Source organism: Lacerta agilis, chromosome 14 (genome assembly GCF_009819535.1).
Source record: "Lacerta agilis isolate rLacAgi1 chromosome 14, rLacAgi1.pri, whole genome shotgun sequence".
Lineage (NCBI taxonomy): Eukaryota > Metazoa > Chordata > Lepidosauria > Squamata > Lacertidae > Lacerta > Lacerta agilis.
The window spans coordinates 38,992,481-39,136,040 of NC_046325.1; the positions used below are offsets into that span (position 1 = coordinate 38,992,481).

Here is a 143,560-nt window from a genome sequence, read left to right on the forward strand (position 1 = left end):
GTTGTGGCAATGCGGCTCTTGTTTCAACTGCTAGCACCCAGTCATGGAACATGTCAAGTAGTAAAAAGAGGAATGCACCTATAGCCACATGCAAAGTTCATTCCAATCATAGAATCGTAGAATTATAGTGTTGGAAGAATTGTATGATTCTATGTCCCCAGCAGTCATCTAGTCCAACCCCTTGCAATGCAAAAATCTCAGCTAAAGCATCCATGACAGGTGGTTAGCCAAACTCTACTTAAAAACCTCAAAGGAAGGAGAGTCCATAACCTCACTGTGAAACAGCTCTTGCCGTCAGAAAGTTCTTCCTGAAGTCTAGTTGGAATCTTCTTTCTTGTAACTTGAAGCCATTGGTTCAAGTCCTACCCTCAGGAGCAGGAGAAAAGCTTGTTCCCTCTTTCCACAGCCTATATACCGTATATTTATTTTCTTACATTGCTATCCCACCTTTTTTGCATCACGGAGCCAAAGCCAATATACACGAATATAGCACATGCCCAAAGGCACATATTGGATTATTAGGGAGGACTTTCAAGAAACTTTGAGCATGCACATCTTTTACTGGAGGAACCTGTGTGATAATTTGTAGTCTTATCACATTGTAAATAAGTTTTATTATTATATGGATATTGAATAGATGCTGCCATCTGCCCTGAGTAGGATGGTTGCCTTTATTATTTGCAGGGCTTCACTGACAGGCAGAAATTCAATAGGTACAGCCTTCAGCACGGAGAAGTGAAACTGCACCTGCTGAACTGCCTGTCTGCCTGTCATACCGGCCGTTAAATGCACAGGAGCCCTGCCAGGCGGTGGTGCATTTGGAACAGGACTTTAGGGTAGAGGTCCAAGGCCTAACTCTGCAAAAGTCCCCCAAAATACAGGGAGGTGAAGCATACTACCATCTAAAGAACACACACACAACTGTTAAGCCCAGAGTCTAAGATTACTGCACCACTGCTGCCGGGAAATAAAAGTGAGCGCCTTATCCATGATTTCTCCTGATCAGAGCAGGCAAAGGGGAGTATGTGGACAGAGACTGTTCTGTGAGATATGCTGGACTTGGGCCACCTAGGGCTTTTAAAATATAATAATCCACACGTTGTGTGTAGGGATTGCAAATCAAATTGTATTTGTTACTTTGGTTACAGTAGCAAGGAGTTTTCAATATATTATTTCCCCCAACCACTCCCAATGTGTGTCTCCGTGCTTTTGTACTATAATTGCTGCACAGTATCTATCTCCTAAATTTAACATTTTGAAAATGTCAAAATTCAGGGCACAATAGGAGAATGCTGTCTAATTCCCAAAGGAGTTAGCTTTGTGCAAGTTGCATAGCTGTGGCTGACGGATACAGAATCAATAAAATATGTGAAAGAAAGGTTAACTACATTTTTTTAAAATGGTATACCAAATTCAGTTTTATAGGGGTACTTTAAAAGCAGAATATGATTATGGACTTAAAACTACCAGTAATCTCAAGTTGACAGGAGTCCACTGCACAGAAAATTAGCAGGTTAATCTTTGTCTGCCATGGAGATACCGGTAAATGCTAGGCAAAGTGTCACCCATGTAATTCCTGTGAATCAAAGGGGTGGAGGTGGCGACCTTGAATTCACTGTTTTGCATCCTGTGTTACTAAATCCAACAACATACACAACAGAATATTACAAAACAGAAAATTAAAATAATAATTAGGGTGGTGGGTTTTTGTTCTGGGGTTGTTGTTTTTTGGCAAATTTTAGACATTAAACATTCCCTTGATATTTTTTATTCTGTTTAATGCATACTTGCAGCAATAACCCCTTCTACAGAGTTAGAAAATAGATAATTGCACCTATTAGACTGGAACGGCTTAAGAGTAGATGCTTAACAAAATTCTATGTTAAATCAGAACTAAGGTATAGATTAATCAATTTCAATTTCTGTTTATCATTTTCCCAGTCTTAAAAAATCAGTCCAACCCATTTTTGTTTCATATATATTTATACACACACACACACACACACATATATATATATATACACATACTGTACACACTTCCCTCAAAAATTGTCAGAACTTTTGCATGCATTTCTCCTAATAGACAAAACAAAATATAAAATCAAAAAATCCTTCCAGTAGCACCTTAAAGACCAACTAATAGTTTGTTCTTGGTATGAGCTTTCGTGTGCATGCACACGGAAACTCATACCAAGAACAAACTTAGTTGGTTTCTAAGGTGCTACTGGAAGAATTTTTTGAGTTTTTGATTTTATATTTTGTTTTGACTATGGCAGACCAACACGGCTACGTACCTGCAACTTCTCCTAATAGACACATTTTTTGCAAGTTATTTTGTCTAATGTAATGCTAAATTAGGAAAAATTGCTTGCAATTTTTAAATATATGGATTTTACGCATACTTGCCCCCTAATATACACATTTTTATACAAATCTTTTTAGTTGGAGAACTGCATCACAAAATGTGAAGAAGTTCAAATCTGGTAGCTCTGCTTCTGTTTGCATAGTTTCTGGAGAAGTGAATTAGGGAGATTTGCATTAAAATGTAGAGTGAACCAAATTTTCATCCCTGAGTCCCTCAAAGTTCAATGGACTACTTCTGTTAGACATGTGTTAACTGCAGTTGTAAATTACTAACAGTTTTAGAATTCTGAAATGGATATCATTCTCTGCTGCATGTGTAGCCTTGGGCCCATAATTGGAGGAGCGAATAATTTATGTTGTGGCAGCAAACTGCACGGTACAAGAAAACATGATTTCTTCCTATTTCCACAACACCTGCATTGGAAAAAAAACAACTTGAGTTTGTAAAATGGCAAATGGTGGTCATGGCAACAGCAATAATAATAATAATAAACCCTTTGCCAACCCTTGCCCCCTATCATGGCAAAATCAAATATTTGCTGGTATCACCAAACCAGCAGAGGGGCCCACTGCCCTGACACTTCCACTATTTTCACTTTCTCCAGCTGTTTTTGGACTACAACTCCCATCATCCCTAGCTAGCAAGACCAGTGGCCAGGGATGGTGGGAATTGTAGTCCGAAAATAGCTGGAGACCCAAGTTTGGGAAACACTGATCTAAAATGTGTGAGAATTGCCAGAATTTGCACATCCCAGTTAAAGGGCCCAATGAGAGTGCATTGCTTGAAGTCCCCAAAATCTCGGAGCCAGCATTGTGGGTTGGGAAGCAGTGAATCATGAAAATGGTGGTTAGGCGAAGCCCTCGTTGGTGACCCAATGTCAAAAATAGCCCCCCCCCCGTACAGGCTGGGTGAGTACCCCCACCCCTATTTATCGCAAAGGCATTTCAGAGCATTGCCAGACATTCAAAATGACTTTGGGAGTTCTGTTTCTGTACTGCAAATGTTAATCGTACACGGGTTAGAATGTACATTCAGTTGAAAAATGGCTCTGCTTGCTTCCCATTATGTATTAACGGCATTTCCACAGGCACCCAACTTACACAAGCGTATTATCTGTGTTAGTGTCTCCAGGTCTGCACTGTAACAAGTTGTGGTGTTATGCTTAAGAAGACCAAAGCCAACGGTCTTGCCCAATGCATCATCCTTCCCACCCCAAACATATGAAACGGTGCTGTTGCAGGACGTCAACAATGCCTCCCCTGCATCCAGCAGTTGTGCTGGAGGTGAGGGGTTTTCCTGGTCTTGGGTCAACCCTTTTCGACTTCACCCAAGCTGCAGAAGTGGAGAGCAGTGAAACAACAATAACCGGACCAATTCTATCCTGTCAAATCTCTTCTTGCCCCCAAACCTTTGCTGAAAACTCCTTCCCTTCTCACTCATGAGGTTACAGCTAGAGGAATGATGCTGGGGAAGTGGATCGCAGCTTGCCTGCCTATTTGGCTAATGGAAGGCAAGCTGCGACACTGGCCTCACCCCTTCGATTAAAGAAGGTAGATTTCCATGGGGCACTGAGTAATTTTCTTTCTGAAAAAGGGGCGGTAGACCTCTCCAGATGCTTCAATCATGTACCAATGAATGAGAGGGAACACATCTGGCTCTTTTAACCTTGCTAAGGAATCACCACCATTACTTCTGTCTTGCATTCCTTTACTGCTCTGCATTGCCACTAAAATTACTCCCCTTGCTTCTGTGTTTCAGGTCGGGAGGGGCTTAGCCCCAGCTCATAACCCTGATCTTTGCGCTGCTACTCTGGGTCTGTATATTCACCATAGGGTGGGGAGGAAGGTAAAAACACCCTCCTTTCCTTTTCCTGGTCAGCAGATAACCAACATCCCAATCCACCAAGTCTTCCATTGCCTCCTGGATGAACATGGGCAGGAGAAGCACCCTCCTTTGGAGGGGCAACTTGCACTGCACTGCCTCGCACTGAGGGAGCAGCTCCCCACGGATGACCCTTGCCGAGGGCACCATGTCACGACTTCTCGCGACCTTTCCTGGGGGAAAGGGCCAGAAAAGGGATGCTACTTCACAGGTCTACAAGTGTGCCTCACTTTGCTAATCCCACCGAGGAATGTACCATGTTGGATCCACCAAAAAGCCACGCAACACAGGGGCACAGCAATGCTCCTCTCCTCAGCTGTTTCTGTGCCTGGAAGACGCACTGCTCCCTTTCCCGTGGAGTGGAAATCGAGCATTTGGGGTGTGTGAGGACAGTTGGGGTGTGTTTTTTCCACACGTTTTCACATGTACGAATGCCACAGTAGTCCTGATATTCTCTGCCCGTTTTGTTTTGTTTTGTTTTGTTCCTGGAGGGGTGCTTCCCATAGCAACACAAAACTGCTCCTGGGTGGACTAGGAGGCTAGATCCCTTTTTGATCTTTTTATTGTCCACAAGCTCACCACCAGAGGTGCCAGGTTGTCCCCAAGATGGCGGAGTGGGGGGCGTCATCCTCGTGATATTGGAGAGAAATAAGCCTCTACTTTTAATTCTGTTCCACTCAGCAGAAGGAGCAGGTGGGGTTCCAAAACTCAGCAGGGCTGGCTCACCACATTGCCATAAAAAGGGGGCCGCCCATTCAGTTTGGAGCCTAAATTTACCTAATGGCAACACTGAAGAAAGTGGGCCTCAGCTAGCAGACAGTTGGGAAATAGTGGGATAAAGCAGGGTGGGACATATGTTGTAGGACATAATAATTGGCCATGCTCGCTGGTGCCCATGGGAGTTGAAGCCCAGCAATAGCTGAGGGGGCTTACAATGGCAAGGCATTCCTGTCAGACATAATTGATGCACTCCACGCTTACCCCTGTCTCCTTGTACTGCTTCCTTATCCTCCTTCCTTTCCCATTTGAGCACCACAGCTTTATGAAATAGGAATGCCGGGCAGTGAAACAATAACAGGACCAATTCTATCCTGTCAAATCCCTTCTTGCCCCCAAACCTTTGCTGGAAACTCCTTCCCTTCTCACTCATGAGGTTACCGCTAGAGGAATGATACTGGGATTTGTAGCTTCCTTTGTCCCCACTGAGAGGACTGGCTGTTGACACACTAAAATCCAAAAACAGGTAAGGTGTTCTTCTTATGGGACCAAAGGTGGTCGTTCTTAGGAGCAGGCAAGTTTTCGGGTCACAAATAATGTTTTGTCACTGTGTGATTTTGGGGACCTGAACATTGTTTGGGCATCTCTATCTATTCTATTGTGAAATGATCTGGGCTCAGGGTTTTAGGGTTGCACTATTGGTGGGTGAGTGGCTGTACACTGTGTGTGTGTGTGTGTGTGTGTGTGTGTGTGAGAGAGAGAGAGAGAGAGAGAGAGAGAGAGAGAGAGAGAGAGAGAGAGAGAGAGAGATTATGAATGTGTGCTTCAACATGAGTGAGCGTAGTATTTGGTGCAATGGGCAACTTGAACCCTCTTTTAACCTTCGCACAGTAGCAAGGATCAAGGCTCCTAAAACTTCAAAGACAGCGCAGTGAGGAAGAAGAGGAGCAAAGGTGGCATCGCAAATGAAGAGCACAACCATGGAGGGAGCTCGCTCTGTGCTGCGCTCACCTTGGACCCCTGCCGTCTCCCAGCACACACTCTGGCTCGTGGGCACCTCGGACTGTGATTTCCTTTGCACATGAGTTGTGTGTATATGTATATATATATCTATGATCTGCCTCCCTCAGGGTGGGCAGCCTTGTCTGTATATCGTGATGTGCCCAAAGATTAACTCAAATGCCACTTCGGGGCATTCATGTAAATACACATTACACGTTCACTGCACACGCTGAATGTTGAAGGCTGGGCAAGTGGGTTGGCTTCCAAACCCATTGATGGGACAATTCTGGGTCTTCCGCTCAGGCAGATGCTAACAGCTGGATGCAAGGCCTTCTCCTTTTGTGTACCCCGCTACGCTGCGCACATACCTGCCAATGTTTGCTAAGTTTGAAAGAGTGCAATCTACTCTTGTTCCTGACCTTTAGGAGATCGGGCCAATAATAAAAGCAGGGCCAATATTTTAAGATTTGAATTCCTGCAGAATTCTGTTAATCCTAATGTATACTATGAGGAAAAACACTAAAATGCATCCAACTGCCATATCTTAAGACTGAAAAGTAAAGTCTTTCTTTTTGTTCAACTCTTAGCGTCTCTTTGACTTGTGCCGGATATGCTGTGAAGTTCAACTTGTTTGTCTAAAGTTCACTTGCAGGGGGAATGTAATGGGTTTGAACTAGATATCTAAGTCCTGTTTAGCTTAGCCTAATCAGCTTGCCCAGGAGAAGAGCTCTTTTCAAAGGGCATTGATCCAGGAACTCTGTTCCTGCAAATTGTACTGTGTTTGTCTCAACTTGCAGTGGGATATATTAGCTAATTGAAGGCCCTTGTTAATTGTGTAGGTTATCTCTGGCCATCTCCGGGTAAGTGTGCATAGCGCTGGCCCCTGCCCCTTTCAGTAATTAATTTCTAAAGCAAGAGGTGCTGGGGCTCAAGCTGGACATCACATCTTTTTGACTGAGTACCCTTTCTGCTTACCGGTAATTCACAAATGTGGGAAGGGTAATTAAAGCTACAGAGCACTGCTTTGCGACTGGTCTTTCTAAATGGCATCTCATGAGGCAGAACTGAGCCCCGGAACAAAAACCAGGTTCTGGGCTCAGTGTAAACCTTGCACTCTGCTTCTGCTCAGAGACTATCTTCTTAATTTGCCCCACTTATCCCAGAGATGGACATTGGCATTAAAAGCAAGAGCCTCTTCAGAGCCCAAGCTCTCAGTTCCAAAACTGTTATTCTAGTTCACTGATTTGTGGCTGGATTTTCCAGTTACACTAAGGTGACTTTTCCTTGAACCATTCAACCCTCTAGCCCAGGCATGTTCAAAGTCCGTTTTGGGGGCCTAATCCAGCCCGTCAGCCAATATAATCTGGCCCTTGTGGCAGTATATGTTCTGAGGTAAAATCCTTTAAAAAAGCTCAACAACTTTGGGGTAAAATAGTTAAAAACAGCTCAACAACTTCAATCCTAAAAAAAACGTTTTGGTTGAAACGTCTCCCTGAGGGATGCCAGCCTTTCTGAACTGGAATTCCCTCAAGTCATTCCTGAAATAAAATGACATAATCAGTTATATTTTAAGGAATAACTTGAAGCCCCCATGCCAACTTTTTGAAGGCCCACAGCCTGGGTCTTGTCACTCAGATGCAGGCAACTGTCAACAGCAAAGATCAAAGGAGAAAGGAGCATTTAAAATCCCCAGTCTCTGTTCACACCTCAGGGCAAGAGGGAAGGACAGTTCTCTTTGTCTTGCCAATGACTCTTAACGGCCCTGTATTGTTCTTTAATGGCCCTAGCTTAGCCAGGTCGGTTTTTGCAAAGGCTACCAGGGGTCAGCAAACTTTTTCAGCAGGGGGCCGGTCCACTGTCCCTCAGACCTTGTGGGGGGCCGGACTATATTTTGAAGGGAAAAATGAACGAATTCCTATGACCCACAAATAACCCAGAGATGCATTTTAAATAAAAGCACACATTCTACTCATGTAAAAACACCAGGAAGGCCCCACAAATAACCCAGAGATGCATTTTAAGTAAAAGGACACATTCTACTAATGTAAAAACATGCTGATTCCTGGACTGTCCGTGGGCCGGATTTAGAAGGTGATTGGGCCGAATCCGGCCCACGGGCCTTAGTTTGCCTACCCAGTCCCATCACCTCCTGGCAAATAGAAGGGGAAGAAATGGAGGCAGTGAGAGATTTTACTTTCTTGGGTTCCATGATCACTGCAGATGGTGACAGCAGTCACAAAATTAAAAGACGCCTGCTTCTTGGGAGAAAAGCGATGACAAACCTAGACAGCATTTAAAAAAGCAGAGACATCACCTTGCCGACAAAGGTCCTATAGTTAAAGCTATGGATTTCCAGTAGTGATGTATGGAAGTGAGAGCTGGACCATAAAGAAGGCTGATCGCCGAAGAATTGATGCTTTTGAATTATGGTGCTGGAGGAGACTCTTGAGAGTCCCATGGACTGCAAGAAGATCAAACCTATCCATCCACTCAGGGAAATCAGCCCTCAGTGCTCACTGGAAGGACAGATCCTGAAGCTGAGGCTCCAATACTCATGAGGCCACCTCATAAGAAGAGAAGACTCCCTGGAAAAGATCCTGATGCTGGGAAAGATGGAGGGCACAGGGAGAAGGGGACGACAGAGGACGAGATGGTTGGACAGTGTTCTCGAAGCTACCAACATGAGTCTGACCAAACTGCGGGAGGCAGTGGAAGACAGGAGTGCCTGGCGTGCTCTGGTCCATGGGGTCACAAAGAGTCGGACATGACTAAATGACTAAACAACAACAAGCTCAGGAATTCCTTTGCAGCTTAATTAAACATATTTCAAATATACTGGTGCTAATGTCAAGCATAAAAGCATATGACATCTGTATGTGCACCAGTTAGACTGCCCTCCATATCCAAGAAGCCTTGGATTTGCAGTTTGATGAAGAGGGCAAAATGAGATTCTCAGCCTTCCTTTTAGAGGGCCAGATTTGATGAAGTGAACATGTGTGAGGGCCAACCATAGGATTGAAGTTGTTGAGTTTTTGTTTTTTTACAATTTTACCTCAAGGTTGTTGGGCTTTTTTTTAGGATTGATGTTGTTGAGCTTTTTGGGGGGATTTTACCTCAGGAAATAAACTGCCACAGGGGCCGGATTAAACCGACCAGCAGGCCGGATTAGGCCCCCAAAACAGACTTTGGACATGCCTGCCTTAGCATGAACTTCAAAGTTTATTCTGCAGTGCAGAAAGTAAGTGAAATGGCAGACCCAGGAGAAAGCAGTGGGGGAAGAGACCACAGACAATGAAGCATTTGGTAAACCTCTAGAGTGCCTGAGGATGGCACTGTGACCCCATGTCCCTCGACTGGCCACTGATATTGGATATAGCTGCAGTACAAACAGAAGCATTGCCTCTGAGAAACAGCCTGTGGAAACGGAGAAACAGATTGACTCCAGCTGATCTGAAGTAGCGTCTAGTTAGGACTCTCCAGGAGGGCCCCCCCCCTTGTATCTTCAAGTATTTTGGTGAATGTGATCACTGGGGATTTGAGTGCACCTGAGAGGTCAAGGTAAGTTGGCCACAAGATCAGGGCTTAAATTTGGTTCTTGGCTGGCGAAGGAATAAAGAGTGCCTCTGAACATGAGGAAAGCAGACCTGCTGCTAGTCTGCTGTCTTTTTTAAAAAGAGCACAATCCCAACAACATTCAGGCATTTGACTTGAAAAGGCTGACACACGTCTGGACTTTCCCCAGGCATTATTGGGATTTCAAAGGCAGAATTAACATGGGGGGGGGGGGGAATTTCCGAAATGCAAAGCTTTTTCCTGCATCTTAGGAAAGTCAATCGAAAAAAATTGCAATTCGGGGTTTGTCTAAAATAAGCTTTCGGGGTGATGTGGTTTTTACTTTTTGAAACATGGCAACCCTACATGAGATTTAGGCATGCCTGTCACTTATTCAAAGAGCCGTAAAGACTGTTATTTAAGCATGATATTTGTCGGCCACATCACAAGATATATATAACATGGACTTGGGAGGTCGTAAGGTAAAGGTAAGGGGACCCCTGACCATTAGGTCCAGTTGCAGACAACTCTGGGGTTGTGGTGCTCATCTCACTTTATTGGCCAAGGGAGCTGGTGTACAGCTCCTGGTTCATGTGGCCAGCATGACTAAGCCGCTTCTGGAGAACCAGAGCATCGCACGGAAACGCTGTTTGCCTTCCCGCCGGAGTGGTACCTATTTATCTACTTGTACTTTGACGTGCTTTCGAACTGCTAGGTGGGCAGGAACTGGGACTGAGCAACGGGAGCTCACTCCGTCGCGGGGATTTGAACTGCCGACCTTCTGATAGGCACAAATACACTTGGGTTGAGGTACTCTTGAATAACATTTAAAAAAAAGACAATTACCTAAAGTTAGCAGGGGTTCCAGAGAACAAGCATTGATTGCTAAGACACGGAAGAATCCACATTTAATTGTACATGTATTTTTTCTTCCCTGAGCACCAGAACCAAGTTGAATGGGGGACAGTTACTTTTTGTTGTGTAGAAAATGTGCAGAATCCTTATTTGAGCCTTGAGACACAAGACCAAACAAGGCAAGGAGGGTTGGAGACTTATGAAAGGATTCCCCATGTCAGCTTGCTGTTGTTGCTTTAAAAAAAGAAAAAAAGAAATACAGCAATGGAGGGAAGGCCACACACACTTTGAATTTGATTGGGGCAGCAGATCCCTTTCTCTGTGAGCCACATGCTTCATTCTAATTTCTATTTATTGAGAGTAAGTGATAAACGGTGGGCTGAAGCAACTCACAAGGAAACATGATCCTAGGTGCTTGTTAACTGTAGAGTCGCCAGCCAGGCAGTATTTTTACTGCTCTGCCCTGGAAAACTATGTTCTGTCAAGGAACTAGCCTTGGGATCTGAAAAGCCAGTGAGGTCCACATTCTGGGGGAGTTCAGATGATTTCTACAGGTTGAAAGAACACACAGGTAGGTGTGGGTGGGTGTCATGAGGCTGCAACATAAAGCTAGCCCCTTTTCTCACTGCTTGTGGGTACCGGCCTGGGGGGGGGGAGGCACATGACATCAGACAAACATGAAATCGGACAAACTAGTTGGACAAACAGCTCCAAGACAAGGAAGCACTTTGAACAGTCACGTGAAACACAAAGATTACAATAAAGAAAATGGTCGATATATTTAAAGTTGGACCAACTCACACTTAAAGCACATGACCGCCCCTCTCCAACACCCCACCCCACCCCACGAAAAATCCTGGGAACTGTAGTTTGCTAAGGATGCTGGGGATTGTAGTTCTATGAGAGGGAACTACAGTTCCCAGGATTCTTTGGGGTGTGTGTCATGTGCTTTAAATGTGCATTGGACATAGTGGCCTAGTGGAATGCGGCCTGGTCCAGGGTGGATCGTGACAGGAGCAGTACCACCATGCAGGTATATGGTAAAAGATTAAGAAAGTGGGGTCCTGGATCTGAAAAGATTGAAGATACCTGTTTCAAATGCATGCTGTCGATCTGCCCAAGGTTTTTTCAGCTGGAGATTCTGGGCCTAGGTTGGACCTTCCTTCCTGTGGGTTAATATGGCAGGAGGGAGCTAGTTCTGTACCTGCAGCAGTGTGGCCTGGCAAATTTCTATTGAGGCTTCTTCTAGCTGGTGGCCTTTTGCTTAATTGTTTTCTCCCTGCCCCCCCCCTATTTTTTGTTTGTTTGTATGTTTACAGTGGCTTGTGCTTCTTGGCTACAGGCCCAGCCATCCATCTTTCTATCTATCCAATTTAATGAGTGCTAGGTAGGACTTCAATAAGGAAACAAGTCGTTAAATAGTCCACTGGCAGGAAATAGGAACCTAATTAATAGGCCTCTTCAGGAATGCCATGAACAAGGAGATAAGCAATTAAAAGTGCCGATAGCCAGGGGAAAAGGGAGCTATGTTCAATGGGCTTTATTTTGCCTCTGTGTGGGCAAGATTCTAATACATATTCACCCAGAGCCTCTGGGTGAATATGTATTAGAATCTTGCCCACAGGGATGGGGTTTGTGGGAATGTGGGATAAAAAAACTTCCCCGTACAAGGCTGTCTTCAGATGTCTTCTAAAGGTTGCATAGTTATTTATCTCCTCAGCTCGGGGGTCGCATAAATCCATACCCTCCAACATTTCTCCGATGAAAATAGGGACGCCCTAAGGAAAGGTGCGCTGCTCTGGTTCGCCAGAAGCGGCTTAGTCATGCTGGCCACATGACCTGGAAGCTGTACGCCAGCTCCCTCAGCCAATAAAGCGAGATGAGCGCCGCAACCCCAGAGTCGTTCGCGACAGGACCTAATGGTCAGGGGTCCCTTTACCTTTACCTTTAAGGAAAAGTGGGACATTCCAGGATCAAATTTATTGAAAACGTGGACGGCTTCTGTAAATCGGGCTGTCCCTGGAAAACAGGGACACACGAGGGTCTGGGATGGGATATGTGGAATTGTAACGAAGGATATAAAATTAATGTGCATGTCCCGTGGAGCTATTGTTGAAATCCCTCTTCATGCTGCTTGCAGAAGACCAGAATGGGCACACCTCTGGGGAATAGTGTAGCCCCTGAGCACATAAGGCAATCCTGACATGTGGTATAAGGGAGAGAGAAATTGCAGGGTACATATTATTCTGGGGGAGGGTCAAGTCTGCCGCTCCTCGAGCGCGGAGAATGTAATCTCGGCATTCCCTTTGTGCGAATCCTCGGGTGGCTGTACCATCGGCCGGCACTACGAGATGGAGCTGCAGGGTTGCAGGAACCATCTGATACTTGACCAGCTGCCCAGAAGGGCGAGTGCCAAAGCCGAGAGAGGACGATGCTACCTGAAGAACCCTCCGGTCCTCAGGTTTCAGCATGACCATTTGAAGGGAACAGCAGCTGTTCTGCCAACAGGCAGCAGCTCGGCCTGAAAGCTCCCACTTGCGGGGCAAGTCTGAGGGGAGCGGGGGGAAAAGACTTTTTCTTTGGGATATTGCTCACTCCATTGAACAGTAAGTAGGCGACGGAAACCCCCACCTACCCCCAAAGCTGGTGCCTTGCAGAGCTTTTGCGCCTCGGAAATGCCTTGTTGCTCTTTCTCTCAAGAAGCGGCTTGACCTCCACCTTATCTTTTGCGTGGCTGATTATTCTTGCCTGGCTTTTTGACTGGCCCATGGAGAGTTATGTGCTGTTGCTGCTGCTGCTGCTGTGACATCTTTGGCTAAAACACTGTTTGGCTGTGGCTTCCTTTTCCCCGCTTTCCCCTTAAACCAGATAAGCACCAGCTTCCTTCAGCCATATTAGAAAGAAAGAAAGAAAAACATGGGTGGGTCGGGGTGGCGGACACTGCTGCGGGGAGTTGTTGTGGGTGGGTGGGTGGTGTACACAGGGGCCATAAACAAAGCTGACAGGAGGAATGGTGCGACCAAGATTTAAGCGGCACCAGCCTGCGAAGGAGCTGCTAATGGCTTGTGAGAGCGGCAGGGCTGTAAGGCGAGATGGGCTGGCTGACACCATCTTCTCCAAGCTCCAGGGGATGACTAGAATCTTGGCTTTCGCACCAGAAATGCGCCCAGCTCTTGCCGTCTTCAACTATCACTCTAAATATAAACCCAGGCCGCACACAGGGCTCTTAGCCACTTCTTGCTAGGGCAATGTTCAGAGACACTTAACCCTGAAAGCTGGATACCGCTTGTGGCAATTCACTGCCCGAGACATTTGGAGATGGGCCGGAATTCAAGCCGTTTGGACCTGGAAGTCTTTCTCTCTCCCCCCACCCCCGATCCTTGATAATGTGTGCCCTGGCAGTGATTTCTTGAGCAATAGGTAGGGAAAGGCGCTTTGCCTATGCTCAGAGGCACCCTTCTCTATGTCGTTTACTTTGCACATGCTCCAGCGTTGGGTTCCGCCACCAGAAACAGTTTATGGGACTGTAAAAGTCCTGGTTTTGAAAATAATACAACTGAACGTGATCGGAAGACGAAAATGAGTTTTCTGACTCAAGAATATCGGTTCGTTCGCCTTTTCGCACCAATATTTCCCGAATTGCTTAGCAGACCTGACGTCTCGCTGTTTTGCCTGTTTGCTCAGAACGTCTTAAGAGCTTAAAGTGGAATTGGTGGGCCTATTTTCTGCCGCCAACCCTCCCCTTTGGCTCATCGATGGAGGAGGGATACGGTTTCGATGTGTCGCCCAAGGGCTTAGACTCCATGATGCACCAAGCAAGGACACACTGCATTTGAAGTGGAGACACTGATGCAAGATCTCTCAGCAAAATGCAGGGGCAGGAGAGAGAGAGAGGGGAAGGAGAAAACATGTTTGAACGCTCCTGTAATGCCAGATCTTGAGTTTGTGGTGAAAAGGGCGGGTTTTTTTTCCACGGGACAAGGCTGTCCTTGTTGGCCCATGGGAGCTTCCTTTCAGACTTGCGAGTCTCACGAAAATAAAAGAAAGTTAGCTTCTGGGTGTATGCAAGATGTTTCCGACATCAGGTGCAATCCTTACTTTTGGAAATAAGGGGTGCCAGGGCCGAAGTCGCATCTTTCCACCTTCTTGTCATTCTAACCCCAGGTCGTTAGAGACTCATTGAGGTTGTCTGTAGGAAGGGCACTCTGTGCATGGTCAGAGGCACTTGTTTTTTTCTTAGCACATTTTAGGGCTGAGCAAAGGCACGGGAAATTGGTTCTAAGTGCAGCAAGCCGCAGGTCAGATAATGCGCTGCTCCTTATGATGTATATTTAGCGAAAGCAGCTGGAGGTACAATATATGGACCTATTAACTGTATGAGCTTATGTAAAGGCATATACCACTTCAGTTGGCATGGCTTTTTTCAAAGATCCATGGGAACTTTAGTGTGATGAAGGATGTTGTTGTTGTTGTTGTTGTTGTTGTTGTTGTTGTTGTTGTTTTATTTAAAGAATTTATAAACTGCTTTTTCATAGAATCATAGAGTTGGAAGGGACCCTGAGGGTCATCTAGCCCAACCCCCTACGAGGCAGGAATCTCCGCTAAATAAATCCATGACAGATGACCGTCAAGCCTCTGCTTAAAAAACTCATCAGAGGTTTGAAAGAAGTTTCTAACAATAATAGAACAATATAGTGAAACAATTCAGTAGAGCAATACAACAGCGAAAACTGAAGGTGGTTAACATCAAATTTATAAAAAAATTAACAAGACAACCGTGAATAATAGCCTAAAACCCCAGAGTAAACGAAACAATTCCTCCAAAAGCCTGGGAGAAAGGTGGGTTTTGACTAGACCGGGGGTCTGCAACCCGCGGCTCCGGAGCCGCATGCGGCTCTTTTGCACCTTTGCTGCGGCTCCGGGCAGGGCCGGTGCGTTTAGCGCCGAAATGTAGGGGCCGCTGCGCCGCGCTGCTGGCCCGCCTGCGCCCACCTACTTCTCTACCTTGCCAGCGGCTGTGCTGCTCATGCGTGCCTCGTTTCGTGCCAGCGCAGGCGCAGCAGCAGACCGCAGCAGCTTCCCTCCTTGGCGCCTGTCCCGGCGCTTGTGTTTGGCTGCTGCTGGTGGAGCTGCTGGCTGCCGTGATTTGACGAGGCGCGACGACTCAACGAGGTAAGGAGGCAGCTGCGGGCTGGGCCAGGGGCGGCGGGCGGCAGGCGAGGGGGAAGCCCTCTTTTAAAAAAGTGGAAGGGCACAGCTCCAGGACACATGGCAGTCTGCGAAGGAAAAGGAAGCCCGGCTGTTCAGCTAAGGGCGGCCCAACGGGATGAGATGGGCGCGGGAAAAAGCTCAGGGGACGACCGGTCCCGGGCTCTGTTTCGGGGGCGGGCAGGAGACTTCCCTTAAGCAGCGTGGCAAAAGGGGCCCGAGCATGGGCGTACCGACGGGGGGCAGGAGGGGGCAGCGGCCCCCCTAGAACCCCCTGCCCCCCTAGAAGCGGGAGTCCCATGGACTGAAAGAAGGGTTTTATCCATTCTGAAGGAATGTTTTCCCGCGCCTGTAGGGGGGACGTGATCAGCCCCCTGCTTCAGCCCCTCTCAGCTGCCTTGCCCAGCCCCTCTGCTGGCCAATAGTGATTGGGGCAGTGTGCATGCTGTGTGCTTTTGCATAAGTTTGCTAAACTTTTAGGGTTGCATTTGTGCTGTTCATGGGGCGGAAGTATTCTGGGGGGTTGGATTTCCCCTTCAAGATTTGCCCCTGCAGCGTCAGGCGTTCGGACGGTTCCTTTAATAAAGTGCTTGTTGTTTGGCTGGGGGGGGGGGGGAGCGTTTCGTGATATTTTGCCATTTTGCCTTCATTACCTGCTCTTCATTACCTGTCTAAATTGTGCTATGAGCTTCTGGGTGTTTATATTTTTGTGGGCCGCAATGGTTTTGCGGCTCCCAGGTTTTTTTTCTCTCTTCGGAAATGGGTCCAAGTGGCTCTTTTTGTCTTAAAGGTTGCAGACCCCTGGACTAGACGATACAAGGCCAACATTTCTGTCCACACCTGTAGGGGGAGAGAATCCCAGAATCTGGTATACTCACCAAGACGGCCGTCTTGCATCCCAACGCAACAAGCTATATTCGTTGGTGATGTTGCAGCAAGGAACTCTTCCCAGTCGATGTCCAGGATGGCTAATATGGGGAGAGGCACTTCTGACGGGAGCATCTGCTAAGACCAGGCATAGGCAAACTCCGGCCCTCCAGATGTTTGGGACTACAATTCCCATCATCCCTGACCACTGGTCCTGTTAGCCAGGGATGATGGGAATTGTAGTCCCAAACATCTGAAGGGCCGGAGTTTGCCTATGCCTGTGCTAAGATAGTATTTCTTTAATTAATGCACATACCACTTATGCGAACAAAAGACTGGTTTGCAGAACTCTAGCGGCAGTGTTTTCTATTAGCTGTCGTTTCTGGACGGACTTCAAGGCTAGTAGCCCCATGCAGAGAGCATTGAAATGAATCTGCTGGAGATCTCTAGGCTTCTCACAGAACTGTGGCTTCCAAGTAGCAATTTCCAGTGGGGTTCCCGTGGCTTCCCAAAGGGCAGTTAATGACCATTAAACCAGTTTAATTTATACATATGTCCAGAGAGCTTGCTTTTACAGTTCAGAAGGTATTGCAGTTTTCTGGCTATAACGTGGGGCCCTTGACAGCAGTAATTTCACAATTAATCTGTCCAGAATGTCTCCCCTCACCCGCTCTGTGGCCTACAGGCATTGCAACTGCATGACAGAAAGCAGGAGATGCCTTTTTCCAAATGACATGTATGGTATTGTGAGGGCTTTTTGTGTGTGGTGGTGACGGTGGAGGTTAGGCTGTATGGTGCCTGGTTCCATTCTAATTCCTGGATTCAGTAAGTGTTAAAATCTAACAGAGGATCCCATTGTTGAGTTAGCCATGGCCCCTAAGCAACATGGGTCCTTATTATAAGGAAGTGGTTCTGTGCCACAGGGCAAATGGGTGGATCCCCTTCTTCACTTGGTGGGTAATGAGAAGCAAATACTACTACTACTACTACTACTACTAATAATAATAATAATAATAAATTTATTATTTATACCCCCACCCATCTGGTTGGGTTTCCCCAGCCATTCTGGGCAGCTTCCAGAAAAATATTAAAAATACAATAAAACATCAGACATTAAAAACTTCCCTAAACAGGACTGCCTTCAGATGTCTTCTAAAAGTCAGACAGTTGTTTATTTCCTTGACATCTGATGGGAGGGCGTTCCACAGGGCGGGCGCCACTACCGAGAAGGCCCTCTGCCTGGTTCCCTGTAACCTCACTTCTCGCAGTGAGGGAACAGCCAGGAGGCCCTCGGAGCTGGACCTCAGTGTCCAGGCTGAACGATGGGGGTGGAGACGCTCCTTCAGGTCTAGTGGGCCGAGGCCGTTTAGGACTTTAAAGCTCAGCACCAACACTTTGAATTGTGCTCAGAAACGTACAGTGGTACCTCTGGTTACAAACTTAATTTGTTCCGGAAGTCCGTTCTTAACCTGAAACCGTTCTTAACCAGAGGTACCACTTTAGTTAATGGGGCCTCCCACTGCCGCTGTGCCGCCGTTGTGTGATTTTTGTTCTATCCTGAGGTAAAGTTCTTAACCCGAGGTACTACTTCCGTGTTAGCGGAGTCTGTAACCCGAAGTGTTTGTAATCCGAGGTGTTTGTAACCCGAGGTACCACACATACTGGGAGCCCATGTAGGTCTTTCAGGACCGGTGTTATATGGTCTCAGCAGCCGCTTCCAGTCTACCAGTCTAGCTACCACATTCTGGATTAGTTGTAGTTTCCAAATCACCTTCAAAGTTAGCCCCACATAGAGTGCATTGCAGTAGTCCAAGCGGGAAATAACTAGAGTTTTGTGTGAGCTAGGCCAGAGACAGGCTGAAGTGAGCAGCCAGAGATGGAGAGCCATGCTTGATTTCTGCTGGAATCCAAGGCAGTGACAATGGGAGAATCCAAGACCTTCTGGGGTGTTCATGGTGTGAGCCCTTCCGTTGTAGGCTCAGGTTGTAGATATGTGTAAATAAACCACATATCCTAAGACACCAAGGTCTACTATGCTGTCCCTTATTTGGAGGAAATCGAACATTGCGTTAGCGCCTGGAAGCCCCTGAGTCTTGCACTGGTTTGAGATTGGGAGGGCGGGCAACAATATTTTAGTCAATGTTACAGCTGCAAGAAATGATTTACCCATCTTTGTGTGTGAAAGGCATTTAATTCACCAGTTGATTTTGGAATAGATACAGTAACTGAGGGCCGGGGAAGGCTTCCACTGACCATGCAATCTCGAAAACAAGGAAGGGTCTAATATGAATTCATGTAATATATGAATGGTGCAGTCCTATCCAGGTCTACTCAGAAGTAATTCCCATTGATTTTAGAAGGGCTTGCTCCTGGGTAAGTCTAGGAACTGCAGTCTCCTACCATCAAAATTGCATTTGTAAACAAGATTTTCAGAGTGCTTGTGTGTGCCCTCTGATGCAGATATCTGCTTTCAAAGTTACCTCTCTCTGGCTAAGTCTATTACAGGAGTATTATTAACTCCTCTGCCCCCTCTACTCCTTCAAGCCACATTTAAAGGCCCAGTTGTACACAAACCTTACCATATCTGGGTACAAGGCTGACATGATGCATTGTGGTTGTCCCCCCCAACATGGCTTCTATTTGCAAAAATGTGAGAACAACATACCGGTAGCCATCACTGTATCTCATTTGCTTTCAGGGGCAGCTTTTTACCGGGTTGGCATTCTTGGGAAGAGACTCTTCTGGAGTTTCATGATAATGAACTTGGATCAGGCCAAAGGTCCATTGAGTCCAGTGTTTCTAACATTAGCAAGATATGTTTCTCTGGAAAACAGAGCCAACCCCTGCAGCATTTAGCATTAGGGGGGGGGGGAAATCCCAGCAAAAAGCCTCCCATCAGTGCCCATGGGAGCTTTTTCTTACTACTAACAGGAGCACATGGTGAGGGAATACCATGGGGAGGTTTAAGCCTTCCCCTGACCTCCCCACATGCTGTAATCTTGATAACAATTGCCCTCCCTTACCTAGCATTATTAAAAAAACAAACCAGTAACATGATTTTTAATCATGTTGGTGACATAATGTGCAGTTAAGGTCCTTAAAAAACAGTCTGTGGCCATTTCTGCACTTTGTATTGATGAATTCCATGTTTTCTGAAGATGTACATACCAGTAGTTTTTTTGGGGGGGCAGGTCTTGGGGCAACCGCCAGTATGTCGAATCCTGTTTCATTTTGATTTTTGTTGTTTTTATATATATTTTGTATACTTTTAAAACATTTTAATATTCTTAGCTTCCTTGAGTTCACAATGTTTTTGGGTTGTTTTTTAATTAAATAGAACAAATCGTTTTTTAAATGAATGGAACAAATATTGAAACACTGCCAGCTTTTGAAATCAGCATTTATTCAAATTTTGCAGTGATGTTCCTCAGCCAAGTAACCCAAATATGCATTTGCTAAAGTGCCCATAAAAAACCTTTTAGTCTGCAAAAATGCATTATATTAGACAAAACTGCTTTGCAAAAATGTGTGTTTTACACAAAATTACATACAAACAAAAATGTGCATTTTAGGAGAAATTCTCGCTAAAGTGTTGGTGAGAGTTTTCACGAGGACTTATAAAAAGAACTTGCAAGCTGATGAGGAAATGTGGAGAACTGGGGGAGAAATGAGAAACTGAGAAGAACCAAAATTGACAGAGTCTCCCATCCCTATTTCTAGTAATGCTCCTTTTGTTTCCCTGACCGTTGATTCAGAAATGGCAAAGCGTTGAGAGGGAGACCTCACTCAGTGGCAGATGACCTGCCAGCGTGAAGAACGCCCCAGCTTCAATCCTGGCCGCTCACAAATTTGAAAAGACGTAAGAGTTAGCTTATTTATTGGGTCGTAGTTCAGACCCTGCCACTCAAAGCCACTTCCCCAGGGTGCGTTTACAATGAAAGTACAAATCCAATTACCGTAACAGTGCAACAAAAGTAATAAAATGCACAGGACAAAATTGACAGCAACAAAATCTAAAACAGCAGATGGCAGAGCAGCATTAAAAACGGGGGACATAAAATTTAAAAATGGCAGAGGAGTTGGAGGCGGCAGGAATGAGCTAGATGCGATCGGTGGTCTGATGCAGTACAAGGCAGCTCCGTATATATATAGTTAGCTGTCCTTTTACGCTTTTTAGTTCCTGGTAGGAAGGCAGGGTGGCCCCCTGTCCTGAACTACAGAGGAGAATTTCTCTATTAGAAGGTGTGCTCTGTTTCAAGGGCTGTTTGGCCCAAGTCTGGATTTCGGATAAAAGAATCATAAGCGGAGAGATCAGCGGCCTTGAAGTTGTGCACCAGCACAAGGGCAGCAGATTGAGCCAGTACGTAGGGCCAGCCTGCCCATGAGGCAGAGTGAAGCAACTGCCTTGAGCGGTAGAATCAGATGGAGTGTCCCATCCTGGCCACCACGGGGGTCATCCGGTGGCAGCAGCGGCAGCTTGGGGCCTCATCTTGCGTAACTGTCAGAATATCTCGGCAGAAGCTGCCGCAGCTGCGTAATCCCAGTAAATGAGGCTTTGATGGGGCAGCGACAGCACCTTTCCGTTTTGCCTCAGGATAGACCACCCCTGTGCATGGGTCTAGACGTGGCCTGCCCCACAGGGTGCGACTGCAATGCTGGCTTCCTGGCGGTGAGGTCATTGCTGCTTACTCAGAGCTGGGAATGGGCGGCAGCAGGAAGGTCAGTGTGGTGCAGGCACACCGGCGAGCATGGCAGATTAGCTCTGCCAGTATGTCCAGTATGACTTCTCCACCACTTCACCCCGGCTCTGGCCCTCTGCATAAACAGTATCTTAGGTCAGGCTTCCTCAACCTCAGCCGTCCAGATGGTTTTGGCCTGCAACTCCCATGAACCCTAGCTAGCAGGACCAGTGGTCAGGGATGATAGGAATTGTAGTCTCAAAACATCTGGAGGGCCAAGGTTGAGGAAGCCTGTCTTAGGTCATCTATACCTGTATACCTGAAGGAGCATCTCCACCCCCATTGTTCAACCCGGACACTGAGGTCCAGCTCCGAGGGCCTTCTGGTGGTTCCCTCACTGCAAGAAGTGAGGTAACAGGGAACCAGGCAGAGAGCCTTCTCAGTAGTGATGCCCACCCTGTGGAATGCCCTCCCATCAGATGTCAAGGAAATAAACAACTATCTGACATTTAGAAGACATCTGAAGGCAGCCCTGTTTAGGGAAGTTTTTAATGTTTGATGTTTTATTGTGTTTTTAATCTTTTTTTGGAAGCTGCCCAGAGTGGGGAAGCTCAGCCAGATGGGTATAAATAATAAACTATTATTATTATTATTATTATTATTATTATTATTATTATTATTATTATTATTATTATTATTATCATCATCATCATCATCATCATCATCTGGCCATAGTCTTCCTCACTATTGTGAGATTCGTTGTATTTCTAGTAAAATTAAAGTCATTGCTAAAGTCACACACATATATTACCATGTGGAAATGCTGTTCAAATCTGTGCCCTTTTGGGGAGGGGGCAGGGGGGCAATGTGTATGTGGCCACGCTAGTTCTAGCCCTGCTTGTTTAGAAACAGCCTCCTGCAGTCTGGATACCTCTAGTTGTTTTGGAATGCAATTTCCACGAGTCCCAACATCCTAGGATTATTTGAACTGTGGTCCAAAACTCTCTAGGGCACCAGGTTGGGGGAAGGCTGGTTCAAAACATTTCTATTGCAGTGTCAAGGCTTCGGGAAAGCTACCTCCCCCCCCCCCGCCCCCAGTTGCAGCAAGAGCAGAGAAAGCAAGGTAGAGTCCTTTTTTTTAATGAGCTTTATTCAATCCTAATAGCGAGAAAGAAAAGAATAAAACAAGCCTCAACAATGGCGTTGCTCCAAACTGGGTTCCTCCTCCCTTCTCCCTAGCAACAGTTTTTGGTGGCCACCCGTGGTCAAATGTCTTTGAGTCCTTTGTTCCTGTACTCTTAACGAACGGCGCGTTCTGTGAGAAGGGGGGTCAGAAATACGTTCCAGTGACAACGTGTCATCTTCTAACTACACTTCCCAACTTTTCTGTTTGTCTCTCTCTCTCTGAGCTGTGACTTTCCTCAAAGTCCTGCTGTAATTCAAGGCTGTCTCCTGCAGCATCAGGAGAAGGGGGGATGGGTGATGTCCACCATTCCTCCTCCATCTCGCCCCCTAGAGTCCGACCCCTGACATGCAGTTTTCCTTAAAATTGAGATACAGCGGTACCTTGATTCTCAAACTTAATCCGTTCCGGAAGCCCACTCCAAAACCAAAGCGTTCCAAAACCAAGGCGTGCTTTCCCATAGAAAGTAATGCAAAATGGATTAATCCGTTCCAGGCTTTTAAAAACAACCCCTAAAGCAGCAATTTTAACATGAATTTTACTGTCCAACGAGACCATTGGTCCATAAAATGAAAGCAATAATGTACGGCAGTCACACAACCAATCAGTCAATCAATCAATCAGTAGCTGAACTGGGTTCCACACAGTCAAAAAAACAAAACAAAAAACCGCAAAAACAAAAATGCAAAATAAATAGCAAAAACAGACAGACCTTAGTGTAACACTCAAATTGGAAGCGTGGCACTCAAAACGGAGCATGTTCGGCTTCCAAAAAAGTTTCCAAAGCAGAACACTTCTTTCTTTCTTTTTTTATATATAAATAATTTTTTATTAGTTTTTACACATATTTTCCAGCATAACATCCTTTTAAACATCATTTCGATTTTTTGGGGCTATCACAGCCTGAGACTTCCTTCAACCTCAACTGATGGTTTTCTAAAGTCTTTCTAATTATGCATTTTGTTACTATAGTTATTGCTATAAACTCAAATTTCCAATACAGTACATCTATTCTTAATTCTCTTGGCAATAATTTATAAATTACCCATTACAAAACTTCTTTTAACCCTACAAGTGATGTCAATTCAGAACACTTATTTCTGGGTTTGCAGTGTTTGGGTTCCAAGTTGTTTGAGTACCAAGGCGTTTGGGAACCAAGGTACCACTGTAATATATATTAGCATATGCTAATGTCTGCATATCAAACTGCTGGCAAACTGTAGAGAACTGCCTCATTCCTATGCAGAGGTGGATTTAGGGCCATGCAACCATTTGCCCCACACAAGGCATAGGTCCCAAGGGGGGCACCTTCCCCCCTCCTTCCCTAAGCCTAGTAATCGCTAGGCAGCTAAATGGTTGGTGATTCGTTCTCCACTGACTGCGTATGATCATATAGGAATTATCCACACAGAATCAGAACAAAGGGCAATCGGGTTTTCTGCAGATTGCTGTTTGTTCTGATTTAGTGCTAAAGAGTGTTTTTTGGGGGGTGTGGGAGTGGAGGGGAAAAGCAAAACCGATCAGATGCGTTCCGAGAAAGCGTGGGACCAGCAAAAAAAATGCTTAGAGTGGTTGCTTGGTTCTCGAACTTAATCCGTTCCAGGAGTCCCTTCGACTCCCGAAACCGTTTAGAAACCAAGTCGCAGCTTCTGATTGGCTACAGGAGCTTCCTGCACGCAAGCGGAAGCCACATCAGACATTCAGCTTCTGAAAAACATTCGCAAACTGGAACACTTACTTCCGGTTTTGCGGCGTTCTGGAGCCGATTTGTTTGGGAGGCAAGCTGTCCGAGTACCAAGGTATCCCTGTGCTTTCTAGGCATGGACAAGCAAAAGTGTGGATGAACCCCACGTGTTTCTGTGTATGGAAGTCCCTACAATGTATGCAGGGAATGGGATGTTGTACGTGTGTGTGCATTTTTACATGGCTGTGTGTGTGTGTGTGAGAGAGAGAGAGAGAGAGAGAGAGAGAGAGAGAGGGTGACCCCCCACACACTTTGGTTTCGGCCCCACCCACCATGGACCATGGCCACGTGGTCCCCAGAGGGTTCACCACAAGGGGATGCAGCCCCGCCCTGCCCTAGAAGGATGATCACAACCTAAAGGTCTTCTTTGGCAATCACTTGTAGCTGATTAAGATTGTCTTCCATAAACAGGGTTTTGAAATGGAGTCCGTCAGTGACTGTGGAGGCCAATTCTGGATCCACACGTCCTTCCACAGTAGGTTTCCGGGCAGGAGTTGATCATGGTGAGGGTTTGCCAAGCGTGCCTTCCTCTTAGCACGTTTCTCCCTTTCGTCCTGAGTTCGAGCATCTTCAAAACCCATGACACCTTTTTAAAAGCCTGTTCTCCAACTGGAGCACTCGCAGTCAAGTGTTTCTCAGTTGTCGGTGTTTATACTACATTTTTAAAGATTTGCCTTGAGAGAGTCTTTGAACCTCTTTAGCTCAGTGTTTTTCAACCACTGTTCCGTGGCACACTAGTGTGCCGCGAGATGTTGCCTGGTGTGCCGTGGGAAAAATTGAAAAATTCAAGAGAATTACTTTATATATAGTCAATATAGGCACAGAGTTAATTTTTTTTAACATTTTCTAATGGTGGTGTGCCTCGTGATTTTTTTCATGAAACAAGTGTGCCTTTGCCCAAAAAAGGTTGAAAAACACTGCTTTAGCTGACCACCAGCATTAGGCTTACCATTTTTAAGTTTGGAGTAGAGTAGTTGCTTTGGAAGACGATAATCAGGCAGCCGCACAAACTAAAGGTATTCTCTCCATAACACATGCCCATCAAAATGGCAGGCATTTCACTAGTGGTTGTGTAAACTGACTGCAATCACAACAAAGTGTATGAAATGGAGTGGGGTGGGGGGGCATGCATTTCTACTCCAACATCAAATGCATCCGTCTACAAATCACCAGAAAGTTCCAGAAAGTTTGTAATATTTTGCATTATTCTTCCAGATGAAGAGTTGAGGTGTGGTCATTGTTGCACTGATATTTGCTGGGCAGTTATGGGAAATGGAGCGATGAAAGATAGAGCTTTAAGAGATCTGTTTTCATCAAGTGCTCTACTCCAGTCTTAAGCACACTTACTTGGAAATAAATCTCACGGATTTCACTAGCTCGGAGTTCCTTCTCAAGCATTCTTAGGACTGTTGCTTTAACTTCCTTCTGCCATGTATACATTTGTGTACAATATACTCTGCAATTTAGGACGCCTCAAGACTGGCAGGATTATGCTCTGTGCTGTTGCTTTTTAAACCTCTGTTCCGGATGGGCCTTTTAATACGGGCTCTTGTTTCACCTCCCAGGATAAAATTCTCTCCAGCTAGCCGCTAAGTCAGCTTCCTTCAGGGCGTCAGATAATCCCGGAAAGTGGAGGGAGGTCCTTTGTGCAAGTTTCAAATCAGGAAGTTTGAAGGAACAAAGTATGCCATCAAAACCGCAGAAGGAAATGGACTCAGCCAAGTGGCATTGGGTTACAGGGACAATTTTAGGTGTGAGAGAGGTCTGTATTTTCAAGCTACCTTTTAACTCAATGTTTAAAATGTGTGGTGCCTGAAGTTCAAGCCCAACTGGAAACAGTACCCTCTGCCATAGCGACCTTATCACTTTTTCCTAGCTGTGTGGCCCAGTTGTAGTAACACAATCATGAAAAAAATGGCATGTTGTCAGTAGTGAGACTAGTTAGGCATGTTCCAGCACTCTTTGATCTAAGTTTGCTTAGAGCCCTTTAGCACTCCTGAGGCTTTGCTTCCCAACAATTAGCTGGAAAATGGCGATTTCACAAAGCATTTTATATATCACTTAGTTGTTCAGCTGTGTTGTCGTCAAAGCTAAAATTAGAAAGTTTATCCAGAAGTAAGTATTATTTAAAGGTCCCCATCAATATGAATTAGTAGCTTCCTTCTCGCAGGTTCTGCCCTTTTGCTTTCTTTCTGTGCAGTGCATCATAGCTGATGAATTATGTCTTAATTAGTCAGTTCCTATCGCCCATAGGGAGGACTAACGGGAAATTCATTACTATTGCCCTACTCCATTGAACATCAAATGGAAGAAGCAACAAGGAGGAAGCTTTTAATTAGAAGGACAGTAGCCTAGAAAAGCTTCAACAGCACATTGATTATATACCCTGGATACGCTATAATTGTATTTCAGCTGGGAAAAACCTGCCGCATATCAAGTTTGAAAAAAGGCCATGGGGAACACAGGAAACACTGAAATGCAACAGATTCTCCAGTTTGCTTCCAGGCTACACTAGGACTCTTTAGCGCTGCCAATACATTGCTCTTTTACAGTCAGCTGAGATGGAATTATAACAGTGGCCCTGCATAATTTGTGATTTAGTGCTATGTCCCCCATTCTAGTCTTGCATTGCCGGTCCTCACAATAAAGTCAAAAGTCAGGTCACATTATTGACATGAAGCCTCCCAGTGTGATCTGAAGTGTCTTTCCTCAGAAATCAGTCCAGTGAGACTTCCAGCAGAATCCTAACTAGGTCTACTCAAAAGGAAGCCCTACTGAATTTAGTGGGGCTTGCCCTTGGGTAAGGAGAGTTAGGATTGCAGCCTTAATCCCTAGAGAGTGTGCTTTGTTAATGTCCTGAACTGCCCTGTACTTACTTGCTTCCTAAACTCAAATGCCACCTGCCCCTGCAGAAATCCTTCACATCTTGATTTCTGTGTCCCCACCCTCCGGTCTTCCCCATTGACAACCCTCCCATGGTGCAGTCTGTACTGTCGACATCATTTCCCCTCCCACTTTTCTCTTTCTCCATTTCACATCCAGCCAGGAAAAGCCAGACAGGCTGAGTATTATTTTATTAATAGTAATTAGGAGGGTTTCCCCCCGCCCCCCCCCCTGCAGAACAACTGTCCTCACAAAGCTGGTTCTATAAAGATAAAATGCTCATCAGTTACAAAAATTGTCATAAAACCATGTACAGCCATAAGAACCGACCAGCATAATATAATCTAAAACCAGTGTTATCTCCTACTTCCCACTGTGTTTCCCCTTCACTTTCCTTGTTGCAATAAATAAATAAATGCTAGCCTTTGGGGAAGTGGGCTTGTTGCTCAAGAGCTCCAAATCGGCTTTAATTGTTTAACCAGAATTTGCTGGTATAGGATTGAATCCCACCTGAAAATTGCAACAGTTTGAAAGCTCCCTTAGGGCTTATCTGCACTCATTTTTTTGCCCCATGCTTTCTAGGCACAGGTACACGTTTTCCTGGTCCATGTTCTGAGAGTCCCACCGCTTTCCCCAGGTAACCTTGGATCTTTACCACTGAATCAGAGCAAATGGCAATTCTAGTTTCCCATGGATTGCTGTTTGCTCCAATTCAGCAGTAAAGAGTAGGGTTTTTGTTTTTTTGTTTTGCAGGGAAAGCACCAGGGCAAAAAGAGAAAAAGTGCTCGGATCTGTAATAGTTTTGTATTGTTGTTATAGCAGTTTGCACTGTATTTAATCTTTCTTTTAAGATTTTATTAAGACTTTTCATAATGCATCACAGTAGAGTAACAAATGAATCTGTCAGGAAACCCCCCTCCCCACGGCTGGTAGGATCGTGGGAGCGTCTGCAGTATAGAGAACCCCAGAAGCTGATTACCAGTTCGTCCTCCCCCTCAAGCACCGGAAGCACCGGAGTCAGAGGCAGGAAGGCAGTGCAGGAGCTCTGAGAGGATCGCAGAGCCTCAGCACTGTGGGGATAGCAGGGAACGGGGTCAGGTTCCCACGCTCCGAGGGTGCAGACAGGAAGGACGTAGAGGGGGGAGGCGGGGGTTCAGAATCCTGCGCCTCTTTTGCTGGACAAAGAACAGGAAAGAGTCATTCCTGGACTCTGCAGAGTGAGGAGATGGACGTTGAAACTTTTGCTCCACTGTAAATAAGGTGCACAATAAAGAACTTAGCTTAGAAGGTCTGCGTTTGGCTGATTCTTCATGAGCAACCACTGAACGTCCTTACAGAATCTAAGAAACAAGAGGAAAAGAGACGAATATAAAGTCCTCCTTCATGGGTAGATCTTAGCTTGTCCCACCCAGAGACATCAACTAACTATCACCTTCACCAAATTCATCAGCTAACCATCACCTGTATTTATCTGTCTATTCTTTTCGTATTTTAAGCATTTTCATGTATGCCGCCCAGAGCTTTGGTTATGGCATAACATAGAAATACATTTAATAGCAATATATAAAATCATCCCTTGTGTGGCAATGATATGGGGTGGGGGGGGGGGAGAGAGACCTGGGAGCTTTCCCCTCTGGCGATAATTGCAGCTTGAGGGGATGTTGTTGGGATTGTGGCCGGAGAGGGAAGAGTTAAACCTCTCCACGCCATGCATTGCAGTCCCAGTGACCCCAGATTTTAAATGGGCAATCGTGTCATTAAAGTAACATCTGGTTTGGCCCTGAGTGACGCCAGCCACATGCCACAGGAAAGTAGTAGTAGTAGCAGCAGCAGCAGCAGTAAATAGTTACAATCATAATAATGAATTTGCAGAGTCTTTCCAGCTGGCCCAGATCAAATGTTCATTCCATTATCTCAAATGCCCGAATGTGGATATAATCAAAATCCTATCCCCCCAATAAAATACTCCCATGGTTTTCTTTTCTTTTCTTTTTTTCTAATAATTTCTAATAATTTTGTATTAGATTCCCCCCACAAATTTTAAAATTGTTCAATTCAATTTCAATATAATAATTTATTACATTTTGACTTCGCATCCTTATACCCATGATGTTCCTGTTGTAATCCTTTCTTTGCTGCCATAACTACCATTTATTTTCTAATTTATATTACAATCATTTATTTATTCTCCTTCCCTTGCCTATAGTTCAAATCCTGCTTGCATTTTCATTTGACTATATGTTTTTTCTTAAATAGTCCAGAAATAATCTCCAGCAACATTTCCGTCTCATTGATCTCTTATTTTTGCAGTCAGCTTCGCCATCTCTGCATAGTCCGGTAATTTAAAATCCCATGGTTTTATTTTCTCAGCATGTGTTGTTGCCGGTTCTTGATCCTGGGATGGGTGTGAGTCTGTTATGGGGCATTCGAGGGCCAGAGCTGGATGCTAGCTGTGGTCAGGGCAGTGCCCGAGCTCAGTATGCTTCTGTACTCTCCAAAATACTTCTCAGATCATACTAAAGATACTTGGGCAACACCCTAATTCTCATGCCAAAAATTACTGCCTTCCCCTCCCCGGCATTAACTACAGATCTCCTCGACATTTATTTTCTCTGCGATGACCTCCACCTATCCCAAAGCCAAGATGGTGGTTTTGGTTTTAAAAACCAGCAATAATTAGAAAACAAAACCCATAACGATCTGCTAATAACCCACGGCTCAGAAAATATAGTTCATCATCTGCAGCGTGTGAAATGGCAGGCTCTGCTTGCGTAGACTTAAATGAGGAAGGGCTGGCTGCTAGAATGGGGGCAGAGGCGTACATAGGGGTCCAGGGCAGCTGACAAATGGCACAGCGGCCAGCCTGGAATCTGCACCTGGCATCGCAGGACAACTGCCAGGCTCCAGTGCCCCAGCAGGCTGAGTGCCCAAGAGCCTCCACATGGGGCAGCTGGGCCTGAGTGCTTCCATTTTAATCGCCCCAGTGCCCTGGAGCATTGTGGGAGCTTAGAATGCCGTTTTCCAGCTGCCCCGGAGCAGCCCTGATGACGGTGAGCCGCAGCCCTGTTTCCATCTTACATGCGTCTTCCTCCTTCTGCCTCTTCCTCTTCTTCCTTGGGAGGAATGGCCTGAGTCATCTTGTTGCTGAAACCTGACGCTTTCTCTGATGGTCCACAGCAGCTGGAGAAACTGCCAAGTACAGGAGGCTGCCCAAAAGCTGCCTGGCTGTGTATTGGAGGCAGGATCCCACTGGGAGCTGCCGCCACCATAGCAGCGTACCTTCCCCATCAACATTTCTCCAATGAAAATAGGGGCGTCCTGTTTCATCATCATCATCATCATCACCATCACCATCATCATCATTTTATTATTTGCATGCCACCCATATGACTGGGTTTCCCCAGCCACTCTGGCCAACTTCCAACACATATAAAAACACAATAAAACATTAACAAAACTTCCCTATACAGGGCTGCCTTCAGGTATTTTCTAAGTTTGTAGAGTTGCTTATCCTTAGCTTGGGGACCGCATAACTCCACACCGTTCAACATTTATCCGATGGATATAGGGACGTCCTAAGGAAAAGTGGGACATTCCAGGATTAAATCAGAAACCATCATGGCTTCTGTAAATCCAGGACTGTCCCTGGAAAATAGGGACACTTGGAGGGTCTGTAGTTGTCTGAATGCATCCAGTCAATGTATGAATGAGCTTGTAAGGTAAAGGGCCCCTGGATGGTTAAGTCCAGTGGAAGGTGACTCTGGGGTTGTGGCGCTAATCTCGCTTTCAGGCCAAGGGAGCCGGCGTTTGTCCACAGACAGCTTTCCGGGTCATGTGGGCAGCATGGCTAAACTGCTTCTGGCGCAAAGGGACACCGTGAGGGAAGCCAGACTGCACGGAAACACCATTTACCTTCCCACCGTAGCAGTACCTATTTATCTACTTGCACTGGTGCGCTTTCGAACTGCTAGGTTGGCAGGAGCTGGGATTCGAACCACCGACCTTCGGATTGGCAAGCCCTAGGCTCAGTGGTTTAGACCACAGCGCCACCTGCGTTCCTATGAATGAGCTTGTAGTGGAGTACAGTCTGGTGCAAAATGAAAATTTCCCCCTCCTCCTTCTTGTCTTTGCAGCCTCCCCACCATTGCCCTGTGGCACCAGGCAGAATAGGCCCAGGAGCAGAATGCAAAGATGGCAGCCCCGCCACCATACATCCCTGGTCCAGATTGCCTGCGCCCGTTCACCCGCGAGTCCCTCCAGGAGATAGAGAAGCGGATCGCGGAGCGAGAAGCCGAGAAGTTGAAGCCTAAGCATGAGGAGATTCACGATGAAGAAAAGGAGGCCAAACCCCGCAGTGACCTGGAGCAAGGGAGAAGTCTCCCGATGATTTATGGGGACCCCCCTCCAGAGCTCATCGGGGTGCCTCTGGAAGACTTGGACCCATTCTACAAAGATCAGAAAGTAAGCAGGAAGAGTTGGGTAGGAATTATTGGGAAGCGAATAACTGAACCACTGCTTTGAAGTTGTTACTGCTTTTCCCCCAATCAAGCAGTGCATAATATTTTAGGAAATACAAATAAATAAATGTGAGCTAGCATTGTACCAATAGACCACCAGTCCTTTGAGGCTGTCCTGGGTTGCTTGAACAGTGAAGGTGACCTGGGAATGGCTCAGACTGAATGCTCGTATACAGGACAACATCAATAAAAGCTATGGTGTTCTTTTTTTTTTATCGGTTAATTATCGCCCTTGAAATGTCCATATTGGCTCACCCATCCACTAATGCACCAGTTTACTAGTGTTGAGGGAAACAAAGATGGCACCTTAGGAAATATTCTGTGAAACCAGAAAGTGACTCATGACTAGAAATCAGAATGTGATCCTTGGATGAAGGGTGGTATAGCTATTTAAATAATAATAATAATAATAATAATAATAATAATAATAATAATAATAATAATGTATAAGGTCTGGAAGCCTGGAGATAAGCAGGCAATTGAGCTGAGAAAGAGGCAAGGCTTCAGTCTGAGAACAGGTCAGTATTCACTGTTTACTCAAGTAAAGGTAAAGGGACCCCTGACCGTTAGGTCCAGTAGCGGACGACTCTGGGGTTGCAGCGCTCATCTCGCTTTACTGGCCGAGGGAGCCGGCGTACAGCTTCCGGGTCATGTGGCTAGCATGACTAAGCCGCTTCTGGCGAACCAGAGCAGCGCACGGAAACGCCGTTTACCTTCCCGCCGGAGCGGTACCTATTTAACTACTTGCACTTTGACGTGCTTTCGAACTGCTAGGTTGGCAGGAGCAGGGACCGAGCAACGGGAGCTCACCCTGTCAAGGGGATTCAAACCGCCAACCTTCTGATCAGCAAGCCCTAGGCTCTGTGGTTTAGACCGCAGAGCCACCCGCGTCCCTGTTTACTCAAATAGTGATGCTCAAACTAAGGAACCTGGGGCTGAATCAGAAGCATCTATATTGTGCTTATCCCACACAGATTCCCCCCCCCCCCAATTCTTGTCTCACCCTTAATCTTGACAAAAGTCAAGTTCTCTCCCCAGTTTTGGTAAAATTATGAACAATTCTCGCATCTTGTATGCTTTATTGTACCCATAAACACCACATAAACAATTCATATCACTATTAAAATAAATATGCTTTTATAAAATTTTGCTGCAGAAATACAGTGTGGCATATAATATGCATATTTTGTTACGTGTCCAGCTGGCCATAGTCTCATAGACGCTTCCAAACGCCGCATTATGCTCAGGGGGAGCTGCGAGTCCTCATTCGGGTTCCAACATAACACAAGTTTGCAGGCTAAGTCGTTGTTTTGAAAGAGTACTTGCCATGACTTGAGGTTAATAGCAATGTCTGTTTCTCCCTTCCTTAGACATACATCCTCCTCAACAAAGGAAAGTCCATTTTCCGGTTCAGTGCCACCCCTGCTCTATATATGTTGGATCCTTTCAATATTGTCCGGAGAGGTGCCATCCAAGTGCTTATACATTCATATCCTTTGCACTCGCTGAGAACACGCATGGTATGGCTTCACTTGGGAGGAAACTGTGGGGTTTTGCTGATGCCATAGTCATTACTGTAGGACCAGACGGGGACAGCTGCGGATCTCAGTCAGTATTATAATAATTTATACCCTGCCCATCTGGCTGGGTTTTCCCAGCCACTCTGGGTGGCTTCCAACAGAATATTAAAAACACGAAAATATAATTCTGGGACTGGAGACTAAACTGGACGAGGCTGTCACTGGATCTCTTGCCTGCTTACATTTCCTGTAAAAAGCAGCCCAAGATTCAGGTCAGGGCCATGGTGTTGGTGGTGTGATGGATAATAATAATAATAATAATAACAACAACAATAATAATAACAATAACAATAATTTTATAATAATTTATTTTTTTATACCCTGCCCATCTCGCTGGGTTTCCACAGCCACTCTGGGCGGCTCCCAACAGAATATTAAAAACACGTTAAAACATCAAACTCTATAAACTTCCCTAAACAGGGCGGCCTTCAGATGTCTTCTGAAAGTCAGATAGTTGTTTATTTATTTGACATCTGATGGGAGGACGTTCCACAGGGCGGGCGCCACCACCGAGAAGGCCCTCTTCCTGGTTCCCTGTCACCTCGCTTCTCGCAGTGAGCAAACCGCCAGAAGGCCCTCTGAGCTGGACCTCAGTGTCCGGGCAGAACGATGGGGGTGGAGACAACCCAACAGGGCTGTTGTTGTCTTGTCTTTACCAAACGGGTTTGTCTCGGGAATTTCAGCAGAGGACTGGTGCATTTCCTTGACCTCATTTCAAATTATTCAGCATGTTTATCATGATCACCATCTTAGCCAACTGTGTCTTCATGACCATGAGTGACCCGCCACCGTGGGCCAAGGATGTGGAGTAAGTGTTGTTTTTCTTTCTTTCTCTTTGCCTACTTTCTCTTACCAGTTTTCTGCCTGGTCACTATAGGCTGGGCTGTGGGAGGGGAAACGAAACCAGAGGAGCAGTTTACAGGCATTCTTAATCCAAAAGTGAAGCTGGGGGCCAGATGAGGAAACTTGTGTGATCCAAAAACTTGCAGTAACTATAATGTTTCAAAAATATCAGGCGGGTGACACAAACTCCCTGAGAAGCAGTATTATTGTAACCCGGCTGACATGAGGAGAAGATTTTAAAGGCAGGTTGTGGGGTTGTTTCACTGCTCAAAGCCATGCAGATTATTTTGGCTTTGTGGTATCTGTGAATACAGCCTGTGAGTGTGCTTTCATTGGGGGGGGGCGGAATACACCCATCTCTTCCACCTTTTATTTTCAACTCTCCCTGCATAGGTCCATTAACCTGAATCCTTCCCTTTAGTTTGATCCTACAGCCTGAGTGTCAAAGGTCTTTAGGTTCATTTTCTTGAGTACATCCAATTTTAAAAGGGTCCCAGGTTCTAAGAAAGATATCTGGCTCTAGAGTGAATATGAATTTGGGAAGTACAATTCCAACAAATTCTACCTTCTAACTTAAGATTTGCTTGCAAAAGGTATCTCTGTATTCTTCTGCTGCAAATGGTTTTTTTTGGAAAACAGGCTGCAGGATATTTACCGGTTATCTTGATATGTATTTAAAAAAAAATAAAATTAGCAATAAACCTTGCACGCACACACACACACACACACACACACACACACACACACATTTACTGTGTATATATATATATTGCTACTAATTCTGCTTCCCTTGTCCTCCATAACCCTTCCCTGTTCACAGATACACTTTTACTGGCATCTACACCTTTGAGTCTATGATCAAGATATTGGCCCGGGGATTCTGCATCGACAACTTTACATTCCTGAGAGATCCATGGAACTGGCTGGATTTCAGTGTCATCGTTATGGCGTATGTTGCATTTAGCAGGAGCAATGTGGTAAACCAGCCGGGGGAAACCAGAGGGCATGTGGGTGTGGGGTGCAAATCCTCATGCATGTACCGTATGGAGATGGCAAGCACTGAGACCGTATTTCCAGTTAGCTGCTGTCTCCTGGACATACCCAGAATATCATAGTTGGAAGTGTCAACAACTTTTGTGTCCGGACTTTAAACCCTATTTTAATGACTTTTGAAACTGCCCAACCCCTTAGCCAAAGACCACCTGAAAAGCATCATACAAGTGCCACACAGAAAGAGATGGTCTACAACAGAAATTTGAGAGTGTGGCTTGTCTTCTGTCTGACAAGATAATTTATAATGGTCACTGATTGCATTACCTGGCCAGTGTGGCCATCATTTTAATGGGACGTGGGTGGCTCTGTGGTCTAAGCCACTGAGCCTCTTGGGCTTGCCGATCCCCGCAATGGGGTGAGCTCCCTTTGCTCTGTCCCTGCTCCTGGCAACCTAACTGTTCAAAAGCACTCCAGTGCAAGGAGATAAATAGGCACTACTGTGGCAGAAAAGTAAACGGCGTTTCTGTATGCTCTGGTTTCTGTCACGGTGTCCTGTTGCGCCAGAAGCGGCTTAGCCATGCTGGCCACATGACCCGGAAAGCTGTCTGTGGACAAACGCCGGTTCCCTCGGCCTGAAAGCAAGATGAGTGCCGCAACCTCATAGTCAACTTAGACTGGACTTAACCGTCCAGGGGCCCTTTACCTTTACCTTTTGAAATGGTAAATACCTTAGTTCTTGAATCCCTATTCATTCCCTATTCATACACAAAATATGCCCTTAAAACAGGATTTGTAGCATTTGTAAGTAAAAAGAACTACTGGGAAAGGTTTGTCCAAGATATTTCCATCTGCAGAGGAAATATTTAGTCATTAGAAGTCAAGATGGGTTGGACTGCGCATGCGTCGGCGTGGGTAGACGCTCACCCGTATCGCTCCTGGAACTCACTGAATTAAAAGCCTGAAAAACAAATAATTTATGGCAAACTGATAGCAGAGACAACTCACCGAGAACTGTGTTTACGTCTAAGTCCTGGACTGGGGTGAGTCAGAGTTTAAAAACGGTCGTAAATTCACCTATTTGGCAAAGACTTGAGAAGGCCTTAACAAGATGGCCAAGTCTATTAAGGAGCTGGGGGAGATGATCCAGCGTTCGGAGATAAATGTCCGTGCTGATATGCAAGAACTGAAAGCAGAAATGAGAAGAATGACTGCTACATTAGAAAAAGTCACAAAAATAGCAGAGCATGCAAAAGAGGTAGCAGAAGGAAATGCAAATAAAATAAAAACCTTGACAAAAAGAATTTCGCAAATGAATGATAGGCAGCGTAGAAGGAATTTGAAGTTCTCTGGCATTTCTGAGGACATTGGAAATAAGGACCTGGAAAAGGGGATGTTTGAATGGCTCAAAGAACAAGGAATTGTAATTGAGCAATGTGAAATCGAGAGAGTGCATCGTTTGTTTACACCACGAGGAGGCGCCGGAACTCCCAGGGATGTAATAATGGCATTTACAAGGGAGAAGTTAAGAGATCAAATCTATAAATCTCTTCGACAGAAAGCAGACCTGCAGTTTAAACAGCGAAAGGTCATAGTGAGACAAGATTTCTCTCCAGAAACGCTGCAAGAAAGGAAACAAATGCAGCAGTACGCACAAGCTCTATACAAACATAAAATCCTCTTTTCCTGGGCCTACCCTGCTACACTGGTGGTCTATAAAGATGGCAGGAAATACTCGGCTAAGAACCCTGACGAAGCAAAAAAAATGCTAACTGACCTAGAAGTTGGAATACTAGGACGGATAGAGCAAGAACTCTCAAGTTCGGAAGAACAACAGGAAGACCAACAGGGAGAACCTAGTGAACCCAGTGAATCTCCAGTCCAGAGACAAGAGAGTAAAAGAAGACGGCAGTCGGGAGATGAAAGGACAGCAAGAAATAATAAATACTAGAGACAATTTAAAACGGGCTTTGGTAAATACATTTAAGGACATAAACTTTCCAGGAGTGAAGGGAGAGGAGTACAGTCCTCTAAGAAACCATGAGACAGGGATCATGGAGATCCCTATCTGAGTCTCAGGGGGGAAGGGAGAGGGGGATTGAATGGGACAGAATTGGAAATACAAAATATGTACACAGAAGGGTTCAAAAAATAAATGGTAGTCGGGACAATGGATAGATCCTTAAAGGTTTTATCGCTTAATGTTAACGGGTTGGCCTCAAATATTAAAAGATATAGGGTACAGACATTGGCAAAGAAGATGAAAGCGGATATATTATGCCTTCAGGAGACACATAGAGCTAAAGCAAATAATAAACCTTTGTTATGCTCTCAGCAATGGGGCTTAATAGAAGAATCAAAAGCGACGAACAAGGCTAGAGGGGTCGCTATACTATGTAATGCAAATCTCAGGCCAGAGGTTCTGAGCCGGAAAAAAGATAATGATGGTAGATTTATATTCTTAAAAATCAAAGTGTCACAAAAAATCTTTACAATAGCTAATATATATAGTCCAAACACAAGACAGAAAAAATTTATAAAGAAAATCTTGAATAAACTGCAGCTTTACGCTGAAGGGGAAGTTATCGTTACAGCAGATTTTAACTGGAATATAAAAAACGATAACACATTTAGATTATCTAAATGGGGATTAAAGGATGTGTTTGAGATGGGTAATCCCAGCACTAAACCTACTTTTTTTTCCAACAGACACAAGAGTTTTTCTTATATCGATTATGTGTTAATTAAAGAGGGGAATGAAATTAGCGTTAAAACGGCAAATACTATGGGAATATGGATATCAGACCATGCTCCACTATTTGTGGAGCTGGGGCTGGAAGAAGATGGGAAAAGTAGGAGATGGCGGTATAATAATCTAATAATGGCAAAAGAGATTGATAGGGAATATATCAGAAATCAAATTGACTGGTACTTTAAAGAGAATAATGGCTCAGCCGAGATCCCGGTAGTGTGGGACGCTTTCAAAGCTGTTATAAGAGGACATTGTATACTGAAAGAGAATGCTATTAAGAAGAAGTGGTACTCGGGGAGACAGGAAAAAATTAAAGAGATTGAATTCTTGCAACAACAGCAACAGGTAAAATATCTAAGGAGTAGGAAGGAGCAGTTAAGAAAGTTAAAACAGGAACTGGATGAGTTGGATATAGTTGCGGTGTGGAAGAGAGATAATATGATCAAAAACGATTTTCAGAGAACCTCAATAGGATCATATAAGAGACTTGCAAACTATTTAAAGAAAAGAAGGGACAAACAGAAGGTGAAGGCCATTAAGACCAGAAGGAAAACACTCACACAAAGCTCTAAAGAAATAAGGAAAGAATTTGCAGAATTCTATCAATCTCTATATACAGAAGAAAATAAAAATATCAGTAGGGAAAGCTTAGGGTTTAAAATTGAAGAAAGTGATAGATTGAGACTGAAGGAGGAAATCTCTCTGGAAGAAATAGAGAATGTAGTTAAATCATTTAAGAGTAAGAAATCACCAGGATTAGATGGAATTACTGCAGACTTTTATAAAGAAACAATTCATATCCTGGGCGCAGAACTAAAAAAAGTATTTAATAATATCCTAGAAGGGGGGAAAGCCCCAGATACCTGGAAACTAGCGGAAATAGTAGTGATTGAAAAACCACAAAAGGACCCTACAGAGGTGGGGTCATACAGACCAATCAGTTTATTAAATCAAGACTATAAGATATTTACAAAGATCCTAGCAAGACGATTGGAAAAGGTACTACCCAAAATAATTAAGGAAGATCAATATGGATTTGTTAAGGGAAGATACATAGGACACCCTATAAGAAACGTATTAAACGTACTAACAAGCAGGGTAAAAGGTAAACTGGCGGTTTTAAAATTGGATGTGTATAAGGCCTTTGACACGATTAGACATAAGTTCTTATGGAACATCATGCGGGAGGTAGGATTAGGAGAAAACTTTGTGGAAGCAATCCGAGAAGTGTATAGAGAAGGGAAGGCTGTGGTCAGAGTGAATGAGGGGGTTTCAGATCAATTCAATATACAAAGAGGAGTTAAACAAGGATGCCCACTCTCACCGCTACTATTTGTGTTGGGTATGGAGTACTTGGCAGACAGGATACGAAATTCAGTAAGGATAAAAGGATATAAGAAAGGAAAGGAGGAAATTAAGTTGAACATGTATGCAGATGATATCCTATTATTATTTACAAACCCCCTTGAGGGCGTAAGAGAACTTATGATAATCCTGAAGGACTTTAAAGAGGAGTCAGGATTGGGAGTAAATTTGGAAAAGTCCGAAATTCTGTTCTGGGACGTAAACAAAGAGGAGAAGAAGGAAATTGCAAAAATGACAAGGATGGATATTAATAAGAAAAAAATTAAATATTTGGGGGTAAATATCATAAAAAATATTGCTAGGATTCCAGATGTAAATTACAAAGAAGCATGGAGGAAGATCAAGAAGGATATAAAATCATGGAAAAATAAGAATTTATCTATTCTAGGTAGGATTAGAGCAGTTAAAATGTTTCTGGTACCGAAATTATTATATTTATTTCAAGTAATTGCACTACCCATTAGGAAAATATGGTTCAAAACATGGAATAAGGTATTTAAAAATTGGATTTTTGGAAGCAAAAGAGTTAGAACCCCAGACATAGTAAATTACTCACCGCAAGAAGAGATGGGATGGGGAATACCAAACTTAGAATTTTATTACGAAACATTTCAACTAAAAAATTTAATAGACATTGGATATAAGGATAGGACTAAATGGATTAGGCTGGAAAATGAAATAAATGAAGGAATAGGAAGAGAGGGGATATTTATTAGAGATATTAACTTGGCTTGTAAGAAGACAATAGGACCAAGAAAATCTGCGCTAGGAATCTGGAAGAAATGGAATACGAAATGGATGCCAACTCTCTCAAGATGGATGCCGTTAAAATACTTGCTGGAGAGTCAGGGGGAACCGGGCTGGTGGAGGAGATTGGAGGATCGGGGATTTGTTATATTGGGGAATATGTATGATGATGAAGGGAGTTTAATTAAAAAAAATGTTTTTTTTGGAAAAAATAGGAAAACAATATTGGTTGAAAGTGGAAGGACTTTATGATTTGATAAAAACAGAAAGAGCGGAGGAGATGAGGAGGACGGAGATGAAAGTGGATTTGGTGTTGAACAGAAGACAAACAACAGAGAAGGGGATAGCGGGGATGTTGTACGGATTCATGGTGAGGGATAAAGAAAGAATGATAAGAATAATACAGAGTAAATGGGAGCACGAGGGTGTTATTCATCAAAGTGTAGTCCAAGAATTAATGAAGAATATAAATAATATTAAAATAGAAAAGTTTAAAGAATTAAGTAGAAAATTTTTATTAAAATGGTATAGAACTCCGGCACAAATGGCGTATATAGTGAAAGGGTTTAGTCCCAAATGTTGGCATTGCGGTCAGGAAAAAGGATTTTATTCCCACATGTGGTGGGAATGCAGTCTGGTTAAGGAATATTGGCAAAAGATTACAAAGGTAATTTCTGGATTATTTCAAATAAATATAGAAGTGAATAGGGATTTACTATTTTCGGGAATACTGGGAAATAACAAAGTAAAAAGTAATATGCAAGAGCTGTATAAGATTATGATTCTAGCCGGAATGGCAGTTATTGCACTGGGATGGAAAGAAAAGGCTAAATGGGAAATGGGAAAATGGAATGATTATGTTTTTGAATACGTACAATCTGAAATATTTGCACAGATAGCGGCAGAGGATAGTTGGGAAAATAAATGCCAAAGAATTACAAATAAATGGGCATTTTATAGGAATTGGATAGAAAGGGGTGAAGCCAACCCAAATATACAAGCTCGAATGAACAGACTGTGTACATGGATAAAGATCTGAAGAACGAAGGTCTGTCCAGAGGGGAGGGTGGGAGGGGAGGGGGAGGGGGGAAAAGAAAAAGAAAAAGAAAAGGTCTATTGGAGATGCTTGAGAGTGCTACCTTGTTTAGTGGCTGTTTTAAATGACGCATTCGAAATGTATTAATTGTATTCTGAACTTTGTGCATATCTTATTGTACGATGATTCTTTTTTCTGTAAATCAGCTGCAGATTTTTGTTAAGAGGTATTTATATCTTCTGAATAAATAGTTCTTTAAAAAAAAAAAAAAAATTAGAAGTCAAGATGGCTTCAGGATTGCTCTCCTGTACTATTTCAGACATGTGGTTTATATACTTATGTATGTGTGTTTATGTTGTGCAATAATCAACATTTATTTTGTATTTGAGACCTAAGAGTTATTATAACACCCTGCTGTAATTTATTGGCTCCTGGTTGCAGTGCTGGAGACACAGAAAGTGTAATGGCATAATAGCTAATGTTTCCTTTACTAAATATTGCCAAGGAGACTTGAGACACACGGTTCTGGTGGACTCATCGCTCCCTGACAACTTGCGAGCCTCTGAAGTATAAGGAGACTTTATTGCTGCTGTTGTTGTGAACAGCTTATGTGTTTCCTTCCACTCTCCTATCATGCTTGGTCAACCTGTAAATAGAAAGATTCTTACAGAGATACCAGTGTTTTCCACCCCAAAGGAAACTTATTCTGTAAATGTTACAGGTGGGTAGCCGTGCTGGTCTGCCATAGTCGAAACAAAATAGAAAATTCTTTCCAGTAGCACCTTAGAGACCAACTGAGTTTGTTCTTGGTATGAGCTTTCGTGTGCATGGTATCTGAAGAAGTGTGCATGCACACGAAAGCTCATACCAAGAACAAACTCAGTTGGTCTCTAAGGTGCTACTGGAAAGAATTTTCTATTTTGTTTCGACTTACTCTGTAAATGTTACCCTGAATGTTCCGCCATGTGAGAAGCAAGATTGCAAAGCGATATTTAGCATCCCTCCTCTCCCGAGGAAGAATTGTGCAGGATTTTAAAGTATCCATACACTTTCTGTCAAAGTAAATGACTGATCAAACGTTTTGCTTTGCCTTTTTCCTATCTTTTCAGGATCCTGACACAAGTCCAAACTGGACATTGTAACAGCAGCTCTGTCTAATTGAACCCAGGCTCTGTCCCAATGAAAGGGGCAAAGAAAGGGTCCAGTTTTAACAGCAAGGGTGCTCAGCTTGCCGTCTCTTGCATGCTGACTCTGATCCCACAGTCTTATCTCCTCAGGCACTGTCTCCCTCAGCTGAGCTCTGATGCCCTTGATGGGTCAAATGCTGTTCGCAGATCCTGGTTTTAACTCGGAGATTTGCTGCCGTCACAACTGACTTCAGAGCTGTGTCTCCTACATAGTTCCATCCCTGGGGGAATTGTTTCCTTCTCTTTGCCTGTTGATAGCCCTTGTTTCTACTTTTATATGTTGCCTTTCAATGAACAGCTCGCTTGCCCTCTCTTTTCTAGCTATGTCACAGAGTTCGTAGACTTGGGCAACATCTCTGCTCTGCGGACATTCCGGGTTCTCCGGGCGCTTAAAACCATCACAGTCATTCCAGGTGGGTAATGGGGAGGGTGGCATTGATGGAGGCGAAGACCTTCATGCAGATTTCATTTTTCATATGCATCAGAGATGAACTGGCTTCCAGTTCGTTGGACGCACTTCATTCAGGCCCCCCAACTTGTATGGGTCTGGAAGCTCTTGGTTAGCTTTATGCCCAAGAGTTGCCTGTTACCCCCCCAAAAAAATTTTTAACATGCCCTGTAGAAAACATTACCAAAGCACACCCTTGATCTTCTTCAGGGAAAGAGGTAACTGCAGCAAAGTTGGAAATGTTAAGATCCTAGTTTTTGAAGATGCCGGTGCACACTATAAGGCGAAAGCTCGGCCAGTGCATTTGTTGCTTTTTTACAATGCGAAAAAAGGGTAAAAGCGGCTGCTTTTCCCATCTCTGCAAACCAGTTGACTTTAAATTATATTGCAGGAAAACCAGGATTTTAAGTACAGGATTTTAAGGCTGCTTCCCAGCCAAAGGAATGCACATAGCATATAGTTAACTATTGTCAAAGGCAGGCATAGGCAACCTTCGGCTCTCCAGATGTTTCGGACTACAATTCCCATCATCCCTGACCACTGGTCCTGTTAGCTAGGGATCATGGGAGTTGTAGGCCAAAACATCTGGAGAGCCGAAGGTTGCCTATGCCTGGTCAAAGGTAACACTTACAGTTGCTTCTGTATCTTATATACTTTGGGACGCAGGTGGCACTGTGGTCTAAACCACTGAGCCTCTTGGGCTTGCCAATCAGAAAGTCGGCGGTTCGAATCCCTGTGACGGGGTGAGCTCCTATTGCTCTGTCCCAGCTCCTGCCAACCTAGCAGTTCAAAAGCACACCAGCACAAGTAGATAAATAAGTACTGCTGCAGCGGGAAGGTAAACGGTGATTCCGTGCACTCTGGTTTCCGTCACAGTGTTTTGTTGCGCCAGAAGTGGTTTTGTCATGCTGGCCACATGACCTGGAAAGCTGTCTGTGGACAAACGCCAGTTCCCTCGGCCTGAAAGCGAGATGAGAGCTGCAACCCCATAGTCGCCTCTGACTGGACTTAACTGTCCAGGGGTCCTTTACCTTTATATAGCTCTGAATACCTACATGCATCTCACATCCAGGCAGTTATTCGAATGTCTGCACTCTATGGAGCAGTTGCAGCAACAGGGGACCACTCCTCCTCCACCGGTTTATGCACCTTCCCCCAGTGGGCTGCACACATGCAGCCGGAGACTGCTCCTGAATGGCAGCTTCCTCTGCTCATCCCTTTTCAGTCCCCTCCTGGTTCTGGGAGTCTGTGGTGCAGGAGAAAGCAGGGAAGCACCTGGCCCTTCCCTTGCCTGACCTGCCTCTTCCTCTTCTCCTGATCCAGCCTGTGCTCCACCTTCTAGTTCTGGAGGTTCCCCGCCTCCAACACTTGACTCTAGGCCAGGCATAGGGAACCTTCGGCTCTCCAGATGTTTTGGCCTACAACTCCCATGATCCCTAGCTAACAGGACCAGTGGTCAGGGATGATGGGAATTGTAGTCCGAAACATCTGGAGAGCCGAAGGTTCCCTATGCCTGCTCTAGGCCAGTACAGTTCCCCACAAATCACTGACCCCTCTCCCAAGTCAGACTCTAGCCCCACGTCCCTTGTCCCTGCCAGTCCCTGACATCAGAGCATGTCAGATGCTAGAATTTATGTTCAAAGCAAACTGTGCCTAAAATATAATATAATATAATATAATATAATATAATATAATATAATATAATATAATATAATATAATATAATATAATATAATATAATACAATACAATTAATATAATGTAATATAATATGTTGGTCCCTACCAGAGAGGAATGAAGCTATTGGACTATGCCAAAATGGCAAAACTGACCGGAAAGCTCAGGAATCAGGGAGACCACAACTTTAATAAGGAATGGGGGGAATTTACAATTTATCTTAAAGAACACTGAAAGCAGCTGAAAACTGCAATAACTGCAGCACTGCAATAACAATTCTAATGTAATGAGCGCTATGAATACAATGGATTCATAAATAATCAGGATTATTTTTTTTAAAAAATGCAGTAGAAAAGATTTAATAACAGAACCCACAGAGGGAAAGGTGGGAAGTCCAGAGATTTGGGAGAATCTTGTAACTTTGGATGTGTTGTGATATGACTGTAAATTTAATAATAATAATAATAATAATAATAATAATAATAATAATAATAATAATACCTTTTATTGTCATTGTACAACCTGTGTACAATGAAATTAAATATGTAAAATCAAATATAGAGTGAGATAGAGATAGAGATATATAGTAGGATTTTTTTTTTAAATAAAGCCACCAAGCTCAGTTTGTTGCCTGTAAGTAATGCCGTTTCTCTCCCACCCCGCAACTAGGGCTGAAAACTATTGTGGGTGCATTGATCCAGTCTGTGAAGAAGCTCTCCGATGTCATGATCCTCACAGTATTCTGCTTGGCCGTCTTCGCCCTCATCGGCCTGCAGCTGTTCATGGGGAACCTGCGGCAAAAGTGTGTGCGGTGGCCGCCGTTCACCAACGACACACTTGATGGCGGTTTCATTGGCAACACCACTCTGTATGACAACGGCACCCTGTACGACAACAGCACCCTGTACGACAACGGCACCCTGTATAGCAACGAGACCTTTGACTGGGATGAGTACATTCACAATGAAGGTAAGGGCTGCTTTTTCAAGAGCTGCTGATTCTGTCGCTTTTGACTTGGCCCGGAGCGGTGCCAGATACCGGATGGGCATCTCAAACCTGAACCGCTAGCACTTAATTAGCTGATATACATAAATACATTTGTATATGAGCTAAATGTGCAATTAAGTGCTAGCGGTTTTATGCTCGCAAGGCTAAAGGCTTTCCCCTCTGCGGTGACCACAGGTAGCCAGTTCAAGGGAAGTCGCTCCAGGATTGGACTGAGAGATTTCCCCACCACCACCAACTTTCATAGCACTAAGACTCACAGGTTAAAACTCACAGGTCCTGGTGTTATCAAAGCTGATGGGCGGAGGGACCTCTCTGTAGGTCTTGACCTACATATTTTGTTTTATATCTGTATCATTTATTGTGCTCTAGCTTATAGAGTTTAATTTCAACCTATCTATATTTACATGTACTCTGTCGCTGTATATGTCCATATTTCTGGTCTGTGACCGTAATAAATCGATTCATTCATCCAGGACTCACAGGTCTTCCAATGAAACTTCGGTGCATGACATACAAAAGGAGATGCTTCACCAAACACATCTCTGGCTTGTGACATTCATTGCCATAAAGTTAAAGATGTCCTCAAAAAAGACTCGCCCCAATTCTTAATCTCAGGGTCGTGGGTTCAAGCCCCATGTTGGGCAAAGAGATTCCTGCATTGCAGGGGGTTGGACTGTAGGTGACGTTCATGACCCCCTCCAACGCTACAATTCTGTGATTCTACTCAGTCAGCACCATAGGCCTGATCCAGTTTGGCAAGCCCCACCCCAACCCATCTGCTTTTAACTTTAAGCTTCTCTGGTTGAGATCCTGATTGTGGGTTCCCTTGTCATATCTAGTTCGACTCTTCTACTCGTTGCTTTAAACCTGCAGTTGTGTTACATTCCAAACTTTATTCTCACACCCGCCTTTTCTTTCTCGCGAAGAAAATTTTTATTTCCTTGAGGGTGCGCTTGATGCCCTGCTCTGTGGGAACAGCTCCGACGCAGGGTGAGTGAGATCTGTCCCGACCGCGGGTCCCTCTTGGGAGTGGGAGTGGGGAGGGGATCTGTCTTCTAGTGACTCGACCATTTTAAATCAGTGTGAAAACTGTGCTGATTTAAAGAATGGTGGGGTGGGGGTGGAGTCCCTCAAACATGGTGCCCTCAATATGTTTTTGATCTCGTTGAGACAACTGGACACGCTGTTTGGGACTGATTTAGAATCCTGTGACATCTAGAGGGTACCACATTGGCTAACGGTCACAGAGCGAGCCGGTCGATAAATCAACACAGTTCAAAGTTGCAGTTAACTCTGGATGAGCCAAAAACACGATCTTTACAGGCTCAGCTGAGTGTCAGGCCTAATGAACACAGCAGCTCATTCCCTGTAGGTCTTACAGCATGAAACCAGTTGCTGAGACTAAAGGTCCCGCCTCCTCCTAAACCACTGAGCCTCCTAGGCTTGCCTATCAGAAGGTCGGCAGTTCAAATTCATTACCTGGCCAGTGTGGCCATCCTTTTGATGGGATGTGGGTGGCGCTGTGGTCTAAACCAGTGAGCCTCTTGGGCTTGCCGATCCCCACAATGGGGTGAGCTCCCGTTGCTCTGTCCCTGCTCCTGCCAACCTAGCAGTTCGAAAGCACGCCAGTGCAAGGAGATAAATAGGTACTACTGTGGCAGAAAAGTAAACGGCGTTTCTGCGCGCTCTGGTTTCTGTCACGGTGTCCCGTTGCGCCAGAAGCGGTTTGTCCTGCTGGCCACATGACCCGGAAAGCTGTCTGTGGACAAATGCCGGCTTGCCTGGCCTGAAGTGAGATGATTGCCACAACCCCATAGTCACCTTTGACTGGACTTAACTGTCCAGGGGTCCTTTACTTTTACCTTTACCTTTTACGTCTCCTGTTCTATGTCTAGCCCTGTTCGAATTCCAAGAGTCAATAGACCTGACAAGAGCAGAACTCCATCATTACCTGGTAGCTGGCTACTGTTAATCTCTGCTGGGGAAAAGTGTTGGATGACAGGGCTGCTATGCAATTCTTAAAGCTGGCAACCCTATATTGAGGCAGGGTGTTTGTGTGTGGATATTTCATGCCTGGGTTCTGCATGGATTTAGTAGGGAGTTGATGCTGCTCTTATGACCTCTCCTTCCATGATGTCATGCTGACACCATTCCCTCCCTCTTGTAGGCAATGCCCAGAAGGGTATCTCTGCATGAAAGCTGGCCGGAACCCAAACTACGGCTACACAAGCTATGACACCTTCAGCTGGGCCTTCCTCTCCCTATTCCGTCTCATGACTCAAGACTACTGGGAGAACCTCTTTCAACTGGTAGGCCAAACTTATGTTGTCGTTCCAAGAAAACCCGGGGCTTTGTGGCCGCCTGTATGATCTAGTTGAGATTTCTGCATTGCAGGGGGTTGGACCCCCGGGGTCTCTTCCAACTTTAAAGTTCTATGATTCTATATTCCGGAGAGCTTTGTAGTTCCATGGAAGCTCATTAGGGGTTCCTTGGTGTTCACATGTGTGAGTCGGGTGGGTGGGTGTTTTGGATCAGGTTAGCCATATTGATTTGTATGCTGTTGGTATGCTGGAGAAGAGAAGGTTAATGGGTGACATGATAGCCATGATCAAATATATAAAAGGATGTCATATAGAGGAGGGAGAAAGGTTGTTTTCTGCTGCTCCAGAGAAGCGGACACGGAGCAATGGATTCAAACTACAAGAAAGAAGATTCCACCTAAACATTAGGAAGAACTTCCTGACAGTAAGAGCTGTTTGACAGTGGAATTTGCTGCCAAGGAGTGTGGTGGAGTCTCCTTCTTTGGAGGTCTTAAACAGAGGCTTGACAGCCATCTGTCAGGAATGCTTTGATGGTGTTTCCTGCTTGGCAGGGGGTTGGACTGGATGGCCCTTGTGGTCTCTTCCAGTTCTATGATTCTATGGTTTACCAGGCATGGGCAAATTGTGTCTGCTTTGCTGCTAGCATGAACTGGGAGGAAACAAACTGTGTTTTCTCACTTAGCATCATATCCAAACCAGGGATCATGGCTTGTTATGGTCTCAACGAACCATGATCTGTAGCCAAGGTTGCTTCTTGGTTTGCTGATTGCGGTGCTTTAGATCAAAACAAGCCGCGATCTCTGGTCTGGGTGTGACGCTAAGCCAGAGATCATGGCTGTGGTTTACTTTGGTGCGTGAACAAGGGCAGTGAGAAGGTCACGAACAGCTGACAAACATTCCTGATAAAAACACCTTGCCCGTCATGTCAGTCTTGTGTTTGCCACCTGGATTTGCTGGAGAGTGTTGAGTGCATTCTGGGGACACACCCTTAACTGAAGGGTGAAACTTAATAGGGTTGACCTGCATTTTACACGAACTGTGTGTGCACTCTAATAAAAATTCCCCTTCACTGTAATCCTCCACAGGGTTTCCTTGGACAACAGATTGATTGTGGGGAAAGTTCCTGGAGGTAGAGAGAATTTGGAAGAATGTACCATGGGCAAACAATTTTCCACCCGGCAAACAGCATGTGGGGAAATGGTTAAACCCAGTGGTGGTGTCAGGGCAAGACTTTGAGTTAAACGTCCGGGGCTGAATTATCAGAATGAGGGGCAACGTCTCCAATCGCAGCAGGACTCTCTTGCCACATTTCAAAACAAGTGGAGTAATATATATTACCTCTAAAGAGGAGATTCCCACAAGTCCATTGCGCCCAGAGCCTAAAATTACCTGGGCAGTAAAAGGAGCGCATCCACCCCCATTGTTCAGCCCCAACACTGAGGTCTTGCTCCGAGGGCCTTCTGGTGGTTCCCTCCCTGTGAGAAGCAAGGTTACAGGGAACCAGGCAGAGGGCCTTCTTGGTAGTGGCGCCTGTCCTGTAGAACGCCCTCCCACCAGATGTCAAGGAAATAAACAAGACATCTGAAGGCAGCCCTGTTTAGGGAAGTTTTTAATGTTTGATGTTTTATCGTGTTTTTAATATTCTGTTGGGAGCCGCCCAGAGTGGCTGGGGAAACCCAGCCAGATGGGCAGGGTATAAAATAATAATAATAATAATAATAATAATAATAATAATAATAATAGGTTAAATCCATCACAACACCAACACCACGGCGCTGACCTGAATCTTGGGCTGCTTTTTACAGAAATGTAAGCAGGGAAAACATCCAGTGACAGCCTCGTCCAGTTTAGTCTCCAGTCCCAGAATTGTATTTTCAAATGCTAAGGAAACGTGTGAAGAAGCAACACGAAGAGGTGCCCTTGAGCATGCACAGAAAGCAAAAGACTGTATCTGAAGTTAGAGGTGAGGGATCCTTTGGTAGAAAGGGTGACAGGGCTCTTCTTCTTCTTCCCCATAGACCTTGCGAGCGGCTGGGAAAACGTACATGATCTTTTTCGTTCTGGTCATATTCTTGGGATCCTTCTACCTCATCAACCTGATCCTGGCTGTGGTAGCGATGGCTTATGCCGAGCAGAACGATGCAACTCTGCTGGAGGAGCAGGAGAAGGAGGCAGAGTTCCAGCAGATGGTGGAGCAGCTGAAAAAACACCAGGAGGAGCAACAAAGGCTGGTTGGTGGCTTTTTTTTAAGTGTTTTAATTAGTTTAATCTCTCCACCTTCCCCCCACCCCAGCTTCACAAACTTCCCTTGCTGCCAATAACTTCTTTCTAAATCAGTTGCTTAATAACTGGCACTTGAAGCGGGTATGAGCCACAGGGCTGGTGACAGTGCCAATTGCAGTATTCTCTTCCTTGCCCCGCTCCTCTAAAATCAGGGTCAAGCTACTGCCCAGGCAAGTGCCTGTTTGTCAGTCTTAGTAGCATCTCTTACTGATGTTCTTCACAAAGGGAGGGGAAGAGCCTCCACATCCTCCATACACTCATCATAGGCTTCCTGATATTCCTCATGGGGCTTGATCATGATAACACACGTTGGTCGCTTTCAACCTGCAACTGCTCCCAAGTCCGTTTTGGAAGGAATGTAGACATATGGAAGGCTCCTGTCTTCACACATGATGGGGATGTGGCAATAGACATCAATAGGAAGTGTGTCTCCTGCAAGAACTGTGATCCCCTTCTTGCCTTTATTGATGAATTTCTGGACCTCTTTCACCCCACGTCGGATCTGTTTCTGCTTTGATGCTTTCTTGATGCACTTGTACAGCTTGCGCGTCAACTTCCGTTCCTGACCCCCCCCCCTCCCCCTGGTTGGTGGCTTTTTGATGGTACTCCTTTACTCTGCCTCGCCCAGTTCCGAAAGCGCTGAGTGTGCCAATACTGTTCTGCATTTTCCCTTTCTCAGGTGATTCAGGCGATGTATAAATAAGATCGGGGTTTGGCTTTTGCTGCCCAACTCAGCAAGGGACTAAGTCATGGGTAGGCAACCTAAGGCCCGGGGCCCGGATCTGGCCCAATCGCCTTCTAAATCTGGACCGCGGACGGTCCGGAAAGCAGCATGTTTTTACATGGGTGGAATGTGTGCTTTTATTTAAAATGCACCTCTGGGTTATTTGTGGGGCCTGCCTGGTGTTTTTACGTGAGTAGATTGTGTGCTTTTATTTAAAACGCATCTCTGGGTTATTTGTGGGGCATTAGGAATTTGTTCTCCCCCCCCCAAAAAAAATAGTGCGGCCCCCCACAAGGTCTGAGGGACAGTGGACCGGCCCCCTGCTGAAAAAGTTTGCTGACCCCTGGACTAAGTCCATCATTGGTCAGAGATGAATGGAGGGAAGCAGGATCCAGAGAAAGCAAGGCAGATCTTTATTTTTCTGTTGGAACAAGAGTTCCCTCCCCCTTCTTGCAAGAAGGTAAAAGAGACCCAGAGCAAAAGTGTGCAAGCCCCTTTAAAGACTTTTGAAATTGCCCACCCCTTAGCCAAAGACCACCTGAAAAGTATCATGGAAGAAGGTGGTCTCGCACAGAAATTTGAGAATGTTGCTTCTCTCCTGCCTGCCTAGGTATCTGATAATGGTAGCCAGGTCATTCTATTGAGATGGTAGGTACTTTGGTTACCCAAATCTCTTATTTACAAACTTACACCTATTGACATTTCACTCAGCTTAACATAAACTTGCAAGACTGGATTTGCAGGGAGGGGTAAGCCCCCTACATTCCAGGCAGTTTTATTAACTGGATTTGCAAGTGGGAAAGCTTTCCCCATTTCCTTCCTTCCTCCTACTGCAGAAGAATATTTGAGGTCGTTTTGGGAGAGTCAGAATGGCCTCAGGATTGTTCTGGTTGTTGTGTCTGTCGTAGAGTGCACCCTAAATTTTTACAACACAGGGCAACCTTTGATAGAGTTGATTTTGTTATAAGAATTTATAATTCTTTTATATATATATTATAGTTGTTATTAATTTTCCAAGCAAACTAGCTGCTTTGCTTCTCAGTTTTCTCTGGTTGGCCTCTGTTTTTTACTCCTACCAATGGAGAACCTGCAAAGGACTTTGCAAGGGCTCCTGTGTACCCCATAAGGGAATAAGGGCAGATTTTCTCTTGTAATCTTCTTTAATTCCTGGAACAATTAAATCCCTCACCCCTCCTTCCTTGAAGAGACCCATTTGGTAAACATTTGGTCATTTGTGAGAGTCAAAATAGTGTGAGACCTGTCTGCCTCAGACATGTGGCCTGTTTGCTTGGAAAATTAATAACAACTATAAGATATATATATAAAATAATTGTAAATTCTTATAACAATTTCTTTTTGTACAAGAGAATGGGCTCATCTGCACTCCAATTTGGTCTGTGTTTTATTCTTTTCTTTTTTTTAATAAGATTTTATTGTTTTATCATGAAACAAAACAAAAACAACATTAAACATACATAGACATAAAAGGAGAAAAAACATAGTAAACAATCAACAATAAAAAACACAACATTAACATACCAGAAAAAGAAAGCTTATACAAACCTTACCAACTTATCTTTGTTTCTCTACTTATTTCTACTTCTTAGGGGGACTTCCCCTGGTCCCTCCTCTGTCTTCAAAAACATATATACTCTTTAGGTAGCTTCCTTTCTTTTCCCATTAACTTATACTCAATATCCTCATGTTCTTTAAATTTATCTAAATCAATATATTTCTTAACTTATATTCTATATCTTAATACTTTCTTAAACAAATAAATCTGTCACATCAAAAATTTCTTTTACAGCGTTATAACTAACCTTAAACTTCTAAAGCCGGTTCTTCTATATATTTCTGCTCAAATATTCAAACGTTCAATTTAGCATATTTAAGTAAATAGTCCTTAAATTTCTTCCAGTCTTGCGACACCTTCTCCTCCCTCTGGTCTCGGATTCTGGCGGTCAGGTCTGCGAGCTCCATATACTCCATCAACTTCATCTGCCATTCTTCAATTGTCGGTATCTCTTCACCCTTCCAAATTCTTGCCAATAAAATTCTAGCCGCTGTCGTGGCATACATAAAAAAAGCTCTATCCTGACTGGGTATCTCTTCGTTGGTCATGCTCAAAAGGAATGCCTCTGGTTTCTTACAAAAGGTAATTTTCATTACCTTCTTAAGCTCATTATAAATCTTATCCCAGAAGGCCTTCACCCTTGGACACGACCACCACATATGATAGAAGGTACCTTTTGAGGATTTACATTTCCAACACACATCCGACATTTTAGAATTCATTCTAGATAACTTAACTGGTGTCAGATACCATCTGTATATCATTTTCATTACATTTTCTCTTAAGCTATTACATGCAGTAAAATTGATACCTTTCTGCCACAATCTCTCCCAGTCATCCATCATAATATTATGACCCACATCTTTTGCCCAGTCTATCATTGTTGATTTAACCAATTCATCTTTCGTATGCCACTCTAGCAACAAATTGTACATTTTGGAAAGGTTTTTAGAATTTGATTCGATCAGTTCTGTTTCCAGTTTTGATTTTTCCACTTGAAAACCAATTTTTTTATCTAATTTAAATGTTTCATGTACCTGGTGATATTGCAGCCAGTCAGGGACTTGGTTTTTGACTTGATCGTAACATTTCAACTTAAACGAGTCCCCTTCCTGCTGCAATATGTCCATATATCGTAGCCAACTTGCAGACATGTTTGGTCTCTTATAGGCCTTGGCCTCCACTGGAGATATCCATCTAGGAGTCTTTCTCTCCAATAAGTCCTTATATCTAATCCAAACCTGATACAGAGATTTCCTGATTATATGACTTTTGAAAGTTCTGTGGATTTTAACTTTGTCATACCAAAGGTATGCATGCCATCCAAACATATTATCATGACCTTCCAAGTCCAAAACATCTACATTCTCTAATTTAAACCAGTCTTTCAGCCAGCAAAAGGCCGCTGCTTCAAAATAAAGTCTTAAATCCGGCAGGGCAAAGCCTCCTCTCTCTTTGGAGTCTGTCAGAATCTTAAACTTAATTCTCGGCTTTTTGCCCTGCCATATAAACTTCGATAAGTCCCTTTGCCATATCTTAAAACAGTCCATTTTATCCAAAATTGGTATGGCTTGGAATAAAAACAGCATCCTTGGTAGGACATTCATTTTAATCGCTGCTATTCTTCCCATTAACGACAGTTTTAATCTTGTCCATATCTCCAGATCTTTCTTTATCTCTATCCACAGCTTTTCATAATTGTCTTTGTACAGGTTCACATTTTTTGCTGTGAGATTGATTCCTAGATATTTTACCGATTTAACAAAATTGAGGCCTGTGCCATCTTGTAATCTTTGTATCTGTTCTGCACTCATATTTTTACTTAGAACTTTGGTTTTCTGTTTGTTTAATTTGAAGCCAGCTACTCGTCCAAATTGTTCAATTAATTCCAGAGCTTTGGGGACACTGCTTTCCGGTTCTTGCAGGGATAACATCAAATCATCTGCGAAGGCGCGTAATTTGTATTCTTTCTCTCCCACCCTAATTCCTTTTATCTGTTTCTCTTTTCGTAACATATTTAAAAGGACCTCCAGGACCGTAATAAATAATAAAGGGGAGATAGGGCACCCTTGTCTTGTTCCTTTTTCAACTTCAATTTCCTCCGATATCACACCGTTTACTATTATTTTTGCTTTTTGTTCTGTATAAATGGCTTTGATGCCATTTAAGAATCTTTCTCCAACTCCCATCTTTTCCAAATTCTTTTTCATAAACATCCAAGATACCTTGTCAAAGGCTTTCTCCGCATCAATAAACAATAGTGCTGCCTCTGTATTTATGTTTCTTTCCAGTTTTTCTAAAATGTCCACAATAATTCTTGTATTATTGCTTATTTGTCTTCCTGGAAGGAAACCTGCCTGATCTTTATGTATATAGTCTTTTAGCACTCTTTTTAATCTTGTAGCCATAACATTTGCAAAGATTTTGTAATCCACATTCAAAAGGGAAATTGGCCGATAATTTTTCATTAGCGTTCTATCTGTATCTGGTTTTGGGATCAGTGTGATAAAGGCTTCTTTCCACGTCTCTGGTGCCCTATCTCCTTCTAGTATTTTATTGCAAATTTCTTTCAAAGGCTGCGAAAGCCAATCTTTTAGAGTCTTATAAAACTTTGCTGTTAGTCCATCTGGTCCTGGTGCCTTTCCTAATTGCATATTCTTAATTGCATCCTCAATCTCTTGGGTCGATATTGGGTGGTTGAGGGTTACTAGTTTATCCTCTGGGACTTTTTGCAGACTATTTTGTTGCAGAAATCGGTCTATCTCTTCTTCTTTTATCCTCTCCTCCTTGTACAGTTGCTTGTAAAATTTTTGAAAACACTTTCTGATTTCCTCCGGGTTCTCCACTATTTTCCCATTTACTACTAAGTTGCCGATGACATTTGCCTTTTGTCTTTTCTTCAGTTGCCAAGCTAGTAGTTTTCCACATTTATTCGCTGATTCAAATGATCTTTGTTTCATCATTTTCAATTTCCATTCTATATCTTGGTTCATAATTTTAGCATACTGGGATTGTAAGTATTTAATTTCCTTTTGAATTCTTAAAGATTTGGGATGACCTCTTAACTCTTTTTCTTTAACTTTGATTAATTTCAACAGTCTTTCCATTTCCGCATTTTGTAATCTTTTCTTTTTTGCTTTTTCACTTATGAGGAATCCTCTCATTACCGCTTTACTTGCATCCCAGGCAGTTCTTTTTTCTACCTCCGAATTCCAGTTGATTTGAAAATACTCCTTCATCTTTTTCACAGCTCTTTCTACCAGCTTGGTGTCTCTCATCAACGCGTCATCCATTCTCCATCTGAAAGAACCCTTGGAAACCATTTTGAGAGTTACCTGTACAGGATTGTGGTCCGAATAGGTCTTTGGGCCGATTTCTGCTTTTTGTATTTTAGGTGCCAATTCGTTCGATATCCAAATATAATCTATCCTCGACCATGACTGCTGAGATTCGCTAAAATAAGTTGCCTCAGTATCGGTGGGGTTTTTCAACCTCCAAGCATCCTCCAAATTTAAATTGTCCACCATTTCAAAGAAAGTCTTAGGTAGTTTCCCATCATTTGTTAATTTAGTTCTTTGGGATCTGTCCATTAAAGTGGAAACTGCACCATTAAAGTCTCCAAGGCAAACTAATTTATAGTCCAAATAGTCCAACAGCAAGTCATGTATTTTTTTGTAGAAAATTGACTTTCCATCATTTGGTGCATAAAGTCCCAGAATCAAGAATTTTTCGCCTTGTATTTTAATTTCAATTGCGATATATCTCCCTTCTTCATCTTTAAATAACTGTTTTGGGCTAAATTTCTCCTTTGCATATATTACCACACCTCTCTTTTTGACCTTATCTGATGATATGAACTCTTGGCCTAGCTTTTTGTTTTGTAGTAATCTTCTATGTCGCCGAACTATGTGTGTCTCCTGTAAACATATAATGTCCAAATTCTTCTTTTCCAATCCATGAAATACTCTGCGTCTCTTTGGTCTCTGGTTCAATCCCCGTACATTCCATGTCATTAACTTGAGCGCCATATTCCTTTGTTTTAATCTTCTCCTCCAGTTGCTTCTGCTTTCTTGCCTTCTTCTGGGTCTTTATCACTTGGTCCTGGTACCCCCGGCGGTGGAAATACTCCTGGACGTCTATGTAAAGATGAATCAAGTGGCGTACCTTTAAGCTCTTCCAGATGTTTGTCCAAAAATTTCTGCTTTTCGGCCAGGGATGGTCTGTGTTTTATTCTGTCTCAGGGGGCGTAGGTGTCGTCAGCCCCCTCCATATTCCTTATTAGGGGGCTCAGCATCCCCCACCCCAATATTGAGGGGGCAGAGGAGGCCAAACTGTGAGGTTGCACCGGCCTGTACAGCGTTGCCCAGCAGGAGGGGGGGAGGTTCCTGGAAATATACATCTCAGGTGTCAAAGGCCAAGTTAAAAAGGTCCTTTGGGGGGATAATTTCAGGGCACCTGTGCAAGTTGGCTAAAAACCCTCTGTCTGCATGCTGCTAGGAATTGAATTGGGAGTTGTTTTATTTGCTTCCCAACCCTACCCCCAAACCCGAACATAATGTTGGACATGCTAGAATATATTTTTGTTCAAGCTGGCTTTTCCCAGATAGTATTAAGCAGGCATGGGCGATTCTCAATGACAGTGGAGAGTATCATGTTTGAATGGATTCTGTTTCTTTTGTCGGTTTATTTTTGTGTGTGACTTGCTTGGTTAAAAGAAAATGAAGCATCGGGAGACGATTCTATTTGCAGAGGGCTTGGTTTGCCTCCTTGTCCTTTAACCATTTTAGTTGTACATCCTTCCAAGATGTCAGCACAGGGTGGAGTAACAGAAGTTCGACTGCCGCTGTCGGGGAGCCTGCAGCAGGATCCTATGAGCCAGCAGTTTGCCAGTCCATTCCTGAGCTGTGACACAACCACTTAGCTTCCTTGTTTACTGACAGCATAAATATATCTTGCCGTCAGCAAGACTTGCCTCTCGCTTCCTGGAGCTGCTTAAAACTGAACAGATATAGAAAGTCTCCTTCTTCCCATCAGTCCTGAACAAATGAAGCACTTGGAGTGGAAAAGCCGAGGGGAGAAAACGGCACCCTAAAAAAAGCACATAATGCCAGGGATTGAAGTGCATTTGTATTGTATGTTCCATGGTGGCAGAGTGGGCACAGCAGCAGATGATGGGGAAACAGTGACTTTTCTGCACTCCTTTGAATCCTTCTAAATTGGGCATAACGTCGCACCAACTTGGGGGGGGGGGGTTTGCGCGATTGGGGTCTGATGGGGGTATACTATATGGCATATGGCTACTCCTCTTAGTTGTTCCCTTGTCTCTGCCCTGTTTCGGTTCCCCTGCCCATGGAGTTGCACAGCACAGCTGATTCACTGGCATGGACTTCTGCTGGTGCATTTACGGCGTTGCAGATCTCCAGTGGCAGAGGCATATCTTAAGTTGCACAAGTCTTAATTCAGCAGCAGGGGTGCCAGGTAGATGGAGCACATGGGGCTGCACCCCATCATATTGAGGGGGCCACCACCCTTCCACATGCCCCAGCCCCAGCCTCCACTCAGCAGCCCAGAAGCCCAGGAGCCGGGCAGTATCTGGAACGAGCGAGGGCGATCTTTGTCTTTGTTATTCCCAGCCTCTGACCGGCAGCCCAGGAGTTGGAGGGCGGTTGGGGGAAGCAAGCGCGAAGATCGTCCTCCGTGCTTCCCAGGCAGCGTCATGTGACCCGTCATGTGACCGCACCCCCCTCAGTGGGGGGGGGCACGTCGGCGCCCCTGTGCAGCAAGACTTTCGCACTCATCTTAGGCTAATACGTTCTATAGGGCTTTGAAACAAAATCTTATAAAACCTTTTTTTTTAAGGGTTAAAATGGAATGAGCCCATGCAACACAGGTAGCGGTCTCTCAGAGCACCCTCAACTCTCAGAAAAAAGAAATGGTTCGAAAACCAAGGCGCGGCTTCCGATTGGCTGCAGGAGCTTCCTGCACTCAATCGGAAGCCGCAGAAACTGCGTCCTTCGGCTTCCGAAAAATGTTCGTAAACTGGAACACTCACTTCTGGGTTTGCGGCATTTGGGAGCCAAAACGTCTGAGTACCAAGGCGTTTGAGAACCAAGGTACGACCTGTAATTTGCCTTCAGCCTGACCTGCCTGCTATGCACTTCTCATATGTGAGCTTCTCCTTCAGCCCCTCACGAATGCCAGCCACATCAGCCCATGGTGAAATTATTGTGTGCCTGCTTCTACTCACAGGCAGTATGGATTCTCTTGTGGCAGCTCATCAAAAAAAAAAATGCATTTTTTTTAAACTTTAACCAATTAGTTTCAAATTTGTTATACATTTCTCTTATGATTTGATTTCCTACCTTTCCTTCCATGTTGTTTTTCATACCCCTTCCTTTTACATACTGCATAATGCCACCAGGGCCGTCTTAGGGAGATCGGCCGCCCTGGCGCGACGATCCCTCCGGTGCCCCCGGCGTGCCGCCTCTGTCCCGCGCTTGCCGCCCCTTGGGAGGGGGGGTGAGAGAGCGGGGAATGAGGGGGGTGGCGCTGGAGCGGCGCGGGGCTCTGCGCGCCCTTCCAGTGCTCCTGGTACGGGAGGCCGGCATGGGGGTGGGGGCGGGTTGGGGAGGGGGGCGCCCGGTATGCCGGTGGGCTCGCAGGGGTGCCCCTGGGGGCCCCGGCGCCCTGGCGTGCCACGCCACTAGCCCCTATGGATGAGATGGCCCTGAATGCCACATATATCAACTAATGCTTATTCCTCTATTATATCACATACGATGACCAATACCTAGCAGCTTCGGTGGACAAATGTTTTGGTTTCTGTTTCTCATTTTTCCACTTTCCATTTCTCCGAAGTTCAGTTCTCTACATTTCCAAATTAGTTAGTGATTTTTTTATTTAAAAAAAGTACTCATGAAAATTCATCCGCATTTTTATGTGAATTTTCCTAATATACACATTTTCGCTTGCAATATTGCCTAATAGGCACATTTTGCATGTTATCGTCATGAATATATGCACTTTTATGCACATTAAACTAGTATATTCATTTCTGTGAGGTGATTTTATTTGGCAATTTCCCTGTGAAAACCCACTCTTTACTGCTGAATCGGAACAATGGCAATCCACAGAAAATTGCTGTTTGTTCTGGTTCAGGGTTTATCTACACTTGTCTTTCCTCCGCTTTTTCCAGGCACAGTCTACAGTTTAAAGCTCTGTGTCCAAGCACCCCCCCGGCTTTTCCCACAGAGCTTCTCCCACGATAACCTGCTCTTTAAAGCTAAATCAGAGCAAACATCGAACTCCAAACTGACGTTTGCTCCGATTCAGCTTTAAAGAGCAGGTTTTCACGGGGAAAGCTCGAGGCAAAAAAAAAACACACACCCTACTTGAACATGGAACCTTAAAATCAGGGACAGGCCTCTGCCTAGAAAGTGCAGGGGAAAAGTCACTTAGGGGACTTAGGGGAGTGCAAGTTTCGAAGGATGTTCCAGTTTGCTTATTGTATTGGAAAGAGCAAAGTTTGTAGCTTTGCCTTTATTTTTATTTTTTTGAAGTATTTTTATTAAAGATTTCTTCATTTATAAAAGTATGTGCAATGTCTCTCTTTTGTATTTTTTTTCCATGTATCACTTTTACAAATCAGTTTCATTTGTTGAGACATTAGGAGGGAAAGAGGTGGACGGGGGGGGAGGATGGGGGGGGTCGGGTGATGATGTTTATATTTTACTTAATATATGTAGGGTTTGGTGTCAGCGTTGCTTGTGCAGGTTCTCTGTTGTTCGCTTGTGTTCCTTTGGTGGTGAGAGAGGTTGGGGTTGGCCTAGGGTGTGGTTGTTCATTTGTGGTTGGCTGTGGTGGTCTTTGTTTTCATGTGTGAGTCAGGTGGGTGGGTGTTTTGGATCAGGTTAGCCATATTGATTTTTGTATGCTGTTGGTGGATTTTTGTCACTGTCTTGTTGGGCTGTGTGTGTGATAAAGGGGAGCCATACTGGGGTGAAGGTGTCTTCTTCTATTTGTCCCCGTGCCATTTTCAGCTTATTGGTTATTTTTTCTAGTAAGGCTGTTTCCCATACTATTTGGTACCATTGGCCCATGCTTACTCCTGACAGGTCTCTCCAGTGTCTGTTTATGATGTTTCTGGTGACTGAAAGTTGGTGGGTTATGAGTTCTTTGTGGTGTGTAAGTGGGCATTATTGTCTTGGAGTAGCTTTGCCTTTAAATGCAAACCGAATCAAATTTCACTCTCACCCCCAGTCATATCACACCCATTTGCCCTTTTTCGATCCCTGCCTCCTGCCTTAGCTGCTCTTCTGGCCTTGAATGTCCTCGTCTGTTTTTTGTTTTTTTGAAGGCATCTACAAGGGAAGGCATCTGAGGCATCTCAGAGTTTGTAACAGGCTTCTGCGCTGCCAGCTGCTTCCGCCCACTTGACCCCGAGCCACCCATACAAATCTAATTTTCGGGCTGTGCAAACATGCAGTTGTCCATATGTGTGTGTGTGTAGAATGGTGTCGCGTATTGTGGCCTTGTGCTTCTAATCTAAACATTCGGAAGTGGATTTTCTATTTCCAGACAGCGAATATCTTCTTGGGAGGAGGACTTGGCTTGAGACGAAAGCCATATATATTTCAAGTCTTAACAGGACTCTGGGCTGATTTCGATACCTACGGGGTCTGTTCCCTTTCTTGATAGAAAGGTATAACTTGTGAAATAGAACGAGGGAATTAAACAATGACGGGAAAACAATGTGGATCTGGGGATAAGCAAATGGTCTGTTTCAGTTTCTCAATTTCCACTGTTTTTGATTTAATCACATTTCTACATCAGTTGGTGATTTTTAAAAATAAAACAGTCCTCATGAGAACGCACCAGCAATTTAGTGCAAATTTCTTTGAACATGCACCCATTTCTCTGCAGTTTCACCCAATATGTGCATTTATTTCAGGAGAACTGCAATGCAAAATTCAAACAAGCGTGTTGATGGCTGCCTGGGTTTCAGTTCATGTTTTGTTTTGGAATGTGCCAATTATGTAGATAGGTTTTGCCTTTGGATGCAAACTGATTTATCCCTCATCTCTATGTGAATCACACAGAAAGAATCCTCAAACAAGGTGCTAAGCACCCCCCCCCCATCCTTTTCCAGATCTTTCCTGACAAATCAATGTGGGTTTTCCTTGTTCTAAAATTCAGTGGCCAGGGATGAGGCCTTCAGTTCCCCCTTCGTAAAGCAGAATAAAAATAGGGGAGGGGGGAAATAGTCTGCCAGGATATTTATACTTTAAGTCTTTTCTGCACAAACAAGCAAATTCTACTTAACTGCATTAACAGACCCCATTAAGCTGTGATTACGCAGACCCTCCAAGTGCCCCTATTTTCCCAGGGACAGTCCCTTATTTAGAGAAGCCATCCCGGTTTCTGATTTGATCCTGAAATGCTCCTCTCTTCCTCTGGACGTCCCTATTTCCATTAGAGAAATATTGGAGGGTATGGAGTTATCCGACCCACAAGCTATCTGAAGGCAGCCCTGTATAGGGAAATGTTTTTTTTTAATGTTTAATGTTTTTATATGTGTTGGAAGGCACACAGAGTGGCTGGGGCAACCTAGTCAGATGGGTGGGGTATAAATAGTCGTCTAATAATAATAATAATAATAAATCCCTATTTTCACCGGAGAAATTTTGGAGGGTATGTTATACAGTATTGCTTAGCTGATATAGTGGTTATAGTATTGCAAGCCACGTCACATATATGTTGAAATACAACCAATCCAGAATGTGGCAGCTAGACTGGTGACTGGGAGTGGCCACTGAGACCATATAACACCAGTCCTAAAAGACCCACATTGGCTTCCAGTACGTTTCTGAGCACAATTCAAAGTGTTTGTGATGACCTTTAAAGCCCTAAACGGCCTCGGCCCAGTATACCTGAAGGAGCGTCTCTACCCCCATCGTTCAGCCCGGACACTGAGGTCCAGCTCCAAGGGCCTTCTGGCGGTTCCCTCACTGCGAGAAGTGAGGTAACAGGGAACCAGGCAAAGGGCCTTCTCGGTAGTGGCGCCCACCGTGTGGAACGCCCTCACATCAGATGTCAAGGAAATAAACAACTATCTGACTTTTAGAAAACATCTGAAGGCAGCCCTGTCTAGGGAAGTTTTTAATGTTTGTTTTATCGTGTTTTTAATATTCTTTGGGGAGCTGCCCAGAGTAGCTGGTGGGGAAACCCAGCCAGATGGGCAGGGTATAAATAATAATAAATAATAATAACAATAACAATGAGCGCTTTAATGTAGGTCACTGTTATTGTCCCCCCCCCCACTCGTCAGGTACAGGAATAATATTCCTGACCTACAACATTTTAATAATAAAGATTATGCATCAGTTACAATTGGCCAAGGCAAAGACATGAAATAGCACACAATTGGCCAAGGCAAAGACATGAAATAGCACCCAGTTATGGAATGTGGCTCTCAGCTGGAAAATCATTACCATCTAAATATATATGTATAGATCTTTATTTATTATTTACATTTGTATTCCACCTTTTCTCTGAGATAGAACTGGTTCTCCCTACCCCTCAGTTTTGTTCTCACAGGTAACTCTATGAGGTAGGAGGGAGGGAAACCCACCCTGTGTGTCTTGGCTAAATGAGTTGAACCTGGGTCTCTCCACTCTTAGTTCAACATAACTGATCCCAGTCTGTGCTGGGTACCTCCAATAAACCATTATATATATATATGGCAGAGCTCTTCACCCAGATCTCTGGTTTCTCCACAGCTTCAAGAGCAAGCAGCAAACAGCAGCTCCGCAGAGAGTGTTATCGTGGAGAAAAAGAAGACGGCGGAGTCCGATCAAGAGGCGCCTAGTGATCAAGATGGGCCAAAAGACTGCAACGGCCGGGTCATCCCACGCTTGGTGCTGGACCGGTCAGCCACAATAGACGAGGTGTGTCGCCTGCGCAGGAGGAATAGAAGGGTCCTTGTACAAGGGCAAAGAGACGAGGGCACTCAGGCTTTTTCTGCATTGGAGCCTAGGGCTTGCCAATCAGAAGGTTGGCAGTGAAAGCACGTTAAAGTGCAAGTAGATAAATAGGTACCACTCCAGCAGGAAGGTAAATGGCGTTTCCGTGCGTTGCTCTCGTTCGCCAGAAGCGGCATTAGTCATGCTGACCACATGACCCGGAAGCTGTACGGCGGCTCCCTCAGCCTATAGAGCGAGATGAGCACTGCAACCCCAGAGTCGTCTGCGACTGGACCTAACGATCAGGGGTACCTTTACCTTTACCTCCCACAAACAGTTCACCTGGCACCTTCATCTTTAGGTACCAGGTGAAAACGTTCCTCTTCAACTTGGCCTTTGGCTGATTGATATTCTACAGGCTTTTCAATGTGTTTTTCAGTGGAGGGTTATTATTTTATTGCTTTTGTTTGAACTATTTATTTGTGCTTTCACCTTGTAATTTTATCTTGTGAACCTCCCTGAGATTTTGTGATGAATGGCAATTTATTATTATTATTATTATTATTATTATTATTAATCATCATAATCATCATCATTATCAACAATAGCAGCAGCAGCAGCAACAACAACAATATTGAGGAGCTTGGGGGGGTGGGGGAATGAATTACAAGTTGAGTGTGAAAGGAGAAGAAATTACAGGAGATGGGTGGAAAAACTTTGAGAGGCATGTGGGGGTGGGAAGGGAAAACACGAAAGAAAAATGCTTCTGGATGAGCACATTCTGCCCCAAAATGGGGATGCCGGGCCATGATACGTCCAAATGTGTGTACCTAGCTTGAGGAAAACAGAGCTATGAAACTCCTTGCCACAAGGCAAACATGTGACAAGGAATTTAGCAATTTCCAAAGATAGATTAGATCAGTGTTTTTCAACCTTTTTTGGGCAAAGGCACACTTGTTTCATGAAAAAAATCACGAGGCACACCACCATTAGAAAATGTTAAAAAAAATTAACTCTGTGCCTATATTGACTATATATAAAGTAATTTTTCAATTTTTCCCACGGCACACCAGGCAACATCTTGCGGCACACTAGTGTGCCGCGGAACAGTGGTTGAAAAACACTGGATTAGATATCCGTAGAAAGCGACCCCAGTAATTGCCCATTGATTTAGCCAAGCTCTGGCACTGTGTTCCACCAATATTGTGAGTGGTTTGCGGGCCTCCGTCATTTTCAGCTGTCGCAAGTGGGCCCTGGAGGCAGAAGGTGTGAGATACCCTTCGCTAAATCATCCTTGTTTCCCTGTTGCAGTCAGATCCAGCGGAGGAGCATGAGAAGCCTGACCACAACCATCTCCACGCAGGAAACCAAGAAGGGACAGGCTTGACTAAACGAGCAGAGAGTGCCTTTAGCATAGTCTCCAACACACTGGAAGGTAAATTCCTCCTCCGTGACTTTGGGTAGAACTGGATTTTTTTCTGGCATTAGGAAAAACAACAACAAAGATCATTGCGCATTATAACGTTTATCATTTTTAATATTGTGAATTGCTGTGAACTAATGGAGAACGGGGATTGCATAAGCCGTTAAATAAATACAAATTACCGTATTTTTCCATGTATAAGTCTAGATTTTTCCCCCTTTAAAAAATGTCAAAAATTTGGGGGCGTCCTATAGGATACATCTCCCCCTCCATTTTCTTAAATCACAGTCCCCCAAAATAGGGGGCGTCTTACACAGGGGTGTCTTATAGACAGAAAAATACGGTAACTTGGCAGCAGACTGTTGTTTTCGTCAGAAGCCCAGAGAATAAGAGAGGTGCTGTTCTAGTTTTGAAAACTCCAGATGACTTTGGTGGTTCGAAAAAGACGGCCGCACCCTGGGAAGGGTACGTGCCTTTTCCAATAGTGTAGCGCACCTTCCAAGATGTGTTTCCTTCTGTCATGTTTAAGGGACACAGCATACAGACTTGATCATGAGTGACAGGGCCATTAATGGTGTTGGCCCCATTGCCCTTTCCCTGTCTCCCAGAAACAGTACAGTCGTACCTCGGGTTACATACGTTTCAGGTTATGTACAGCGACCCGGAACCAATTAAGTACATAACCCGAGGTACGACTGTACTTCTGTCTTGGAGAGGGTTTTCTTCCATACCGTATGAGCAGATGTAGACACCTGTGGCTATGCACCTTAGGCCACATTCCAGCCATGCAAAAGGTAAGAGGCGCATCCACTAAGCTGCACAACTTTGCCTCTGCCCCGGCAGAAGATGCCTCAAAGGGAATGTGGCCCTCAGACTGAAAAGGGTTCCCTGCCTCTGGGTGAAATTTTGGTCTCAAATTTAAGCAGGAGGCTGCAATCCAACTCTGCTGTGCTAGCTCCCAGACTGGCACAGCCTAGAGGTCCACGTTGAGCCCATTGCTGCCATGTGAGCACAGCAGGGGCAGCTCAGGATCCAGCAGATCCAACTCTGGACAGCCCCAGCAACTTCCTGCCCCTGAAATGCCCCATTTTGGGGGTTTCTGCTGGCTACTGCTCTTTAGGGTGCATGGGGGGGGTGCTCCTTGCAGTGAAGCTTGACTGGCCAGAGGAACACCATACAAACCCCCTTGGGCATGGCGGATCAGGGGCTACAATTGTTCTGCCCATTGATTTGTCTCACCGATTTATTGGATGAGGTTTGACATTTTAGTAAGTATTGACTTTGACTTAGTGGGAAAAAATTAATAACAAGAGGTCCTTGTTATTTTAAAAAAATTAAAAAAATAAAAATAATTTTTATTTGATTTTACAAGTGAAAGGTTATAACATTACCAAATACATAACCATATATAGAGATTTCTCTGAATCTCTCGACTTCCTGCCTTCCCCTCAATGGGTCCTATTGTCAACATTTTCAACTGCATATTATTTCGTAGTCCATATTTTGTATCTCTCCGTATTGTCCATAGTAATAGTTAAATTACAAGTGTTGTTAAAGTCCTGCAAATGTTTTCATCTGCTTACTATGGTCTCCTAAATAAATTATAAATTTTCCCCATTCTTTTTTTGAAGTTTTTGTCTTCTTGGTCCCTGAGCTTTCCAGTCAGTTCTGCCATTTCGGCATATTCTTAACAGCTTAATGTTAGGAATATGTTAAAAAAATAATTAATTTTAATTTTATTAAGAATATTACAATAAGTTAGAGTATAAAGGAAAGGGGAAAAATACATAAAACATTTTACAAAGGCCAAGGAAAATAGCAATGACATTATGACAATAATGTTAGGACTAATTGCAGTCGTTAACAGTCATCAACAGGTTTTCCACACCCATCAGCCAATCACCCATTCCCACCAGCCTTCTGAGTAATACCCCTCCTCACCCTCTCATTATATATAAGGGTCTGGTGACTTCTATTTCAGTGTATCTGAAGAAGTGTGCATGCACACAAAAGCTCATACCAAGAACAAACTTGTTGTTGTTGTTGTTCAGTCGTTCAGTTGTGTCCGACTCTTCGTGACCCCATGGACCAGAGCACGCCAGGCATGCCTATCATTCACTGCCTCTCGCAGTTTGGCCAAACTCATGTTAGTAGCTTCGAGAACACTGTCCAACCATCTCATCCTCTGTCGTCCCCTTCTCCTTGTGCCCTCCATCTTTTCCAATATCAGGGTCTTTTCTAGGGAGTCTTCTCTTCTCATGAGGTGGCCAAAGTACTGGGGCCTCAACTTCAGAACAAACTTAGTTGGTCTCTAAAGTGCTACTGGAAGGATTTTTTTATTTTTTATTTTGTTTTGATTATGACAATAAAATATTATTATGATTACATAAATGTAAATGAAGTAACTTACTGTTTCCCTCAAATATACCTAGGCCGCTATGGTTTCAATCAATACGTTCCTTGTTGATTTTTTGCTTTCAGAACTTGAAGAGGCGCACCAAAAATGCCCGCCGTGGTGGTACAAGTTCGCCCACGCAGTCCTTGTGTGGAATTGCTGCCCGCTCTGGGTGAAGATGAAGAACATAATCAAGCTCATTGTCATGGATCCCTTTGTGGATCTGGGGATCACCATCTGCATTGTCCTCAACACAGTCTTCATGGCCATGGAACACTACCCAATGACAGATGCATTCAACGATGTATTGAATGTGGGGAACCTGGTAGGAGAACCACAAGCCCTCTGTTGTTGTTTTTTGTATATAATTTTATTAAGTTTTCTGTTTTACAATTTAAAATTTTTATATCCTTAAGACATCAATGACTTCCCTTCTTCTCTTTCCATGGTTCATTTTACATACTGTATCATAAATCCCTGCATATTTTACAAAAACTATACATTTCAGTATTCCATTATTGCATCCATCAAAACTTGTTTACACTGTTGACTTTATCTTAATGCTGCAGGTATTTTCAGCTATACACAATTATTTCCCATATATTCAGTAAATGTTTTCCACTCTTCTTTAAACGTACGTTCTTCTTGTTCTCTTATTCTATACGTTAAGTCTGCGAGTTGTGCATATTCTGCCAGCTTAAATTGCAATTCTTTTGTTGGGACCTCGCTCGTTTTCCATTTTGGGGCTAACAAAACATGGGCCGCAGTAGTAGCATACACCTGGGAATTTCAGTCTGAATTATCCCCAACAGAAATGACTCTGGGTTTTTTTTGGGGGGGGGAGTATACTTTTTAAACATTTCTTTCAATTCATTATGGATCATTTCCCAATCACAAGCCCTCTGTTCTTCATTCTGTGGCTTGATGCCATCTAGCTTCGGTAGATGACCCTGATGCACTGTGGCTTAAGAAAGGGAGAGAGTCCTTGCTGCCCTACTCATAATTTGACAACTTACACCATGTCGTTTTTGCCCAGCAATTGTTCCCCCTAAAGCTCAAAAACCCAACTTTTTTCAGTCCTCAAAGTCTTTATAGGGCTGAGCTAAAATGCCACTCCTCATTTTTCTGTATCATTTCTGGGTAGTTAAATGAAGGGGGCATTTTACAGGGGGGTGCCTGTTCCTCCCCCTCACCAAAACCCAATAAGTAATGCAACAAGATGACAGTGGTTCTGTTACGGTGGCCATCAAATGGTCTCTCCCAATTCATTGAAATCAGTTGCTGAATTTTGGAGCCCACTCCCTCCTGGCTGAAATTTGAACTGAAACTTCCTTGTTGAGAACCTTCATCTGTCTGTTTTATCCCCAGTATAAAGAGTAAAATAAATATTGAAACATTCAATATGTTAGCATGGGGGTAGGGAGCCTATGGACCTCCAAATATTTGTTGGACTACAATTCTCATCATCCCCGACCATTGGGTTTAATAGAATCTGGAGGACATGGAGGGCAGCAGGTTCCCATCCCTGCATTAACAGCACAGTTCTTTGTTGTTGTTGTTGTTTAGTCGTTTAGTCGTGTCCGACTCTTCGTGACCCCATGGACCACCAGAGCACGCCAGGCACTCCTGTCTTTCACTGCCTCCCGCAGTTTGGTCAAACTCATGTTGGTAGCTTCGAGAACACTGTCCAACCATCTCATCCTCTGTCGTCCCCTTCTCCTTGTGCCCTCCATCTTTCTCAACATCAGGGTCTTTTCCAGGGAGTCTTCTCTTCTCACGAGGTGGCCAAAGTATTGGAACCTCAGCTTCAGGATCTGTCCTTCCCGTGAGCATTGAGGGCTGATTTCCTTCAGAATGGATAGGTTTGATCTTCTTGCAGTCCATGGGACTCTCGAAGAGTCTCCTCCAGCACCACAATTCAAAAGCATAAATTCTTCGGCGGTCAGCCTTCTTTATGTTCCAGCTCTCACTTCCATAAGTAAATCCCACGGAGTTCACAAGGAGTTCTTAACTGCCGGGTATAGCATTGTGCCCTTAGTAACTTCAGACTAGTTAATATTTAGCTGCTTCCTGTTTTGCACTAAATTCCTCTGATAACTCTCGGCATACAATCCCCCACTGCGATTCTAGAGCTGGGCCTGCAGCCAGCTTCTAACAGCTCGTAGGAAACACAGTGGACATGTTTTGTCCTATTAATCCTCTTGTATTTCCTTGATGAAACCCAACCCCAGACAAGCGTGCTGATTTCTGGGGCATTTGCCAGGTCCCAGATAGGTTGCCAAGTTATTAATGCTCTGCCAACACTGGAAGGTAGAATCCAGACACAACGGTGTGATCTTGATATTATTAACGCAGTGCCATTGATGCACATGACAGGTCATCCGGTAGCGCAAGCAAAAGGCAGGTCCCTAACACAAGTGTTAAAAAAGACAACAATGGACAGAAGGGGAAAGGAAGGAAGACATAGGGCTCATTCACACCTAGACAGCATGGGTCCAAGCTATTTTCATGGGTCCAAGCTATTTTCCGCTTGTCCTGTGAGCTTTTGCCCTTCCCCTGCCACGTTCCCCTGAAAAACCTGCTCTTTAGTGCTAAATTGGAACAAATGGCCATCTGCAGAAAACCCACATGCTGTTTGTTGCAATTCAGTGCTAAACCGCAGGTTTTCCCAAGGGAAAGCGTTTGGGCAAACAAAAATATGGATGAGCCTTCAGAGGATGAATATGCACAGACGCAGTTGTATATATATTTAGGGTAAGTCTCTGTAGGGTATGAGAACTAATGGGATTTGGATAAAAGCTTCTCAGAAAAAATAGTGATGAATTAGCAGAATCAAGGAAGCTATTGTGGAATTAACAAAGAGACACTCTGACACCATGTGAAGTTAGCAGCGAGCCTGCCCTGTTGGGATGAAAGGTTTAGGTTCTTGCCCAATTACCCCCTCATCTCCTTGGTGTTTGTACAACTAATACCCACATCAATAAAGCACAAAGAAATTCTTGTCCAAGCGAGGCAAATAAAGAGGAACACAAACTCTGGCAAAAGGAATATGTTAGCTGACAATAAAAGAGGCAAGAATGTAATTCGAGAACACCTTTGCTAGAAACTTTAGGACAAGCAATAACAAAAAATATTTCAATATTGTCGGTAGCAATTCCCTGGAAATTGTCGGCAGAAATAGCAGAAGGCATGCTAAAGGAAGTGAGGGAAAGTGCAAAGAGGCCGAATTAATTCTCTGCTTCTGCTTCAATCTGTGGGAAACGCAGAGCAATTATCTCAGGGTCATCTATCATTGACTCCATAGCCCTACATTCATTGGACAGAAATTGCGGAAAGGAACGTATTCGTAGCTAGAAGAGCAGCAAACATATGGCCTTTGTCATTCTTCACACAAGGGAGGGTATTTCTTTTTCTTTTTTCAAAGAACAGACACTACTACAACATGATTGAATATGATAAATGCTGTAACCAAATACTGGGAGAAATATAATGTGAATTGCTTGTTGACACACACACACAGGGTGCTTGCTTCCCTCACCTCACCCTTGTTAGAGTGCTAGCTTATACAGTGGTACCTCAGAAGTCGTACGGAACATCCGTTCCGGAATTCCGTTCAATTTCCAAAATGTTCGGAAACCAAGGCGCGGCTTCCAATTGGCTGTAGGAAGCTCCTGCAGACAATCGGAAGCTGCAGAAGCTGCGTTGGACGTTCACGTTCCAAAGAACGCTCAAAAACCAGAACAACCACTTCCGGTTTTCGATCATTCGGGAGCCGAACCGTTTGACTCCCAAGGCATTTGAAAACCAAGGTACGACTGTACTCATGACCTGAGCTCAGGGTTGGGTGGCCCTGACATCACTCACCCCAGGTTGCCAGCTGGATCCAAGATCCCAAAGGCACTGCCGTATTGCCATACCAACCCCTCTCATCTGCTACAAGCCCCAAAGTTGTGGCCTAGTTTAGCCCCCTTGACTGTTTGGCTTTCTTTCCTCCTCTGCCCCTTGTCCATGGAGCAGACCCCTTGGCCCGCCTCTCACTGTGTCCTCTTTCTCACGGCACTTCCTCGCAGGTCTTCACGGGGATATTCACAGCAGAGATGGTGCTGAAGCTGATTGCTCTGGACCCCTATGATTACTTCCAGGTTGGATGGAACATCTTTGACAGCATCATCGTCACTCTCAGCTTGGTTGAGCTCGGCCTCGCCAACGTCCAGGGCCTGTCTGTGCTACGCTCCTTCCGTCTGGTAGGTGACTTTGTTACGTCATCCTGTGTCCCTGCGGCTTCTTTCTAAAGCAGGGCCAATATTTGTCTCCCACCCCGGGCAGAGTGGGGGTGAGGTGTCCCTGTGCTATTTTGGAAGGTGCCACAAGCCACCTTGCCAGTGCTTGCGCAGAAAACTGACCAGTGCCAGAGGCAGCCTCACAGCGTGCAACGGCTGTACTCAGGGCCGTCTTAAGCCTATCTGGCGCCGTGGTGCAGGGATCTCTCCGGCGCCCCCACACCCCCCCATCCTTTGGCAAACAGCGCCCAGTACCGCCTCCCTAACTCCCTCCCTCCCTCCAACCAGCCGGAGCCTCCGGGGGTGGGGGAGCACCCCAAATATACCTGCTCCTCTCCAGCACCCCCGACGCACCTGGAAGCGCGCAGGGCTGCTGGGACTGGGAGTCACCCCCCCCAAAAGGCGCGAGAAACCCCTTCTAAGCACCCAAGAATAAAAGCAGTGTTTTTCAGGGGCCGGGAAGGGGCTGGGGGATCCACCATCTGGGCAGCTGCAGGACAAACACTGCCCGTTTAATTGCACGGGGTTGGGCTGGATGACACAGGGGGTCACTTCCAACTCTCCAGTTCTGCCACAAACTCGGGAAAAACAGGCGTGGTGTGTGTGTGTGCGTGCAGGAGGGGATCTTGCGTCTAAAACAAACCAGTCCCCTCTTTTTGGATGGGGCTGGGTGGGATTCCAAAATAAAAAGCAAAAGTGCTCCAGCGGCAGGCTGGAGAAGTGCTCAGAGGAGCGGCTGCCGCCGGGGATCGCACCCCACTTGGGACTCCTTGGGCTCCTTCCCGCCACCCCGCGCCCTACTCCAGTCCTGCACAGCGGCAGGCTGGAGAAGCGCTCAGAGGAGCGGCGGCTGCTGGAGAACGTTGTTCCTAGCCCGGGACCCCTCGGACTCCTTCCTGGCTGCCCCGCGCCCTACTCCAGTCCTGCGCAGCAGCAGGCTGGAGAAGCGCCCCGACGACTAATTGCGGCGCTGAGAGGAGGGGCGGCCGCCGGGGATCAGGTCCGCTTCCCAGGCAGGGCGCGCACAGCAACCGAAGAGGGGTGGACAGAGGGAGGGAGGGCTGATCACTGCGCGCCCGGCTCGCCGCCACTGATCGCCTCTTCCTGCCTTCTCCCTGGTGACGTGTGAGCGGGGGATGAGGGGCATGGCGCTGGAGCGGCACGGGGCTCTGCGCGCCCTTCCAGTGCTCCCAGGACGGGAGGCGAGGGCGGCCAGCTTGCTGCCCACCCGGGAGCGGCATGGGCGGCAGCGGCTGCGCTGCCGGCGCGCGAGTGCCCGGCCGCCAGCCCGCCCGTGGGGGCGGGGGCGGGTTGTGGAGGGGGCCGCCCAGTATGCCGGCGGGCTGGCGACGGCGCCCCTGGGGGGCCCAGCGCTCTGGCGCACCGCGCCACTAACCCCTATGGATGAGACGGCCCTGGCTGTACTGAGTGCCCGTTGATTTGTTCCTAATCTGGTTGCCTAATCCACATTTAAAGTAGAGCAGGCTTCCTCCACCTCAGCCCTACAGATGTTTTGAGACTACAATTCCCATCATCCCTGACCACTGGTCCTGCTAGCTAGGGATCATGGGAGTTGTAGGCCAAAAACATCTGGAGGGCCGAGGTTGAGGAAGCCCGAGGTAGAGCAACTCTACTAAGACACTGGTGGTGTTGGCAAGGAAGCATGTGTAATTGCAGCCACCAGGGCTAGCTAGTCTACTACTTGCTGTGCAAATTTGGCCTTGCAGGAATATCAACTGTATTTTGTTCAGAGAATAGCCAGTTTCTAACTCTTTGGGTTTTACAGCAATTGGGGTTTGTGTGCATACCCTCCAACATTTCTCCATTGAAAATAGGGACGCCCTATTACAACAGCAGCAGCAGCAAAACAACAACATTACAATAATATTACTATTTATTATTATTATTATTATTATTATTATTATTATTATTATTATTATTATTATATAATTTTTATTAAATTTTCTGTTTTAGAAATTTGAATGCTCATTTAAACATGTTGTTGGACTGCAGCTCCCATCGTCTATGGTCAATGATGGGGCTGATGGAAGTTGGAGTCCCAAAAACATTTGGGGGGTCCACAGGTCCCCCATTCCTGCACTGGTTCCTGCATCTTGTGGTTAGCAGCTGAGATTTCCTGGGGCTTAGCAGGATTCCTCTTGCTTCCACAGATGAGAGTGTTCAAGCTCGCCAAATCCTGGCCAACGCTCAACATGCTGATCAAGATCATTGGCAACTCGGTGGGTGCCCTGGGCAACCTCACCCTCGTGCTGGCCATCATTGTTTTCATCTTCGCCGTGGTGGGGATGCAGCTGTTCGGGAAGAGCTACACCGAGTGCGTCTGCAAGATCAGCAGCGACTGCACGCTGCCGCGCTGGCACATGCACGACTTCTTCCACTCCTTCCTGATCGTCTTCCGCATCCTCTGCGGGGAGTGGATCGAGACCATGTGGGACTGCATGGAAGTGGCTGGGCAGACCTTGTGCCTCATTGTCTTCATGATGGTCATGGTCATTGGGAACCTGGTGGTGAGTAGTAACTAGGAAATAATAACATGGGAGGACCCAAGTGTTTGGGGGACCTGCACGGTCAAACAGGCACTTCTCAATGAAAATCGAATCTGTCCATTTGAGAGGTCCCCTATGCCACATAAACAGGGAGTACGCAATAAAGATGGCCGGGGATGAGTGCAAAGCAATTCCACTTGCCTTCACCATGATCCTGCCATCCAGCTAGAACGAGAAGGGCTCTGTGTCACTCTTGGATTTGCTTGGCATTATTTTGGTGGCCCTTTAGCCCTTTCTGAAACCATGCCAGCTTTCCAGAAAAGCCTACAGTTCTTTTTTATAGATATAAATCTTTTTTATTGAGTTTTACACTGCAAATTTAAATTCAAACATTAAACACCAACATCATTTAGGATTCCCTTAATCCTTTGACTCCCTTCCGTTCTTCCATGGTTACCATTTTCAATCTTTCAGCTACTTCACTTATTTTCTCTGTTTTTCTTAAATAATCCATTTTTATCTTAATTTTTGGTACATTACAGACGTTACTCAAATCCTGTTTTTAGTTGTTTACAGTGTTCTCTTAAATACATTGTGAATTTTCCCCATCCCTTCTTAAAGTTCTTCTCTTCCTGGTTTCTGATTTTCCCTGTCATTTATGCCATTTTGGCATAGTCCTTCATCTTCATCAGCCATTCGTCTCTGGTCGGGACTTTATCTTCTTTTTATCTCTGGGCCGGTGGTATCCGCACTGCTGTCGTTGCATACATAAAGAATCGTTTCTGCTCCTCTGGTGTCTCTGCACCTAAAACTCCTAATTAAAAAGCCTCTGTTCTTTTCACAAATTTTATTTTAAACATTTCTTTCAACTCATTGTATACCATTTCCCAGAATGCTTTTGTTATCTTGCACGTCCACCACATGTGGCAGAATGTGCCTTCCTTCTCCTTACATTTCCAACATACATTTGAAGCAGTTCTATACACCTTTGCTAATTTTATAGGTGTGAAATACCACCAATACATCATTTTCATACAGTTCTCCTTCAGTGAAAAGCCTACAGTTCTTAATCCATGTTTTAGGACTTAATCCTGGTACAGAGGCAGATTTAGGGGAGCGCAACTGGTTTGCCCACACTGGGTACTGTTCCGAGAGGGTACCACAATAATGACATAGAACGGAAGGCGAGAGGTGTGTGGGGGGGATTTTGGTGTCATCCAAGGCACTGCTTAAATTTGAAAGGCCAAAGTCTGCTGCTGCCTGGTGTTAGTGACAGAGAGTTGGGATGAGACCTGGCGGATCCGGCCACAAATTACCGGTAAGCCCTCTTCATCAAACCCTCCCTCTCCTTGGCATGGAGCTTCCTGATCAAGGAAGAATATGAGCTTGAACATAGACATCTAGACTAATATTCAAACTGCTGCACTGCTTTCCGTCCTTTCGCTTCCTTTGCCCTCATTTTATTTCATTCTAAGGCTAAGGCTGGGGAGGAATCCCAAACCCACCCAAAGTGTGGAAGCTTTTGTCACCCGCCAGCCACTCACTCTCTGAATTGAGGAGCTTTGAAGGTTTCAGGAATTCCTGGCGGCTGGGCCTCCCAGGATTGACAGCTTGCTTAGGGTCCCTTAATCTTGAAGGAATTTGCTGAGAAAGTGATATGAGCAGGGGAGCCTTCCACGGTCATTGAACGGGATGACCTGGGATGAAGGCTACAGCTATAGGATATAATAAAAGGGAGCACCTCTGGAAATTAAACCAGCACAATACTAAATGCATTGTGAGGCAGTGGCTCCTTTGCCAGGAGTAATGGGTTTATCATTAACTCTGGAAGTGTATACAGTCGAACAGCTTAGTTCCCGAACATTTTGGCTCCCAAACCCGGAAGCGAGTGTTCCGGTTTGCAAACTATTTTTGGAAGCTGAACATCCAATGGGGCTTCCGCGGCTTCCGATTGGCTGCAGGAGCTTCCTGCAGCCAATCAGGAGCTGTGCTTTGGTTTCCAAACGTTTTGGAAGTCAAACGGACTTCTGGAACGGATTCCCTTTGACTTCCAAGGTACGACTGTACTTTAGTTTGACGAAACAAAGCCTTCTAGAGCAAAAGATACAATGGGAGGCTTAGTTTGATCGGAATCTTGAGTACACTTCCAGAGTTAACGCTAAATATACTACTTCTGGTAAATGAGCTGCTAAATTTGTGTCCCGGGCTTTTTAGACTCGTCTACCCATGTACTAAAAAAGATAAAGGTAATAGAGCCCTGCCAGTTAAGTCTAGTTGTGAACGACTCTGGGGTTGCGGTGCTCATCTCGCTTTACTGGCCGAGAGAGCCGGCATTTGTCCGCAGACGGTTGTTCCGGGTCATGTGGCCAGCACGACTAAGCTGCTTCTGGCGAACCACAGCAGCGCACGGAAATGCCGGTTACCTTCCCGCTGGAGCGGTACCTATTTATCTACTTGCACTTTGACATGCTTTTGAACTGCTAGGTTGGCAGGAGCGGGGACTGAGCAACGGGAGCTCACCCCGTCGCGGGGATTCGAACCGCCGACCTTCCGATTGGCAAGCCCTAGGCTCAGTAGTTGAGACCACAGCTTCACCCACATCTATGTACTATCTGAAACCAAAGGGGCACATTGGTTGCCAGATGTGATTCCCCCCCCCCCAGCTCTTCTATGCCATTAGTGGAACCTTTAAGCAGTTTACATACATACCAGAAAGACCAACAGGCAAGGGAAAAGCCCATGCGTGGAAACGTAATAAATGCCTTCTTACCCTCTTTCAATGCACCCTCCTCAGCAGCACCACTGGTAACGCTGTCAAAGGACAGGTTAAACTATGCTGGCTGCTTCCTCCCCAATTGCAGTTCAGCTTCCCTGACACAGTCCTGTTAAACTGACAAGCACATTCCTTGTGTAATGATAAGGTGCCTCTGAGCACGTGCAAAGTGGTTCTCCACAGCATCACTAAAAAAATAATAATAATAGCCCTGGGTTTCTAGGTTAGTACATCCGACTTTCAGCCTGCCTTCAGCTGCCACTCTCCCCCATTTCCGACTTTATAATATTTTTTATCATATAATGAGAAGCAAACACAGAGGGATAAAAATGTATTACATAATGTGAAGGAAATTAATTGTGTCTGTGGATACTTGGCTGCTTGGTGGTTGAGTAACAGTTTAAATTGCATCTGAAGAACCTGAAGTTTAAAGGGATCTGAAGAAGTGTGCATGCACACGAAAGCGTATACCCAGAACAAACTTAGTTGGTCTCTAAGGTGCTACTGGACAATTTTTTAATTTATTTCGACTGCGTCAGACCAACACGGCTACCTACCTGAGTTTAAATTGCAATTAGCATGAATTCCTAACATTCCACACTTTGTGCTCCACCAGCCTAATAATAATAATAATAATAATAATAATAATAATAATAATAATAATTAATAATTGTACCACGGCCACTTGACTGGGTTGCCACAGCCACTCTGGACGGCTTCCAGCATATATAAAAATATAATAAAACATTAAAACCTTCCTTATATGCCAGTGGTTCCCAACCTTTTTTTTTGGCCATGCCCCACTTAAACATCTCTAAAATCCTGACCCCGCCCCCCCCGGGACATATAATTCTTATTATTCAAAAAATGAACTCCCGTTCATGTGGAGGAAGCCTAAAAGACCATTCACTGTTAACAACTCATTCTCGAATTGCTCCCCTTAAAAATCAAATTGCACCCCTGTGGGAACCACGGCTATACATAAAAACAGTCCCTTTGTAATATATGGGCTACTCACCTACAAATAAAGTATTGTATTGGTCAATGTCAAACTCCCTGCAGGGGTAATATTTCCCAGAAGATACTTTTCACCCCATCTTCCCCATTTCCAAATACCGGTACCCTCATTTTTGGAATTTTGTGGTCTGGCCTCTGCACTCGGTATATTTCTAGAGTGCCCTGAGCTGGCATCACCCCCCAGGCATCACTTCTGGCATTTCCGATGCAGGTTTATTATGAGAGAAATGGCGGAAGTCACCGAGCGGAAAAAGCAAATGACTTGAGGAAACTTTAGGGTTATGAACAGCAAGCCAGCGGCGCTCTTGGCTGCAATTGGCGCTTCAGAGAAGCACCCGAGAGCTGCAAGGAAACTGGAGGGGTTTATATAAAGGTCCTAGTTAAGTCATGAGGCATGAGCCATGTGCAAATAGCCACGCCGACGACCTTGAATATCAGCAAAGTCCCGTCTCAAATGTGCTCCTGGCAGGGGAGAGGCACAAACACCGACAGCTGTGAGTGGGCAGGAGGCTGGCTCTCCTCAGCAAACACATTCCGCTTTCTTGCTGATGTTACTGTACATCAGTCCATCCTACCAGTACCCAAACCCTCCAATATTTCGCCGAAGAAAATAGGGACGTCGTATTCCGTAATCATAATTTTATTATTTATACCCCGCTCATCTGATTGGGCTGCCGCAGCCTCATTGGGCAGCTTCCAACCTATATAAAAACACAATAAAACATTAAACATTAAAAAAAAACTTCCCCATCCAGGGCTGCCTTCAAATGTCTTCCAAAGGTTGTCTAATTACTTACAGTATCTCCAAGGCTCGGGGGTCGCATAACTCTATACCCTCCAACATTCCTCTGATGAAAATCGGGATGTCCTAGGGAAAAGCGGGACATTCCAGGATCAAATCAGAAATCGGGGTGGCTTCTGTAAATCTGGACTGCCCCTGGAAAATAGGGATACAGTGGAACTTCAGTTGTCGAACGCCTCCGTTGTCGTATGTTTCGGCTCCCAAATGCCGAAAACCCGGAAGTAACTGCTCTGGTTTTCGAATGATTTTCGGAAGCCGAATGTACTACGTGGTTTCCGTTTTGAGTTTCCCTATTGTATTGAGGCTTCCACATTCAGTTTTCGGTTTTCACACGTTTCGGAAGTTGAACGGTCTTCCGGAACGGATTACGTTGGAAAACGAAGGTTCCACTGTACTTGGAAGGTCTGTTCTTAAAGATAAACCAGAGCAAATGGCTATTCAGGTTTTCCATTTGCTCCAATTCTGCTTTAAAGAGTGGCTTTTCACAAGAAAACCTCCAGAGCAAAAAAACAACAACGATGTGTGTGCTTGGACAAGGAGCTTTAAAGCACAGAGGAAAGGTACGTGTGGATGAGCCCTAAGGAGAGATCTGTAAATATTCCACACAAGTCACATACTTGTGTAATGAAGCAAGTTAAGACGATGGGAGCGTGAACATTGAGCTGGCATCTGCTTTTTCTCTCTCTCCTTCCAGGTGCTCAACCTGTTCTTAGCTTTGCTGCTCAGCTCCTTCAGCGCCGACAGCCTGGCAGCGTCTGACGACGATGGCGAGATGAACAACTTGCAGATCGCAATTGGCAGAATCACCCGGGGGATCGACTTTGTGAAAAAACATGCCCTCCTCCTGCTTCACCGGCAGCTGAAGGAGAAGAAGGCCGAGCCACCTGCCGAAGACCAGGAAGACAGCAAGAAGGAAAACTTTGTCCTCAACCATTTGGACACAGGCCAGGACTTCAAACCCGACTACATGGATGGGATAGCCATGGACAGGGTAGCCAGGAAAGAGCCACGCATCGATGAATTCGACCATATGAACTTCATCAACAATCCTCACCTGACCATTCATGTCCCGATAGCCTCGGAGGAGTCTGACCTGTATGACGAAACCGACACAGGAGAAGAGACTGCCGAGGACACCAAGGTGAGTCCTAGATCGCAAAGAGGATAGAGGCAGACCCAAAGCTACTCAGTGGTGTGCAGTCAGTGGACTAGGGGGACTAGACTGGTCCCCTAAATGCTCCCCGTAAATTAAGAGTATTAAAGTATTAAAGTCTGCTGCCTCCTTCCCCAAACCTGGGGAGCTTCTGCCTGACTTAGGGAGGGAGGCTTGATGCTCTGATCGGGTCCAAGAGCTCTTCCACCACCTTATAATAATAATAATAATAATCGGTGCTCTTAAAAAAAAAAGTGTTTAGAGTTACTCTCATTTTGACTCATGAGAATCACCATTTTATAGTTCAAATCGGGAAAAATAAATACGGTAAATGGACAAGTACCAAGATTCACAAAACGTTTAGGGGTATGCGTACCTCTGCGTGCCCCCAGAAAAAGCACTATTATTATTATTATTATTATTATTATTATTATTATTATTATTATTATTATTAATTTGTAGTAGTAGTAGTAGTAATTTATAATTTATACCCTGCCCAGTCTGGCTGGTTTTCCTAAAGCCCACCTGGAGAGGAAACTCAAATGTACCATTTCAATTGGCAAGAGAAAGCTTATTTCTCTTGCAGGCCATTCTGAAAGCAGAAGGTGTGCCTGAGCATCAAAGGAAACTCGAGAGTAAAGGATTTCTGCTGCAGTAATGTTTAGGCCACAATCCTGTGTTCCCTTACTTGAGAGTTGTCCTCAATAGGACTTGCTTTTGAGTAAACATGCATGGGCTTGCGCTGTCAGTGTCTGAAGTCGAGGGTGGTTTGCTCTGTACGTGTCCTCTCTTTTACTATATAGCCATTTTGGATACTTTGGAGAGGTGAATGAATGGGCTCCGCTGTGTAACACAGTAAAGCCTCTCCTACCTATAAGAGTCTACCCTTTCTTAGGGTGGATAACTGAAAAGAGGAGAGAGCACCTGCACCTTTAATACTTGCGAAGAAGAGGGAATTTTAGCAGGTAATAAATAATAATAATTTATTATTTCTACCCCGCCCATCTGGCTGGGTTTCCCCAGCAACTCTGGGCGGCTCCCAACAGAATATTAAAACATCAAACATTAAAAACTTCCCGATACAGGGCTGCCTTCAGATGTCATCTAAAAGTCAGATAGTTGTTTATTTCCTTCATATCTGATGGGAGGGCGTTCTACAGGGCAGGAGCCACCACCGAGAAGGCCCTCTGCCTGGTTCCCTGTAACCTCACTTCTCGCAGTGAGGGAACCGCCAGAAGGCCCTCGGAGCTGGACCTCAGTGTCTGGGCTGAACGATGGGGGTGGAGCTTAGTATGCCATTCTATTTTATTGTATTTTATTGTTACTGTGGGTTTTAGCGGCTGTTGTTCCCACTTGCACAAGTTGTTATCTATGTGGGTTTTTTTTGGTTTTTTTTTTTTACTTGTATGGGCCTATGGCCGTAAATAAAATTCTTAAAAAAAAAAAAAGATGGGGGTGGAGACGCTCTTTCAGGTATACTGGTGTAGCTCATACAAGCAACACCTGCTGAAATGTCTACTTCAACACTACTTTTAAAGGTGCAGGAGCCCTTGCCTTCCCCCCCAGCTGGCAACCTTATCCATACTACAGACTTGAATGGGCCTAGCCATAATTCCCTTTGCAGCTCTTCAGAAGGTCCCTGGTTTAATCCCCGGCATCTCCAGGTAGGAGAAACCCAGGAGAGCTTCTGTCAATCATTGTAAATGGTCCAGAATTAGGTGGTCCAAAGGTCTGGCTCAGGAGAAGGCAGTTTCCTGTGTTCCTAACGGGGGCTAATGATCTCTCTCAGACTCTGGTCTAAGGATTCCTAGGATTATTTGCAGGCACCCATAACTATTCAGCTGGTATAAAACTGGCAAAAGTTCAAAGTGCAGATAGAGCTTAAGTCCTGGACAGATGGTGAAATGCTTCGTGACATCAACTGGGCATTCCCACCAGACTCCTCCATTGGGCCTGTGAGGCCATTTTGGCCAAGTCACACATACTTGCCTTACACTGATTGAATGGACTTTTCAGGCCTTCTGTTTAAACTTTCTGATTTTTAACCTGGCGAGAGACTGGTTCTGCATACTTTATCTTATTTTGCTGCTGTATTGGTGTGTGTGTGTGTGTTTAACTATTTCTACCTGCTCTGAGTTCATGTGTTGAAGGACCGTGTAGAATGTACTCTAAACAAGCAAAAAGAGCACTTTGAACTGAGCCCTGACACTAAGGCCTCCTCCACACTTTAGTATTTTGTGCCCCGATTAATTCCCCCACTGTCAGGGCTGGAGTCAGACGCAGGTCAGCATGAAAGATGCAAGGCTCTGTTTCCAGTGAAGTTTCTTCTTTATTCAAGGAAACAGCATACTTCTCAGCAGGTCCCTGCCTTCCACCCTTCCTAAGGCTCCTCCTCTCCTGGATATTTCCCAAGCAGTCTCAAACTGCACCTGTGGACCTCTGGCCTCTCTTCTGCTCTCTTCGTTATCCTGCGCCTTCTTGGGGACCAGCGGGGAGGGGAGCTTGTCACAGCCAAAGAGGGAGACTCCCTGGATTCTTCAGCAGCCTCTTGACCTCCCCTCCTCTGCTTCAGCCTCAGAGTCTGAACTGCTCCCCGTCACCAGCTCTTCCTGCTCGCTAAACCCTGTTGCCCCTTCAGCATCCAATTCTCCCTCTGACCTCTCCTCAGTGTCCCACCACCAATCCCCGGGCTCTGATCCTTCCTCCTCTGGGGCTTCCCTTGCGGGGGTTTCCCGGCTGGCGCCTCTCGCCATTCCCCGTCGTCCAGCCAGTCCCTTGACACCCAGACCCAAGAGCTTATCCTTCCGCTGCTGTGCCTTGCAAAAAAATAAAATCGATCTTACCCGCTGAATCCTATCTTATCAGACATGCAGAAAACCTGAAGAGAGATTCGGCTTAGCCAAGCTTCAGTGGGATTTTTGCATGGCACGACTGCAGAACGGCAAGGAAAGTGCTTGGACCTGGAGGAATTAATCGGTACGCAATGCGATCAAAATATGGGTCAAGTGAAAGTGTGGAGGCGCCCTAACCGGTCACTAGTTCAGCCTTTAAAGCACCAGTGGATCTATAGTCCCCAGATGAGTGCTTGTTAACATGCCACAGCTGCATGCTGGACCATTTGCAGTCTCCAAACAATTTCCAAGTACAGTCGTACCTCTTGTTACGAATGCTTCAGGATGCATACAACACAGGTTACGAACGCGCCGAACCCGGAAATAACGGAACGCGTTACTTCCGGGTTCGGCCATTCGCGCATGCGCAGATGCGTCAAATGATGTCATGCGCAGAAGGGGAAAAAATATGAACAAATTCCTATGCCCCACAAATAACCCAGAGATGCATTTTAAATAAAAGCACACATTCTACTCATGTGAAAACATGCTGATTCCCGGACCGTCTGCAGGCCGGATTGAGAAGGTGATTGGGCCACATCTGGCCACCGGGCCTTAGGTTGCCCACCCCTAGCCTAGACTTTTATCTTCAAAAGCAGGCAAGTCCTCCGCTGGTAACTGTGTGACATCAGACTGTGACCAGCTTTCATATATACTGTATATACTTGAGTATAAGCCTAGTTTTTCAGCACATTTTTTGTGCTGAAAAAGCTGCCCTCGGCTTATACTTGAGTGAGGCGGGCGGTGGGGGCGGCGAAAAAGAAGCCCTTTCTCTCCGCTCGTGCCGCCACCCGCTCTCCCCAGTCAACCATTCCTTAAGAAGCGTACAAGAACAGCGGTTCTTTACTCTCCCCAGGCAGCTTGTTCCATTCCTGAACTGCTCGCATAAATGCAAACTTGGCAAAGGAGGAAGAGGAAGGAGCAGCCCAAAGGGCTGTTCGTTCCTCCTCCTCCTCCACAGCGGCAAAGGTGAACCGGCTTATACTTGAGTCAATAAGCTTTCCCAGGTTTTTGTGGGAAAATTAGGTGCCTCGGTTTATATTCGGGCCGGCTTATATTCGGGTATATACGGGTAATTCCTGGGGCTCATTAGTGCCGTGCCTCTCCTAGTTACTTTTAGAGACAAGGTGCGATGGCTCAGGCTACAAAGCCTAGCAGCTTTTCTATGGGGGGTGGGGCCCACCTCCCAAGGCTCATCGTCACATGTCCACAGATGACTCCCACTGGGGTATTAACGCCAGATCCAATTGTAGGGGGGTCAGCAAGTTTCCTTAACCCTTAGGCTCCTCTGCCTTCACCTCCCCCAGTCATTTATAAGCACACTTGAAAAATTAGTCTCCATGCATGCTTCTTCACCCTCGCCTCCCTGCCAAGTCCTCCTCTATTTGTTGACGTATCATGTTCCTTAGCAGTGACTTGGGACTTAGGGGGCGGAGGGGCTGTCAGGGTCTCTCGTCCAGCTCCTCCCCTCCCCAGTGTCAGAGCAAATTAGGCCCCCAGCCAGCAGCCAGTTTTGCAAACAGATGCTTATAGTTTGCGGTTCGTTCTCTCTTTTTTTATATAAATTTATTTATTTGGTTTTTCAAATCAACATCTTACACTCACATATCCAACATATGTCATAAAATCGAGATGCCAAAGAATCTCCTGGACTTCCCCCTCCTCCCCTTTGTGGCCCCTATTGTTAGTCATTTCCTCCTGCATCTTTTATAATAATCCAGATCTTTTACATCTCCATTATATCCAAAATTCACCATTAAACTTATTCCAATCCTACTAATGATTTTAACTGTTTACAATGATTTTTTTTGAGATAAATTATCAATTTTTCCTATTCCTTCTTAAAATTTTGGTCTTCCTGATTTCTGACTCTTCTGGTCATTTTAGCAATTTCAGCATAATACATCAATTTCATCTGCCATTCTTCTCTGGTCGGGACTTTATCTTCTTTCCATCTCTGGGCCAATAACATCTGTGCAGCTGTGGTTGCATACATAAATACCATATTTTTCTGTCTCCATGTATAAGACGCCCCCTATTTTGGGGGTTTCAGATTTAAGAAAATGGGGGGAGATGTATCTGTGTATAAGACGCCACCTAATTTTTGACTTTTTAAAGGAACCTAGTCTTATACACAGAAAAATACGGTAATCTTGGGATTTCAGCACCTAGAATTCTTTAAAGAAAGGATTCGGTTTTTTTTTTTGTTTTTTAGAAAAAGTTATTTTAAACTCCCCCCCCCCCCTAATTCATTGTATATCATTGTCGGCATCCAGAGGGAATCGGGAGGCCAGCTGGCTAGCCCCCAGCTGGATCATGCCCTTTCAGCCGACCTGCTGGACAATCCCCCATCTCTGGTGCAACATAAAATCAGCGACCCAGACTTCAAAAGCCTGAGCACACTATATTAGCAAAGCGTGCGGCGCAACAGAAGTGGCAAGGAGAGGCTTGTGAAAGCATATCTACAAGCAGACTTATTGAGCATAAATCAGGACTAAAAAAAAAAGTCAGCTTTCCTTTGTCTCCTCAGAGAGTCTCGCAAAAGCAAAAGCGTGTCAGCTGGGAGCAGGGAGCAAGAGGCTGAGCCCTGGCCGCGCGCTTGTTTAAACGCAGCAAGCCACGCCTGTTGGCCACACCGGTTGGTTGGCCAGCCAGGCGCCACGCCCAGGGCTCAGCCAATGGCGTCAGGGGATGGAGTCATCCCCTGTGCACGTGAAGGGCTCGTGATGCCTGCAATCCCCCCTCCTTTCTATGGGCGGAAGGGGCTTTCACAACAGAAGTTCCCAGCACTCTGTGCTGGTGTATGAACAGACATGTGACGCACAACAGTTCCATGTCTGCAACTTAAGGTGGAATGGAATTTCCCAACAATCATTTCCCAAAATTATTTTACTACCTTACACGTCCACCCCATACGATAAAAGTTGCCTTCAGTTTTCGGCTCGTTCTCGGCCTCAGCCACTGCCCTCACCCCACCCCACCCCGCCTCTTTCTGCAGTGCTTGGGCAGTTGGTGGGACCCACACATTCTTCCCTGGATGCTCTGTGGGGGGCCATACTATATATTTTTTGAAGGGGGGGGAAATGAACGAATTCCTATGCCCCACAAATAACCCAGAGATGCATTTTAAATAAAAGGGCACATTCTACTCATGTAAAAACACGCTGATTCCCGGACCGTCCGCGGGCCGGTTTTAGAAGGCGATTGGGCTGGATCCAGCCCCCGGGCCTTAGTTTGCCTACCCATAGGTTTGATTTAACACATAGGTGCTCACTAGGGGTAGAGGGAACCTGCCTGCCTCCAGCTCCTGTCAATTTCGCCATTTCTGAACTGGCATAAACTTTGACCTAAAAGCTCTTCCACGTAAGCCGAGCTATAGATGTTTCAGAGAACCTAACTCGACCGTACTAATTATATCTCAGGTTATTTGTCATACGTCCAACTGCGAGAGAGCTGGCTGAAAAGGGGATAGCAAAGGCTTTGAAGCTTGGAAGGAAAAATTGTTTTGGAGAGGTTGGGAAATCCCCTCCTCCTCCATTGCTTGAAAGAGGTGGTGTGTGTTTGTGAACCCGTACTCCTTGCAGGAGGGTCCAATTACAGAATATACAGGTTGTTATGGGAATCTTAAGGTCTTATATAAAATAAATGTTCATAACTGTACAAGGCAAACACATACAAAAATATATAAACCACATGTCTGGAAACAGTACGGGGGGGGAAAACCCAAAAGCCATTTTGACTCTTTCAGTCACCTCAAATATTTCTCTGCAAAGAGGAAGGAAATGGAAAAGCCTTCCCATTGTCTCTTTGTTCACAAATCCCATCTTAAAAGTGTGTCTGTGTATGAATAGGTTGAGCCTGTGACCTGGATTCAGGTATTAAGTAGTTATCATCACAAAAGAGTCGACAAATGGTAATGCTGTCAATGATCCAATATCAAGTATCCTGGCAGACAGGAGAGGGGAAAAACAACACACTCAGATTTTTGCTATAGACCACCCCTTCTCTGATGTATGTGTGATGTATTGGGGGGGGGGTGGTCCTGGGCTCCAGGGTGGGCAATTTAAATTGTCTATATAAGGGCTTCCCTCCTGCCTCCTGAAAGTGGTTGTGAGCACTCTATTGCAACAGTTAGTAAAGATCAGGCTTACTAGCTGCTTTGTTTCTCAATATTCTCTGATTGGCCTCTGTTATTTTCTCCTACCGATAGAGAACCTACAGAAGGACTCTATATGGGCTCTTGGGTACCCCATAAAGGAAAAGGAGCAGTTTTTTTCTTATAACACGGGTGAAAGTAAATGCTAGTTTCGCATGGCCTGGAGGGTGACCTCTGGCGTGTCTAGCTCTGGATTGGCACCATTCACAGCTGTTTTGGCTAACTTGGATTAGCTCTTAAGTTCCAGCAAGGTCACAAACGTGAACATATATTATCAGAGGTGTTGGGTGTTGTCCCTCTTGCACGCCAACAAATGGCAGTCTTCCCTTGGAGTATATGTTTTGTGAAAATCCAAAAACAGGAACTTTTAAGGTGTGCTTCAAAATCTCTACCCCTCTTGTCAGATAAAGTCAAGAAAAGCAGAACAGATCTCTAAATTGCTTGGGTAACCATCTAGCAACGCAAGTGGAACAAAATGGCACACTGAGCACTGGCTTGTATTATTCTGGGGCATCCTGACTGCAGGAAAGACTCCAGCCTTCTAGGGTTTGGGGGGTCCCCCTCAACTTATAACAATATAGTAGGTTAAAGTGTGCATAAAAATGAATATATTGTTGAACATAACACACCAAATGCATTACGTCAGGCAAAGTTGCTTTTAGAAATATGCACATTCATCAAAACTGCATGCAAAAATGTATGTATGTATGTTGCACTAAAAATACTGGAAAAAGATCCACCTTTCCCCATGAAAACCTGCTCTTTAGAACTAAAGTGCCACAAACGACAATTCAGCTTTTCTGCAGATTGCTGTTTGTTCCAATTCAGCTTTAAAGAGTAGGCTGCCGTGGGGAAAACTTGTGGGGTTGGGAGGAAGAGCGCTCAAACACAGCGCTTTAAAGTGTGGGTCGTGTTTGGAAAGCATGGGAGAAAGGTAAGTGTGCATAAGCCCTCAGAGGTAAGCCCCAATTAATAGCAGTCTAAGACCTAGGAAACTCCTTTCGTCTGAGCCAGAAAGCCACCTCAAAGGGCTAAGGAGGTGTAAGTGGCTGCTAGCGCACATCTCTCCCATGTGTCTCCTGGTAACCTCAGTAAAAGGAACTGATGATGTTATATAAACTAGACCCTCCAAGTGCTCCTATTTTCCAGGGGCAGTCCCGGATTTACAGAAGCTGTCCTGGTTTCTGTTTCGATCTCTATTTTCATTGGAGAAATGTTGGAATAGGATGTCCCTGGCGCTTTTTATGAGCCAGAACTCGGTTCTGGCATCCTCTCAGCTGGGCACCATTGCCATTATAAGAGAACAAGTGTTTGTAAGAAAAAATACCTCTAATTCCCTGCTTATGGGGTATCTAGAGCCTGTATAGAGTCCCTCAGGAGATCTCTGTTGGTTGGAGAGAAAGCAGAGGCCGACCAGATTATATTGAAAGCAAAGCAGCTAGTAAGCCTGATCTTTATTAAAGGAAATAAACTGTTGCAACAGGGTCCCCACTCACCGCACGCAGGAGGGAGGAGAACCCCGAACAATGGTGTGCAAGCCCCTATAAAGACTTTTGAAATTGACCACCCTCTAGCCCAAGAATACCCCCCCCAAAAAAAAATCATACATACATCACAGGAGGAGGCCGTCTCCAGCAGAAATTTGGGGGTGTTGCTTCTCTCCTGTCTGCCAGGATACCTGATAATTTTCTGGGTAGCCTGGCCATTCCTTTGAGATGGTAAATACTTTAGTTCCTGAATTTCTTGTGCATATTGATAAGTTTGCTAAGCCCCTACAGTCCAAAGACAAATGGAAAGTTTCCCCATTTCCTTTTCCCCTGTTATACAAAAATCTCTAAATGGGTCTTGTCACGGAGACAAACCTGGATCGGGAAGGGAGCGTGGGAGGAGGAACAGGGAGTGAAAGCTGGAAAGTAGACAGGCAGGGGGAGGAGGCTGGGTATCGAGAACCGGCTCCATTAATGTCAACAGATACGTCCGATTCTGACAGCCCTCTCTTGCAGACATCACCGGAAGAAAGAGGGAATACTGACGTCAGTAATAAACAGGGGGAGGGGAGCAAGAGAGGGAAAAAGAGATTTACACGTCATTTCCGAGCCACCCGGAAATTCTTATGCTGGAAAGGGCGCGAAACGGAAGAGAGCAGTTAGGACGTTTGCAGCGAAGGGAGTAGACGTGATTTATGACTCTGTAATTAGCAAGGTAGAAATAAATGCTTTTGAAGCCAGAAAACCGAGCCGGCTATCACTTACAGCAACAACAAAGGCAAGGTTGCCGTGACAGGTCTGAACTTCAGTGTCTAAAACTCTTGGACAAGGATCCAGAGATCACGCTAAGGGTGGCCAAATTCTGTGCGACTGCCATAAAACTTAGGGAACAAGCTGTATTACCAAAATGATTAAGGTTTTAAAGGACAATTTTAGGTTATATTTTAGTGATTAAGATTTAACTTATATATTTTTAACTGCTGCTATTGCAATTCAATGTATCCCTATCATGTTTTATGATTTTCCTGATATTGTAAGTGAGCCGGAACTGGTCTGTGACTGTAATAATAAATTCATTCATTCACCTATTTCCTCCCTCCTTGCAGATAAATATTTGAGGTCAATTTGGGAGGGACAAAATGGCTTCAGGATTGTTCTCCTGTACTATTTCAGACACGTGGTTTATATAAAATAAAAAATTCTTTCCAGTAGCACCTTAGAGACCAACTAAGTTTGTTCTTGGTATGAGCTTTCGTGTGCACACGAAAGCTCATACCAAGAACAAACTTAGTTGGTCTCTAAGGTGCTACTGGAAAGAATTTTTTATTTTGTTTTGACTATGGCAGACCAACACGGCTACCCACCTGTAAGTGGTTTATATACTTATATATGTGTTTGCTTTGTACATTTATTCTATATTTGACACCTTAGAATTCTTGTAACACAAGGGAGGTGTTCATGGTGAATTCCGGCACCTCTTTTTCTAGGAAAATAGCACAGTTCGTCCCTTTTAATCGGAGAAATGTTGGAGGGTATGCTGTTGTGGGCTGCTGCTTGCAGCTGGGAAAGATGTACTTAATGCCCTGATATCCGGTCATTTGTTAATTATAATAGATGTAGGCCCATGATTGAACATCGCTTGGTGGCACTCATACACCCTGCATAAAATCTAAGGTCCTTCTAGACTGTCGCTCTCTTCCTTTGCTCTTCTCAGAAGCCTCTGTCAGATGGGACTGAGTCGTCCATATGCAGCACTGTTGATTATAAGCCCCCAGACCCTGAGGAGGCGGTAGCTGTGGCTGAAGAGGCCGCCGAGCATGATGAGCCAGAGGAATGCTTCACTGAAGGTAGGGTGGCCAGACAGCAACACAGGTCTTCTGGGAAGGACTTGAATATAGCCATGCTCTGCTCTGGTACATGTGAAGAAGAGAGCACATAATGCTTTGCCTTGAGAGAGCCATTGTGGTGTAGTGGTTAAGAGCAGTAGACTTGTAATCTGGTGAACTGGGTTCGCGTCCCCGCTCCTCCACATGCAGCTGCTGGGTGACCTTGGTCTAGTCACACTTCTTTGAAGTCTCTCAGCCCCACTCACCTCAGAGAGTGTTTGTTGTGGGAGAGGAAGGGAAAGGAGATTGTTAGCCGCTTTGAGACTCCTTGGGTAGTGATAAAGCGGGATATCAAATCCAAATTATTATTCTTCTTCTTCTTCTTCTTCTTCTTCTTCTTCTTCTTCTTCTTCTTCTTCTTCTCTGACAGGGCCCAGGCCCAGAACCTGCTTTCATTGTTAAAACAGCCTTAGAGTACATGACAAAGTAACAAAAAAAAAAGAATGTCCTCACGCATGTGCAGGTTTTTTTTTTAAGTCTGCAAACCAGACATCATTAATTAGTTGGGGTGGATTTTGTTGTTGTTGTTGTATTTCCTTTTCATTGAGATGACTGAACGTTACATAAATTGTTACATAATGTATGTTAAGCAGCAGGCAGCGAGATAAATAGCATAGCGTTTGGCAGAAACCAAACCGCAGCAAAATGGAAACAGCGCTGGCTGTGACAGGTACAGGTCAGAATGGAAATTGCAGCTTTCTTCCATTCCTAGCTGTGGGCTTACTATTGGCATGTCTCTACCTGCAGCCTGTGTCCGGAGATGCCCTTGCCTATACGTTGACGTCAAGACAGAGAAGGGGGAAAAGTGGTGGAATCTCCGGAAGACGTGTTTCAAGATTGTGGAGCACAACTGGTTCGAGTCGTTCATCATCCTCATGATTCTCCTTAGCAGCGGAGCCTTGGTAAGTAAGGGCTAGCTACTCCTTGGGGAGGAAGGGCAGTGATTTCAAATTGCTCCAAAAAAAAAAGGGCAAAATATTAGGCACAGTCCTTCAGGAATCCGGTCCCACATATCTTCCTGGACGAATGAAGAAAAGAGACCTCACTTTAGCTTCAACTGGGTTGTCAAGGCCCGTGACATGGAAAAGGGAACAAGCTTGCTTTCTCCTGCTCCGGCGGGTAGGACTCGAACCAACGGCTTCAAGTTACAAGAAAGGAGATTCCGACGAAACATGCGGGAAAGCTTTCTGACAGTAAGAGCTGTTCCACAGTGGAACGGTCTCCCTCCGGAGATTGTGGACTCTCCTTCCTTGGAGGTTTTTAAGCAGAGGTTGGACGGCCATCTGCCATGGATGCTTTAGCTGAGATTCCTGGACTAGATGACTCTCGGGGTACCTTCCAACTCTATGATTCTAGAGTTCTTCTCAAATAAGTTGCTAGTGGGTGTGATCTCTGACCTTATTGCTTCCAGGTGGGTATCTCCTCGTGCTACCCAAGCATTGCTTTTCCACTATAAACAGCAAATGGAATTGCACTTGACTTTTCACACCTGGGAGAGAGTTGTACTTGTTGTTGTTGTTGTTGTTGTTGTTGTTGTTGTTGTTGTTGTTGTAAACATCCCACTGTGTTCTGTCCACACTGGGAGGCATGACATAATGAGAGAGAGAGAGAGAGAGAGAGAGAGAGAGAGAGAGAGAGAGAGAGAGTGCTATGAGTCACACTGGTCTCATGGTTGGTATCCTGTCCTGAAATACACCCACATGGATAGCTGGCCCTGATGATTACTTGAGGTTCCTGACACCTATGGTTGTAATTCGTGGGCAATCATTTAATTTTATCCTGATTCTAATTTTTAAGCTATATTTTAATCAGTTGTTTGATTGTGTTTTTAATCAAAACAAAATAAAAAAATAAAAAAGTCCTTCCAGTAGCACCTTAGAGACCAACTAGGTTTGTTCTTGGTATGAGCTTTCGTGTGCATGCACACTTCATACCAAGAACAAACTTAGTTGGTCTCTAAGGTGCTACTGGAAGGATTTTTTTATTTTTTATTTTGTTTTGACTATGGCAGACCAACATGGCTACCTACCTGTAACTGTGTTTTTAATGTATTTGATATTTGATGTTAGCCACCCTGAGCCCGGTCTTGGCTGGGGAGGGCGGGGTATAAATAAAAATTTTCTTACTTACTTTCCCACGTGGGTGGGTTGTGGAGAAGGTTTCCCCAGGCAACTCTGCGCCTCTTCCTCTTTCAGGCTTTCGAAGACATCTACATAGAGCGACGTCGGACCATCCGCATCATCTTGGAATATGCTGACAAGGTCTTCTCGTATGTTTTCGTTATCGAGATGCTGCTCAAATGGGTGGCCTATGGGTTCAAGGTCTACTTCACCAATGCCTGGTGCTGGCTGGACTTCCTCATTGTTGATGTAAGTTGTGGCTTGGAGGGGAGGGAGTTGTTTCAGACAGGAGTCCATTTTTACTATCGTTGCTGGCCACCCCAGTCTTTGCCAAGAGGCGAAATTTCCAGGGGTCTTAACTGGGGTTTGTGTGGGGAAAATGAGCCACAGTGGAGGCTGTAGTGCAGGCATAGGCAAACTCGGCCCTCCAGATGTCTCGAGACTACAGTTCCCATCATCCCTGGCCACTGGTTTGCCTATGCCTGCTGTAGTGTCTTTATGAAATATGGCTTATTTACACATATTGACTCCCGAGTCTGGGTGGAGAAAGGGTTCTGAGCATCACATCTCACAAGGGACTTGCTGCCCACAGAAGTGCACCATTGATTTCAAAAGAAGCCAAGACAGCATCTCTGTGTCTCCAACCCACACAGCTTGTCCATCCCTCAGCCTGGATGGCCTCAGGCTCCCCCACCCTTCTTCTTCCCCAAAACCCTTGCTAAAAACACAACCCGAGCATCGGGTAAAAGGGACATTTTTTCCTGTGGTGACATCACGCCGCCAGTAATCCTGGAATCCCTTGCCCCATGCAAACCCATCACAGTATTAACCATAGAAGCTGGCTGACAAAATTTGATTCTGACAGCAGATGTTATAGGTATCCATCTCAAAGACTGGTCCCAAAACGTGGGTCGCTAAATGGGTAACCATGTTCCTTCTTGTGGATATTTTTTAGGATGTTTGACAAGAAACTTGGATCCTGATCAGGGATCCTGCGGCGAGGAGGTAGATAGGCCAGCTGCATCTCCTGGGGAGGATGAGGGCAGTCATATCCTTTCTCTTATTGTGCTTGCCAGCTTTGTCCCTAAGCATTCTGGTTTCCCCACCAGGTCTCTCTCATCAGCCTGACAGCAAACTGGATGGGATATTCGGAGCTGGGGGCAATCAAATCCCTGAGGACGCTCCGTGCCCTGAGACCCCTTCGGGCTTTGTCCAGATTTGAAGGCATGAGGGTAGGTTTTGCGTGGCATGCCAAGGTCTCGCTCCCCACTCCCCGAGTGGTGAGGATTTCACAGAGTGAGGACTTCATGTCTCTTGGAAGGAGATTGTGGGGCTCAGGCTGGTCTCAGAAGCATGTCCTTTGAGCAGCGGTTTCTGGTGCCTAATTTATTTAAAGGAGCTCATAATAGTGGCCATTGAGTTGTCTCTCCCGTTCTGTCCTCGCAACAACTCCCAAGTGATAAGCCAACACGAGAGATCGTCAAAACAAAATAAAAAATAAAAAAAAATCCTTCCAGTAGCACCTTAGAGACCAACTAAATTTGTTCTTGGTATGAGCTTTCGTGTGCATGCACGCGTCTGAATAATTTTTTTATTTTTTATTTTGTTTTGACTATGGCAGACCAACACGGCTACCTACCTGTAAATGAGAGATAGTGACTGCCCAAGGTTACCCAGGGACTATATATAGATGAATGGGGATGAGAAACCAGGTCTTCCCAGTCAGATAGTGTGAGGCAAAAGCTAAGTGTGGGTGAGCCTAGAGTCTTGTATGTTTCCAGTACACTGGATCCCTGTAATCCCAGCTTTTTGAGGGCTGGATGGCGTCACATCTCACGGGTGAAGAGTGTGCTGTTGTATCCACATGTGCAGCATATTCCCCTCTCCATTATGGCACTGAAAACAGGTTCTGGAGCTCATCCCTGGCAATCCCTGTTTTGGACTACCCCATAAACTTTTGGTACCTCTGAGGATCATTCCCACTTACCGTATTGGCCCCAATATAAGCCTCACCCGCAAATAAGCCGTTCCTTTAAAATTCAAAGGGGGGGGGGAGAGAGAAAGACAAAACCTGAATATAAGCCACTCCCTTAAAATTCCGCAGGCACTCACACCCATAAATGGCAAATGTAGAATAATAATAATAATAATAATAATAATAATAATAATAATAATAATAATAATAATTTTATTTATACCCCGCCCTTCCCAGCCAGAAAACCGGGCTCAGGGCGGCTAACATCAAATTAAAATCACAGCAAGAAAACATAAAAACGATCAATTTAAAATAACAGATTAAAATACAAATTTAAAAATTCAATTAAAACTGCAGGTCTCAATTTCAAAATATCCCACCAATAAAAGATGAAGCATAAATATTAAACAGAAACCAACCCAAAGGCCAGGTGGAACAGCTCCGTCTTGCAGGCCCTGCGGAAAGATGCCAAATCCCACAGGGCCCTGGTCTCTTGTGATAGGCTGTTCCACCAAGTCGGGGCCAATATTGAGAAGGCCCTGGCCCTAGTTGAGGCCAACCTAACGTCTTTGTTGCTCGGGACCTCCAAAAGATTATTATTTGAGGACCTTAAGGTCCTACATGGGACATACCAGAAGAAAACCCTACAGCGATATCATAAAAGCCAATTTTTGTAAGGTGCCGAATTTAAGCCGCACTTTAACTTTCCACGTTCGGAATTTGGAAAAGAAAGTGTGGCTTATATTCGGGCCAATACGGTATGAATGTTGTTGGATTTCCGATAAGCTGATACACTACGTTCTTGCCTTTTCTAGCCTATAAGCAATATAATTTGAAAAACTCTAAATGTGGAATTTAATTTAAAGTTTGTTTGTTTTAAAAAAGTAGTTTGCTGTGTTGTGCATTTGTGAAAAGGAAAAAAAACACCAGTTCCAGCATCACTTTGGTTAAACCGCCTCTTTCTCTGGGTGCCAGGTGGTCGTGAATGCCCTTCTGGGAGCCATCCCTTCCATCATGAATGTCCTCTTGGTCTGCCTGATATTCTGGCTCATCTTCAGCATTATGGGGGTCAACCTCTTCGCAGGGAAGTATTATCGCTGCATCAATACCACCACGGGCGACTACTTCGAGCTCTCCGTGGTGAACAACAAGACCGATTGCATGACTCTCCTCGACCTATACAATGCCACGGATGTCCGCTGGGTCAACGTCAAGGTCAATTTTGACAACGTGGGCATGGGGTACCTCTCCCTTTTGCAGGTGGTGAGTGTATCTCCTTCGCCTCTCCTTCTCTGCCTACTAAGGGCCTCCCTTTAATACGATTCTTCTGAGGACTTTTTCCCCATCATGCCTTTTCTCCCATCATGCCCTACCATCATGTCTGTGTCAATGTGGCAACCTTCCTTTGTACTGCATCCAGACTTCTGCGGTTATAAGAGAAAACGGCTCGCTTTCCCTTATGGGGTATTCCGGAGCCCGTATAGAGTCCTTAAGTGGGTTCTCTATCGGTAGGGGAAAATAACAGAGGCCAACCAGAGTATATTGAGAAGCAAAGCAGCTAGTAAGCCTGATCTTTATTCAAGGAGATGTTGCAACAGGGTCCCCGCTCCCCACACGCAGGAGGGAGGACAACCCTGAACAATGGTGCGCAAGCCCTTATATAGACTTTTGAAATTGCCCACCCTGTAGCCCATGGCCACCACCACCCCAAAACATCATACACACATCACAGAAGGAGGCAGTCCCCAGCAGAAATCCTATCTGCCAGGATACCTGATAATGGTCACTGGTTGCATTACCTGGGCAGCCTGGCCATTCTTTTGTGATGGTTAATACTGTATATACTTGAGTATAAGCCTAGTTTTTCAGCACATTTTTTGTGCTGAAAAAGCTGCCCTCGGCTTATACTTGAGTGAGGCGGGCAGTGGGGACGGCGAGAAAGAAGCCCTTTCTCTCCGCTCGTGCCGCCACCCGCTCTCCCCAGTCAACCACTCCTTAAGAAGCGTACAAGAACAGCGGTTCTTTACTCTCCCCAGGCAGCTTGTTCCATTCCTGAACTGCTCGCATAAATGCAAACTTGGCAAAGGAGGAAGAGGAAGGAGCAGCCCAAAGGGCTGCTTTCGGGCTGCTCGTTCCTCCTCCTCCTCCACAGCGGCAAAGGTGAACCGGCTTATACTCGAGTCAATAAGCTTTCCCAGGTTTTTGTAGGAAAATTAGGTGCCTCGGTTTATATTCGGGTCGGCTTATACTCGGGTATATACGGTACTTTAGTTCCTGAGCCCAGGTCACAGGCTCACCCTGTTCATACACAAAGACACCCTTAAGACGGGATTTGCAAGCAAAAAGACGATGGGAAGGCTTTCTCCATTTGCCTCCCTTACTGCAGAGGAATACTTGAGGTCGTTGGGAGAGTCAAAATGGCTTCAGGATTGCTCTCCTGTACTATTTCAGACACATGGTTCATATATTTAGATATGTGTGCATTTATGAATATTTATTCTATATTTGAGACCTTAAAATTCTTATTACACTGTGCTGCTTACTCATTGGGGAGGCACATTCACCCTAGTTTCTAGTTACTCAGTGAGATTCAGGGCACACAGCCCAGTCCCCATTTGGTGCACCCCCCTCTCAAACTCTCTTTCCCCTCCACCAGTTGGAGGGTGAAGCAGGAAGTCTTCCCCATTAGATAGAGAACCCTACATAATCATAGATTCAGAAGGGTCATCTAGTTCAACCTTTGCAAGATAGGAGGAATCTTTTGCCCAAGCTGGGGCTCGAACCCATGACCCTGAGATCAAGAGCCCAATGCTCTACCAACGGAGCTAACAACCAATGTTCTGAACTGCATGGTGAGACTAACCATAGGCGTTAGGGGTGCGGGCCACTCGGGCACCGGGCTCTCAGGGGCGCCAGGCTGAGAGTCGGGGGCCTGATAGTTGGAGTCCAGGGAAGAGCCCGTGGCGGGTTCTTCTGCTGTGGGTGGTTCTCTGCCGCGAGTTCAGGGGCAAGTGAGCCAGCGAGGTGCTGAGGTGGCCGGCCGGCTCCGTCCTCCTGCATGCCTGGGATTGGCGTAGGGCTGTGGAGAGGCCCACCTAGAGCACCTAGAGCACTCCTCTGTGCCCTGCTCCGCCTTGCCTGCGCGCCTCGACAGCAAGCCCAGAGCGCACTGCCCCCCCCAAAAAAAGGTCAACAACTGGACAACCGGAGGGTGCACTGGGCAGATTTTTGCACCCCAGCCCCGCATATACTTAAGACAGCCCTGATCTTGTGGATCTCTGCTCTGCCCCCACCCCGAATGCTTTAAGAACCTAGCAGCAAGACCCCACTTCTGTCGGACGCCACAATGATTTTATCCGTCTGCATTCTTCGTAGGCCACATTCAAGGGCTGGATGGACATCATGTATGCAGCCGTCGACTCCCGTGAGGTAATTCTGGCTGAGGAGGAGGTGCTTGCTGAGTCCCACAAGCCTGTTGTAGGGGCAGCTGGGTCTGGCCTGCACAGTGGGGGAGGCAGGGTCCCCGACCGCAAGAGAGAGTCTCTTCTCAACCTCTTCTCTGACCTCCCAGGTTGAGGAGCAGCCTGAATACGAAGTGAACCTCTACATGTACATATATTTTGTCATCTTCATCATCTTCGGGGCTTTCTTCACTCTCAACCTTTTCATCGGCGTCATCATCGACAACTTCAACCAGCAGAAGAAAAAGATAAGTGTCTTTTGGCTTTGGGTTTCAGCTGCAGGCGTCACCCCCAGATGGGGCGGCTGTTAGTGGGCACCTCCCTCAGCAATGAAATTGGACTTTGAGGCACAATTCAGCAGCAGAGTTTTACTGCTACTCAGAGGCGTAGCAAGCCTAAGTGGTACCCAGTGTGGATTTTTTTTTTGTCACCCCCCCACATCTGCCCACACCCCTTCAAGTCACAGTGAGCGTTTTGCAAATGAGGTGCCACAAAGCATTGTGGGGGCGGGGCGCAAAACGCTCACTGTGACTTGAAGGGGTGTGGGCGGATGGTACCCCAGGTCCAGGGGGACTGAGTAAAGCAAGCACAGCTAATGCTTTTGCAGTGCTGTGGTGAGTCCTAAGCCCAAAGCCACTGGATTTGCTCTGGCTTGTGCTTGAGGCTCTAGTTGGAGGTGCCAAATGTCACCCCTTGAAGATGGCACCTTTGTGCGCCCTGAGAGGGCAGTGCCCTGGTGAAATGTGCCAGGCTGCTGGGTGGAGCCCTGGCTGGGCAGAGCTGTGCTTCTGTGGCTCTTCCCAGCAGGAAGGAAAAAGCAAAGTGTGTGCTGGGTAAGCCAGCTGCTGCACCGAGCACCTTATGAGTTGTGGGGTGGGCATGCTGAGAGTCACCCTCCTCCCCTGGAACCCGGGGCGGCCCACCACCCCCTAGCGACGCCCCTGCTGCTACTGAAGGCAAATGAGCAAAATGGTCAGAAATCCAATACATTCAGGATTGGCCCTGTCCATAAGAAATCCAGTCGCAGCAGACTTACATACAGTAAGTCTAAACCTTAACACTACATACAGAACACCACACCAGAAGGAAAAGAGATAGAAAGAGAAAGTGAGTGAAACCCAGGCTCCTTCTGGCCTTCCTTTTATAGTCAGCATGACCTTGACAGAAAGAAATAAGAGAAACCGTTTAAACCAGCTGTACTCAGCTTCTCTGAGGGAATAACCCAAACATTATGAAGTTTCTTTCCCACAGAGGAGCTTCCAGAACCCTCTTGAATTAAATAGAATAGGGAAGATCTCTACACATCAGATCGATACTTTCTGCGCTAAGAAATGCAAACTGACACACACGGCTCCGACTACAGGAGTCAGTATATGGTGCAGAGTTCAGGGACACCAGCTGGGACCAGTTCACACCGCTGGTTTTTGAGGTGGAAGCCCACCTTGATATTGAGCTCGGGTACCAAATCTGAGCTCCGCAGTCAGGCCTGGATCCTATTCTCTCAGCGCCGGGACTCTCTGCATAATAGCAGAGATTCACGGAGCATGTGCAGATCAGAGGGCTTAACTTGAACCACCACCAGTTTCTGTGCCAGAAGTAAAACTTCCCAAAATGGCAAAGAGCATAGAAAGTGGGGGGGGAGAGGAGACTCACGAGGAAAATAGGTTTTGTAGACAACATAGCCAGCTGGGGTTCCCCCGCAAATGTACATGGAATTAGGGTTGGGGGGGTGATTTTGTAGGCCACTTGTTCCATCGCCCCCTACTCAATGAAAAGGAATCTAGAATGAGAGCATTATCCAGGCTGCGTAGACACAGCCCTCGTAGAGCTATAATTCCCAGCACCCTTCATAAACTACAGTTCCCAGGATATTTTTTTTTGTCACAGTACACATTGAAAATGCATTATTTCCCCCAAAGATTCATGGGAACTGTAGTTGTTAAAGGTGCTGGGAATAGTGACTCTGTAAGGAGTAAACTGTAGTCCCTGTGATTCTTGTTTTTTTTGGGGGGTTGGGGAATCATGCACTTTAGATATAAGTTTAAATGTTCTTTAAAGGTATGCTGTGAATGTGACCTCTGTGGGGAGCAACGTGCTTCCATCAGCTGCTTCAAGACAGTCAGTAATGTGAGAACCTTTAAGCAACAGGCTTTCAAAAATTGTGGAATCCTAGAATTGCAGAGGGACGCTGTGGGTCATCTAGTCCAACCCCCTGCAGTGCTTTCATTGAATCAAGCCATTTCAAAACAGGGGCAGCTACGTATTCCCTGGACCTCTGGTTAGCCGCAGGCACTTGTGTGTTGCATCAGGGAGGGAAACTGCATGCCCTCTGAAAGAACAACTTTTCACTTTCTTTTCACCTTCTTTTAATAGACTGAAGTGGTTTGGCAGGGAGAAGGGAGAAGATGGCCAAAGCCATTTTTGGGACTGGGCCAGTCAAAGACAGCTACGGAGCAGGGCTTAGAGCAGCCGGTTAGATAAGTCTTGGGCTATTTAATTAAGCTAAGGAAAGGCGTAAGGCCACAATAGAGTAGCCTGGCAACAACTGGGACATTTCTAGAAATCCAAAGCTCTCACAGGACACTGAAGAGTGAGTTAGCATCATTTGGCAGGATGGAAGCGAGGGGAAGCCGAGAGACAGACTGACCGACAGAGGAAAATAAACTAGCACGCGTGAACAAGGTTTGGGTGTTTGGAAAAGATGGAGGCGGTCAAATGAAACGGATGAAACTCTGTAAATCCAGCCCAGTTACCATCGCTCAGCCCCATAAATTGAAAGGCAGATTCTGTGGTTCACACTGAGCCCTGGAAACTGGGTGTGAAGTGGGGCTGCCAATCAAAGACTGTGGAAACCTTGCGTGGGTCTTGGGCTCACTGCAACGAACAATTTCCTCCCATGTCTAATAAGTTGTGATTCCCTTTTTTACTTTGGAGGAAAGGATATCTTCATGACGGAGGAACAAAAGAAATACTACAACGCCATGAAGAAGCTAGGCTCAAAAAAGCCTCAAAAGCCCATCCCAAGGCCTCAGGTATTTATTTACTTAAATAACGAGAAGCCAGCTTTCTGGTCCAAGGTAGCCAACAGTAACTGCACCATAAACCACAACATAACACAGTGCACCGTGACGAAGGCTTGACTCTGGCATGTTGTATGATGTGTTTTACGGTTGTACAATTTTTCAAAGCACAAAACCCAACAACGTACTAGAATATACAGGTGAAACTCGAAAAAGTAGAATATCGTGGAAAAGTCCATTTATGTAAGCAATTGTTTTCATTAGCTACTGGGGTTTAATATATGAGATAAACTCATGGCATGCAAAGCGAGATGTGTCAAGCCTTTGTTTGTTATAATTGTGATGATTATGGCGTACAGCTGATGAGAACCCCAAAGTTGAAATTGTTAATTTGGGGTTCTCATCAGCTGTACGCCATAATCATCACAATTATAACAAATAAAGGCTTGACATATCTCGCTTTGCATGTCATGAGTCTATCTCATATATTAGTTTCACCTTTTAAGTTGAGTTACTGAAAGAAATGAACCTTTCCACGATATTCTAATTTTTCGAGTTTCACCTGTAAATCGGAATGAAACAATTTCCAAGCCACAGCAGTAAAGCAATAAAACTAGCAGTATGTGCAGAAGACCCATATCAATTTAAAGCCAGTGGAAACGGCGCATGAGAAATTATACCAAGGCAACTAATGCAAACATAATTTGCAGCAAGTGCAGCCGCAGTATTCCCCTGTTACGATCGAGTGCCTTTTTGTCCATTGCATCGAGAGATCTCGAATTCTGGCACCCACAGAGCCAGAGTTGCATGATGCCCAATATTCATTTGTTCACAAAAGGTCAGTTTCCTTATACAATTCATAAGAGTCTTATTCACAGGTTCACCATTCTGCTTTTGCACCAGTCAGGGAATTTGTATCCTGCTGGTTCTTAATGACCACAGGCATCTGTTAAAAGTGGTCCTGAGAACAGCTTAGGAAAGCCAAAGGAGGCAAGTGTCCGTCTGAAAGGATCAGAGGACAAACTTTCAATTTGCCACAGAGCTTTTTGCCCTTCCTCATGGTTCGGGTAGTATAAACCAACCTTATGTGCCTTTATTTAACAGAAGGCTCAGAATTTAAAAAACAAAAACAACTTCCTTCCTTCCTTCCTTCCTTCCTTCCTTCCTTCCTTCCCTCCCTCCTTCCCTCCCTCCCTCCCTTCTTCCTTCCTTCCTTCCTTCCTTCCTTCCTTCCTTCCTTCCTTCCTTCCTTCCTTCCTTCCCTCCTTCCCTCCCTCCCTCCCTCCTTCCTTCCTTCCTTCCTTCCTTCCTTCCTTCCTTCCTTCCTTCCCTCCCTCCCTCCTTCCCTCCCTCCCTCCCTTCTTCCTTCCTTCCTTCCTTCCTTCCTTCCTTCCTTCCTTCCTTCCTTCCTTCCTTCCTTTTCTATCCTGCAGTTCTTCCAAAGAGCTCAAAGGTAGTGAGTAATTCATGGGTTGTTTTCTATGTTACTTTTATAGCAGGGTCTCCGCTGTTGTTGGGCTACAACTCCAGCCACCCCTGACCACTCGTCCTGCTAACTAGAGATGATGGGAGTTGTAGTCCAAAAATAGCGGGAGACCCGAGTTTGGGAAACCCTGTTTTATATCAACCTTGTTGGCTTGATTAGACTGAGAGTTGGTTCCTTGCCTCAAATCATCTCAGTGAGGTTCCTATTCAGCCAGGGGTGTTCCCAGACCAAGTCCAACACACTGTCCTGTTATTCCACACGAAAACGTTTTGAAGCACACACACACACACACACACACACACACACTTAGATCATGTTCCATTGGGTTGGATGCTGGGCGATTGAGTATTTTCCCATTTCTTTGCCCGTTTGAATGTTCTTGTGTGGGGTTTTCTCCTCCATTTCTCTTCTCTTCTCTTCCCTCGTCTGTCTCTTCCCGTGTGTCTTTGTCCCTTTCCTGTGTCACTCTCACACACCTGTGCCTGCCTTCCACCCTACTAAAGAACAAATACCAAGCGATGATCTTTGACTTTGTGACCCAACAAGCCTTTGATATAGTCATCATGATCCTCATTTGTCTTAACATGGTGACGATGATGGTGGAAACAGACGACCAAAGCGAAACCAAGATAAACATCCTCTTCCAAATCAACCTAATCTTCATTGTCATCTTCACGTCCGAGTGCTTCCTCAAGATGGTTGCCCTGCGGTACTACTTCTTCACGATCGGCTGGAACATCTTTGATTTCGTCGTGGTCATTATCTCCATCATAGGTGAGGGAAATGTGAAGGTGGCAAATGGGCAGCATTTGGGCCTGCTCTCTTTCTTAAAAACTCTTAAATCTGACCCAAAAAAATTGTCCAGTAGCACCTTAGAGACCAGCTAAGTTTGTTCTTGGTGCTACTGGACAATTTTTAAATAATTTTTAAATATATTTTGACTTCGTCAGACCAACACGGCTACCTACCTGAATCTTAAATCTGACAGTAGGCATAATGGGGAATAGTAGGCCAGAGGCGTTCAGAAGAGTAGTGGAGCTAACATAGGAGCGTCTTTACCACGTTCAGCCTAGAAGCACATTTTTCTCTCTTTAGAGAAATCTTATTCTGTAGCTCAGCAGTGGGCAGAGGCGCCAGCTTCTCCAGCCGATCTTCAGAGGCCCGGTGTGACATCGCCCGATGTCCCAACGTCCTGATACCTTGATGTTGCACACACAACATTGTGTGACATCCTCTGAACGTTGAGGGGGCCTGGTGAACATAAGCCGGGGGACCAAAACTTGCCTCAGCCCCTAGGAGTTGGCACCTGTGGTGGTGGGGAACCTTCAGCCTGTGAGCCTGCCGGGCCTCTTCATTTGTCTGGCAAGGCCACTTCAGTTAAGTGAGGCCCACCTGCCTTACACCTGACATCAGGGATATGTGCGGGGCAGGTAAAGACACAGCTGGGCCAAAAAAGGGGTTTGTAGACACCACCAATCATCCAGCGAGCAAACACCACAAAGCCCTGTGCGTACTTTGCGAAGGGCAACGATCAGCTGACTGGCGGGGCTGCAGACATGATGGTGGCCCCTGCTTCTGCGGGGATGGACTAGGAAACTGGCACACACAGCCGAATCAGGCAGGATTAATCCCCTTTCCCCACCCACCCTCTGCCGATGATCCAATCTCCCAACAGCTGCTGTCGCCACCACCACCAATGTCAGGCGGCAGAGGAACCAACCCCCACGGCGGGTTGTCAGGAACGGATAAGACAAGGAAAAGTCCTTACTACCTGCTTTTTATTGAACATTCACACAGAGAGGCTTGGGAATGCAGCCTCTCGGAATAATGGTGTTGCCCCGATTGAGTCTCCACCCCCTCCCTCTCTCATGTGTCATAGCTGTGGGTGCTAAAAAGTGCCCTCTCCCTTTGAGCTCTTTGCTCTCCTACTTCCAAGGCTCTCTGGGAGGGGGGGGGGTCTGGAATGCTTTCTAAAGATGCTGAGTCCGTCAGCTGTCTCTACCCTGGTGCTTCTTCCTCCTCCTCCTCCTCTCCCATTATTTCCCAGCTTTCCCCCTCATCTGCCTCTGAGCTGTGACCTCCCTCAACCCCCTGTTATAATTCTGAACTGTCTTCTTCTTCTCCGGAAGGGTCAGACTGGGGAGGCAGCCTCCACCATTCCTCCTCTGCCCAGTCCCTGACATCACCTGGTGGACAGGTGGGTGTGGTTTGAGCAAGATGGGCTCATGACCCATCCAGGTGGGCCAGGGTTGTAGCAGGAGCCTGAGGTTCTCCACCCCTGCTTTACGCCATCAACATTTTATAAGCTCATAGGTCCCTTTCAGGCAGATTGTGGTGTTTTAAAATGTTGTTTCCTTTTAATTCCTTTGTGCTTCTTTGCGCCTTTGACATCTCAGTTTAGCTTGCTGTTAAAACAAAAGACAGAACCTTTTCTACAGTATTTATTATTATTATTATTATTATTATTATTATTATTATTATTATGATGATGATGAAGAATAATAATACCAAGTGCTTTTTTCTGGGGGGATGCAGGGGTAACATAACCCTAAACATTTGTGAATCTTTGTACTTTTGTCCATTTACTGTATGCATTTTTCACGATTTGAACTACAAAATGGTGGTGTTCTTGAGTCAAAATGAGAGTACCCCTAAACATTTTTTTAGGGGGGGAAAGGGACTGTTTATACCCTGCCCACCTGGCTGGGTTTCCCCAGCCACTCTGGATGGCTCCCAACAGAATATTACGATAAAATACGATAAAGCATCAAACATTAAAAACTTCCCTAAACAGGGCTGCCTTCAGATGACTTCTATAAGTCAGGTAGTTGTTTATTTCCTTGACATCTGATGGGAGGGCGTTCCACAGGGTGGGTGCCACTACCGAGAAGGCCCTCTGCCTCTGCAACTCCATTTGCTATTAACAGTTTTTAAAAACGTTATCTCTTTGATGATGGACAAGAGGTTCTGAAAAAAAATGACGTCTTCCTAACTGTCTTTCAGGACTTGTCCTCTCGGACATCATTGAGAAATACTTCGTATCGCCCACCCTCTTCAGGGTCATCCGCCTGGCCAGAATTGGGCGTGTCTTGCGGCTGATTCGGGGAGCCAAAGGCATCCGGACGCTCCTCTTTGCTTTGATGATGTCGCTGCCGGCGCTCTTCAACATTGGCCTCCTCCTCTTCCTGGTCATGTTTATCTATTCCATTTTTGGGATGTCCAACTTTGCTTACGTGAAGAAGGAGTCTGGCGTGGACGACATCTTCAACTTCGAGACTTTTGGCAACAGCATCATCTGCCTTTTCCAGATCACCACGTCGGCCGGTTGGGACGGCTTGCTGAACCCCATCTTGAACAGCGGCCCCCCGGACTGTGACCCCGAACTGCAGAACCCTGGCAGCCACGTGAAGGGTGATTGCGGCAACCCTGCCATTGGCATCTTCTTCTTCTGCAGCTACATCATCATCTCCTTCTTGATAGTGGTCAACATGTACATCGCCATTATCCTGGAGAACTTCAACGTTGCCACGGAGGAGAGCAGCGAACCACTGTGTGAAGACGACTTTGAGATGTTCTATGAGACTTGGGAGAAGTTTGACCCCGATGCCACGCAGTTCATCGATTACGCCATACTCTCGGACTTTGCAGACACCTTGCAAGCTCCGCTGCGGATCCCTAAGCCCAACAAGATCAAGCTGATCACTTTGGACTTGCCCATGGTTCCTGGGGATAAGATACATTGCTTGGACATCCTCTTTGCACTCACCAAAGAGGTGCTGGGGGACTCGGGGGAAATGGATGCCCTAAAGCAGTCCATGGAGGAGAAGTTTATGGCTGCCAACCCCTCAAAGGTCTCCTATGAACCCATCACCACCACACTGAAAAGGAAGCAGGAGGAGGTGTGCGCCACCAAAATCCAACGGGCATTTCGGCGGTATTTATTAAGGCGGTCGATGAAACAGGCCTCTTACATGTACAGGCACAGCCAGGATGAGGAGGCCCTGCTGGAAGGAGCCCCAGAGAAAGAAGGATTGATTGCAAAGAAAATGAATGAAATATATGGGTCTTCGGGCTCAGAGGTAGACATCCAAGTGTCTCCAGAAACGTCCCCACCTATCGAACTCAAACCAGTTGCCAGCGCAGAGGCTACGGATGACCCTAGCAAAACCAAGAGAGAGGCGGATCGTGGGGGAAAGGAGGAAGGCGACCCCGGCAAAACGAAGGAAGCGGAGGATCCTGGCAAAAAGGAGGAAGGCGACCCCAGGAAAACGAAAGAGAAGAAGGAAGATCCCAGCGGAACAAAGGAAGACGATCCCAGCAAAAGTAAAGAGAAAGGGGGCACCAAACGTGGTGTGAAAGAGTCGTTTGTATAATGCAAAGCACTTTTGGCCAACTGTCAATTGGCACCCAGATCCAAAAGACTTCTCTCACAGGGGCCCTTCCAAAATCATGTGCTGTAGTGAGCTAACCACCTTCTCTTGCCAGGTTCCCGGTACTCAGCTCAACATTGTAACTTTGGAAACAGAGCCTCTTCTGGTTTCAAGTTGGGGTTTTTTGTTGTTGTTGTCCAAATTCACAACAATGAGCAAAGATACCTTATTTTTTCCTTATGAGGTTTATGTGAATGATCTCTGTTGCAGGTGAAAAGAACAGGTGTTTTAGTTTAATGGTAGGCGACGTCCGATGTCACATGGTCCAGGGCCAGTTCTGCTTTCAGTGCTTCCCTGCTAGCGTTTTTAAGAAGTCTTGGAAGAGTCAGAAGAGAAGGAAATGGCCAAAGATGCAAGTCTTCATAATTTCAGTCCTGCCACGTTCAAGCTTAGGCATGGAACCAGAAGACCAGTTTTAAGGAACTCAACCAGAGTTGTGTATACGCTTCACTTAAAAAGAAAAATGTATGAAAAACTGGGTTTTGTAGCCTGAATCAATTACGCAAATTTTCCTGTGGCTGCATAATTTATTGTGCTTGTCAGGGGTGCACAAAAAGCCTTGCCTCTGTATCACTGGCATGGAACAGACGTGCACACACACAAAAAACTTTCAGGCTTTATGTTTGCAGCCTCAAGGCCTAGATACCTGCTTGCTTTTTCAATGAAAGCGGAGGTTTTAAAGATGCCGAATTCAGTGCACAATGTCAAATTCTGTGCTCATGCGAACATGGAAAGTAGAATGCACAGAGCCCTGGATTTAACTAATGCTATCTGGCTGGACAAACTTTGTGAAAACTTCTGTCTTTTCCAAAAGCAGTGAAGAACTGCCATCTGTACTGGTTCACAGATATTAACATCTGCATAGGGTTCTGTGGCTGACTTCTTATGAAAAAAGGAAGTATTTATTTATGTTATCTCCTGGTAACAGACTGATATGCAATTGTCTTAGGATTGTTTCCAGCATGCAAAGGTGAGGTGAATGGAGCTGAATAATAATTGAAATGAGGGGACAGTTTGGTGAGCAAAAATCCACAATGTCTTAAAAAAAACAAAAACTTGCTTCAGCTTTTTCCTTTCAGGTATTTGAAAGGACTCACAATATATTTTTTTGTGTTAGAAATGGTTTAAAGTGCAATTAAGAGTCTTAACCATTTGAACTCTCTATATTGTTTATTTTTTAAAAGTAAAAAATAAATAAATAGCAAAAGTAATGTGCTGATCTGTTCTCAGGGTTTAATGTCAGCTTTAAAATTGTTCTCATTCTCTACCAATCACCTAGGAAGTTGTGCTGCGCTTTTACATAGTACTGTATATTCTGTCCAGAAATGTGGGCCGTTTTGCTTCTCCTCTCCCTCCACTCCACCAGTGGTGCATTTGAGTAATTTTAGATTCATTCTTCTGCATGGAGTCCTGGACTTCTGCCCCAAAGTCCTGTCCTGACGGCACCACTGCCCCACATTGCCCCCCACCCCAGTCCACACAGAAGGCAGGGTATGGCATAGAAGCTTGGAGTCTGCATGGTTTCTTCCCATGCGCAGGGCTAAGGAAAGGGAATCTCAGAGACTGAACCGCAGGGACCTGCTATCTGGATAACCCAATAGTTTCCTGAACCAGCCCCCCAGAAATACAAAGGCAAGATATTCCTGGTAAACATCCGTTTATATCAACTGCACCCATGCAAGAAGATGTTCCCAGTGGCTTGTGCCCTCAGCCCAACCAGTTTAAATAATGGGAGAGACATGAATATTTAAGAATTGAAACAGTACTGGTATTTGCTACCCTCTCTCAGCCCTGCATCACTCCACCGAATCTGACAATAAGAAATTGGTTTATTTGTTCTGTTTGCCACACTCTACCTCTGAGGCAACCATGATTGCCACCTTTTAGAAACAGTATATTGGGCAGTGTGGGTCATTGACCTCCTCCTGCAGTTGATCAAACTTTGAAAAGGCTGCCACCCACCCAAAAAGGGAGGGGAACTGCAGTTTTGTTGATGTAATAATCTAGTCATAATAATAATAATTTATTATTTGTACCCCGCCCATCTGGCTGGGTCCCCCCAGCCACCCTGGGCGGCCTCCAACAGATATTAAAATACATTTAAAATATCACAGGTTAAAAACTTCCCTAAACAGGGCTGCCTTCAGGTTATAAAGCTTTTGTTTTATTTTTTCCACTTGCAGCGATAGATAGATAGGTAGATAGATAGATAGATAGATAGATAGATAGATAGATAGATAGATACCGGTAGATAGATAGATAGATAGATAGATAGATAGATAGATAGGAAGGACGTGGGTGGCGCTGTGGTCTAAACCACTGAGCCTTTTGGGCTTGCTGATCAGAAGGTCAGCAGTTCGAATCCCCGTGACAGGGTGAGCTCCTGTTGCTCTGTCCCAGCTTCTGTCAGCGTAACATTTCGAAAGTATGCCAGTGCAAGTAGATAAATGGGTACCGCTGCAGCAGGAAGGTAAACGGCGTTTCCGTGCACTCTGGTTTCCATCGTGGCGTTTTGTTGCACCAGTTTAGTCATGCTGGCCACATGACTTGGAATGCTATCTGCAAACACTGGCTCCCTTGGCCTGAAAGCAAGATGAGCGCCACAACCCCAGAGTCGCCTTTGACTGGACTTAACCATCCAGGGGTCCTTTACCTTTTTAGATAGATAGATAGAGAGATAGAGAGATAGATAGAGAATCTGCACAATTTCCTAACCACTAAAAAAAAGTGTGCAAATAAAATATCCCCCAGAGAAGGCTCGCTGAGCAATTTCAAATAGAACCAGAAAATGGCAGGATGTTCTGACAATGGAAACATTGAGGTTAATAGAAAATTAGCCATCATCCCTTGACCCATGAGGAGTGAGTGGATAGGTGGTTGTCATCCTGTGGACTTCTAACAATTTGCTAGATAGTGGGTATGTATAGAGCAGTCGGTTTTGGTCCACACGTACAGTACAACCTTCTCTGCAGGGTAGAGTCCAGGAGAAACCAGTTCTGCTTCCTTCCACCAGATGGCAACTCTGCACAGCGTCACAAAACCACCACATCACCTTCCCCAGAGCAGCTTTTAAAATAACACACTTTGGTCTTAAAGTATAGATGGCACCGAGGAATTGTTTAATTGGATTAACTTGCATAGGGCCTGAAATATTTAACTCTCCTTCCTTGGAGGTTTTTAAGCAGAGGTCGGATGGCCATCTGTCTCAGATGCTTTAGGTGAGATTCCTGCATTGAAGGGGGGGTTGCACTAGAAAGATGACCCTTGGGTTGGGTCCCTCCGTGATTCTGTGATTCTAAGGGGGGGTAAGAGGGAAGGAGTACCGGCGCTGGATTTGGAGGCAATTTCATCTGTCTTCTGAGGAGTGGAGCAGAGGGGAATCCAAGCACACACACCCCACCGACAGCAGAACCCCAAAGCACTAACTCCTGTTTGTATACACGGTTGTACACACCACAGGTCTAGTGCACAAACTAAGACCGCACATGGCACCCTAATAAGGTCAGCCGTCCTCCATGCGTTTATTGTCCTTTTAATGCATGTGCCGTGGCCTTCCTGTTACCATCCCACACAGCTGGTTTGTGTGCACCCAGTGTACGTTTTGCACACAGAAGGCTTTCACTTTATTATGATGCCATTCCTTGATATTCTTACTCGACACATCCCTGAACTGAACCCCGGAACTGCCACTAGGTTCTGGGTTTAAGCTCTGATGAACTGCACCTCAAGTCTTAATAATGATGATAATAATAATAATAATTTATTATTTATACCCCGCCCATCTGGCTGGGTTTCCCCAGCCCACTCTGGGCATCTTACAGCATATATAAAACATAGTAATCCGCCCCAAATCCTTCAAAGCTGGTAATATCTGGAATGCGTTTTTTAAAATTTAGATTAGAAGCCTAGCCACCTGAAGCTTTACAAGCCAATTTCAGGTAGGAAAATGCACTTTGGAATTTATTTATTTATTTGCACCACAAAATAACTGCGCGTCTGTCTCGGCGTCTAATCTGATCGCCCAAAATCACTGGTTCAGTTTTGCACATGCCTTTTGGGGAATGAGAGAAAAACGCTGCTAATGGATACCTGGCTTATTGCTTGAGCAAGGTGAATCTTTCTCCCAATTAAAGGTAATCTTCCTGTCCCGTCCCCTTCTCCAAGCAGCAGAAACTACAGTTCTTTCGGGGCATCTTTCAGGATTGGATGCCTGCATGTTAGACAGCGGAGTCTTGTTGGGGATGTTTCTCCTTCCAAGTGGCAAAACTGGAGTTTCCCAATTGCCTACTGGAAAATCTGATTTTTTTCCGCTGCTCCACGGAGCAGGGGGCTGTCCAGGAATTGTGTTACCTGAGACGAGAGTTTTCTACTGTGTTTACATGTGAACAGCTGTGGAAAAGAGGACTCTACTCCATTTCAAATAGATTCTGTTGCTTGTACATTATGTGACACTCTGTGATAAAAAGAAAAAGAAAAAGCTTTAACTCCATAACATTGTGCAATGTTTTCTTTGTACATTTCTTAAAATAAACTGTAAATGAGCTATTGTTACATTCAGAACTATATGCTGGTTTTCTTACAAATGCTTCCACCCGCACCTGCCTGCCTTTCTTGGTGTTTAAAAAGAGAAAGAGAGAGGTGATGTGGCTTAAGCCTGCTTGCTAAACATGCCCCCCAAGTCCTTTCCTTCTCAATAGGTGAAGAGCTGATTGCCATTATTTAGATTTGAGAACGGGAATATCTGTTCATACTGTTACAAAAGTTGGGTGCGACCACCCACACTCCGCAAGAATCCCAGGGCGGTTCCAGGCACTCACCCAGGGTCTGTGTTCCTTTGGGAAACCAAGACATGTTGGACACTGTCGTAGGTTTAAGAAATATGGTTTATTCACCTATAAAGCTAAATTTCAGTGTGCATGGAGGGAGTCCAGATCTTACAGCATGGTCATTTCAAGACCTTGTACAGCCTTGGGAGTCCAAAGGACCTCTTCCAACCGACCTTCAGCCAGCCAGCCCAAGATGGATCCCAGTCTTTCTTCCTCCTCCTCCTCCTTCTAAAAACTCTCTTTTCCTGTCACCTCAAACCCAGTTACCATGCCCTCCTTTCAAACCCCCAGTCTCTGTTCGCACCTCAGAGCAAGGGAGAAGGAGGTTCTCTTGCATTTCCAGTTAGGCTCTCTGTGGCCTTGAATTGTTTCTTAATGGCCCTTGCTTGGCCAGGTCGTTTTGCACGGGCTAGCTCAGGAATTCCTCTGCAGCTTGTATTACCCCCTTCACATCCCAAATAATCAGAATCCAACCATTTATTAATTCCTAGGGTTTAGGGGGATTCCCGCCCCCCCCAATCTATAACAATACTCAAATATTTATTCTATTTATGCTCACTTTGCTGCTTTGCATCTTATGGGCTGAGCCCTGGAACTGAAAAGAAATCAAGCCAGGATGGGGCCTTGGAGTAAGTCCTGCATTTGGCACATGCTCAGAGACCTTCTCTTTTTTAATTGTTAAAAAAAAAAATCACATGCTTCTGGTGCAAATGAAGCATTCACTGGTGGGTATCTGAAGTACTTCTAGTAGCTATGGGGAAGGGCTTTGCCACATCGTAACTCTGTTTCCCATCATGTTATTAATCTCAGCCCTCAGGGGTCACCTGTGTCTGCTCCCCTCCCAGGTTCCCTTTAGCTGGCTAGAAGAGCGAAAGGAGAAGAGATATGTCACATTAACAGGAATGCACAAGTATTCCCGGGGGGGGGGGGATCTCAATCAGATTGGTTCGGAATCATAACGCTGCAGCAGTGTGGCCATAATTTAGTCATATGACCATATTTGAGCTTATTTTTCAAACACTGAATATGCAGTTCCCAGTAAACAACGGCAAATACTTGCACCGCTCTTGAACTACCTGAATGGATCCAAGTCATAGCCATGCATGATATTGTGGGGTTGCCCCCCCTGCAATAGTCATAGGGTTTAAAAATTTTTTTTTTAAAAAAAAATCCAGTCTTCCAGCAAGCATATTTGCAGCAGAAGAGTGCTGGTCTCAGCAGCACTAAGGAGCAACCTTACACAAACATCCAGACCATACATTTCAAGCTCATGGCTCCCCGCCTCCCAAAAAAGGATCGTGGGAACTGTAGTTTCTTAAGGGTGCTGGGAATAGTAGCTCTGCCAGGGGTAAATGATACATGCCAGGATATTTTACGGAAGCCACGTGTGTTCAGTGTGCTTTAGGTGTATATTGTGGACATATGTCCTCTTTATCCAGGACACATCCTCTTTTTCATGGTTAGAGTCATCATAGTGATCTATAGTTAAAAGCAGAAATAGGCAAATATGTCCTCATTTTTGCTCTTCAAAATATGGCAACCTACTTAGTCCAGGGTTTCCCAAACTTGAGTCTACAGCTGTTTTTGGGGGGAACTATAATTCCCATCATCCCTGACCACTGGTCATGCTAGCTAGGGATGATGGGAGTTGTAGTCCAACATTATCGAGGCTACCCATCTCTACCTTAGTGAGTTTGGATACTGATGAAAGCCCAGCTCAGGGGTCAGCAAGGTTTATCTTGCCTGGGCTGGATCGGTCTTGCAGAGATCCCTCTGTGGGCTGGATCACGCGCGCCTGCGATTTTCGGCGCCTGTGCAGACACAATTTCCGGTGCCACAGAGGCGAGTCCCCACGCTGCGCTTCACCGGTTTAGCGCAGCATGCAAACGGGCATTTTGGTTCGGGGGCGGCTCGTGGGCCGGCCAAACAACCTCCGCGGGCCGCTTCTGGCCCATGGGCCTTAGGTTGCTGACCCCTGGTCCAGCTCTTCCCCCTTCTGGGAGCCAGCTTTGTGTGCTACAATACTTTTTAAACAAGCAAGGTGAGGTCACTTCAGATGTACACACAACTGTGTCCTTATGGTCTTCCTGACAGGCCTTTTTTGCAAATTCATCCACGATTATCTGTTTTCTCCACTTGTGGGAACAGCATGTCCTTGTAGAACATTAATTCCAAAGGCACGGGGCTCGTCCCAGTAGAACATCAGTTCCAGGCAATGAAATGACGGGGAGAGAGATCCATATTTGATCGGATGCAACACTTGCTTGCTGCCCCAAAGATGGCAGTGTGAAACTCGACTCTCTGTTGAATACGAATGAGTGGCGAAATGGCGCACAGAGGGGAAGGGGGTCACATTGTCGCCCGTTCCTCTCTGTGTGTCAAAGCGGCACTACAGCAGGCTGTCCGTATTAGCGCTTTGTTAGGAAGGAGCTGCCTCACGATGACAAAATTGCTTCCGCCAAACCGACCTCACAAACAAGCCGTGAAGATGAGCCTCGGCAGGCTTCCAGAACCGACAGAGGTCCACAGCTTGGCCCTCTGTCGGTTCTGGAAGAGAAAAACCTGCTGAGGAAGACTAGCAACTGATGCACAGACAACAGAAAGAGAAAAACCAGAACCTTTCCGTGTTTTGGAACGGACTGCCATGGGAGGTCCACGATGCCCACAGAGAAGATAAAGGGCTTTAGATCAGGATTAGACGAATTCATGGAGATCGGATCTGTCAGTGGTCAGAAGCCATGACAGCTAAACGGAGCCTACATGCTCAGAGGAAGCCTGCCTAGACCCTCCAACATTCCTCAGGTGAAAATAGGGACATTCCATTCTACATTCGTATCATCATCCCCTATAAATGCTTATTGCCAGTGGAATACAGCTGTACCTTGGATCTCAAACACCTTGGCTCCCGAACAAATCGGCTCCCGAACGATCAAAACCCGGAAGTGAGTGTTCCGGGTTTTGAACGCTTTTCGGAAGCTGAACGTCCAGCGTGGCTTCTGTGGCTTCCGATTGGCTGCAGGAAGCCGCGCCTTGGTTTTCGAACAGTTCCGGGAGTCGAATGGACTCCCAGAACGCATTCTGTTCAAGAACCAAGGTACGACTATGGGAAACAGACAGGTCTGTCTGAGCTGCCCCAGCGGCTGTTAGCAAGAGGCGTGTGTAAAAATGTATTGGTTATATGTGGGATCTTTAGATGATATATGGTAAAACCATGAGGCTTCCATCAGCCCGCCCTGGGCATCAGAGGAGGGACTTGCCTCACTTCACAAGGTAGCACTTCTGTGCCAGCAACGTAGTCTCTATGGTCAGCGGCTGGGACCACCAAAGGGCCCCTGTGTGCCTGCAAGAGCCAGGGCCCTTAAGCCACTCCTGCTGTCACCATCTGTCAGGAACCGTGCTGAGGAGGGCTGCACTGAGGAAGAATGGTGGGAGCCACCCCCTCCCCCTGATCCTGGCTCTGAATCTCTCCAGGAGCAGGGGGACAACATAGATTTGGAACAGCGGTTTGCAGAGGGGCATAGTTCAGAAGGCAGAAGCTGGGAAATACTGGATGGGGAACAGCTAGCAGAAGAAACACTAGAAGAGAGAGAGTTCACAATCTCTGGATAGCATTCACACCCCTTTTCCAAAGTAAAGGAGAGCTCAGAAAGTGTCAGAACAGAGGGTACAAACTCAGATTACAAAACATAGGAGTGACGTAGATTAATAGGGACGGAGGCGCGAGTGCCCCTTAATTGGGAGCACCACCATTTCTAGGAGATGTGTTCTTTGTTCTCTCGCTGTGATTATTAAAGATTCTAACTGGTAAGGCGTTCCTTCCTTTCGTTTGATCTTCTTATTCTACTGCCATGGGGGGAGGAAACCGATTCCCCAAAGCCTGACACTGTCACTGTTGTCAGATGCGTTGAGCGGAGCTGAGGACTGCAGCAGTGGCAACAGGAATCTCTCCCCTCCCCTTGGGTCCCACTGTGCCACCATGAGGGACCAGGCCGTCTCCTCCTCTTCCTCCCTCTGCCTCCAGCCAGTCCATGACAGTAGCGTATGGTGAGGAATGTCACATGCATACAAACGCACACACTCCCTTTCCTGTTATCTTCACACCAACACCAGACTGGACAAAGACATGGGGGTGTAAATTTGATTCAGTTTGCATTTAAAGCTGAATCTCAAATTTGCACGTTCCGAAACAATATGAGAACCAAATCACAGCTTAAAATTCACCCAGATTTTGCAACGTCAGGTTCCCGAGCGAACAAGCCATCCAAAAATGAATACATATAGGGAATGTGTGCATAAATGTGTGTGTATCGCTGACAATAATATACAATAATGCATTCCGGGCGAAGGGATTGTTTGCAAAAGCATGCACACTGTATGCAAAAAATGAATTTGTTAGGTGAAATTTGCACTAAAAGGCTGGAGAATTTTCGTGAGGATTTTTAAGCAAAAATGGCAGATTGCTGCAGAAAAGTGGAGCACTAGATTCAAAATGGAGGAAATGAGAAATGGAGAGAACCAAAACTGACTGATCCTTCCAGCCCTAGCTGAAAGACAGTCCCTTGACCGAGGTTTCTCAGCGAGCTTTGCAGCTGTGTGGGAATATGAGCCTGGGTTTCCCTGCTCCTTGTCTAACACTCTTAAATACCACTACACTTCTGTGTAAATGCATCTGTTACAGGCGCAGTAGTACGCCAGCCTGGGGAAAGGTCTCTGTCCCAGCGACATGCTTAACCTACCAATGGCCGCTTCTCCATGGCAGTCCTGTCAGTCAAACTGGCCACCCGTGGCAGCCCCTGGTCACATGACAGAGTGCGGCCTGCCCAAAGGGTCTGCCTCCATCGCAGCTGCATTTACATGGGCAGGAAACAGAAAATCGGCAAGGGAGAGGCCTCAGCACTTTCAGTTTTTCAAAGGCAGGACTGAGAGCTGGTCGTGTTTTCACCAGGTCTGCAACTAGGTTCAAGTTGGCATCTTTAACTGGCAATGGCTCCTTATTTCCTCCGTGTCTGCGGAGTGTTCTTGGTGATGCTGGGAACCTGCTCTGTGGTCACAGGTATGGCTTCTTTTCTCTTGTCTTCTATTCCCGTCAGTGAAATGGGCCTGTCGGTTTATTCAAAGTGTGACGACAAGTTGAGGGGACAATGTGCCTGCCTCAAGGCAGATGTTGCTGGACTCCAGTTCCCAGTCAACATAGCCAATGGTCAGGGATGAAAGTAAGGGCATCAACTCCTTGGGGTGAGGCACTTTGGGGGCCCCTATCTTTTTTAGGGTGCTGGGCCCCCCTCAATATTCAGAGGGTCCCATGCCCAACGTCAGGACACTGCATCGAGACCCCTCTATCGTCTGGAGGAGCTGGCCTAGCAACATCTGGAGGATTACAGGTTTCCCTCCCTGGGTAATTTCTAAAAAGAGAGAGATACTAGGCCTCAGGCCTGCCTAAAAACTCAAGTTCTCTCACTGTAAATCAGCTGGTGGGGAGGCCCTTTGGGGTATTGGATGGTTCCCCCCCCCGCAGTAAATTGGACTACAACTGCTATCATCCCTCACCACATTTGGGGGTTCTGGGTTTGCAAAGACTGCTGTGGGCAGGGGACTCAGCTAGACTGGTAAAGGAAAAGCGATTTAGATGCATTGTACATGCTGAACCTTTTGGGCTTCCTGATCAGAAGGTCAGCAGTTCGAATCCCCCATGACAGGGTGAGCTCCCGTTGCTCTGTCCCAGCTTCTACCAACCTAGCAGTTCGAAAGCACGCCAGTGCAAGTGGATAAATAGGTACCGCTGCAGCAGGAAGGTAAACGGCGTTTCCATGCGCTCTGGTTTCTGTCACGGTGTTCTGTTGCGCCAGAAGCAGTTTAGTCATGCTGACCACATGACCCAGAAAGCTGTCTGTGGACAAATGCCGGCTCCCTCGGCCTGAAAGCGAGATGAGTGCTGCAACCCCATAGTCACCTTAACCGTCCAGGTGTCCTTTACCTTTACCTTTTACCTATATGCAATATAACATTGTGCCACCAGATGGCACTGTGGGTCCCCATTTTTCTCTACCTGTTTTCCCTGTTTAAATTTACGGCACATTTAACTGAAACGCTTCTTTGATGTGTCTAGATCAGGGGTCAGCAAACCTTTTCAGAAGGGGCCAGTCCACTGTCTCTCAGACCTTTGGGGGGGCGGAATATATTTTTTTTGGGGGGAAATGAACAAATTCCTATGCCCCACACATAACCCAGAGATACATTTTAAATAAAAGCACACATTCTACTCAAGTAAAAACACACTGATTCTCGGACCGTGGACTGGCCCCCTGCTGAAAAAGTTTGCTGACCCCTGGTCTAGATCCAGCCAAGGTCTGTCCACGTAGGAAGCCTCACTCTGTAAATGGAGGAGCAAAACAAGGAAACCCAACCAGGTTACAGGATGTGTGCAGGAGAAGAGTTGTGTGTAGAAACTGAAAGGGGAGAGATGCTGGGCTAGAGAGTGGTGAACTCTTCCAGTTGTGTTGAGCCCTCTGGGCGCTTTCCAGTTTGGAGATTTAGCCCTAGAAAACTGGGACCAAGTTTATGAAGCTGTCATCTGTTGCACTATTAGCTCCTTCAGCTTGTTGGGGTCCTGAGTGGTTCCTACACCTCCCCAACCCGCTCCTGTTTTGACCAGACAGGTCTGGGACCAAGATGGGACCTTCTGCATTTTGCTTCAGGGTGAGGCTCCCACAACAACCCCCCCCCCCAGCCCCAGATAACCTGAAACACAGTTGTGCTAACTGGGGATAGACTTTCACAGAAGCAAGAACAGGAGGAGTGGCTGTGTGTGCAGTGAGCTCCGTCAACAACAGAGTGCAGGACTTCCTGCACACCTGCTTTGCATTTGCGGACAAACCTAAAATAAACCAGTGCCTGGTTATAAAACAAGATGCCCGTGTGTGTGTGTGTGAATTAATTCATTTAATTTTAAACAACTCGTGAATACATGACATGATTATTATCAAGTTTCCAAGAAGATAAATATCCAGACACACCTCCTGGAATTTATGCTTCCAAAACCTCATAAGCAATACCCAGCACTTTCAAAATCTATTTGTTTGCTTGTGGTTTTCTCTTCTGTAATATGTACATTTTAATAGTGCCACAATATCCCATCTTTTTTTAAAACAATCCTGAGGCTAGAGGAGCATTGCTTTCCCCCGAGCTTTGGCAACGCTTATTCTTGCAGCAAATAATAAATGTAAGATTAGCATCTTAGAGTAGAGCCCTGTTTGGAGAAACCCAGAAAAATAAAATGGACAGCTGCACCCCTGCTTACCTACCTACCCACCCACCCACCTACCTACCTACCTACCTAGGTGTTCTGCCCACCCCATGAGTTTTCTACGCTAAGACTGCAATCCTATACCAGAGAGTAGGTCTTGTTGAATTGAACAAGGTCTATTTCTCAGCAGGTTTACTGTAGCAGCCATCTTCCAACGTTACTCATGGGTAGGTGGGGTGGCTGAGCATTTCGTCTCACCCCAAAAGTTTCATGACCTCTTCTGCCCCCGCCGTCACCATATTGACCATAAGTTCTGCAGTGGGGAACATGCTTTACACATGAACATTGCAAAAGGAGACCCCATGCTTACAGAAGATTCCACCTAAACATTAGGAAGAACTTCCTGACAGTAAGAGCTGTCCGACAGTGGAATTTGCTGCCAAGGAGTGTGGTGGAGTCTCCTTCTTTGGAGGTCTTTAAGCGGAGGCTTGACAGCCATCTGTCAGGAATGCTTTGATGGTGTTTCCTGCTTGGCATGGGGTTGGACTGGATGGCCCTTGTGGTCTCTTCCAACTCTATGATTCTATGATTCTAAGTCTTCCCACTACAGACGTTATGGCGATTACCGTGGGGCGGCTGTCACCCTTTCTGATCTTTTTTACACAAGTGACACTTGAAAAGGGCAGCTGTAAACCTGCAACGCTCTTAAGTCTGAGTGAGCCCCAGTTTGCTCAGCGCCGCTAACGTCTGAGCAAACGTGCCGTTGGAAGACTTCATGCACTAAACCGCTACGCTGCGGGCTCTCAGTCAGTATTGCTGTTTCGTGGGCTTGGACGAAATAGATCGTGCATCTGCATCCCACTCTTTTGCTAAAACCGCAAGCCAATGAGAAGGAAATAGCTGGACGTTATTGCCTCACACTTTCCAGTGTCGGTGCAAAATTCTTCAGGGTGCTATGCAAAACGAATGCTAAAGCACCGCCGTAAAAATTACATAGAAACTGTAAAACTGTTTCATCTGAATGTTTAAATGGCTCCTTTTCAAAGTGCCTTTCCACTTCCAGCGGAGAGGAACATGACAGACCGCAATGACCCAGTGGTGGAGCTTCGTGCACGTGCTGTAGTTTCTGAGACGCCGACGCGTATACGCTTCATCGCTGCCCGGTGGGGCAGCCAGGTGTCCTTCAGGTGCATTTCCAGCTCTCCAGCAAATTGGTACAAAGAGACAGAGAAGGGCAAGCATCAGGAGATGGTGAACACTTCCAGAGTCCAGGTGTTGAGGAACGAATCGATGGTCCTGATGCACATCCGAAAAATCCAGCTCACCGACAATGGCATCTACTTCTGTGAGAACAACAAGACACAAAATAGTCGGCAGCAGTGCTGCGGCACTGAATTGCGAGTCATGGGTGAATAGCTTTAATTTGCTTCAATACTCCTTTTTCCTGCTTTCAAGGTCCTATAATCTGTGGCTGTGAGTAACCATGAAGCAGGGCTCTCTGTTAAAGTCTGCTTTCCCTGGGCACAGACCCTCCAGTGAGGGTATAGTGGTTGAGCCAGTGTGGTGTAGTGGTTAAGAGCGGTAGACTCGTAATCTGGTGAACTGGGTTCGCGTCTCCGCTCCTCCACATGCAGCTGCTGCGTCACCTTAGGCTAGTCACACTTCTTTGAAGTCTCTCAGCCCCACTCACCTCACAGAGTGTTTGTTGTAGGGGAGGAAGGGAAAGGAGAATGTTAGCCGCTTTGAGACTCCCTTCAGGTAGTGATAAAGCGGGATATCAAATCCAAACTCTTCTTCTTCTCTTCTTCCAAGTGTCCCTATTTTCCAGGGACAGCTCTGATTTACAGAAGCCGTCCCGGTTTCTGATTTGATCCCGGAATGTCCCACTTTTCCTTAGGATGCTCCTATTTTCTTTGGCGAAATGTTGGAGGGTATGGAGTTATCCGACCCCTGAGCCATCTGAAGGCAGTTCTATATAGGGAAGTTTTTTTAAAAAATGTTTAATGTTTTATTATTATTATTTCTATGTTGGAAGCTGCCCAGAGTCGCTGGGGCAATCCAGTAAGATGTGTGGGGTATAAATAGTAAAATTATCATTATGGAATGGGGCGTCCCTATTTTCGTCAGATTCATGCGGGGCACAGTCACATATTCTCAGGAATAGGGTATTGCCTGGTATCATGGATTGTTTCTGATCCCATTTAGAGGCCCATCCTTGCTCTGTTCATACAAGGGTAGGATGTAGTTAATGAGTCTTGTTATTGGAAGCCCAGAACACGGATGTCCATTTGTGCAATGGAGCTTTCTTCCCTCCTCCTGCTTTGCCCTCCAGAATTAGCTCCGGGGAGGTGAAGGGGTGGCTCTGGGACAGAAATTGGCTCTGGGTGAGAACCCACCTGTGAAGGAGATGGGTGGGTTTTTTCCATCCGGCAAGCCACAATGCTTACACTGACAGAACCATCACCGTAGCACAACACTGGATTCCACCAGAACCCTGGGTGCTTATGCAAATGCAAACCACGCCCACAGTTGCACTGCATTGTGGGCTGTAGTGTTGGTGCTGAACTCTAGAGCCCTAAACGGCCTTGGTCCAGTATACCTGAAGGAGAGTCTCCACCCTCAAAGTTCTGCCCAGACACTGAGGGCCTTCTGGCGGTTCCCTCGCCAAGTTACAGGGAACCAGGCAGAGGGCCTTCTCGGTAGTGGCACCCGCCCTGTTGAATGTCCTCCCACCAGATGTCAAAGAGAAAAACAGCTACCAGACTTGTAGAAGACATCTGAAGGCAGCCCTGTTTAGGGAAGCTTTTAATGCTTAATAGATTATTGTATTTTGACGTTCTGTTGGAGGCCGCCCAGAGTGGCTGGGGAGGCCCAGCCAGATGGGCGGGGTATAAATAATAAATTATTATTATTTGTATTATTATTATTATTATTATTATTATTATTATTATTATTATTATTATTATTTGCAGTCTGTTGTATATTATAGCAGGGAGCTGTTCCCGTTCAAAGATGGAAAGGAAACCATAGTCACATTGCAGCCAAAGACGACAGACCATAGGCTGAGCTAAGTAATGAGCTTATGTTGTCCTCGTTCTAAGGTATCAGCACATTTCAGCAAGTGCAGAGTCGAAACACCCTGAAAGATGCCATCATCGTGATCCAGTCCCTTCTTATTGTCCTGTTTGTGAGTGTCCCTGTGTTTCTAACTATGGGGAAGGTAAGTGAGTTGGGCCCTGCTGTGGAAATGCCATCGCTACAGCGCAATGATGTAGTCCTAACATTATTTCATTCCTTTTAATAGCCAGCTTTGGGTTTTGTTTTGTTTTTTGAGACATTGTGCGTATACAGCAGTAAACACAAACAACCCATTTGCCACAAGGCCATAAAAACCGACACGTAGCAAGTCTTTTATGGTTCAGCCTGCAAGTAGCATCAGCTTAATCAAACTGGGAAGTCTTAGCGTATTGTGTTTTTAATGTTCGGTTGGAAGCCGCCCAGAGTGGCTGGGGAAACCCAGCCAGATGGGCGGGGTATAAATAATAAATTATTATTACATTATAGCGCTGTTTCCTGACTGCGTGCAAAGCAGAGCCAACAGACGACGGCCACTGGGGAGCTGGTTCCACAAAATCAGAGCTACTGTGAGAGAGGACCTGTTCTGTACTTTCCCAAGTCTCACCTCCCATGTAGAGAGACTGGGCTTTGCACAGAACCTCCATGACCACTTCTTGTATCTAGCACGGCATTGCAGAAGTGTAATAGACAAGAGATCAGATGCTGGGACAGATATTTAGGATAGAGCTTTAATGGGTGTCAGGTCCCAAGAGTTACCAGAACCCCATGGGGTCTCTCACCCACAGTGACCCCTCTGGTGGGTTCCTTACTCAAATAATTTAGTTGCTCAGTTTCATCATAGAACTATTCTGTTATGTACACAGTCCTTTCTTCTGTCAATCTTTCCTCTCCTTTTTATCCTCTTAGTAGTTCACCACGGCAGCTTAAAAGCCCCAGCCCCTTTTTCCCTATTCCTCTTTCCTTTCCCCTAAACTTTGTCCCCGCTGGGGCCATGCAATTTTCCTCTGTCGTTCATCCCTTTCCCCCTACACTTCCTCTGTCTTCTCCCTTTGTGTTTCTCTCCTCCTCGCTCTCCTGGCTTCCTCTGTGCTTCTCCTCTGTCATTCTTGTCCTCCTTGGAGTCTGATTGTGCCCACCAAAGACCTCTTCGCAATGGGTTTAGCGCCTTCTCTAGATATACTGATTAATCTGAATCACCCATGAAGTCCCATGAAACTGTGTTGCTCGGTAGCGTGCATAGGTATCTTTTTACACCATCTTCAGCTGAACAGGTGCAAGTCTGGCTCCAAGTTTTTGTAGGCCTTTGGGCCCGCCAGCCCTGGCACTGCCCCTTCAGCATCATCCTTGGCAATTTCCCCAAAGCCCTTGTTTGAGACAATCCTGGTCAGTTACTCTGCTGATTCCGACGCAACAATGGCCAAGGTGAAGGATGCTTCGCTAGCAGTTCCTTTTCAAACAGAGACTGAACAGCTTGGAATAATGTGATGCTATTTCTCCTTCAGGGTGATGGCAAGGATGCACCGGCTGAGGACCACACTTACGAGGTGAGCAACAGAGTGAGGTATTTTCAAAATGGTAAAGCTGGAAAGTGGGGTAGTACATCTTTGGCAGGAGAGAGGAGAGAAAGTATAGGAATTCATTCAGACATCAGCCAAGGTAGGGGCAAAGAGAGCCTGGCTAGAAGCTGTTGGTGGAGCACTGGGTTCGGATAAGAGCAGAAGTGTTTATCTTGCAGAAGTGATCACTTACTGGTCCTGGGGGGGGCAGTATACGTGTGTCAGCATCTTCACACAAGTGAAAGAGAAAAAGGAGGAGGCCTAAGTGAATGGGGGGAGACAATGGTGTTTGTATATGGCATGATCTGTGTTCAGGTGACTGCTGAGTGCTTTAAAACAATTGTGTGCCTGTTGTCTGGCGAGAGAGAAAGAGTTCGCAGAGAATGGACATAGGGAAATATATTGCAATCCATAGCCGTACCTGTAAATTTGTGTGGTTCTGTAACGTCATTCGGATCCAGCCTTTTCATTGGTACGTTTGAGGAAATTGGGGGGGGGGCAACCCAAACCAAAGCAATTACAGCAAATCAACCCAAAAATATTGTCACAAATATGAAAATCACGTTTGGTTCATAATTATTCCGAATCATACATTTCTGTGATTGTGGGGTGGGAAGATAGAATGCTGGTTTTTGCCCCTTCTACCTGCTGTTGCCTGTTGATGGTTGCCACCTGGGTGCATTTTGGCCAAGCTGAACTGTATTCAGGTGTGCAAGCCATTGCTGGTGATTTAAAAGACAGTGGATGATGAATTTGTATTTGTCTGGGGACAAGAGTGAATCCCTGCCTTTTATTCAAACTTTTTCCCTTTTGCTTCTTTACAGGGGTTGATGGTTGAACTAGCTGATACATATGAAGACATTTGTACTTACCAGGACAGAGTAACAGACAAGTGGAATCTGGGAGAGAGTCCAGGCGAGGAGTGAAAAGTTTTGCAGCATCTTCGGCAAGGTGTGCCACACCTGACTTGGCTACAGTGCTCTTGATGCAGCTCTCACTTGCTTGCTTGCTTAGCTATCATCAGCCGAACTGCTAGATCAAATGTGGTACTCCTTCACTCCTGATTCCTTGGGCATTGGGTTTGCTGTTAAGAGGCACCCAAAGCTGGGGTAGCGGCAGACCCTATTTAGAGAAACTCCCCTCCTATCCTCCCCATAGAAGAGGAAAACACAAAATTGTAAATAATTAAAACTGAGGGTGGGTTTGATTCTCACATAAGTTTTTTTTTCTAGCATCAGTTTGATTGCCAGAAATTTGCATTCTAATTTGAATGGGTTTCCTCCCTCACATGCACACATCCTCAGTTCTTGAAGCTGCTAGATTTAGGGTGGTTTTTAAAGGAAAGCTGGATATTAGAAGTGTCAAATTCAGTAAGCCAAGCCAATACCAAATGTAGGGATAGGGGAGTCAATCAATTCAGTTCTCATTTAAAGGTCAACCAATGTAAGCTGCATGTTCTGAAACAATACACAAACCGAAACACAGCCATCCCTCAAAAGGCACGCAGCTCTGAATTTTGCAATGAAGTTCTCCAGCCAAGTGATATGCAGAAAGCTGCATAGATTGGTGAAAATGATATACCACAACACATTGCCAAAATGTTCATAATAGGCTAAATTGCAAATAAACATGTATATTAGGAGCAATTATCCTAATTTAATAACGGGTGGCACTGTGGGTTAAACCACAGAGCCTAGGGCTTGCCGATCAGAAGGGCAGCGGTTCGAATCCCCGTGACGGGGTGAGCTCCCGTTGCTCAGTCTGTGCTTCTGCCAACCTAGCAGTTCGAAAGAACATCAAAGTGCAAGTAGATAAATAGGTACCACTCCAGCGGGAAGGTGAACGGCATTTCCGTGCGCTGCTCTGGTTCGCCAGGAGCGGCTTAGTCATGCTGGCCACATAACCCAGAAGCTGTACGCCGGCTCCCTCGGCCATTAAACTGAGATGAGCGTCGCAACCCCAGAGTGGTCTGCGACTGGACCTAACGGTCAGGGGTCCCTTTACCTTTAATAATGGAATAATAGAAAGGTGGAATAGAAAAAAATAAATATTAAATCAAATCTAAAATGCTAATAAATTTTCATGGACTTAAAAAAAAATTGCTGACATGTGTGAAATTGTGGAGTCCCAAATATAAGTTTGGGAAAATTATCCCGAACCAAACATTAGTACTTTAAAACTAACCAAGAAGACATTAAGCTATATCACACAATCTGTTGAAATGTCCTGTCATTTGGCCAGGACACTCCATATTTACATCACCTTATGACCCCCACCTACACAGAGCTCTTTCCCTCGCAAGATTTAATGTACAGTCGTACCTCAGAAATCAAATGCCTTGCGACTCGAACGTTTTGGCTCCCCAGCGGCACAAACCCGGAAATGAGTGTTCCAGTTTGCGAACGTTCTTTGGAACCCGAATGTCTGACGTGGCTTCCGTGGCTTCTGATTGGCTGCAGGAGCTTCCTGCAGCCAATCAGAAGCCACGCCTTGGTTTCTGAACATTTCAGAAGTCGAATGGACTTCCGGAATGAATTCCGTTTGACTTCCGAGGTACGACTGTACTGTATTGCCGTTTGCAGTTATGTAAGGTAGATTTTCGAAAATCCCATATTCTGAAAGGTACTGCCCTTGTGGCACAAATCAGGTCGGATCTATCACACATGTTTTATTTTATTGCCCATTTTATGTAAAAAATAAATAAAAAGATAAGTATTTGGACCCCTTATTGAAGGAGATCTATTTCACCAACTCTTCCAGCGTGTCCTTTCTGCTGAATAACTGTAGGAATGACGTTGTGGAGAATGTGGCAAGATTTTTGTGTGATGCCATGAAGCTACATCACTGTAGGTCCCAAGAACCACCTTTGTATCTCATGAAATATGGACAGCTTTATCCTAAAGTATCTCCTATTACGACTCACTGCCAGTGTTGTGTTTTGATCCATGTATACCACACACTCTTTCTATGCCAATAAAGGAATTGAATTGAGGAGTCCTGTCACCAAAGCTTCAGTTTCACAGCTCAGACTAATCTCAGCGATGCTCCAGCAAGAGAACCTCCTTTGTGCCTTTCCCCCCCTCAAAAGTAGCTCTCCAATAAATTTTTCAAAAGTGATCTTTAAGCTTTTCAAAATTAAAAAAGAGTTCTAAAACTGATTTATTCTATTTATTAATTTTTGAATGTGTGTGTGCGTGCGCGTGCATGCGTGCGCCGGTGGAACCTGTAACCAAAAGTTTCCATGTAGACTTTTGCTGATTTTCCAGTTCATCCTCCGCCCAGACTTGTCATGCATTCCACGCCCACTGAGCATGCTCAGTCCACACTGGGTTCTTTTTGAGTCCCCCAACCTTAGATTTCTTTCTGAATGTTTTTATACTCCCTTGTGCAAAGCTGGTACCATTTTGGTTCTGTAATAACCACTAACCACTCACAGCTTGAAAGCCAGAAATGGAGGAGATTGTGTTTCTTTCAGCTCTGGTGTGGATTTTATTGATCCAGAAAAGGAGAATGGGCATGAGAAGACCATGTGGAAGCTGGCACCATTGTCAGAAACTGTGTCTTGAGGAGAAGTATAGCAGTGGAGAGAGGAACACATGGAGTCTGGGACGCATTACTAGCTTGTTATGTGGAATCTTGTTTGGCCACCTGGAATGTTGCTTCGAGGGCTTATGGCCACAGCCCCAAAGAGCAGCAGAAGTGTTGCTAAGGGTAAAGATCCTAGCCTACTCTCTGATGACTCAGAAGTGTGGGGTGCTTGCTTCTGAGTGGATTCACTGAAGAGAATAGCTGCAGCCTTCCTGGACCACAAGCTTAACATGAGACAACAGTGTGAAGTAGCAGCAAAAGAAGCTAACGCTGTTCTAGGCTGCATCAACAGCTTCTGATTGGATCCTGGAATATCCCTTTTCGGGTCCCTTTCTTGGTCCAGAGCTCTGCCATGAGACAGCCAGCTCACGCCAGACTGTCAGACTGAAATACACTTGTTTTTTGGTCTCGCTCTCTGCCATGAATCAACTGGCTCACGCCAGAGTGCCAGACCAAAAGACATTTGTTTTTTCAGTCTTGAGCTCTCTCACAGATCAGCTGCCTCCCACAAGGGTTCGTCAAGACCAAAATTTAAAAATAGCATCGCAATTTTGATCAGTGGGATGTCGAAGGGTACACATGCTGATGTTCAAAGCAGAGGAGGCCCAAGCCATAAGGAAACAGTGGCAATTTATAATTATACAACACCCTGGAGAGAACACACTTGAACAGTACCAAAGCGTTGGCCCCCGATAATCTTTTGCTAGGAGTTAGCGGTGCTTCACGGTGTTTCCTCTTGTTTTTGCGTGGTTCACCGAAGCAGATCTGTTCCTTTCCTGTCATTTTGCATGATAAAATACACCCCCCCATGTGCAGCAGGGAAATGGGTATCTGAGGCAGGGGTGGGTGGGTTGGGAGGCGGAAATGTCACATGTTCATTCAGGCAAGGCAATGGAAAGGGGACTTTACACAACCAAGTTTCAGTTCTGCCAGCCATGCCTCACCCCCCCCCATCGCCATCTTAGTTTTGAGACCCTCGTTGGTCCCTGAGGTTGTACTGACTGCATGTTCCTTTCAATGGCCAGCGATTCATTAGCCCTTCAATGAAAAAGTGTATTAATTCAAAATGGAAAACAGCACCTGCGGAGTTTCTTCCTGCAAAGAAGCAGAAACCCTGTAAGGAAAAAAATAGACCCAGAACTTCTCCTGTTTCAGCTCTTGTCATGCTTTCCATCCATTTTCCTCCTCCACACAGATATTTTTCCTCCTTTTGGCCTGGTTTGTTGGTTCTAGGGAGGGAGTGAAAATTCTGTACGTTTGCATTTTAATTCGAGCCAACGTAACTGTTTTCTTAATATTTATGTGCCCGGTCATTACCTGCTCCCTGGAAATTAAATCCCACCCACCTTCTCCTCCCCCTCTTGCATGTAATAAGATACAAAGGCAAGTGCCGTGTTTGGATAAACAGATGGATGTCCCCTGCGAGGTGGCGAGGGCGGCAAAGATCAGAGCCCCCGCCCCCCCCAACACAACACACAGTGGTCAAGGGGTCAGCTAAGGATTGTGGGGTTATATCTGCTAACGGGGGACTCTCCAGCAAGAGACGGAGAGCTGAAACTGGAGGCAGGCCTCACCATCAGAATCAAGCTCTGGCGAACCAGTTTTCATTCCCTGGGCTCAGTTATTTTATTTACAGATTTATACCCAGCCCTTCCGTAAAAAGGATCAGGGCAGCATGTAAAAGTCTACATAAAAACTTCCCCAAACGCAACTGCATTTCTCTGAGCATGTTGGAGGTCTTTGTCAGGTACAGTACTTTGCATAAAAAGGGAGGCCATCTTTGGATGTGAGCTCAGCATCTTTCCCTCAGTGCTTCAGTCACCCCACCCAACATACCTCACACTCCTGTGATTGCAGAGCAATGTTTCCACAATAAAAGTGGCGGCTTCGAGGACCCTGTTCCAAGCCCAGCATCTTTCATTTTACAAAATAAATACTGTACTTGGGTATGACACACACACAAAAAAACCAAGACAGAAAGGAGGAAATTCCTAATTCCTTTGCAGGCTCTAGAGCTGGCTGCCCTTTGAGGAAATATATTATTAGATGACTGTCCAGATTCTGTTACAGGTGGGTAGCCGTGTTGGTCTGCCATAGTCAAAACAAAATCGAAAATTCTTTCTAGTAGCACCTTAGAGACCAACTGAGTTTGTTCCTGGTATGAGCTTTCGTGTGCATGCACACTTCTTCAGATACCAATGACTGTCCAGATTCTGATACTGGTGCGTTTGGCTGTTGTTGCGGTTTTGTTGTCGTTTGTACCAGAGGGATGGCAAACCTGTGGCTTGTTGGACTCAAGCTGGAACGTGTCCAGAAGAGGGCAACCAAAATGGTCAAAGGCCTGGAAACGATGCCTTATGAGGAACGGCTTAGGGAGCTGGGTATGTTTAGCCTGGAGAAGAGAAGGTTAAGGGGTGATATGATAGCCATGTTCAAATATATAAAAGGATGTCATATAGAGGAGGGAGAAAGGTTGTTTTCTGCTGCTCAAGAGAAGCGGACACGGGGCAATGGATTCAAACTACAAGAAAGAAGATTCCACCTAAACATTAGGAAGAACTTCCTGACAGTGAGAGCTGTTCGGCAGTGGAATTTGCTACCAAGGAGTGTGGTGGAGTCTCCTTCTTCGGAGGTCTTTAAGCGGAGGCTTGACAGCCATCTGTCAGGAATGCTTTGATGGTGTTTCCTGCTTGGCAGGGGGTTGGACTGGATGGCCCTTGTGGTCTCTTCCAACTCTATGATTCTATGATTCTATCAGCCAAGTCAGGGATTTTATTATTTTATTTGTAAGAATGCTTACATACCACTGTATCATTAAAAATATATCACGGCTGCTTACAACAACTGTTTCCTAGTATTTTGAGAAGCTCGTATTTCTGTGCCTACTCTCTTCAGACCACCAATAATTTCACAAACCTATTTATACCACACACACCCCCAACTTCTTGGGAGGAAATGTGCTCTGACGCACATCATCGGCTGCTTTGACTTCCTTGCGTGGTGCTTCCTTCAGCTCTGAAGCTTTTAAAATGCGCTTTTATATCAAATTCTCCTTTCTGTATACATTGTAATGTTTTATTGTTGCTATGGCCATTGGCTAATGCGAATAAGGATTTATCTACTCTACTCTGAAGCGCCTTCTTGAGGTGTAAGTGATCAGAATTTCACAAGGTAGGCTGAATGTGGGCGTTATCCAGCAAACACGGATGAACCTGAAAGCAACCCAGCATCAAAAGTGGGGAAAAACACACCCAGATGTTGCAGCTTCTGAGGTTACTGGACACCTGTCCTTGGCAGGGGGTGTGATCTTTTCTCCCGCCCCCTCCCACAATGGCTTTCCTAGGAGATGACCTTTGTATGATGCTCATATGAGGCAAAGCTCAGAGGGGCTTCTGAGAAAAGGCCCCACAACTCACCTTGCAAAATCCATGTTTATTAACAGGGGCGACTTTCCTCGAAATGTCATGAACTGGAAGATCCCTGCCCAGGATTGCATAAGCCCCCGTGGGTGTGCTACTGAGATGTTAGCATTGGATGAGATTGTAGACCACATGCGCCTGGGGGTGAACATTGTCACCATCACGACACAGAGAGTAAAACATTGGTTCAAAATGCAGAATCCCTGGAATTTTGATATTCTGAATGTTCTAAGGGGTTGAGCAGGGCTGGGAAATGTTTTGTTTTGTTTCCAGAAGCGATGGTGTTTCTATAACTTATCGTGATGGCTTTTTTTTTTTAATTAAAAAAATATTTTTTTTATTCAGTTTTACATTTAACAATTAGAATCAGATACAAATCATAATCATATACACCTAGGATTCTCTGAATCCCTTGACTTCCCTCCACCCCTCCATGAGTTCCATAGTTATTCTTTTCCAACTGCATCCTATACTCTTCTCCACATTTCCTTAACATTCCATTCTCACCATAGTTCTTGTTACATTGCAAGCGTGTTTTTAGAATCCTGCCAGTGTTTTTAACTGTTTACAGTATTCTTTCAAGTAACTTATAAATTTCCCCCATTCTTAATTAAATTTATTATCTTCTTGGTTTCTGATCCTCCCGGTCATTTTCGCCATTTCGGCATAAGTCCATCATCTACGGTATGTTAGTCATTCTTCTCAGGTAGGTACATTATCTTCCTTCCTTCTCTGGGCATGCAGGATCCGTATAGCTACCATAGTGTACATAAAAAGTCTTTTCCTTGGGTATTTATCGTGGGGCTCGGACCCATCATCCTGAGATTAAGAGTCTCCTGCTCCACCAATTCTATGCTTACTCCCAGGTAGTGAATTTGGAGACTTCTGTTAGACATAAAAACAAGGACAGGAACCGCCACAATTCACACATTTTCCTGAGATCAGTAACAGAAGCCACACAAACAGAAATACGAACAGCATACACAATTTTTTTTTAAGTCCAAGAACGTCACATAACTGTGTTATTTTCTGCACTGTTGCTGATGTTTCCCTTCCATTGAAATGCACTGACATTAATTACGTAATTAGCGATTACATAATTGTGTTCATATTGAAGGAGTCATTGTTTTGTTTTGTTTTGTTTTGTTTTGTTTTTGTTTTTGTTTTATTATGTATTTTGTGTTCTCATTGTGTTGTATTTTTATGTAGTGAACAAACCTGTGATCTTCAGATGAAGGGCAGTATACAAATTTTAATGATGATGATAATGATGGTGATGATGATGATTTAGGTTTTAGCAGAAGCCAAACTGTAGCACAATGGAAACAGTGCTGACAGAGCGGAATACAATACAGGACAGGATTGAAATCATGGCCTCCTTACATTCTGAGAAACTACACACGGGATTGCAATCATGCTATTCCTAATAAACTGGCTGTTATGCTATGTTGTGTGTTTGTGTGTGTATTCAACACAACTGCCAACTGCCTGCATGTTGAATTTCTCTTCAAAGGCATGGCCATGAGCTCCTGCACTTCACAGTTTACTTCACTTCACACCACTGCAAAAAAAGAACTCAGCTCAACCATCTCCATCTTTCAGCCCCATTCCTTCCAGTTCCTAGCTGTGTTCCCCTGGGAGCTGCCACCCAGCAGTAGGAACAGTATTACAGCAGACTTTATCACCAGAGGTGTAATCCATTGTCTCTTGAGACAGATGGATGACAACAACAACAACAACAAGCTCCATGTTTAAGGAGAAGCTCCATGTTTGAAAGTCTCCATGCAGACTGTCTCACCAGAGTGGTGCATGCTCTAGTTATCTCCCGCTTGGACAACTGCAATGCGCTCTATGTGGGGCTACCTTTGAATGTGACCCAGAAACTGCAACTAATCCAGAATGCAGCAACTAGACTGGTGACTGGGAGCGGCTGCCAAGACCATATAACACCAGTCCTGAGAGATCTGCATTGGCTCCCAGTACGTTTCCGAGCACAATTCAAAGTGTTGGCGCTGACCTTTAAAGCCCTAAACGGCCTTGGCCCAGTGTACCTGAAGGAGCGTCTCCACCCCCATCATTCAGCCTGGACACTGAGGTCCAGCTCCGAGGGCCTTTTGGCGGTTCCCTCGCTGCGAGAAGTGATGTTACAGGGAACCAGGCAGAGGGCCTTCTCGGTAGTGGCACCCACACTGTGGAACACCCTCCCCTCAGATGTCAAGGAAAAAAACAACTACCTGACATTTAGAAGACATCTGAAGGCAGCCCTGTTTAGGGAAGTTTTTAATGTTTGATGTTCTATCATGTTTTTAATATTCTGTTGGGAGCCGCCCAGAGTGGCTGGGGAAACCCAGCCAGATGGGCTGGATATTAATATATTATTATTATTATTATTATTATTATTATTATTATTATTATTATTATTCCCCTGCCCCAGCTGTAGTCCCCACCTAGCAAGAGAAATGGTACAGGAATCATGTATGCCAACAACAGAATCTGGTCCCAACTGTCAACAACCAAGTACAAACAGTTAAATCCAACGCTCATCTTGGCCGGAGGTCTCTAGCAAGGAAGATGGTGGAATTTTCACTGGGCATTGTGACACCCCACCGCCTGATCACAAGCCTATTTTGGCGGTGTACCAACAGCCTATGTGGACACAGCTGAGATCAGGTTGTCCTAACTCATCTGCCCAGGTGTTGATGATGCAGGTCAACACCCTTGTTGTTGCCAACTGACATGGATAGCCTCTACATATATGCATCTGCATGTGCTGGTTAGCAAACGCAAGCATGGACCTACTCATCCGATCAATAAACATTATATGCTTGGCGTATAAGTACGGCTCAGGTGGGGCATTAAGTAGTACAGATGAGAGGGAAACTGCCTTCAAAGACCTCCGTGATTTGCCAACGGGACATGGATTCAGGTATGCTTTTGCATGTTAAGAAGAGGGAGGTTGCCGTATTTCTGAACGAATGGAGATTCTGCATCCTTGATAACGGCAAATTCTGCAGAAATCCAATGGGTGCAGATTTCCTGATGGGGGAAACGTTCACCTGTTACGTTTTGGCCGGTTGGGCAGCTGCTAAAGTTGTGGGAATCTCTGTGCGTCAGAAAGGTGGCGATCCAAGTTAAGATGATATCTGGGGATTAGCTGCTGGTTTTGATTGATGTTGTTCTCCACGCTAGCACTAAGCAAATTCATAACTGTGGGGTTTTATGAGACCAGGAGCAAAATGAGATCCAGCAATCTTGGAGGGCGGGGCAGGGGAGTCTGTCATGCAAATAGGTACAACTGTCAGGTAAGTTCGGGTAATAGTAAGAATTCAACATGCTCAGCAAGCTAAGTGATGAAACATGGACTGTACATGGGTGACATGCTTTGGAAGTCTAAACCTTCCCCCACTCCAGCAATCAGCCCAGTGGCTCCTCAAGAGTCAGGCAACGATTCTGAAGGGACGATTGGGGTGTGCTTGGGGAACATCCACCCCCTGCTGTCTGCTTGCACCAATGACTGCTTCTGTTTTGCTCTCGTTCTCTCCATTTGTTTCTGTCCACACCAAATGTCAGACAAAGTACTTGTTTCAAATGCTAGCAGACTCCTTGCAGACTACTTGCACTGTGTATGTTGCAGGTGTTTAGTTGAGACCACAGCGTTTCTGGCTAAAAGATCTCTTGCAGAAGGTCTCAGAAAGGTGACTAAGGATTCAGTGCAGGTGGGCTGTTAAGACCATAGGTCTGACCAGGTATAAGGTATTTCTTTATGTCTTTCCCAGCAAATATTGCTTCTAGTTTAGAGCCCAAATACTGAGGTGAGGGTGCCAGAAGGTGACTGTCTAATCTATTTGAAGAAAAAAATTGAAAAAGTGAGTTGGAATGCAACCTCCAACCCACCTGCCCATGCCAGCAGCAAGAACCAGCAAGAATTATCTTGCCAAACCTGCCCCCCCATCCCAAAGGAGGGTAGCTATCTCACCTGGGCATATGCTGAACACAGTCAACAGCTGCCTTAAATGCCATGGCTTCCTCTGGCGGAACTCTGGGAGGGCTCACACTTTATTCAATGTATATTTCTCCAGAAAAGGTGGTTGTGTGGCTCAGAGGCGACTCTCAGTGGTATAACCAGTTAACAGAAAACAGTCCAGGTTTAGCAAAGTTTAGTTTAATCCGCTCAAAAAGAAGCTACGGCCTTGTAAGGTCATTGTAGAAGATGTGAAATCTGAGCTCTGTAGCAGCTCGAATTTTGTAACCTTTAACTTTGCTCACTTGAAAAGGCGATGTGAATCTCCAGACGTCATTGGACTCCAACACCCATCATCCTTGACTGCCGGCAACATTGGCTGGGGCTGGTGAGAGTTGGAGTCATGTTACATCTTGAGGGCCACAGGTTCCCTATCCCTGTTTTAACAGGTTGATTATAAGGCTTTTCAGAGATGAACAGAGATCTACCTAGACTGGAGCTCGGCTTTAGCAGAATATACCAAATTGCGAGATTTGCACAAACCATGGATTTAAATGAGCTGCTTAAGTGTCACATCGCGTCTTTCAATTACGTTGCACGCATTGCAAAGGACTCTCCTTTGATCTGAGAATCTCAGCCTCCATCTTCTTTTGCAGCTTCTAGACCTTCTTCTCTGTTTGTCATTGCTCTGACTATCTTGGCCCTGCAATGGCCGAAGGGAACAACGGCCTTTCCCACAATGCCCCTCTCCAGCCTGTTTGCCAATGCAGTTATAAGGGCACAGCATCTTCACCTGCTAGCAGCTGATACCTTCAAGGAGTTTGTGAGTAATAGGACTCAGCTATACAGCTGCAAATAAAACATTTTAAATGTGTTGTAAGGTGCAATATACAAATGTGTCAGTAGATGGCGAGAGTGAGCTATGCCAAATTCTATGTATTGTTCAAAGCGTTTTTAAAAAAAGCATTTTCACAGCATTTTTTATATGTGTGTAGATTCCACCATAGTGTACCATTCAGAAATGCATCTATTTGGTTTCTATATCATCATTCCTTCTGACAGTGAACAAGGGTGGCTGAGTGCCGCTCAGGCACAATTATAACTTGGCTTGGCAGCTCCATATCCAGCCTCTACTTCACCTTTGCTCCTGGCTAAACGGTGCATGGAGGAAGCAACCCTCGTAGCATTTTGCGGCTTTTGTTTTGTTTTTCTTTTTTTACAGGAACGTTCCTACATCTCAGAAGCCCAGCGGTACTCCAACAAAAACTCTCCATCTTCATACTGTTATTCTGAAACCATCCCTGCACCCACAGGGAAGGAAGATGCCCAGCAAAGAACGGTAGGTTGACTCCCTTGTTCCCTTATTTTATGGAATGACTGCATCAAGGTCAAAAATCTGGAATTTGTGTGTTTTGTGTGTTCAGCTTCCCATTGTCCCAGTTGGCAAACAGTGGGGTAGCTCCCAACTTCTGTAACAATACTTTGCAATCCCATTTTCTCTCCAGCTGCCATCTGAATATAACTTGTCCCAAACAACGTAACTATTCAATCACTGAGGAAGGAATGTTCCCATTGGGAGAATGCCCTCTGCCAGCTTTACAAGCATCATCTACCATTCACTACTCTTTAGCAAGTTTTCAGGGGCGCTTCCTGTCAACCTTGTTACAGAGCAATCTTATTTGTTTGCAGAGAACGTAGATGCCTACTGTTGAATGAGCATCCATTCTGATTTGTTTGAGGGTAGGTTAGATGATGTTGCATCAAAGCAAGCCTTATTCCACCCTTTCCAGTGTTTTCCCCTTCACTTTCCTTCATGCAGAAAAAATAAAAAATCAGATTCAGGGATCAGAAGCAGTTTTGTTGCGCAGACCAACTACTAAATTAGCCAGTATGCAATTGAATCCCACTCAAGCAAATGGCTCCAGGTACACTTCAATTAAATGTCTAATGGAATAGGGCTGGGAATGTACTCTGCACAGGTCCTTAAAAGGTAACTTTGGGTCATGGGCTTAAGCTAGACATGGCATTTGGGAGATGGTCTTTCTTTCTTTTTTTAGAGGAGAGTATTAGTAGCAGTTGGGACCCAGGTGGCGCTGTGGGTTAAAACACAGAGTCTAGGACTTGCTGATCAGAAGGTCAGCGGTTCGAATCCCTGCGATGGGGTGAGCTCCCGTTGCTCGGTCCCAGCTCCTGCCCACCTAGCAGTTCGAAAGCACATCAAAGTGCAAGTAGATAAATAGGGACCGCTCCAGCGGGAAGGTAAACAGAGTTTCCGTGCGCTGCCCTGGTTCGCCAGAAGCGGCTTAGTCATGCTGGCCACATGACCCGGAAGCTGTCTGCGGACAAACGCCGGCTCCCTTGGCCCATAGAGCGAGATGAGCACCGCGACCCCAGAGTCGGACACGACTGGACCTGATGATCAGGGGTCCCTTTACCTTTACCTTTATTAGTAGCAGTGCAAGGAAAGAAATCTGTTTGGAACCAAGATTTTGTGGGTGTTTGACATCTGGGAGTTTGACATCACAGGTTTCCACACCCCTGCTGTACATCTTCTGGAGGTGGTGCCCTTATTTAGGTTGACATTTGGTGCTCAAGGACACAAAAAGTATAATAATTAGTACACCGTTATCTACCTTGTTATTGGGTTGGATGGAGAGGGTTGTAAGCATAAAGAGGCACACATTGAACCTAGGGCACAGCATTCCCTCTCAAACCATTTCCTTGATCCGACCCACCATTCGTTGCTATAATGGAAACACATGGGCTCCAAACCGCATCCGTTTCATCCATCATTGTGATCAGTGGTCAAGGATGGGAGCTGTCGTCAAGAAGGCCGTAGGTTCCCCACTCCTGATGTACAGGTTCAGGTTTTGGCGAGTCCTCCAGGGAACGAATCCCAAGGTTGTGGGGCTACCACAACAGCGTTTTGCTTTGCTTGTGCAAAGCTGGTTTGGCACAGAGATGACGTACTTATTAAGAGAGTGTCTTGAAGGCTATGGGGGAGGGGGGAATGAGTGGCTCGTTGTGGTTCTTTTTAAAACTGGCCTCTTTGTTTATTTTCCCTTTAAGGACATGGAGCTGCTAAGGTTTTCGCTGACTCTCATTCAGTCCTGGCTAGGTCCTGTGCGGTTCCTAAGCAGGGTGTTCACTAATAGTCTGGTCTTTGGGACTTCGGACAGAGTGTATGAAAAACTCCAAGACTTGGAAGAAGGTATCCAGGCTCTTATGAGGGTAAGCCATCTGTTCTCCCAAGGGGCAAGCAGTTCCCTTTGAGTGAAGCTGCAGTTCTGGTCACCCTACTAACCACGATGACTGTGTGCTAACTCCCAATATTGGAGACGAGATGCCTCTGAACACCAGTTGGTGAGGAATGCAAGTTGCGCTCATGCGAGCTCCTCTTTTGGACTGACCCAACAAGGCATTTAATGCTCTCAACTTGCAATTAAGCCACATTTTGGGGGGGAGGGACACCGGAAACTGTAACTGCGGCTGAGTCCCGTATTGCTGCTGCTGCTGCATCTCAACCCATCCATTGCAGAACTGCCTTTGCAAGGCCTCTTACTTGATTTTGCTGCCATGCTGAGAATTAGCTAGAGAGATAGGCTTCAAATGCTTGCCAAGAGAGACCTTCCACCTGCCTTCTCCCATTCCAGGGGCTGCATGCATGCCTCTGCTCACCCACAATACAGGGGAACAGTTGTCGTAATTAGTCACGAAGCAAACGGTGGGTAATTTTCAAAATCTCCCAAGCTTGGGATTGGGGCCATGTTTCCTAATAATAGACAGGACGCGGATGGCGCCGTGGGTTAAACCACAGAGCCTAGGGCTTGCTGATCAAAAGGTTGGCGGTTCGAATCGCCACGACGGGGTGAGCTCCTGTTGCTCGGTCCCAGCTCCTGCCCACCTAGCAGCTTGAAAGCACGTCAAAGTGCAAGTAGATAAATAAGTACCGCTCCGGCGGGAAGGTAAACAACGTTTCCGTGCGCTGCTCTGGTTCGCCAGAAGCGGCTTAGTCATGCTGGCCACATGACCCGGAAGCTGTACGCCGGCTCCCTCGGCCAGTAACGCGAGATGAGCGCCGCAACCCCAAAGTCGGACACGACTGGACCTAATGTTCAGGGGTCCCTTTACCTTTTACCTTCCTAATAATTATTATTTATTTATTTATACCCCGCCCATCCAGCTGGGTTTCCCCAGCCACTCTGGGCGGCTCCCAACAGAATATTAAAAGCACAATAAAACATCAAACATTAAAAACTTCCCTAAACAGGGCTGCCTTCAGATGTCTTCCAAAAGACAAATAGTTGTTTATTTAAATAAAAAAAAGAATAATAAACCTTTATTGTCACTACACCACCTGTGTGCAGTGAAATTAAATGAGGGCCCCCCACACACACATACACTCGGTCTTGTTCGCACTCTGTGTGCTTGTCGGAAGTCAATTGCACCAGTATTTTTTTCCATTCAGCAGCCCAACAGCCCACAGATAAAAACTGTTCTTTAACCTGTTGGTGCGGCTGTCTATACTTCTATATCTCCTGCCCGAAGGTAGGAGATTAAAGAGGTGCTGGCCGGGGTGTGAGTCATCCCTGAGAATTTTCCTCGCTCTCCTGAGGCAGCGGTCTCCTGCGATGTCATCTAGTGAACTCAGGGTCCAGCCCATGATACGATGTGCTGTATTCACCACCCTTCGTAGGGACTTCCTGTCCTTGGCTGTCAAACCAGCGTACCACACTGTAATACAGTATGAAAGGACACTTTCTATTGCAGACAGGTGGAAAGAGATCATCAATTTATGTTTGACGTTGTTCTTACGTAAGACCCTAAGGAAATGGAGTCTCTGTTGGGCCTTCCTAACCACCTGGGTTGTATTGATTTTCCAAGTGAAGTCTTCACTAAGGTAAACTCCCAGGAATTTGAAGGAATAGACTCTCTCCACACAGCCCCCACCCCCCAATATACAACGGGGCTAGTCCCCCCCTCTTCCTCCGAAAGTCCAACACCATCTCCGTGCAGACTGCTTGTGTACCATCATGTTCATTTCCTTGACATCTGATGGGAGGGCGTTCCACAGGGCGGGCGCCACTACCGAGAAGGCCCTCTACCTGGTTCCCTGTAACTTCGCTTCTCGCAGTGAGGGAACTGCCAGAAGGTCCTTGGAGCTGGACCTCGGTGTCCGGGCTGAACAATGGGGGTGGAGACGTTCCTTCAGGTATACTGGGACTGGGCCGAGGCCGTTTAGGTCTTTAAAGGTCTGTCGTCATACCTTTCCCATTTGCAAGAGCGTTTTCCCCACAGGAGCTGGAGGACGGGAGCTCACGGGGTGTTCAGCTGCTCAGACCCACCTACGACAAATTTGACGTCAACCTCCGGAGCGAAGACGCTCTGCTGAAAAACTACGGCCTTCTGTCCTGCTTCAAGAAGGACCTGCACAAGGTGGAGACCTACCTGAAAGTGATGAAGTGCCGGCGTTTCGGGGAAGTTAACTGCACCATCTGAGGGGAGAAGTACCATTTCCTAAGGCCTGGAGTTAGTGCGCTGCTGGTGCCTCTGCTGTGTGTGTGTGAGGAAACGCTGATTCAAGTCAAGAGCAAAATGTTGTGCATTCTGTAGCTCTGCTGCTAGCAAGAACCCTCTATGCTTCTTTGTACTTGTAAAAATAAATCCAGTTTTGCCTCTAGCTCTTCAGACGTTATTTGTATTGGATCAACTCAAGATAGGCCTGCGCGAGGGAGGGGGCCTCTTTTTTTACCCTTGCCCTCATCAGGTTTATTTCCAACTGTGAAGGCCTGAAAGTGGGGGGAGACCCTTCTAAGCACGCTCCATTGAACCTCCCTACAGTCAGGAACCTTGTGTTAGGTGGGTTCTCAGATTGTGCATGTTCTAAAGACGTGTCCTTAGAAGCCCCCTTCCACCTTTCATGTAAGTTGCATGAAGGTCTGAAGCGAGGGCGACTCTCAGCTTATGCTGGGTTGACGTTCCAGAGAAAGTGCCTAAAGCCAAAATTTGTGTATAGTCAAAGCACACTGAGTTCAGTGGCAAGTGAGACTGCCAAAGGTTTATTTCCTGGACGTCCAACCTAATTTAATTTTTTTTGCCAAGCGAATAAAGCTGAATGTGCACAAGCTTAATACACATAAATTGCAAATCACCCATACAGTGTTTGTTCCCATGGGGCTTATTCCATTTAATAATAATAATAAAGGAAATCCCTTCGCTTCATTTCTAGATTCTGATTTGGAAGCCCTTTCCTTCCCCCTTTATCCCCGTTCAGATGCAACAAAACATGTCTCTCCTGCTCTGGTCTCTCCTCCTGTAAACTTCCAACAGTTTGACTTCACCCCCAAAGCAGCACTCCTCTGTTGTCTCCCGAGATGGATGGATGGATGCCAATCTAGCCCTGATCAGTGATGATTCTAGGCTCATACAAACTTCCATTTGCCCTGCCGCTTTCTCCTGAAGAAAACCTGTTCTTTAGCGCTAAATCGGACCAGGCATCAGCTGGGTTTCCTCCGGATTGACATTTCTTCTGATTTAGTGCTAAAGAACAGGTTTTCCATGGGGGAAAGCAGCAGACAAGGGCAAAACTTCTGGGGCCCCTGCTTTCTAAGCATGGTACAAGTGCAAGTCTGGTAGAGCCTTCATAATAATACTAATTATTAATTAGTGGGTGGAGATAGTAGACGACACAGTGATTCTCCAAGCAGCTCTCTTTATTCTCAGGCTGGAACAGAACTGAACTGAAGGGCTGAGCCAGCCTGCTTATATAGTACTCGGTAACACGCAACAGTAACAACTTTCTCTAGCTACCCAATCCGTGAACGGCACTCTCAATCCTTCATTTGCTGAGTGAGAACTGCAGTTACGGTGGGCAGAGTGAAACTATATACACAACACCCCTAGTGGCCAAGGGTGAGAACTTCAATACATAACACTAATAATACTAATAATATAATAATAATAATATATTTATACCCCGCCCATCTGGCTGGGTTTCCCCAACTACTCTGGGCAGCTTCCAACAGAATAATAATAATAATAGCAATAAAAGATCAAACATTAAAAGTTTCCCTAAACAGGGCTGGCTTCAGAGGTATTTTAAAAGTCAGGTAGTTGTTTATTAGAGGAATTAAAGAACCTTTTAATGAGGGTTAAAGAGGAGAGCGCAAAATATGGTCTGAAGCTCAACATAAAAAAAACTAAGATCATGGCCACTGGTCCCATCCCCTCCTGGCAAATAGAAGGGGAAGAAATGGAGGCAGTGAGAGATTTCACTTTCTTGGGTTCCATGATCACTGCAGATGGTGACAGCAGTCACGAAATTAGAAGACGCCTGCTTCTTGGGAGAAAAGCAATGACAAACCTAGACAGCATCTTAAAAAGCAAAGACATCACCTTGCCGACAAAGGTCCGTATAGTTAAAGCTATGGTTTTCCAGTTTCGCCGTCCTGTTGTCCATTTCCATGCAACGGGAATACAGTATATAGTTCAACAGCATATTCACCTCTCAGTAAGGAATTGTCCTGCAAGCTTTATTTACTGGGGGCTTTTTGTGCTCCAGAGTTGAGGTTTGGCGTTGAACATCGACGCAGGAGGCGAGGGCGGAGGGGATCCCGGGAAGTCACCGGAGCCTTCCGCCTGCAAGCACGTGGACGAGGGGGACGCCCCCAGGAGGGAGAAGGGCTTTTCTTTTCTTTTTCTTGGCTGCAAATCCGCTTCATGCTCTTGCAGCTCACCCATGGCAGAAATAGTGGAGTTCCGAGTCCCGGATGGAAATGGACGGACCCTGCTCGTTTTGGGATTGGAGACAGACGCGTCAGAGGCAAGATCGCAGAATTTTAGAGGGGACCCCTGAGGGTCATCTAGTCCAACCCCCTGCAAGGCAGAAATAGTTTTCTATTTCCTTGTATTTGGCCTGGTTTGGGTGGGTTATTCAGGTATTCTGGTGGGGAACCTTCGGCGCCCGGTATGCATGAGGGTTCAGACGTTCAGGGCTGCTCGCGAACCCGCGTCGGGACGCATTGTGTCCACTAGCCCGTTTGCTTGCCCGAGGCTAAGAACTTTAAAAAAAAATGAAATGAGATGAAATGAAAAAATAGCGTTTATGCTGCCGGGGACCTGGCGCGCAAATTTATTTGAATCGTTTGGAAGCGGAACTATATTTGAAAGGGCTCAGGGGAGCAGCTGTCGCTCCTGTCCCGACTCCGCTGGATCCGTGTACGGACGAACGTCGGGATGGGCGGCAGACGCGGGACTGGCTAGCCTCAGCCTGGCCCGGAACTCTTCGAGCGGGGCTGGGAAGTGTTGTTGGCACAGTGTTGTTGGACTACAACTCCCATCATCCCTGACTACCGGCTGTGCTGGCTGCGGCTGGCGGAAGTTGTAGTCCAATAAGATCAGGAGGACCTCTTATTCCTTGTCCCTGATTGGAAGCAGCTTTTGAATTGGTCTTCGCGCTTTGGAGTAACGACCACTTCCTGGCTTTGCAAAACAGATCAGAAACACTTGCGTATTCTAGGCTTTTATAGATATTTATCCCAGGGCGGTATACGATGCAGTTTAGGAATCAAAACAACGATAAAATGCGCAATAAGCCAGTTAATGAACCATTAACACAACACACAACTGAAATAAGCAATTAAAACAGTAAAGTGAAAACAACCGGTTTGAAAATAGGTCGCCCTATTTTCTGTTTCTCGGTACAAAGAAATGTTCTCGGCACAATGCTGTTTCTCGGTACAAAGCATTAAAAATGCCCCAAGGAATAAAAAATGGATTAGCCTGATACTTGATAGAAAGGGGGTGCCTTAAGGAAGCAGTTTCACAATAAAGTTGCAATCTCAGCTGTCGGAGCTCTGAGAGGAGTTGCTGTGGAAAATCTTAGTGCCTGGGCAAGTTGATAGGGGACAAAGTGGTCTTTAGGGTGCCCCGTCCCAAGCTGTGAAATACTATAAAGGTCAAAAGCAGCATCTTGAATGGGACAAAATATCAAGAGGTTGAATGCTATCACCTGAGGACTGAACCGAGACAAAGGATTGTAGCGTGTTATATGGGCACAGCCCCTATTATTTTTAATGGAGATGTTCTGGTAGGTTGTGCCCCATGGATCTACCTTTTACTCTGCCATAGCACCCAGAATCTTAGGCTATGGAGGCCTCATGCAGTTGGCTATGGTAGTAGTTCTAGCTTTGCTTTTCCCAATGGAAATTTTTCCCCCTTCCCTTCCAGCATGCTCTATATTTAACCTTCTCTGCATTTGGGCCGCTCTATTCCGTGAGGGTTCACCAAAATGCTCCAGTCGCTGGGCCTGGCTATTATGCCCTTGTGAAGTTCTACTCTGCGAGAGATGCCAGCAAGGCACAATGTGCTTGTAACCAGCGGCCCCTGTTTCAGAAATCCCCTTTGAAGGTATCTTTCCAATGCTGAATCTTAAGACTGTGTCTATGTTACAGGTGTATTCCATACAGAATAGTCAGTATGCGCTTATGAGTAAATTCTAATACAACGAGGTAGTTTCCCCCTAGGGTTAGAAGCAGGATGTAGAAGGTACCATGACTGGAATTTCTGACATCTTTTTATTTTACCAAAAGCAGCCACAAATCTTCTCCAGCTGCCACATAACACTCTGGCCCTGTGCCCCAATCCCAATTAAAGTGGGGACTCTCACAGCTGCCCCCTTTT

At 45.5% G+C, this 143,560-nt stretch overlaps 4 protein-coding genes and 1 pseudogene across 5 annotated transcripts; 4 read left to right on the forward strand and 1 right to left on the reverse strand.

The window, feature by feature from the left end:
- Window positions 1-9,460: 9,460 nt before the first annotated feature.
- On the forward strand, window positions 9,461-108,225 carry LOC117058283 (sodium channel protein type 4 subunit alpha-like). Of its 2 annotated transcripts, none has more exons than XM_033169348.1 (26): window positions 9,461-9,523; window positions 31,070-31,397; window positions 32,824-32,942; window positions 33,752-33,841; window positions 34,697-34,825; window positions 42,275-42,366; window positions 44,746-45,045; window positions 46,011-46,074; window positions 47,252-47,393; window positions 49,424-49,636; window positions 62,764-62,931; window positions 64,258-64,381; window positions 66,851-67,089; window positions 70,835-71,008; window positions 73,216-73,572; window positions 78,838-79,284; window positions 89,545-89,677; window positions 90,464-90,618; window positions 91,912-92,085; window positions 92,946-93,068; window positions 94,787-95,074; window positions 97,187-97,240; window positions 97,383-97,520; window positions 100,200-100,304; window positions 102,282-102,552; window positions 104,782-108,225. In XM_033169348.1, the coding sequence occupies exons 2-26, from the start codon at window positions 31,128-31,130 to the stop codon at window positions 106,149-106,151; spliced, it is 5,739 nt and encodes a 1,912-aa protein (XP_033025239.1). In that variant the 5' UTR covers window positions 9,461-9,523; window positions 31,070-31,127; the 3' UTR covers window positions 106,152-108,225. The 2 variants fall into 2 exon arrangements, with proteins under 2 accessions (XP_033025239.1, XP_033025238.1); XM_033169347.1 differs by lacking the exon at window positions 9,461-9,523 and adding an exon at window positions 12,813-12,978.
- LOC117058777 lies at window positions 49,818-57,715 on the reverse strand (annotated as a pseudogene).
- An 11,126-nt stretch (window positions 108,226-119,351) lies between the features above and the next one.
- On the forward strand, window positions 119,352-124,130 carry LOC117057967 (B-cell antigen receptor complex-associated protein beta chain-like). The gene is made up of 4 exons (XM_033168808.1): window positions 119,352-119,685; window positions 121,379-121,497; window positions 122,858-122,899; window positions 123,736-124,130. The coding sequence occupies exons 1-4, from the start codon at window positions 119,352-119,354 to the stop codon at window positions 123,835-123,837; spliced, it is 597 nt and encodes a 198-aa protein (XP_033024699.1). The 3' UTR covers window positions 123,838-124,130.
- An 8,665-nt stretch (window positions 124,131-132,795) lies between these two features.
- On the forward strand, window positions 132,796-139,549 carry LOC117059292 (somatotropin-like). The gene is given in 6 exon segments (XM_033170918.1): window positions 132,796-132,844; window positions 134,536-134,668; window positions 134,670-134,702; window positions 135,102-135,218; window positions 136,949-137,110; window positions 139,178-139,549. Coding segments are annotated over 5 exon segments (594 nt in total). The 5' UTR covers window positions 132,796-132,844; window positions 134,536-134,587; the 3' UTR covers window positions 139,379-139,549.
- Window positions 139,550-141,590: 2,041 nt separating this feature from the next.
- On the forward strand, window positions 141,591-143,306 carry LOC117058637 (RAD52 motif-containing protein 1-like). The gene is made up of 2 exons (XM_033169936.1): window positions 141,591-141,701; window positions 143,108-143,306. Exons 1-2 carry the CDS (start codon window positions 141,618-141,620, stop codon window positions 143,303-143,305), a joined length of 282 nt encoding a protein of 93 aa, XP_033025827.1. The 5' UTR covers window positions 141,591-141,617; the 3' UTR covers window position 143,306.
- The last annotated feature ends 254 nt before the right edge of the window (window positions 143,307-143,560 follow it).

Coding starts and splice junctions, on each gene's coding strand:
- LOC117058283 (XM_033169348.1), top strand. CDS start 31,128: ATGGCAGCCCCGCCACCATACATCCCTGGTCCAGATTGCCTGCGCCCG. Junction 34,826..42,274: donor TTCAGTGTCATCGTTATGGC/GTATGTTGCATT, acceptor TCTCTTTTCTAG/CTATGTCACAGAGTTCGTAG. Junction 67,090..70,834: donor TATTGAATGTGGGGAACCTG/GTAGGAGAACCA, acceptor ACTTCCTCGCAG/GTCTTCACGGGGATATTCAC.
- LOC117057967 (XM_033168808.1), top strand. CDS start 119,352: ATGACAGACCGCAATGACCCAGTGGTGGAGCTTCGTGCACGTGCTGTA. Junction 121,498..122,857: donor TGTTTCTAACTATGGGGAAG/GTAAGTGAGTTG, acceptor TTTCTCCTTCAG/GGTGATGGCAAGGATGCACC. Junction 122,900..123,735: donor CTGAGGACCACACTTACGAG/GTGAGCAACAGA, acceptor GCTTCTTTACAG/GGGTTGATGGTTGAACTAGC.
- LOC117058637 (XM_033169936.1), top strand. CDS start 141,618: ATGGCAGAAATAGTGGAGTTCCGAGTCCCGGATGGAAATGGACGGACC. Junction 141,702..143,107: donor TGGAGACAGACGCGTCAGAG/GCAAGATCGCAG, acceptor CTTCCCTTCCAG/CATGCTCTATATTTAACCTT.